Source organism: Choloepus didactylus, chromosome 1 (assembly GCF_015220235.1).
Source record: "Choloepus didactylus isolate mChoDid1 chromosome 1, mChoDid1.pri, whole genome shotgun sequence".
NCBI classification, from domain to species: domain Eukaryota; kingdom Metazoa; phylum Chordata; class Mammalia; order Pilosa; family Megalonychidae; genus Choloepus; species Choloepus didactylus.
In genome coordinates this window covers 191,973,222-192,117,400 of record NC_051307.1, presented here as the reverse complement: position 1 = coordinate 192,117,400, position 144,179 = coordinate 191,973,222, and the positions used below count along the sequence as shown (strand labels likewise).

Sequence of the window (144,179 nt, the reverse complement as noted above, 5' to 3'; positions counted from 1 at the left end):
ACCTCACTGCCATTTGGGGTGCATTCAAGTTCTTTCCTTCCACTGTCTGTGCCCATTGATAGTCAATTGCCCATTACATCAGAGTTGATTGCAGAAATTTTTATCTTGCTTCCTATGATTAGTCATAACTCTGGAAATTCTGCCCTGAGGAAGTAGATTACATCAACTGCATTTCTGCATTTCTAGCAGTTTTGGTTTCCAGAAAGCAAACTAAGGAAGACAGAGAAGAGCTTCATCTCCCTCAAACCCCAGCAGCAACCTGGAAGAAGCAGTCCTGACTCCTTTGACAGAGTGAGGCAAGGAAGCCCCAAGCCCTTAAGTTTCAGGCTCTCCTTCACTCACCCCTGTCCCAGTCTCCCCTCAGCTGTGAGGATACGGTATTAGGGCTCTGCTCAAGATGCCAAGAGGTTTTCACTAGGCTCCCCTGTACCTACCTTCAGTATCCTATTGCTGACCTACTCTTTGTGGAGCAAACATTCTACTGAGCAAGAGGTTAGATCTCTTCCACTGAGCATGGGGCCAAATTTAGCCTCTGCTCCTTATCTAACCTTGGTAAATCTGGGAAAATTCTTTAGCCTTTCTAAATCTGCAAAAATAGGGACCCAGCTGCAAAAAGGGAGACTCTCAAGTATGTCTTTCTCATAGGGAATGTGAGACTCAACTGACATAGCTGATATGCAAATGTGTTGAAAGCTTCTGGATGTTGCACACGTTAACAAAGTTATTCCAGTCTGAAGTTAAAAGAAAAACAGGCCAAAGTCATCTCCTGAATCCCTAGAGAAGGATGATGGGAGCATATTCAAACACATGAGTCTCCTCTTAACATGGCTGACCCAGACACAAAGTCATCTATGTACAGTCATTGATTCATTCATTCAACATATATTTTTTGAGTGCTTCCTACATGCCAGACAGTCCTCTAGGTGCTGAGGACAAGTCTGGAGCCAGGGAGGCTCTGAAATATGAGATTTCTATAAAGTAGGGAAAAGATGATGGTACCCTGAGATAATGCCAGCAGGAATGACATGCACAGATAAAACTGACATTCAGAGAGTAGAACTAACAAAATACAGTTGTTTGGATGAGGGAAGGAGATGTGAGTGAGAGAGGGGATGGAGGCAAAGACAAGTCCCACTTTCTGACTTGAGCAACTGGATGAATGGGGTAGGAAACCCTGGAAAAGAAGCACGTGGCTAAGGAGACATGGTGAGTTCAAGTTGAGTCACAATGGGTCAGAAGTTCCTGTGGGGCATCAAACAAAAGATATTTGTTACATGGTTGGGTCTGGACATTGGGAGAGAAAGGTGGATTCAACAGACAGATTTGGGAATCATCAACATATAGATGGAAATGGATGGGACCATCTATTAAGCACCTGCTACACATTAAGCATATGCTAAGACCTGGAGATGCAGATAAGGAGGGTCTCTGTCCTCAAGAAGTTCTCAGCATAAAGAAGGAGACAGACACAAGAGCTGACTCTAACATGATAATAATAATAGTAGTACTATGCATAAAGGAGGTACAAAATATTGTGGGAATGCAGAGAAGGCAGATGTTGATCCTGCCTGAGAAGACTGGCAAAAGTTTCATAAAAGATCTGACATTTGCTTTAGCCCTTAAGGCTCTGCCAGGAGATGAAGGCTGGGCTTAGGGATGGAGGTGCATAAGTGATGGAAAGACCGGAGGAGAAGAATTGTGAAAATGAAATTGAACTGAGCTTTGGCATTTATGCAGGTGAGGGGGTTAGCAAAGGAGAAGAGAGATGAGGCCAGAAGACATATGGAATTCCAGTTACGCCAGGCTAAGGAGCTTGGTGGTAATTCTGTGGCCATTGGAGTTTTCCTTTTTTTGTTTTGTTTTATTTTGTTTTTCAGGGAATAAATACAACCAAGACTGCATTTTCCAAGGATCACCTGGCAACATTGTGGAAACTGAATTGAAGGGGAACTTGGTCAGAACTTTTGTGTGAGAGAGTACATTTTCCATTCATTTCTTCACTTGCTATAGAGAAACGGGACTGGATAAGAACTAGGGCTTATGTTCTCATTCTATCATTAACACTTGCTGAGTCTTTGTGCAAAGCACTTCACCTTTTGGAGATTTCAGCTGTAAAACAGTTTTCATAATAGCCCTGCTTTCCTCAGTGTACTTCTATGAGGATGCAATAAGAAAACATGTGAAGTGCATTAAAATGTAGTCAGTGGGCATTATGGATCCAGTGAGAGTTATTTGCAGGGTCTTTGGTACAATAGAAGCAGGAGGCTGAGACCATATTAGCATAAGAACTCATCAAAGTTTGGCCATGAAAGAACATCAAAAGTAGGAGAAGGTTTTGTTTGTCTTATAGATTAACATACCTGAAGACTCTGAAAGATCTAAGTCAATTTCCTATAAGAGAACTCATCCAGGCAAGAGTCGAAATCCATGATTAGCATGGTTTTCAGAACATTGAATAGCATGGAAGGTATTGGGGGTGATGAAGTCAGAAGAGACCAAGGGAGGGTGATGGATTCTTGGGTGCCTAGCCTCAATGCACTTCACAGGGACTAAAAAAGTGACTTGATGTGAACAGTAGTGTTTTCTCCCATCTTCTAGAGCAGCACTGTTCACCCAAAATGTAATGTGAGCCACATATGTGATATGACTATTTCAGTTCAAACAGAAGGTGGCAGATGTGAATTTCCATTTTAATCCTGCATTTACTGCCAGGGACACTTTGCTCATTGGCAATGCTCCCTTCATCGAAATGGTTTGGCCACTACAGCCACATTGGGAGTGAAGGAGTGGTCTCCTGGAGGAAGAAGAGAAAGCAAAGGGGAAAACCAGATCTGGCAGTTGTAACATCATCACTTACAGAAGAGACATGACTGAGCCTGGGTTCCCCTTCTCCCTCTAGAAAGGAAGGATCTTTGGGGTCATGGTACAGAGGACTATCAGTAGCCTAGAAGGCACCTTGGTGGAAATTAGAAAAAGGTAGGCTTTGGAGCAAATGAGCCCCCTTACAAGGACACAGCCTGAGGGTAATCATTCATGCTCACTCCGCTGGTCACCATTGTATGGTGCAAAACTGCTGAACTGGACATGGCAACCCTGGCAGTACCCCTGCACATACACATTCCCATGCCTGGGAGAGAAGGTTGGGATCAGTTGTGAAAGGCAAGTATGGAGGGAGAACTTGGCTGAGTCCCTGGAGCCTGGATCTGCTGGCCTATGTGGCAATTTTGAGCAATGCAGTGATGAAGGCTGATAGTGGGGCTCTCACATGATGCTTTCCCTTCTGCTCCTGTTTCACTGCTGTCTCACTCAAGACTATGGAGCCCCTGAAATCTGAGGAACAGCAGCATTATAGACAGAAAAGAGCTCTGGCCTTGAGGGCCAAAGAGGACCCACTGAGGGCAAGCTACTCTCCTCAAGACTGATGCTCCCTTCCAGCTCTGAGTCCATCGCTCTCCATAACCTGTGGTTTCTTAACTACGAAATGACCTGGCATCTAGTTTGCTAATGCTGCCAGAATGCAAAACACAGAGATGGATTGGCTTTTGTAAAAGGGGGTTTATGTGGTTACAAAGTTACAGTCTTAAGGCCATAAAGTGTCCAAGGTTGCACATCAGCAGTTGGGTACCTTAACTGGAGGATGGCCAATGGTGTCTGGAAAACCTCTGTTAGCTGGGAAGGCATGTGGCTGGCTTCTGCTCCAAAGTTCTGGTTTCAAAATGGCTTTCTCCCAGGACATTCCTCCCTAGGCTGCAGTTCCTCAAAAATGTCACTCTTGGTTGCTCTTGGGGTGTTTGTCCTCTCTTAGCTTCTCCAGAGCAAGAGTCTGCTTTCAACAGCCATCTTCAAACTGTCTCTCATCTGCAGCTACTCTCTCAGCTTTTGTGCATTGTTTAAAGTATCCCTCTTGGCTGTAGCTCCTCTTCAAAATGTCACTCTCAGCTGCACTGAGCTCCTTCTGTTTGTCAGCTCATTTATATGGCTCCAGTGATTTAATTGAGACCCACCCTGAATGAGTGGGGTAACACTTCCATGGAAATTATCTAATCAGAGTCATCACCAACAGTTGGGCATGGTGAATCTCCATGGAAACACTCAAAGAATTACAATCTAATTAACTCTGATATGTCTGCTCACACAAGATTACATCAAAGAACATGGCTTTTTCTGGGGAACATAATATATACAAACCGGTACAGTACATTAGGAGGAGAGAAGATTTACAGCAGCATTTTGTAAACCAGAGAGAGAAAGCTTGCCCATGCCTACTGCCTTGGCTCATCGCTAGGCAGAGGATAAACTACCCAGTCCTTCTCCTTCCCCTGGCCTGTGGCCAAGTGACACTCAGAATGTCATCTCTGCACCAGCCCGGTTGGCAAAGGACCCACTTTGGCCCACAGTAGTGACCTACCCTCACTACTTTCCAGAATGCATAACAAGAACACACCAATGTGCATATATCCCGAGTCTGGTTGAAAGAGTAACAATTTTTCAATGCCTGCTTTCCTGGAGACTGTGTAGCCCATCCATTTGACACAGATAGCAAGTTTAGTGCCTGCCAGGGAAAGTAAGTGACAGTAGCAGACTGGGGGTGGGCTGTGATGTACTGAACATGCATCATGCAAAGCGATTGCCTCTCCTCAGCTCCAGTGATTTTTTCCATGGTGGCTTGTGGGCCCATGTGGCCACTTGGTTCCAGTTTTTCAAAAGAAGCTGGAAATTCCATCTTTTATATGAAACCAAACAATTTTTAAATGTTGGCAATGAATTGAATTTTAAAAATGCTATGCAAACTGCTCTGGTTTGCTAGAGCTGCCGCTATGCAAAATACTAGAAATGGATTGGCTTTTATAAAGGGGATTTATTAGATTACAAATGTACAGTTCAAAGGCCATACAAGTGTCAATACTAAGGCATCAACAAGAGGATACCTTCACTGAAGAACGGCCGATGGCATCCAAAACACCTCTGTCAGCTGGGAAGGCACGTGGCTGGCATCTGCTGGTCGTTTTCTCCCAGGTTGTGTTTTAAAATGGCTGTCTCCAAAATGTCTCTGGGCTTTTGTTTTCACTCCTCTCTCTCGGCTCCTGTGCATCCTTGCTTCTTTGTCCCAGGGCATTTCACTCTTAGCATCTGGGGGTCCTCTCTTAGCTTCTCTGGGGCAAACTCTGGGCTTCATCTCTTAGCTTAGCCTCTCCCAAAAGTCCTGTCTGCATCTCCAAGCATCTCTAAGTGTCAGCAAGTGTCTGTGTCAGCTCTTGAGTTCTCTTATGTATTCCAGTGAACCAGTCCAGGCCCACTCTGAGTGGCAGGGTCCACACCACCATGGAAACAATTTAATCAAAAGTGACACCCACAGTTGGGTGAGTCACATCTCCATGGAAACACTCAATCAAGAGATTCCACCCAACATGATTGTGTTAAAAGATCATGGCTCTTCTGGGGTCCATAACAGTTTCAAACCAGCACACAGACAAAACAAAATGAATCTGAAGTCCAGATATGGTTCAGGGGCCACCAAGATGGGGCCTCTGCCCTGGCTGAAACCTGCAGACAGACACTTGCCACAGCCACTTTGCTCTGGGTGTGGTAAGACAGCTGCTTCCAAACTGCCCTCTGGCTTAGCAAATGGGCCTACATTTTACCAGACACTGTGTGTGTGAACAATTTGCAAACTGTAAAGGAAGATAAAACTTCCCATGAAAATACCACTCAATGTTCTCAAAAACCCTGCAATGAACTGAAAGTTGATATGGCTGTTTTCACAGGAGGGTTACATGACTTGCCCAATCACCAACCTAAGTCAAGATCAACATTCAGGTCTGCCTCATTCTAAAACCATCTTTCAATCAGGTTTCCTCTAGTTATCCGGGTCTCCACAGAGCAGAACACAGCAAGGAAGAGACTGAACCAAATCAGCAAATGTTAGCAGCTGCCAATTCCACAGAAGGCGTGTCAAGTGAGGACTTACCAGAGGTCAGGGCGTGGGTGTCACCGTGCATGGGAAATCTAGGTCAGCGGGCCTCCCCGGGACTCCCTGCACTTGCTGTGTCTGTTCACACCTCTCTGCTTTTGCATATTCTGTTTCTTCTGCCTGAAATGCCCTCCCCTGATTCTTGGACTCAGCTAATTCTGATGATCTTTCAGGACTCTAACTGAGTGTCACTTTCTCCTGGAAGCATTTCCTGATAGTTTAGGCTGAGCTACTTGTCCCTCAGCTGTTCTACACTGCAATTTTTGGTTGGTCAATGATCCATTATTACGGTGCCCGAGCCCTACCTAGGAGGTGCTCAATAAACACCCTCGAATGAATGAAGAAGATATCAGATAAATGATTGGAAGGAGTATTAGTCAAATAGTCTAGGCTATGCTGCAGGAACAATCTCAATATCCCAATGCATAAAGGTTATTTCTACTCATTAACAGTCTTCTGATTGTCTGATACCTCCTCGTGGAGTCCCCTTCCAAGTGGTGACCAAAAGACCCAAGCATCCAGAAGCTTCCACATGGGACATGTGGCTTCCAGATTGCTGCAGCTGGTGGAGAAAGTGCAAGAGGGGCACACACAGCATCACTTCTGCTCACAACCAGAACTAGTTTCATTGCCCCATTTATGCAATTAGCCGTACTGTAACTATCCAGAATTAGCTACACAACCCTACTGAACTGAAAGGGAGCTGGAAAATATAGGGGAACCATGGACATTGGATGAGTAATAAATGTTTTGGCCACAACTTTAAATCAATGATTGCCTATAAACTTTTTTTATATGATAAAATACTTTTGCACAGTTAACTCAGTATCCAGTAATAGGATCTAGCCTGGGGTGACAGGTTGATATTGTAGATGTAACACATTTCATACCTTATATTCAACTATTTATTAACCCTAATCTATCGTTTTGCTTTTCATATTTTAAGTTTTGATCTTTCTCAGAGCTACCTTTTCTTTTCTTCTTAGTACAAACTAATGGAATTTCAGCATTTGGCCTTGATATTCACAGGCTTTTCTAATAACTGGTGAAAATCTCAATAAGATAAAGAGAAAATGTCTTATCTTATCCTAAAGCTGCTGAAAAGTGATACTACCCATCTTCCATAAAATCATTCTTGCAGATGTATTTCTAACAAAGGAGGCTTGTAAGACACTTGAACTTCAGTAATTGTTGCTATTATCCATGAAAATTGTCTTTGACTTCTAGAGAGTCTATAACTATGATTTGTTGCCTTCTGAATAATTTGTTGCCTTGGTAAAAGTATTTAAGTTGACATTTTCAGGGGGAAGGATTAACTACAAGGGTGTGGCACAAGGGGATTTTTGGTGATGGAACTTTTCTATATGGACTACGGTGGTGGATGCATGACTCTATGCAGTGTCAAAGTCCAAGTTCATGGACTTCACTGTATGCAAATTTTAAAAAAATCAATGAGGATGTCAAAGCATCCCAAAATGAAATGCAAATTGTGACAACTAACTGCATTACAGATGTTTGATATAACCTCACTGTAAGGTTGAGGTAAAAAGAAGCTGAAGTAAGGGACCAAAAAGTCAGTTTTAATTGGATATTTGAAGGCTAAAGATGAAAAGAACTGTGTATAAGCAATGTACTCTGGTCAGCAAATTTGTTTCTCACATGGGTACCAGTTAGCAATTCTGAAAATCCCTTACATGTATATAGGAATGAACAAATAAGTAAATAAATTACAGCCAATGGGACCCAGGTTTCTCATTGTTAGAGAAAGAAGTTTAAAGTAAGCAAGGAAGGAAGGTTAGAATGAACCCTATGATGATGAATTAGTGTCAGAGATTTCCATACGATATCATGTTTACTTTAGTTTACATACAGATAGGTAGATATTGAAATAAATACAGATATGTTGTATACATGGGTGAGTATGCATAAATATATTTCCTAGCTCTAGCTGGCTTCCTGGCATTTCCCTGATACTCAGGAAAAGTTGTGAAGTTGGAAAACTCTCTATCACAAAATGGGCTGCTGTCAGCAAAAGAGAACTCTGGCCAAGATTCCTAAGAGATTGAAAGGCCGTTTTGGTTCTGGGGAATTTTCTGCTGCTGGAGTGCTTATGGCTACCATGTAGAGACTGTCTGCACTTCAGCCCAGGCTCTGTGGGAGGCACTCTAGCTACACCATCTCTAATAGCCCCAACAACACTGAAATACATCTATGATTAGCTCCTCCTTATATGTGCAGCACAGGGAGGTTAAGTTACTTGGTAGGGTAAGAGGGGGCCAGAATTCAAATTCTAATCCCATGGGCTCTCCTGTGTAGCCTACTGTGTCTAAGGAACTCTGAGGACTGAGCCCCAAAGAAACCATATCTGGAACCTCCTCCTTCCATCAGAATCCCTAACTGGATGTTCATGGCCTCACTCTACAATCACTTGATTTATTTGCCCAAGCATAACACTATCCCATAGCAAGTTCCTGTCCTAGCTGGGGTTGGCATCGCTTCTCTGGTCCTAGTCAGCAACAAGGTCACCTTTGCCTGTATGTGATGGGACTAGAAACTATAAGGATGGAGAATGGGCTCAGCAAGGAATGGGGAGAGTAGGATGCATGGTCCGTCAGCAATCCAGCCTTCAGCTTTCCCTAGAGGAAAGCTCGGATAGCTTCAAACTTCAGGGTATCGTTTCAACACAAAGAGTTCCTGGAGAGGTCTACTGCCATGAGTGATGCTATCTACTGCCAGGGAGGAAGTATTGAGAGCAGAAGCTTTGGAGCTGGTGCAGTCCTTGGAGGACTTGATTGGTGGAGCAGTGGCCAACAACTTAAGACAAGGTAGCTGGGCCCACTGCATCTGCCTAGTCCCTGAACAGGGGTGGTGGCAGCCATGGACACATGCTGCTGAGACCTCACACGAAGAGAGAAACTGACATAGAGAGTGAGTTAGCTGACAGCTTCCAGCTGTAGTGCCTGTGGGATCCAATGCTGCATTCAAGATGAAGCCACACTCTCCCCAACAGCTCCCAATGACTGAGAATGGGAGAAATGCTAGGGCCTAACAATTCCTGCTCAACACAGGACTCCTCTAAAGGCTTTCTTTGTGCTGTAGATCCCCAATAGACTTTCTCAGAGCCTCACCATAGTCTGAAGCTTTTCCTACAAAACCTCCTTCCTTCTCCTCCTCCTCCTTTCACAGGTCTCAGAGCAGCATCACAATCTGGAGTCTTTCTCTGCCTACTCCTGCTCCCTCTCCACCTTCACAGGCAGTACTCCCAATAAATCTCCTGCAATTCTAGCTCCACCTTGGCATTTGCTCACTGGAGGAACCAGACTGACAAGGATGGGTTCTCAAACTTTTTTCTACTAAACATCATCAGGGTAATTTGTCAAAATTGAGTCAGGAAGCCAAGGATTCGAGACCAACTTTGGATTGAAGATTGTGGTCCCCCTCACAGAGTCAACATCCTCACCAATTCTTAACGAGAAATTAAGACTGCAGAGATCTCAAGTGTGATTTGAATCTCAGAAAGGTGATGGGTTTTATTACTGAATAGATAAAGAGAAATGAGAGCCCGTACTGGCTCAGAAGTAGAAGCAGAAGCTGTGTCATCAGGCAGGGACCACATCAATTCAGCCCTATGCTGAGGAAGTTTTTAATATGCAAGAAAGGCAACAAAATATCTGATTTTTGCAAAACAAGGCAACATAAGCAGGAATGTCTGGATGTCCAAAATGCCCTTTTCTGAGAGAATATGCATAACTGGGTTTTCCCTACAAATATGGTAAACTTAATGTCACATCAACTCCTTGGCAGAATTTAAGTTCATAAATCATTCCCAATTGGGAAAAGGCAAGTAGGCAGAGAAAATGCAGAAAAAAAACAGACTCTTGATTTTAGTCTCACTTGCATACCAGGAAGTCTCGTTTTTTAAATACTTTTCCACCACCTAGGTATGCATCCATTAAAATATATTGGATATACTAATGGAATAATACTGTATGTATTCTTTTGTCTCTTACTCCTTGAACTTAATATTATGCTAGTGAGAATCAACCACAATTTAACTACTGACAAATTATTTATTATCAGTTCTACTGTGGATTAACATTCAGATTATTTCCAGTTTTGGGACTTTTACTGGGTTAATAGTGCACCTCCCACCCACCCCAAAAAATTCATGTCCACCTGGAATTTCAGAATGTGACCTTATTTGTAAACATGGTCTTTGTAGATGTAGTTGGTTAAGATGTACTCATACTGGATCAGGGTAGGCCTGATATAACTGGTGTCCTTAGAAGAAGAGGACTATTAGGACACAGAGACAAAGGCACAGAGGGAAGATGGTGGTCATTTGAAGATGGAGGCAGAGACTAAAGTTACACTGCCACAAGTCCAGGAGCACCAGGGGCTACCAAAAGCTGGAAAAGGCAAGGAAGTATAAAACCCTAGAAGCTTTGGAGGAGTATGGCCCTGCTAATATCTTGATTTCAGACTTCTAGCCTCCCAAACTGTAAGAGAATAACTTTTTTGTGTGTTTTTTAAACCACCCATTTTGTGGTACTTGTATGGCAACCCTAGAAAACTAAAGCAAGGTCATTAAGTGCAGTAATGTTATGAACATTCTTATACTTGTGTTGTGGTGCTCATGAACATGAGTTTCTCTAAGATATATGTACCAAGAAATAACATTTCTGAGTCACAGGGTTTGAATCTCTAAAAATCCACTAAATGAGGCCAAACTGTTTTCCAAAGTGGTGGTACCAATTCGTGCTCCCTTCAGCAGTAAGTAAAAGTTTTCATGCTGACATCAACTCCAACACTTGATATTGTCAGACTTTTTAATCAGTGACATTCTAGTGGCTGTGTGATGGGTATCCATGTGTTTGATAGTATTTACTTATAGTTTAATTTGCATTTCCCATCTTACTAATGAGGTTGAGGGACTTTTCATATTTTTATTGGCCATTTGCATTTCCTCTCTTGAGAAGTATCTATTCAGACTTTTGTCCATTTTTCTATTAGGTTTTCTGACATATGGTAATTCTTTCCTTTTAGTCCTGTCTTAGTTATATACATCTTCTCTTGCACTGTGTCTAAAGCAGTCACTCTCTTTACAGTCACTGATGAACAGAAGCACTTTAATGTAATCAAATTTATTAATCATTGCATTTTTAATGCTTTTGTCTCATATTTTAAAAATACTTCTTTACGCAATGTCATGAAAGTATTCTCCTATAATATCTCCAAAAATCTTCATGGTTCTTCCTTTAAACCATCTGGAATTGATTTTTGTGTATGCTGTTAAAAGGTGTTAAGATTTTCTTTTATTTTATTATATGGATAAACACATATATTGAACCATGCACTATGTATTGAAAAGTCTTTCTTTTGCCAGTGATCATTAATGCCTCCTTTCTCATAAATCAAACACTTATTTAAGAATGGGTCCGAGTATAGACTCTCTATTCTGTTCCATGAAGATATTTTTCTATTCTTGTTTCAGTATCACACTGTCTTGATAACAAAAGCTTTGTATCAATCTTTGTATCTGATAGGGCAAATCCCACACCTCATTCTTCTTCAAGACAATCTTAGCTATTCCATTCTTGGTTCACTTTGCAATTCCATATACATTTTAGAACCAATTTGTCAAATTCCACAAAATAAACCTGTTGGAGTTTATAAATCAAGTTGGGAAGAAGCAACAACTTTACAATATTTAATCCTCCAGTTTATAAACATCGTATGTATCTGCATTGATGCAGGTCCACTTTAATGCCTCTCAATAAAATTTTATAATTTTTTTCATAGAGGTATTCACAAATTTTTTTTTATCTTCATTTTATTGAGATATATTCACATACCACGCAGTCATACAAAACAAATCGTACTTTCGATTGTTCACAGTACCATTACATAGTGGTACATTCATCACCTAAATCAATCCCTGACACCTTCATTAGCACACACACAAAAATAACAAGAATAATAATTAGAGTGAAAAAGAGCAATTGAAGTAAAAAAGAACACTGGGTACCTTTGTCTGTTTGTTTCCTTCCCCTATTTTTCTACTCATCCATCCATAAACTAGACAAAGTGGAGTGTGGTCCTTATGGCTTTCCCAATCCCCTTGTCACCCCTCATAAGCTACATTTTTATACAGCTGTCTTCGAGATTCATGGGTTCTGGGTTGTAGTTTGATAGTTTCAGGTATCCACCACCAGCTACCCCAATTCTTTAGAACCTAAAAAGGGTTGTCTAAAGTGTGCGTAAGAGTGCCCACCAGAGTGACCTCTCGGCTCCTTTTGGAATCTCTCTGCTACTGAAGCTTATTTCATTTCCTTTCACATCCCCCTTTTGGTCAAGAAGATGTTCTCCGTCCCACGATGCCGGGTCTACATTCCTCCCCGGGAGTCATATTCCACGTTGCCAGGGAGATTCACTCCCCTGGGTGTCTGATCCCACGTAGGGGGGAGGGCAGTGATTTCACCTTTCAAGTTGGCTTAGCCAGAGAGAGAGGGCCACATCTGAGCAACAAAGAGGCATTCAGGAGGAGGCTCTTAGGCACAACCATAGGGAGGCCTAGCCTCTCCTTTGCAGCAACCGTCCTCCCAAGGGTAAAACTTATGGTAGAGGGCTCAACCCATCAAACCACCAGTCCCCTATGTCTGTGGTCATGTTAGCAACCATCGAGGTGGGATAGGCGAATACCCCTGCATTCTCCACAGGCTCCTCAAGGGAGCACTACATCTTTTTTTCCTTGTTTTTCTTTTTTTTTTTTAACTTTCCCTTCTTTTTTAAATCAACTGTATGAAAAAAAAGTTAAAAAGAAAACAAACATACAATAAAAGAACATTTCAGAGAGAACATAACAAGGGAGTAAGAAAAAGACAACTAACCTAAGATAACTGCTTAACTTCCAACATGTTCCTACTTTACCCCAAGAAAGTTACCTAATATAGCAACATTTCTGTGAACTTGTTCCTACCATATCCATCAGAAATTAACAGACCATAGTCATTCCTGGGCATCCCCAGAACGTTAAATAGCTTATCTGTTCTTCTTAGATTATTGTTCCCCCTTCCTTAATTGCTCTCAATTGCTAGTTCCCCTACATTCTACATTATAAACCATTTGTTTTACATTTTTCAAAGTTCACATTAGTGGTAGCATATAATATTTCTCTTTTTGTGCCTGGCTTATTTCGCTCAGCATTATGTCTTCAAGGTTCATCCATGTTGTCATATGTTTCACGAGATCGTTCCTTCTTACTGCCGTGTAGTATTCCATCGTGTGTATATACCACATTTTATTTATCCACTCATCTGTTGAAGGACATTTGGGTTGTTTCCATCTCTTGGCAATTGTGAATAATGCTGCTATGAACATTGGCGTGCAGATATCTGTTCGTGTCATTGCTTTCCGATCTTCCGGGTATATACCGAGAAGTGCAATCGCTGGATCGAATGGTAACTCTATATCTAGTTTTCTAAGAAACTGCCAGACTGACTTCCAGAGTGGCTGAACCATTATACAGTCCCACCAACAATGAATAAGACTTCCAATTTCTCCACATCCCCTCCAGCATTTGTAGTTTCCTGTTTGTTTAATGGCAGCCATTCTAATCGGTGTTAGATGGTATCTCATTGTGGTCTTAATTTCCATCTCTCTAATAGCTAGTGAAGCTGAACATTTTTTCATGTGTTTCTTGGCCATTTGTGTTTCCTCTTCAGAGAACTGTCTTTTCATATCTTTTGCCCATTTTATAATTGGGCCGGCTGTACTATTGTCATTGAGTTGTAGGATTTCTTTATATATGCAAGATATCAGTCTTTTGTCAGATACATGGTTTCCAAAAATTTTTTCCCATTGAGTTGGCTGCCTCTGTACCTTTTTGAGAAATTCCTTTGAGGTGCAGAAACTTCTAAGCTTGAGGAGTTCCCATTTATCTATTTTTTCTTTTCTTGCTTGTGCTTTGGGTGTAAAGTCTAGGAAGTGGCCGCCTAATACAAGGTCTTGAAGATGTTTTCCTACATTATCTTCTAGGAGTTTTATGGTGCTTTCTTTTATATTGAGATCTTTGATCCATTTTGAGTTAATTTTTGTGTAGGGGGTGAGGTAGGGGTCCTCTTTCATTCTTTTGGATATGGATATCCAACTCTCCCAGCCCCATTTGTTGAAAAGACCATTATGACTCAGTTCAGTGACTTTGGGGGCCTTATCAAAGATCAGTCGGCCATAGATCTGAGGGTCTATCTCTGAATTCTCAGTTCGATTCCATTGATCTATATGTCTATCTTTGTGCCAGTACCATGCTGTTTTGGCAACTGTGGCTTTATAATAAGCTTCAAAGTCAGGGAGTGTAAGTCCTCCCACTTCGTTTTTCTTTTTTAGAGTGTCTTTAGCAATTTGAGGCATCTTCCCTTTCCAAATAAATTTTATGACTAGCTTTTCCAAGTCTGCAAAGTAGGTTGTTGGAATTTTGATTGGGATTGCATTGAATCTGTAGATGAGTTTGGGTAGAATTGACATCTTAATGACATTTAGTCTTCCTATCCATGAACATGGAATATTTTTCCATCTTTTAAGGTCCCCTTCTATTTCTTTTAGTAGAGTTATGTAGTTTTCTTTGTATAGGTCTTTTACATCTTTGGTTAAGTTTATTCCTAGGTACTTGATTTTTTTAGTTGCTATTGAAAATGGTATCTTTTTCTTGAGTGTCTCTTCAGTTTGTTCATTTCTAGCATATAGAAACATTACTGACTTATGTGCATTAATCTTGTATCCCACTACTTTGCTAAATTTGTTTATTAGCTCTAGTACCTGTATCGTTGATTTCTCAGGGTTTTCTAGATATAAGATCGTATCATCTGCAAACAATGACAGTTTTACTTCTTCTTTTCCAATTTGGATGCCTTTTATTTCTTTGTCTTGCTGGATTGCCCTGGCTAGCACTTCCAGCACAATGTTGAATAACAGTGGTGATAGCGGGCATCCTTGTCTTGTTCCTGATCTTAGAGGGAAGGCTTTCAGTCTATCATCATTGAGTACTATGCTGGCTGTGGGTTTTTCATACATGCTCTTTATCATGTTGAGGAAGTTTCCTTCAATTCCTACCTTTTGAAGTGTTTTTATCAAAAACGGATGTTGGATTTTGTCAAATGCTTTTTCAGCATCTATTGAGATGATCAATTGATTTTTCCCTTTTGACTTGTTAATGTGTTGAAATACATTGACTGATTTTCTTACGTTGAACCATCCTTGCATGCCTGGAATGAACCCCACTTGGTCATGGTGTATGATTTTTTTAATGTGTCTTTGGATTCGATTTGCAAGTATTTTGTTGAGGATTTTTGCATCTATATTCATTAGGGAGATTGGCCGGTAGTTTTCTTTTTTTGTAGCATCTTTGCCTGGTTTTGGTATTAGATTGATGTTAGCTTCATAAAATGAGTTAGGTAGTGTTCCATTTTCTTCAATGTTTTGAAAGAGTTTGAGTAAGATTGGTGTCAGTTCTTTCTGGAAAGTTTGGTAGAATTCCCCTGTGAAGCCATCTGGCCCTGGGCATTTATTTGTGGGAAGATTTTTGATGACTGATTGGATCTCTTTGCTTGTGATGGGTTGGTTGATGTCTTCTATTTCTTCTCTGGTCAGTCTAGGTTGTTCATATGTTTCCAGGAAATTGTCCATTTCTTCTACATTATCCAGTTTGTTGCCATACAGTTGTTCATAATATTCTCTTATAATTTTTTTAATTTCTTCAGGATCTGCAGTTATGTCACCTTTTTCATTCATTATTTTGTTTATATGGGTCTTCTCTTTTTTTGATTTTGTCAGTCTAGCTAGAGGCTTGTCAATCTTGTTGATCTTCTCAAAGAACCAACTTTTGGTGATATTTATCCTCTCTATTGTTTTTTTGTTCTCTGTGTCATGTATTTCTGCTTTAATCCTTCTACTTGGTTTAGGATTGCTTTGCTGTTCATTTTCTAGCTTCTTCAGTTGATCCATTAGTTCTTTGATTTTGGCTCTTTATTCCTTTTTAATATATGCGTTTAGTGCTATAAATTTCCCCCTTAGCACTGCTTTTGCTGCATCCCATAGGTTTTGGTACGTTGTGTTCTCATTTTCATTCGTCTCTATATATTTAGCAATTTCTCTTGCTATTTCTTCGTTAACCCACTGATTGTTTAGGAGTGTGTTGTTTAACCTCCAGGTATTTGTGAATTTTCTAAGTCTCTGATGGTTATTGACTTCTAATTGTATTCCATTGTGGTCAGAGAATGTGCTTTGAATAATTTCAATCTTTTTAAATTTATTGAGGCTTGTTTTATGTCCCAGCATATGATCTATTCTGGAGAAAGTTCCATGAGCACTAGAAAAGTATGTGTATCCTGCTGATTTGGGATGTAATGTTCTGTATATGTCTGTTAAATCTAATTCATTTATCAGATTGTTTAGGTTTTCAATTTCCTTATTGGTCTTCTGTCTGGTTGATCTATCTATAGGAGAGAGTGATGTGTTGAAGTCTCCCACAATTATTGTGGAAACATCAATTGCTTCCTTTAGTTTTGCCAGTGTTTCTCTCATGTATTTTGTGGCACCTTGATTGGGTGCATCGACATGTACGATTGTTATTTCTTCTTGCTGAATTGCCCCTTTTATTAGTGTGTAGTGGCCTTCTTTGTCTCTCAAAACATCCCTGCATTTAAAGTCTATTTTATCTGAGATTAATATTGCTACACCTGCTTTCTTTTGGCTGTAGCTTGCATGAAATATTTTTTTCCATCCTTTCACTTTCAGTTTCTTTGTGTCCCTGTGTCTAAGATGAGTCTCTTGTATGCAACATATTGATGGTTCATTTTTTTTGATCCATTCTGTGAATCTATATCTTTTAATTGGGGAGTTTAATCCATTTACATTCAATGTTATAACCGTGAAGGCATTTCTTGAATCAGCCATCTTATCCTTTGGTTTATGTTTGTCATATTTTCCCCCTCTCTCTATTAATGTCCTTTATTGTACCCATACTGAATCTCTTTAGTACTGAACCTTTCTCCAAGTCTCTCTGTCCTTTCTTTGTTTCTCTGTCTGTAGGGCTCCCTTGAGTATCTCCAGTAGGGCAGGTCTCTTGTTAGCAAATTCTCTCAGCATTTGTTTGTCTGTGAAAAATTTAAGCTCTCCCTCAAATTTGAAGGAGAGCTTTGCTGGATAAAGTATTCTTGGCTGGAAATTTTTCTCACTCAGAATTTTAAATATATCGTGCCACTGCCTTCTCGCCTCCATGGTGGCTGCTGAGTAGTCACTACTTAGTCTTATGCTGTTTCCTTTGTATGTGGTGAATTGCTTTTCTCTTGCTGCTTTCAGAACTTGCTCCTTCTCTTCTGTGTTTGACAGTGTGATCAGTATATGTCTCGGAGTGGGTTTATTTGGATTTATTCTATTTGGAGTTCGCTGAGCATTTATGATTTGTGTATTTATGTTGTTTAGAACATTTGGGAAGTTTTCCCCAACAATTTCTTTGAATACTCTTCTTAGACCTTTACCCTTTTCTTCCCCTTCTGGAACACCAATGAGTCTTATATTTGGACGTTTCATATTATCTATCATATCCCTGAGGTCCATTCCAATTTTTTCAATTTTTTTCCCCATTCTTTCTTTTATGCTTTCATTTTCCATTCTGTCATCTTCCAGGTCACTGATTTGTTGTTCAACTTCCTCTAGTCTTGTACTATGAGTGTCCAGAGTCTTTTTAATTTGGTCAACAGTTTCTTTAATTTCCATAAGATCATCCATTTTTTTATTTAGTCTTGCAATGTCTTCTTTATGCTCTTCTAGGGTCTTCTTGATTTCCTTCATATCCCGTACTATGGTCTCATTGTTCATCTTTAGTTCTTTGAGTAGCTGCTCTAGGTGCTGTGTCTCTTCTGATCTTTTGATTTGGGTGCTTGGGCTTGGGTTATCCATATCGTCTGTTTTTTTCATATGCTTTATAATTTTCTGTTGTTTTTGGCCTCTTGGCATTTGCTGAACTTGATAGGGTTCTTTTAGGATTTGTAGACAAATTGAAGTCCTTATCTCTAATTTATCAGATCTACAGCTTCGTGGAGTACACTTTCTCTAACTAACCAGCAGGTGGCGTCCACGAGCCACCTGTTCTCCACAAGCCAGTTCTCCCCTGCTTAGCCTTTTTGGTGAGTGGGGGAGTGAGTCTTGTGGGGTCCAATTGGTGTACCAAGCTTGCGTGTGTAGTTGGTGTTGCCTGCCCTGTATAAGGGGCGTGTTTCTGGGCAGTCAGGGAGGGGGGGGTGGCTCTAACAATCAAATCTCCCTGGTGATCCTAGAGTTTTAAAGCTGCTGCAATAGTCTAATCCTTCAGTTCAGTCCTGCCACAGTTTGTCTCTGCCACTGACCCACAAGTCCTTGGTATTGGCGTATGGCTCCTGAGACTTGCAAGTGGGCCCCTCTTCCAGGCTGTGCACCCTGGGTCCTCTGTTGAGGGATGACTGTGCTATGTCACAGGTGAGTTCCGTCCCCCCAGGGTGGTTCTGGGCTGCTGGGCTGTGTAGGGAGGCTCCCAGTCTGCTGAAATGATGGCTGAATGGGGCTTTGTTAATTCACACTGCTCCACCTTCCCAACTCTGGGACAATCAGCTGAGGTTGCAGGGAAGGCTAATGTCCACGCCCAGTTTTGTGGTGTGTGCCTGTTATTTGAAGCGCTTCCATCACACTGGGTTGTCTGGGGCAGCTCTGGGCTATGGGGCTGGCGATGGGCAGGAGTGTTTACTGTCCACCAGGATGATGGCTGTGAGTGGACACCCCCCTTTTCTTGGGAAGTTGTGGTGTTTAGTGAATTTTCTCAGCCACTGGATTATTGCCTTTTGTCTCAGAGCTCTCTTAGTTCTGCTCTTGTCTTGACCTGCCCTAATTGTAAGTCTTTGAAGCTTTCTGTATTGGGCTTCTTAGAGTAATTGTTTTAGAAAAAGAAGAAAGGATTTAAAAAAGGGCCCTCCTCAGAGATCTAATGGGTTATTGAAATGCTAAGATACACAGCAATTAGGGCCATTAAGGAAAGGTCCACAGGGCAGAGAGATCAGCTTTTCTTTGGGATTCGCATATGAGCCTCAGGGCCTGAGCTCTGCCCTTCCCCTTTCTATGTTCACCAGAACTCCAAAAATCCTCCGCTTTTATTTTGGAGTTTTTCGTGGTGTTTTTTTCTATGCCTGTCTCTTCTCTGCTGGGCTGGCTGCTCTCAGATTCTCTGGTGTCTGGTCTCAGTCTATCTATGGTTGGAGTTTGTATCAGTAGAATGAGTTTCTGATAAGGGCTGCCACTGCAGTTCTCCCTTCTCCTTCCCGGAGCTGACAGCCCCTCCTCCCACGGGACTGAGCCTGGCAGGGAGGGGTGCGGGTCCCCTGGCCGCAAAAACTTACAGATTTCGTTGATCTCAGCCGTTCCACATTTTCATGAGTGTTGTATTAAGTATGCCCAAAGTCAGATTGCTCTGTGGTGTCCAGTCCATGCAGTTCCTGGCTTTCTACCTACTTTCCTGGAGGAGTAACTAAAACATACAGCTCACCAGTCCGCCATCTTGCCCCGCCCTCTCCTCTTCACAAATTTTATTACTTATCTTTAGATGCATCATAACTTAATGCTATTATCAATATTATATCTATTGATTCTGTATCCAGCAAATTTGGAAAACTTGATTATTAGTTCTTTTTGGAATTTTCTGGACATATTTACAAAAATATATATCTATATCAATTTGTTTCTTTGTTTTAATTTCTCCTTAGGAACCCCAGAACAATGTTGAAGTGTAGTGACAATGTGGGCACCTTTGTCTTGTCCTGGACCCCAAGGGAGAAGCTTTTACCTTTTCACTATTGAAAAATGGCATTTTCTGTGAATTATTTGTAGATACCCTTTACCAGGTTAAGGAAGTTCCTTCTACTCCAGGATTGCTAAATGATGCTGAATGTTACCAACTGCTTCTTCTGCATCAACTGAAATAAACATATGATTATTCTTCTTTAATATATTAATGTGGTGGATTACATATTACACTAACTAATGTTCTTCTATTAAACCAACATTGTTCTCCTGGGATCAACCCTACTTAGCTATCACATAGTATCCTTTTTATATGTTGCTGGATTTAGTTTGTTAATAATGTAAATCCATGTTCATGAGTGGTAATTGACTTGAAATTTTCCTTTCCTGTGCTGTCCTGAGAGATAAAATTAAGCAACCTCCTTAAAATGAGTTGGGAAGTAGTCCTTTTTATATTATCTCAAAGATATTGAATAAATTGGGATTGCTTATTCCTTGACTGGCAGAATTTACTAAAGAAGTTCTTTGGACACCTAATTTGCTTTGTGGATATAGATATTTACTGTCATATTTCTGCATAATGTATTTACACTGCCATTCTTTGTAGGTCAATGTTAGAGCATTATGCTTTTACCTTCCTTTTAAGATACTTGAGGATTTAGCTTTTATGTCCCCCATTCTCAACCTCTTCTATCTTCCCAATAGAGTATTATCATATTTTTTGTTTAAATTTTTATAAATAAAATTTTTACAAACATTTTTATTTCTGTGGTGAAATGTATGAAAGTGCACATTCAATGGAAAAAGTAGAAACTATAAATAGCCTTATGTCAGTTCAAGTCAGACTCTCCCCAAATGTGTTTAGGTCAGACCACATTAGGCAGCTAAATGAGCTTCCAAAAGGTTCTTTTTTGGCTTCATGTCCTATGAACTTTGGAAATGCAGGTAAATCCCAGTGTTAAAGCTCTGGAGGGATTTCAGGTAAGTCTGGCTCATGTTTTGTCAGTAACTACCCTGCAGACATTATAATGTAACTTTCTCCGTGATGCTAATCTGTTCCCTCTCATCTGTCTACCTTCTGTTGTCTAAAAACCTGGTGAACTCTCTTAGGGCTACTACCTCCTTTGCAATTCTCTTTGTTCTTATGGGTTGATATTTTCTTTTAAAGTCTTGCTATCATTTTAGCAAGCTTTGGGGAGTTTGAGGAGATAAATGTATATAATTAAGGAGCATCATTTTAAAACTGAAGTCCTTGGTCTCCTTAGCACTTTATATCCTGATGCTTTACTTTCTGTATCTGTAGGGATAGTAAGAGCCAATGCTGTGCTAGTCTTTAAAGAGAATCCTCGAAAGAGTTCTTTCCTGTCCAGCCTTCAGGTGCTGTTTGAGCTGGACATTGTGGGCCTAATTCTGCTTCTCATAGATTTATCCTCCAGTATCGGGAGCCCCCACACCTATCTCAGAAGCAAGCCTTTGATACCTTTGTTACCTGTTTTAAGGCTACCTCAGGTAAGAATTTCCAATCTTCCGGAGCTCGGAGCTGAGCTCCAGCAGGAAATGAGTCACTTTTGTCAAAATGCTTCCTTGAATAGGGACGTGTGGGGAAATATTAAAGTAATCCTCGATGTGGAGGGTGTGGGAATGAGGTGGGCGGCACTGAGGAGAAGGAGAGAGAGGCAGTTGAAAAAGCTGGACAGATGGGGAGTAGTGGTGGCTACCAAGTCACAGCAACCAAGGCTGAGGAGCCAGACAAAGCTTTAGACCTGTTTGTCCATGGGCTGTTCCAGTGGCTGGTCCAGTCCAAGGGAGTGAGTGGACAGGGGTTGATGCAGACATGTGTATCTCAGGTGAGCATAGCTTGTACCTCTTCAAAAGACTATTCTTTAAATATTTATTCAACATGTACACAGAGAAGAGGCTGAGCAGGGTCTGCGGGTAGAGCAGAGAAGGGGATTAGGGCTGGCAGCTTCCATCTGTCTTTCTATGGTCCTGTGTCACAAATTTGTGTACTATATTTAATGAAACAAAAGCCCTGTAGGTGACCCAATCCACCATTTTTAGAAGTCTATTGAGCAGCCTTCTGTAAGAGCCTGGTGCAGATCTCACTTCCTTCTCAAACTGTAATCCACGTATTTCTTTCTTTTCAGTGGCTTGTTATACTACCAGTGATGCTGGTGTCCATCACCACTGCCCAGTTGGCCAGCCCCAACCCTAACTCTGAGGGTGGGACACATTCTTGAGGGCAATGGACGAGCAAGGTCTAGGTCAAGTATACATGGGTTGTTACATGAAAAGTCATGTCCACCCTCTTTAAGTGAGTCTAGAAGGAAATTGGGCCCCAGATATTGGCCTGAAAAGAATGAAGTAGGAGTGACAGGGTCCTTCCGCAACTCAGACACAGAGCTCTTTTTCCTGGGTTCACTAATTCACAGAGACGAAAGGCAAAGGAACCAGAGCTATGTCTTGAAGAGAAGGTGTTAACCATGAAAGGAGGTTGCAGGAATGGGGTAGGGTGTTTTAGATGCAGGGGATGGCACGAACCAAACTATAAGGGAAAGAACAGCCTGGCTTGTGCAGTTTGGCATGGTCAGAGGATTCATTTTAGGGCTGAGGGAGGGGTGGGGAGGCTGGAAAGGCCAGACCATGGAGAACTCCCAAATGGGTAAAAGTCTATCCTCTATTGTGATGGGAACCATAAAAAGGTTTTAAGTGGAGGTGCAACAGGCTCAGACCCACAGTCTGGCTTCCAGAGTGTTGGCAGTGGGGAGACAATTGGAGAAGCTCTTCCAGACAAGTTGTCAAATGCTGTGGTTTCTGTTATTGCTGAGCCACTTTATCCTTGGGTGAGAAATAACAAAAGACAAGATCCAAACCCTGAGTGTTAGTGGGGCAAGAACCCACCCTCATCCTGGTGGTAGTTCCAGGTGGAGCAGCACGTCCTGCAAGATTTAGATGGTCTTACTGGGCAGCTGAGTTTGCTTCTTCTCTACCCCTTTCCCCCGGATGCATGCCTTTTCCTTGTTATTTGTGGACCCTCAGAACCAAGATGGACTGAATGTGTGTCCTTCCTCGTCACAAGGATTTGGGTGATGTCTTCTCTTGGGCTAGAGGGTAGGATTTTCTTCTGAAGATAAAGTGGCTAGTGTGCATTAGATTTACTCATGAATTTCCAGCTCATTATTGGGAGGGAAGGGGAACTGATTTCACTGTGATATAATTTAAAAACCATCATTGATTGAATCAGAACATTATTCATGTTGCATTCTGGTGTCTAAAGAGATCAGCCAAGCCTCAAGGAAGAATTTTTCTCTCCTTCTATTCTTCTCCCTTTTGGTTTTCATCTTAAAGTTTTGACTTTTTCCTTCATGGAAATTAATATCATGTTTGTAACCTTAAATGCTTTGACTGACATTTCTTACTCTTGCAGGTTTTAAGTACAAACAAATGAAAGACCTCTTAATTTTTCATGAGATACTCTGTTTCTTATTTCACGGGAATTTAGCTAACTAATACTTCAGTCATATTTATTAGACAATGACACATCTATAAATACTCATTGCCCCTGGAAAGAAATAACATTTGAGTAGCATATTCTAATATTTTAGCAAGAAGGTGGAAGTTCCTGCTGCTGGTTCTTGGTGGAAAGCTCTACGATACTTCTTTTGCACAGTTGTTCTTGGACAAAGCAAATGAACAACCAAACCTAAAACTAGGTGGTGAAATCCCAAGAAATCTCAATGAGAAGTTGAAGCCAGCTGTCCTTGCATCAGGAACATGCATGCACTTGGTATGGTTCTGGAATAATTGTGTTGATTGATTTCTCCGGTATTGGGGGTGGGGGGGGTGACCTTGAAGAGCAGCCCAAGGGCGAGCCCACAGTTCTTAAGGAATAACACTTCCTCTGGACAAACTGAGCCAGCCCTGTCCATCATGCAGTTGCACTCACCTCACCTTGCCCACTGGAAAGATCTCATTGCCAAGGATAGAGAAAATGGCACAGTAAGAAAGCAGGAGAGCCAGAGAGGGCCCCAAGGTAGGTTTAGTCTGTGCTGAGAATTAGAATGTGACTAATTGTCCCTGTATGAAGTTTATGGAGAGAATTGTTAGTAAGCCTTCATGGGCTGGAGTCTTAGTTCCCATTCATTTCTCAGTAAGCTCTGAGGACGTGGCAGATGGGCTTATCCATAAGAAAGCAATATTCAACCCAACTAAGTCTCAACAAGTGTTTGCTGTTCACACAAAATGTACACAACTCTGTGTTTGATGCTGTGGGGAGTTAAGAAATAAGCCACACGTGATTCTTGCCCTCCCTCCTGGGACTCAGCCTAAATGGGGCTACTTGTCCAAGGGGTCTGCATCCGTCTGACCAAAAGTTGTGGAAGGCCAAGACAGGGAATTATTTAAGACATAAACATGTCTCTGTCTTGGCACCTTCCTTACTTCACAAGCCAGGGAGGAAAACTAATACAGAAAATATATGTAGGACCATGCTTTAAATTGCAGCTTCTCATCCCTTCATCCTCCAAGGAGGTCAAGGTCAAAGGGAAAGAAAGTGGAGGAGAAAGATTTGGGGTCCCTTTAATATTGTCTTTAAAATAAACAATTTTATGATGGTAGAAAAGCTCCCCAGATACAAATATTTTAAAAGAATAAAATCAGAACACATATTGAATGGAAATATGTTGGGGTTCAATTTTTTTTCAGTCATTTTCTAGCTCCTAGGTAAGATTCTGAATTACGCTAAGCTTTAGTTTTCGCATTTGTAAAATGGGAAAGATAAAAATGCTAATCTCGAAGGTTTAATTGATGGATTAAATAGACCTCGTATCTATAGTCTTGAGTGTTCCCAAGTCTTCCAGCCACAAATTTGCATAGTAAAAGTGGGAGATAACTACCACCCACTCCAAATTTCTCCTACTGATAACCCTGTTCATTGTCTTGCCTCCTCCGTCCACCAACTTTGCCCTAAACAAGGTAGAGCCATTTTTGCTCCAATCCTCAAAGCATCATTTGCCCAAACAGGTCTTTACCACCTTACTGAAGATTTTGGAATCCTGGTGGATAGGAAGTTGGGAGAGCTTCCTCTTACCCTAAGTGTATATTCTGTTGATTTCTGTTCACCCTGCAATCCACCTCTTCCCAATCTTGATGCTCTCTTTTTCCCTGCTTTGTTCTTCATGTGAAATAGCCCTTCCCTCTTCATTTCACTTCACACACCAACCTACTGTGTATTTTAGACTAAGTGGATAATTGGGAAAATTGGAAGGTGATTAGACCAAGAGACAGGGCAGGAAACACCAAAAATAGAATACTTGACATTTCAACATCTTCACTCACCCCCACAACAGGCAGCTATCTGGGGAACACTTTTTTTCCCTGGGATACCAATTAGCAGTATCCTGGAGATAAACATTTGTGTTCATTCTGCCCTATTTTACCAGAAGCCTAAAGTCTCATTTGTTTAGACCCCTCAAATGTTACCAGAAATCTAAAATAACATTTCATTACTTTTCGAAAATGCTAACAGCTTACAAGATCCCAGCAGAGTTGATGTTGTTTATTATGATAGCTGCTTTATTTCCATGTGTATACATCTCCAAATCACATTAGAAGATAGGATGGATTTTACCTGCTTGGTGGACTCTGGTTCTTACCAGCTCAGCCAAAGAGGTTGTTGCTTGCTGCCCTTGCCCCATGACTTGGAGGTGAGCTTCACTTTTGAGCCTATGAGCTTATGTTTCCTGCTTCCTGTTCATCATAGCCAGACAGGGGCATCCCCTGGACCCATATTCTCTGTGGTAAAGTCACACTAGTAACTGCCTGCTCTACAGAAGAGGGCTGGCCTGTGGCCATGCATTTACGTCTCACTGTGCGCAGGACTGGGAGTTGAGACTGGGATTCAAGTTCTGACCTTGGCACTGACCAAATGTGGAGCCTTGAGCAAGTTATTTGGCGTCTCTAAGCCTCAGCTTCTTTGCCTGCAACATGTAGACTTATCTAATCCCACAAGATTTTTGTAAAGAGTAAAGGAGATAAAATATGTGTCTGACTTGCATAGAAGATTTGTGAGGGTTGGTAAAATCTAATCTCAGCTTCTTCGTGGGAGGGGTAAGGTAGAGATTCTATGAGACAAACAAACCCCTCTCTCCATAAGACTGATCGCCTCTTTTAGCAAAAGTGTGATGTATTATTGTGCCAAGGGAACCCCTCCTCACGAGGGATGAGAATAGAATGGGAAAGAATGAAGGCAGTGAACGGGACAGAGAGCCTCCCTACCCCTAAAATGTAAATGATACTGCATATGAGAAGCCCCAGTAAACTGTGGTTCCCTACACTTGCCCTCTCTCTTTCAGTCCCAAACCACTGCCACTCATGAGAATGGGAAAGAGGGATGCAAAGCTCTTTCTCCAATTCCAACATTTGCTTAACACCTTCCTGCATATGCTCTTCTTAACATCTTTGTGGGTATCAAGACTCTGAGGTAGGGCCAAGATAGAAAAAGGAGCTCAAAGTTATATTTGCCAGCAAAACACCTTCAGCTGCTGTCTACTGAATCATGTGCCTTGGCAAGAAATACCACACTGCTGAGTTAACACAACACAGTCCAATCTCAGTGATCTGCAAATGGATTAGCCACTTCACAGAACTTTCCTGCTGACCCGTCTTTTCTTGCTTTCCTTCCATCTAGCCAGGTTCCAGGACTGTGCAGGAGCAGAAACAGTGCCGAGACCAGAGAGCAGGGACCCCCTGAGGCCATACCGAGTGGATTCTGTGTTGCTAGGATACTTGATGGGGAAATAAAGATCTCTTACATGGTTCTTGAGAGTAGTCCAGAAGCAAAGCTACAAAACTAGTTTAACTCAAATGAACAAGTTTAATGTAGTGGATAACGCTGTTTTGCTAAAACAAAAACATTGATGTTGGTTTGGTAATAGAAAGATGTATTTGCATGTTTTATTATTTTTTACTTGTTGGCCTATTTTATTTATATTTTGAACATGCTGAGTCATTTCTATTTTTTCACTTAACAATGATCCATTATTATAATGGGCCAAGCAACAAAACTGACATTCAGTGCAATGAAAATATATTGCAAATCTTCACAAGTATTGCTACTAAACTGTTTTGAGTTGATAGCATAAAGGCAGGATCTGCACGAGGCTGAGTATAATAGTGCCTGCTTCTATGTAGTTCCTTTGAGTTCAACTTGTATATAGTATAGGTGTTGAGTGAAGACTCAGTTCTCCTACCTCTTTTCTCTTTCCAAACCACCACAAAACCCTCCATTCTATGTGGCTTACTCAACACGCTGTATGTCATGCAGCCTTCTCTTGCACGGATGCATTAGTTATGTATTATTGTTCTGTTCTCTTCTCATTAGCCCAAGAAATGGAACTAGTAAGTACATTCTTCTTCTGTGTTAATTTTCATTATGTCAAATCAGAATCTCAGTTTGCAAAATGACTTTACGCCTCCGAAGCTTATTCTATGGTAATGCTTTCAATGCATATTTTCCCTGTTAAAGAAAAATCTGCCTTTATAATATGACTACAATGATAATTATACTTCAACTATTGTCATTTTGACAATACCGATCTACCATCACCCAGACACGCTTAGCAACACATTAAAAGTTCAGTGCTGTGACTTCAAGACAGAGATCACTACGTGCCAACGTAATTGTCAATACAAATGCCAATGCAACCCTGAAATCCCATGGCAGAAGCTGGTTATGAGTATATCAGCCACATGACTGAGAATATAGTTAAAATAATCCTTTCAAGACCATCATCTTTTGAGAACATAACGTTTTCAAGATTGTGGTCTCTCAAATTAGGAAGCTTTTGAAATTCTCAAAGAATTCTCCCATCTCCAACAAAATGTCCACAGACACCAATATGTAATACACTAGTGTGTTAGTCCAGGTTCTCCAGGGAAACAGAACCAACAGGGAAACAGAATCTCATAAATATTATGAGATTTATTATAGGAATTGGCTCATGCTCTTGTGGGGATGGGCAAGTCTGAATTCTGTAGGGTAGGCTGCAAGCTGGGAACTCTGATGAAGTTTTTTGATGAATTCCCCAAGAGAAGCTGGTTGGCAAAACAGAGATGGAAATTTTTCCTTCTGACTGCTGAAGTCATCGGTTTTCCTTTTAAGGCTTTCAACTGATTGGATGAGACTTCTCTCACTGTTGAAGGCAGTCTCTTTAGTTGATTGTAGATATAATTAGCCATAGATGAAATCAAGTTATTGATGGTTTAAGTCCACAAAATATCCTCTTAGTAACAATCAGGCAGTGCTTGCTTGACCAAGCAACTGGACACCATAACCTGGCCAAGTTGACTCAGGAACTTAACTATCACAGCTAATCTCTGTGATCCTCTTTATTGTGCAGGAGAGGAATAGGCTGAGAGAGGGGGAAGAGGCTGACTCTAAGCACACAGCTACTCCATGGCATGGCTGGGGCTCAACTCAGTGCCTTTCCCATTTGTATTAGTTAGGGTTCTCTTGGGAAACAGAATCAATGAGAGATGTCTCTGATTATCAAATTGTAGAAGTGACTCACGCAACTGTGGGTATGCACAAGTCCAAATTCTGCAGAGCCATCAACAAACTGTCAACTCCAAGGAAGATGTCTGATGAACTCCTCGGGAAATGAACCGACAACTTCGACGAACTCCTCAGGAAATGAACTGGGATCTTCGACCAACGAGCTCGATGAACTCCTCAGGAAACGAACCGGCAACTTCAACGAGCTCCCCAGGAAATGCTTCGCTGGGCAGCCGAAGAAGAAGTGAAGGTTCTCTAACCGTCCCACTTATAAGCCTTCAACTGATCACCCAGACCAAATCCAGCTAATTGCATTCTCTCATTGTGGAAGGCACGCCCCTTGATGAGTCATCAGTCAGCTGCAGTCAATTGACTGATGATCCAACAAACCAGCCCGTTGGTTTATTAACCAGCCTCAAATATCCTCACAGCAATTGTCAGGCCAGTGCCCGCTTGACCAGACAGCTGGGTCACCTAGCCAAGTTGACACATGAACCCAACCACCACAGTCCACCCCTTGTCAACTTGGCAGTTGTACACGTCACCTAAAACCATATCTTCAAAATGAATGTTACAGCTTATGCCATATGATAAGGGAATAAGACAGAGAAGAAAGCAAAGATATTTGCTTTACAGACAAATACAAACATAATCATAACAAAACGAGGAGGAAATATTCATGTCATCATAGTCCTCATTTCTGTAACTGGTCACGTGGCCATAGTTCATATTTATCACGACCTTCTTGAACTACCCATTCCATGTTCCCTTTATCCTCAGCAAGCACTTCAGCTGGCCATGGTTCTTTGCCTGGTGGGGTGACCCAAACCTTCATTCCTGAAGTTTCTTGGCCATTGGTAGTCCTGCCTGGATTGGGTTGTTGCAGTTTTCCACTGACTTTTATCACAGGGCATGGTAGTACTAAGAGACGCCCTAGGGGATCTCCTGTATTCCAGGAAAACTCTTCTTTACTTCCATTGTGTAGCTGCAGTGCTATTTCCCTTTGATAGTATAGGATCAATCACCCCAGCCAGTACAGTAATCCCCTTACTTGCCTGTTGATTCAGAGGCGTAAGAAGCCCAAAGTGGCCAGGTGGCAGTCTTAACTTCCAGTTCAATGGGATTATTGTTGTGTTTCCTGGTGGAAGCACTCCTCCTTTTGGAACCAAGACCTGTAGACCAGCAGAGCTTAAACTTGCAGGGACAGGAAGCAAAAATGTCCCTAGTGGATCACTAGGAGTGATAGTGAGTGGTGCCACTCCTGTTTCCACCCCCTTGATTCCTGGACCCATGAATCCTGGCTATGGGAGAAACAGCACCATAGAGTGAACACTGATTCAGAGCATACACAGCCTCCTGGAGAACACTGCCCCAACCCTGCAAGGTATTGCCACCTAGTTGGCACCATAATTGAGTCTTCAATAGGCCATTCCACTGTTCTATCAACCCAGCTGCCTCTGGATGATGGGGAACATGGTAAGACCACAGAATTCCATGAGCATGTGCCCATTCCCTCACTTCATTTGCTGTAAAGTGGGTTCCTTGGTCCGAAGCAATGCTGTGTGGAATACCATGATGGTGGATGAGGCATTCTGTAAGTCCACGGATCGTAGTTTTGGCAGAAGCATGTCGTGCAGGGAAGGCAAACCCGTATCTGGAGTATGTGTATATAGAACAAATCGCTGCCCTTTCCATGATGGAAGTGGTCCGATGTAATAAACCTGCCACCAGGTAGCAGGCTGATCACCCCGAGGAATGGTGCCATATCGGGGACTGAGTGTGGGTCTCTGCTGCTGGCAAATTGGACACTCAGCAGTGGCTGTGGCCAGGTCAGCCTTGGTGAGTGGAAGTCCATGTTGCTGAGCCCATGTATAACCTCCATCCCTACCACCATGACCACTTTGTTCATGAGCCCACTGGGCAATGACAGGAGTTGCTGGGGAAAGAGGCTGATTGGTATCCACCAAATGGGTCATTTTATCCACTTGGTTATTAAAACCTTCTTCTGCTGAAGTCACCCTCTGGTGAGCATTCACATGGGACACAAATATCTTCATGTTGTTTGCCCACTCAGAAAGGTCTATCCACATACCCCTTCCCCAGACTTCTTTGTCACCAATCTTCCAATCATGTTCCTTCCAAGTCCCTGACCATCCAGCCAAACCATTAGCAACAGCCCAGGAATCAGTATACAGATGCACCTCTGGCCAGTTCTCCTTCCAAGCAAAGTGAACAACCAGGTGCACTGCTCGAAGTTCTGCCCACTGGGAGGATTTCCCCTCACCACTGTCCTTCAGGGATATCCCAGAAAGGAGCTGCAGTGCTGCAGCTGTCCACTTTCGGGTGGTGCTGCATATCGTGCAGAACCATCTGTAAACCAGGCCTGAGTCTTCTCTTCCTCAGTCATCTGACTGTAAGGAACTCCCCAAGATGCCATAGCTGTGGGCTGGGAAAGAGAAGGTAAGGTGGAAGGAGTGGGGGCCATGGGCATTTGGGTCCCTTCCTCATGTAACTTACTTGTACCTTCAGGACCTGCTTGAGCTCTGTCTCATATATACCATTTCCATTTTATGATGGAGTGCTGCTGTGCACGCCCAACTTTATGGCTTGGTGGGTCAGACAACACCCAGCTCATGATAGGTAACTCGGATCTCATGGTAACTTGGTGGCCCATGGTTAAGCGTTCTGTCTCTACTAAGGCCCAGTAGCAGGCCAACAGCTGTTTCTCTAACGCAGAGTAGTTATCTGCAGAGGACGGTAAAGCTTTACTCCAAAATCCTAAGGGCCTGCGTTGTGATTCTCCTATAGGAGCCTGCCAAAGTCTCCAAACAGCATCTCTATTTGCCACTGACACTTCCAGCACCATTGGGTCAGCTGGATCATATGGTCCAAGTGGCAGAGCAGCTTGCACAGCAGCCTGGACCTGTCACAGAGCCTCATCTTGCTCCGGTCCCCACTCAAAAATAGAAGCTTTTCTAGTCACTCGGTAAATGGGCTGGAGTAGCACACCTAAATGAGGAATATGTTGTCTCCAAAATCCAAAGAGGCCAACTAAGCGTTGTGCCTCTTTTTTGGTTGTAGGAGGGGCCAGATGCAGCAGCTTATCCTTCACCTTAGAAGGAATATCTTGACAGGCCCCACACCACTGGACACCTAGAAATTTTACTGAGGTGGAAGGCCCCTGTATTTTTGTTGGATTTATCTCCCATCCTCTGCCACGCAAATACCTCACCAACAAATCTAGAGTAGTTGCTACTTCTTGCTCACTAGGTGCAATCAACATGATATCATCAATATAATGGACCAGTGTGATGTCTTGTGGGAGGGAAAAATGATCAAGATCCCTGCGGACAATATTATGACATAGGGCTGGAGAGTTGATATAACCCTGAGGTAGCACAGTGAATGTAAACTGCTGGCCTTGCCAGCTGAATGCAAACTGTTTCTCAAGGACCACTCCTGGTACCAAGTTGTATTAGTTAGGTTCTCTTGGGAAACAGAATCAATGAGAGATGTCTCTGTTTATCAAATTGTAAAAGTGACTCATGCAACTGTGGGTATGCATGAGTCCAAATTCTGCAGAGCCGTCAACAAACTGTCAACTCCAAGGAAGATGTCCGATGAACTCCTCGGGAAACGAACCAACAACTTTGACGAACTCCTCAGGAAACGAACCAGCAACTTCGACGAACTCCTCAGGAAATGAACTGGGATCTTCGACCAACGTGCTCAACAAACTCCTCAGGAAACGAACCGGCAACTTCAACGAGCTCCCCAGGAATGCTTCACTGGGCAGCCGAAGAAGAAGTGAAGGTTCTCTAACCGTCCCGCTTATAAGCCTTCAACTGATCACCCAGACCAAATCCAGCCAATTGCATTCTCTCATTGTGGAAGGCACGCCCCTTGATGAGTCATCAGTCAGCTGCAGTCAATTGACTGATGATCCAACAAACCAGCCTGTTGGTTTATTAACCAGCCTCAAATATCCTCACAGCAATTGTCAGGCCAGTGCCTGCTTGACCAGACAGCTGGGTCACCTAACCAAGTTGACACATGAACCCAACCATCACACATTCAACACACCTGTGTCTCTGTGTCATTTCTGTTCTCATGCTCCATGAAACGTTTGGTCCTACTCAGGTATTACATACAAAATAATGGTGTCATTAAGGAGAACTAAGTAATTTTTTAGTTTTTTTAACTTAACATAGAAACTTGGAGTTGATTGTTTTTTATTAACATCTATTCGCTGAGGATAACTTTTAAACTGCAACCAGAGCTCCCTCTAATGGCTATTTATATGGACAGTATATTTTTGGAAAATGAAATAGACCTGGTCCATTTGGAACTGAGGACTTTATTATTATCATCATCATTATTATTATTATTATATAATGAATCATTATTTGCCTCTATAACTAGATTATTTGTATTCAGTCCAAAGGATCTAGAAAATCATGAAATCGCCACCTCTGATAATGACATCAGTATAAGTGAAAACAAAACCTACTTGAATTCAAGGAACTTAAAGTGAAAACAAAAAATGTTTTGTTCCTGCTGTTCCATAGTCAGTAATAGCACAGGGTATTTTTCCTGGCACCATCAGTCTGGATGGTTTTGACTAATCAGTTGTCAGGTCATACTGACACTGAAGAACACAAGAAAATTGAAATCTGTGATTACTGATTTTTTTAAAGTACCATATAAAAATAATAAAATATAAATTTATATTCAATAAAATATCAACTCTACTGATTTTGCATTTTACACTTCACATTTACTGTCACATTTGATTTGATTTCATAGCAATTCTGAAATACAGACAGTACAAATGTCCTGAGCTCAGTATACAGCTGCATAACCTGATTCCACAGATAGCAACTGACTTTTGATATTGTGCCACTTCCATTAAAATGACATCAATAGCTTGGGAAAGAATTTGGTGGAAAGAGGACCTCTCCTTCCTAGAGAAGACAATTTACAGAGTAGCCATAAATTGTAATTGCTTAGGTAATTAATTAAGAGAAATTTTACTAACACATAAAGAAGGTTAACCATTGAGCAAATACTTATCACCAGCATTTTTAAGCAACATTTTCCATCTTTTCTAATCAACTTACAAAATGAGTAAATTCTAAGGCAGCATATCCCAATATGTATTCCACTGGGTATCAAGAGGTATTACATGTAAAAAGAATTCTGTGGTCAAATCAATTTGGGAAATACCATTTTAAAACTAAACAGAAGTTTAGCCTTAAAAATTGTAGCACATATCCAGGGCAAGAATTAGGTAAAGAAGAGCTGAGAAAATCTGATCTGTTAAGCACGACTACTCTAAATGTTTAGAATAAGTTGGACCAAGCATCAAAGAAGAGCTTTAACACAAAGTCAGTCAACAATAAAACACTAGACAAGAGGGAGAAACTTACCTTTAGAGTTAACTCATAAGGATAATCAGATGCCTGGACATCACAGGAAAAAAATAATTGCACACCATACTAAGAAACAGGAAAATATGGCTCAGTCAAGGGAACAGATGAAAACTTCAGTGGAGATGCAGAGTTTGAAACAATTAATTAAAGAAGTTCAAATAAATCTGCTAAATCAATTCAAGGAGATGATGGACTATACACATAAAGAGATAAAGGATATTAAGAACGGGGGGGGCAAGATGGCAGACTGGTGAGCTGTAAGTTTTAGTTACTCCTCCAGGAAAGTAGGTAAAATGCCAGGAACTGCGTGGACTGGACACCACAGAGCAATCTGTCTTTGGGCATACTTCATACAACACTCATGAAAACGTGGAACTGCTGAGATCAGCGAAATCTGTAAGTTTTTGCGGCCAGGGGACCCGCGCCCCTCCCTGCCAGGCTCAGTCCCGGGGGAGGAGGGGCTGTCAGCTCCGGGAAGGAGAAGGGAGAATTGCAGTGGCTGCTCTTATCGGAAACTCATTCTACTGATTCAAACTCCAACCATAGATAGACTGAGACCAGACACCAGAGACTCTGAGAGCAGCCAGCCCAGCAGAGAGGAGACAGGCATAGAAAAAAAACAACACGAAAAACTCCAAAATAAAAGCGGAGGATTTTTGGAGTTCTGGTGAACGCAGAGGGGGGAAGGGCGGAGCTCAGGCCTTGAGGCGCATATGCAAATCCCGAAGCAAAGCTGATCTCTCTGCCCTGTGCACCTTTCCTTAATGGCCCTGGTTGCTTTGTCTATTAGCATTTCAATAACCCATTAGATCTCTGAGGAGGGCCGTTTTTTTTTTTTTTTTTTTTTTTTTAAATCCTTTTTGCTTTTTCTAAAACAATTACTCTAAGAAGCTCAATACAGAAAGCTTCAAAGAATTGCAATTTGGGCACGTCAAGTCAAGAGCAGAACTAAGAGAGCTCTGAGACAAAAGGCAATAATCCAGTGGCTGAGAAAATTCACTAAACAACACAACTTCCCAAGAAAAGAGGGGTGTCCGCTCACAGCCACCATCCTGGTGAACAGGAAACACTCCTGCCCATCGCCAGCCCCATAGCCCAGAGCTGCCCCAGACAACCCAGTGTGATGGAAGAGCTTCAAATAACAGGCACACACCACAAAACTGGGCGTGGACATTAGCCTTCCCTGCAACCTCAGCTGAATGTCCCAGAGCTGGGAAGGTGGAGCAGTGTGAATTAACAAAGCCTCATTCAGCCATCATTTGAGCAGACTGGGAGCCTCCCTACACAGCCCAGCAGCCCAGAACTGCCCTGGGGGGACGGCACTCACCTGTGACATAGCACAGTCATCCCTCAACAGAGGACCCGGGGTGCACAGCCTGGAAGAGGGGCCCACTTGCAAGTCTCAGGAGCCATACGCCAATACCAAAGACTTGTGGGTCAGTGGCAGAGACAAACTGTGGCAGGACTGAACTGAAGGATTAGACTATTGCAGCAGCTTTAAAACTCTAGGATCATCAGGGAGATTTGATTGTTAGGGCCACCCCCCCTCCCCGACTGCCCAGAAACACGCCCCACATACAGGGCAGGCAACACCAACTACACACGCAAGCTTGGGACACCAATTGGGCCCCACAAGACTCACTCCCCCACTCACCAAAAAGGCTAAGCAGGGGAGATCTGGCTTGTGGAGAACAGGTGGCTCGTAGACGCCACCTGCTGGTTAGTTAGAGAAAGTGTACTCCACGAAGCTGTAGATCTGATAAATTAGAGATAAGGACTTCAACTGGTCTACAAACCCTAAAAGAACCCTATCAAGTTCAGCAAATGCCACGAGGCCAAAAACAACAGAAAATTATAAAGCATATGAAAAAACCAGACGATATGGATAACCCAAGCCCAAGCACCCAAATCAAAATACCAGAAGAGACACAGCACCTAGAGCAGCTACTCAAAGAACTAAAGATGAACAATGAGACCATAGTACGGGATATGAAGGAAATCAAGAAGACCCTAGAAGAGCATAAAGAAGACATTGCAAGACTAAATAAAAAAATGGATGATCTTATGGAAATTAAAGAAACTGTTGACCAAATTAAAAAGATTCTGGACACTCATAGTACAAGACTAGAGGAAGTTGAACAACGAATCAGTGACTTGGAAGATGACAGAATGGAAAATGAAAGCATAAAAGAAAGAATGGGGAAAAAAATTGAAAAACTCGAAATGGACCTCAGGGATATGATAGATAATATCAAACGTCCGAATATAAGACTCATTGGTGTCCCAGAAGGGGAAGAAAAGGGTAAAGGTCTAGGAAGAGTATTCAAAGAAATTGTTGGGGAAAACTTCCCAAATCTTCTAAACAACATAAATACACAAATCATAAATGCTCAGCGAACTCCAAATAGAATAAATCCAAAAAAACCCACTCCGAGACATATACTGATCACACTGTCAAACATAGAAGAGAAGGAGCAAGTTCTGAAAGCAGCAAGAGAAAAGCAATTCACCACATACAAAGGAAACAGCATAAGACTAAGTAGTGACTACTCAGCAGCCACCATGGAGGCGAGAAGGCAGTGGCACGATATATTTAAAATTCTGAGTGAGAGAAATTTCCAGCCAAGAATACTTTATCCAGCAAAGCTCTCCTTCAAATTTGAGGGAGAGCTTAAATTTTTCACAGACAAACAAATGCTGAGAGAATTTGCTAACAAGAGACCTGCCCTACTGGAGATACTAAAGGGACCCCTACAGAGAGAGAAACAAAGACAGGACAGAGAGACTTGGAGAAAGGTTCAGTACTAAAGAGATTCGGTATGGGTACAATAAAGGATATTAATAGAGAGAGGGAAAAATATGGCAAACATAATCCAAAGGATAAGATGGCCGATTCAAGAAATGCCTTCACGGTTTTAACGTTGAATGTAAATGGATTAAACTCCCCAATTAAAAGATATAGATTCACAGAATGGATCAAAAAAAATGAACCATCAATATGTTGCATACAAGAGACTCATCTTAGACACAGGGACACAAAGAAACTGAAAGTGAAAGGATGGAAAAAAATATTTCATGCAAGCTACAGCCAAAAGAAAGCAGGTGTAGCAATATTAATCTCAGATAAAATAGACTTCAAATGCAGGGATGTTTTGAGAGACAAAGAAGGCCACTACGTACTAATAAAAGGGGCAATTCAGCAAGAAGAAATAACAATCGTAAATGTCTATGCACCCAATCAAGGTGCCACAAAATACATGAGAGAAACATTGGCAAAACTAAAGGAAGCAATTGATGTTTCCACAATAATTGTGGGAGACTTCAACACACCACTCTCTCCTATAGATAGATCAACCAGACAGAAGACCAATAAGGAAATTGAAAACCTAAACAATCTGATAAATGAATTAGATTTAACAGACATCTACAGGACATTACATCCCAAATCACCAGGATACACATACTTTTCTAGTGCTCACGGAACTTTCTCCAGAATAGATCATATGCTGGGACATAAAACAAGCCTCAATAAATTTAAAAAGATTGAAATCATTCAAAGCACATTCTCTGACCACAATGGAATACAATTAGAAGTCAATAACCATCAGAGACTTAGAAAATTCACAAATACCTGGAGGTTAAACAACACACTCCTAAACAATCAGTGGGTTAAAGAAGAAATAGCAAGAGAAATTGCTAAATATATAGAGACGAATGAAAATGAGAACACAACATACCAAAACCTATGGGATGCAGCAAAAGCAGTGCTAAGGGGGAAATTTATAGCACTAAACGCATATATTAAAAAGGAAGAAAGAGCCAAAATGAAAGAACTAATGGATCAACTGAAGAAGCTAGAAAATGAACAGCAAACCAATCCTAAACCAAGTAGAAGAAAAGAAATAACAAGGATTAAAGCAGAAATAAATGACATAGAGAACAAAAAAACAATAGAAAGGATAAATATCACCAAAAGTTGGTTCTTTGAGAAGATCAACAAGATTGACAAGCCCCTAGCTAGACTGACAAAATCAAAAAAAGAGAAGACCCATATAAACAAAATAATGAATGAAAAAGGTGACATAACTGCAGATCCTGAAGAAATTAAAAAAATTATAAGAGAATATTATGAACAACTGTATGGCAACAAACTGGATAATGTAGAAGAAATGGACAATTTCCTGGAAACATATGAACAACCTAGACTGACCAGAGAAGAAATAGAAGACATCAACCAACCCATCACAAGCAAAGAGATCCAATCAGTCATCAAAAATCTTCCCACAAATAAATGCCCAGGGCCAGATGGCTTCACAGGGGAATTCTACCAAACTTTCCAGAAAGAACTGACACCAATCTTACTCAAACTCTTTCAAAACATTGAAAAAAATGGAACACTACCTAACTCATTTTATGAAGCTAACATCAATCTAATACCAAAACCAGGCAAAGATGCTACAAAAAAGGAAAACTACCGGCCAATCTCCCTAATGAATATAGATGCAAAAATCCTCAACAAAATACTTGCAAATCGAATCCAAAGACACATTAAAAAAATCATACACCATGACCAAGTGGGGTTCATTCCAGGCATGCAAGGATGGTTCAACATAAGAAAAACAATCAATGTATTACAACACATTAAAAACTCGAAAGGGAAAAATCAATTGATCATCTCAATAGATGCTGAAAAAGCATTTGACAAAATCCAACATCCCTTTTTGATAAAAACACTTCAAAAGGTAGGAATTGAAGGAAACTTCCTCAACATGATAAAGAGCATATATGAAAAACCAACAGCCAGCATAGTACTCAATGGTGAGAGACTGAAAGCCTTCCCTCTAAGATCAGGAACAAGACAAGGATGCCCGCTGTCACCACTGTTATTCAACATTGTGCTGGAAGTGCTAGCCAGGGCAATCCGGCAAGACAAAGAAATAAAAGGCATCCAAATTGGAAAAGAAGAAGTAAAACTGTCATTGTTTGCAGATGATATGATCTTATATCTAGAAAACCCTGAGAAATCAACGATACACCTACTAGAGCTAATAAACAAATTTAGCAAAGTAGCGGGATACAAGATTAATGCACATAAGTCAGTAATGTTTCTATATGCTAGAAATGAACAAACTGAAGAGACACTCAAGAAAAAGATACCATTTTCAATAGCAACTAAAAAAATCAAGTACCTAGGAATCAACTTAACCAAAGATGTAAAAGACCTATACAAAGAAAACTACATAACTCTACTAAAAGAAATAGAAGGGGACCTTAAAAGATGGAAAAATATTCCATGTTCATGGATAGGAAGGCTAAATGTCATTAAGATGTCAATTCTACCCAAACTCATCTACAGATTCAATGCAATCCCAATCAAAATTCCAACAACCTACTTTGCAGACTTGGAAAAGCTAGTTATCAAATTTATTTGGAAAGGGAAGATGTCTCGAATTGCTAAAGACACTCTAAAAAAGAAAAACGAAGTGGGAGGACTTACACTCCCTGACTTTGAAGCTTATTATAAAGCCACAGTTGCCAAGACAGCATGGTACTGGCACAAAGATAGACATATAGATCAATGGAATCGAATTGAGAATTCAGAGATAGACCCTCAGATCTATGGCCGACTGATCTTTGATAAGGCCCCCAAAGTCACCGAACTGAGCCATAATGGTCTTTTCAACAAATGGGGCTGGGAGACTTGGATATCCATATCCAAAAGAATGAAAGAGGACCCCTACCTCACCCCCTACACAAAAATTAACTCAAAATGGACCAAAGATCTCAATATAAAAGAAAGTACCATAAAACTCCTAGAAGATAATGTAGGAAAACATCTTCAAGACCTTGTATTAGGAGGCCACTTCCTAGACTTTACACCCAAAGCACAAGCAACAAAAGAGAAAATAGATAAATGGGAACTCCTCAAGCTTAGAAGTTTCTGCACCTCAAAGGAATTTCTCAAAAAGGTAAAGAGGCAGCCAACTCAATGGGAAAAAATTTTTGGAAACCATGTATCTGACAAAAGACTGATATCTTGCATATACAAAGAAATCCTACAACTCAATGACAATAGTACAGACAGCCCAATTATAAAATGGGCAAAAGATATGAAAAGACAGTTCTCTGAAGAGGAAATACAAATGACCAAGAAACACATGAAAAAATGTTCAGCTTCACTAGCTATTAGAGAGATGCAAATTAAGACCACAATGAGATACCATCTAACACCGGTTAGAATGGCTGCCATTAAACAAACAGGAAACTACAAATGCTGGAGGGGATGTGGAGAAATTGGAACTCTTATTCATTGTTGGTGGGACTGTATAATGGTTCAGCCACTCTGGAAGTCAGTCTGGCAGTTCCTTAGAAAACTAGATATAGAGCTACCATTCGATCCAGCGATTGCACTCCTCGGTATATACCCGGAAGATCGGAAAGCAGTGACACGAACAGATATCTGCACGCCAATGTTCATAGCAGCATTATTCACAATTGCCAAGAGATGGAAACAACCCAAATGTCCTTCAACAGATGAGTGGATAAATAAAATGTGGTATATACACACGATGGAATACTACGCGGCAGTAAGAAGGAACGATCTGGTGAAACATATGACAACATGGATGAACCTTGAAGACATAATGCTGAGCGAAATAAGCCAGGCACAAAAAGAGAAATATTATATGCTACCACTAATGTGAACTTTGAAAAATGTAAAACAAATGGTTTATAATGTAGAATGTAGGGGAACTAGCAGTAGAGAGCAATTAAGGAAGGGGGAACAATAATCCAGGAAGAACAGATAAGCTATTTAACGTTCTGGGGATGCCCAGAAATGACTATGGTCTGTTAATTTCTGATGGTTGTAGTAGGAACAAGTTCACTGAAATGTTGCTATATTATGTAACTTTCTTGGGGTAAAGTAGGAACATGTTGGAAGTTAAGCAGTTATCTTAGGTTAGTTGTCTTTTTCTTACTCCCTTGTTATGGTCTCTTTGAAATGTTCTTTTATTGTATGTTTGTTTTCTTTTTAACTTTTTTTTTCATACAGTTGATTTAAAAAAGAAGGGAAAGTTAAAAAAAAAAAAAAGAAAAAAGACAAACAAGGAAAAAAAAAAAAAGATGTAGTGCCCCCTTGAGGAGCCTGTGGAGAATGCAGGGGTATTTGCCTACCCCACCTCCATGGTTGCTAACATGACCACAGACATAGGGGACTGGTGGTTTGATGGGTTGAGCCCTCTACCATAAGTTTTACCCTTGGGAAGACAGTTGCTGCAAAGGAGAGGCTAGGCCTCCCTGTATTTGTGCCTAAGAGTCTCCTCCTGAATGCCTCTTTGTTGCTCAGATGTGGCCCTGTCTCTCTGGCTAAGCCAACTTGAAAGGTGAAATCACTGCCCTCCCCCCTACGTGGGATCAGACACCCAGGGAAGTGAATCTCCCTGGCAACGTGGAATATGACTCCCGGGGAGGAATGTAGACCCGGCATCGTGGGATGGAGAACATCTTCTTGACCAAAAGGGGGATGTGAAAGGAAATGAAATAAGCTTCAGTGGCAGAGAGATTCCAAAACGAGCCGAGAGATCACTCTGGTGGGCACTCTTACGCACACTTTAGACAACCTTTTTTAGGTTCTAAAGAATTGGGGTAGCTGGTGGTGGATACCTGAAACTATTAAACTACAACCCAGAACCCATGAATCTCGAAGACAGTTGTATAAAAATGTAGCTTATGAGGGGTGACAGTGGGATTGGGAATGCCATAAGGACCAAACTCCACTTTGTCTAGTTTATGGATGGATGTGTAGAAAAGTAGGGGAAGCAAACAAACAGACAAAGGTACCCAGTGTTCTTTTTTACTTCAATTGCTCTTTTTCACTCTAATTATTATTCTTGTTATTTTTGTGTGTGTGCTAATGAAGGTGTCAGGGATTGATTTAGGTGATGAATGTACAACTATGTAATGGTACTGTAAACAATCGAAAGTACAATTTGTTTTGTATGACTGCGTGGTATGTGAATATATCTCAATAAAATGATGATTAAAAAAAAAAAAAAAGAAAAAGAAAAGTAGGGGAAGCAAACAAACAGACAAAGGTACCCAGTGTTCTTTTTTACTTCAATTACTCTTTTCACTCTAATTATTATTCTTGTTATTTTTGAGTGTGTGCTAATGAAGGTGTCAGGGATTGATTTAGGTGATGAATGTACAACTATGTAATGGTACTGTAAACAATCGAAAGTACAATTTGTTTTGTATGACTGCGTGGTATGTGAATATATCTCAATAAAATGATGATTAAAAAAAAAGGATATTAAGAACACAGTGTGTAAGAATAAAGAAGAACTTAAAAGCACAAACAGAAACTTAATAGAACTTATGGGAATGAAAGGCACAATAGAAGAGATTAAAAATACACGAAAGGTATATAACTGCAGTTTTGAAAAGGCAGAGGGAAGAAACAGCGAACTAGAAGATGGGACATTTGAAATTGTCCAGAAGAACAGATAGAGAATAGAATAGAAAAAAATTGAGCAGAGTCTCAGGAGTTGAGTGACAGCACAAAGCACACAAACTTATGCATCATGGGTGTCCCAGAAGACAAGGGAACAGGAGCAGAAAGAATATTTGAAGAAATAATGGCTGAAAATTCCCCAATTCTTACAAAAGAAATAAATAAACATGTCCAAGAAGCACAACGTACTCCAAACAGAATAAATTCTAATAGACCTACTCCAAGACACATACTAATCAGATTGACAAATGCCAAAGATAGAGAGAATTCTGAAAGCAGCAAGAGAAAAGTGATTCATCACATACAAGAGATCCCCAATAAGACTAAGTTCCAATTTCTCATCAGAAACCATACAGGCAAGAAACCAGTGGTATGCTACATTTAAGGTACTGAAAGAGAAAAACTGCCAGCCAAAAATTCTTTATCCAGCAAAAACTGTTGTGCAGAAAAGAGGAAGTGTTTAAAATATTCACAGATAAACAGAACCTGAGAGTTCATCAACAAAAGACCTGACTTACCAGAACTGCTAAAGGGAATTCTGTAGGTTGAAAGGAAAAGACAGGAAAAAGTGGCTTGGTGTAGTATGAAGAAATGAAGACCATCAGTAAGGGTAACTAAAAGAATAAATGCAAAACCCAATAGTACTGTATCTTCAGTTTACAACACTACTCTTATAATTCTTACAATTCCTGTAAGAGTCAAAATACGATTAATAATTAAGAAAAAGACATGTCTTGATAATGTATGTGAATGGAATATTGGAATATTACTCAGCCATAAAAAGGAATGAAGTCCTGATGCTTGTGACAACATGAATGAACCTTGAGGACAATATGCTGACTGAAATAAGCCATATACAAAAGGACAAATATTGTATGATCTCACTGACATTAACTAATTAGAATAAGCAAACTCATAGAGTTAGAATCTAGAATATAGGTTACCACTGATAGATATGGGGTAAGAGAATGGGGAGATGATGCTTAGTTTGTATAGCATTTCTATTTAGGTTGATTGTCAAGTGTTAGAAATGGTTAGTGGTGATGGTAGCACATTATTGTGAATGCAGTTAACAGTACTGAATTACACAGCTGGAAGTGGTTAAAGGGGGAAACTTTGGGTCATATATGTTACCGGAATAAAAATCAAATGATAAGACATAAGATTGTTTAACACAGTGAACCTTACTGTAGACAATGCACCATTATTAAAAGTACAAGTCTAAAAATGTTCTTTCATGAATTGTAACAAATGTACGACAATAATATATGTTGTTAATAATAGGGTGACATATGGGGAAAAATACAGCTAATGTAAACCACGGACAATAGTTATTACTACTATTTTAATAATCTTTCATCAATTGGAACAAAGTAACTACTGTTAAAAAAGAATAGTACAGCACAACTATATGATAATACTGTAAACAATTGTTTTACACTTTAGATGATTGTAGAATATGTGAATATATTTCAATTAAAAAAATTTTTTAAAAAGAGCCACATAGGACCAGATGCTTGCTGATGTTAATGTTTTGCAGATACTAGCCTAGAATTTGCTCCAGAGAAGGAAAGAGAGACAGAAGCTCAGAGACATTTTGGAGAATGCCGCTTTGAAACCAGAACCCTGGAGCAGAGGATCATCAGATGCCAGCCATGTGCCTTCCAAGCTGACAGAGTTTTTCCAGACACCAACGGCCTTTCTCCAGTGAAGGTATATTCAAGTTTATGTCTTGGTTTGGACAGTTTTATGGCTGTAGAACTGTAAATTTATAATTTAATAAATCCCCTTTATAAAAGCCAAAAAAATAGTACAGTTACAAAAAAGTGCTGTCATTAATTGTAACAAATGTTCCACACCAATGCAAGGTGTTGGTGGTGGGGTGGTGTAAGGAAATCCTGTTTTATGCATGATTGTTTTGTAAACCCACAACTTCTCTAATAAACAAATTTAAAAAAATAAAAAAAAATTAAATAGAAACCTGTTTCCTTAAATGGGTAGAGTCCTTGGAGCCTTTAACATGCCATTGGGTACTGTTACTCTGTAAGAATGGAATATAATTCATAGTTTTCCCACAATTTTTGACCCCAGAGCCAATTTATTTGTAATTGAGTACAGCAAAAGGCTGGAATTTGTAAAATATATTTGGGAGAGGGGCTTCCAGGTTCCCTGACTTTTAATGAATTCCTCCTTTAGCCCCCAGTGTCCATGGGTGCTGTGGTGAAGCATGGAGACAAATATGATAAATGCTGTTGACTGCACATAGTCCCTTTGTAATCCAGCAAGTTGCCAATTGGCGATGAATTGGAGTTGGCAAGTGGCAATGTGAATTGTCTTGGCATTTTCCTTCAGTTTTAGATAAACCTGCAACATGCTTTCATATAGCAGTCAAATCATTACTTGAACTTCTTGTGGACCATTCACAAAGGTACTAAAAAATGTCATGTTCGGTCTTCAACCCTTGCTCTCCTATGTGATCAAATTCTTTCCGACCCTTCAAATTTATTTAAAATATAGGAAGGGGTATTGTAGTATAATGAATTCTGTAACCCAGAAAAAGACATGTTCTTAATCTTAATTCCATTCCTGTTCGTGTGAACCTATTGTAATTAGAAACCTTTTGAAGATATTATTTTTAGTTAAGATGTGGCATACTGAATCTGGATGGGTCTTCATCCATTATTGGAGGCCTTAAAGAAAAGGCCACAGGGAAAAGCCAGAAGTCAGCTGGAACCTAGAAGAGAAAGGAGAAGACATCATCATGTGACAGGAAAGCCAAGGAACCCAAAGGACTGCCAGCTTGCCAGACACTACTGACCTTGGCGGGAAACAAGCCTTCCAGTCTCTGCAACTGTGAGACAAATTCTTCTTGTTTAAGGCAACCCATTGTAGAGTGTTTACATAGCAGCCAGGACTAAGACAGATGTATACTTTAAAAAATTATTTCAGTTTCATGGGCAGAAAGATGAGATGACTATTCCATGAAGAAGGAAATAACATGAGCTAGGTTGCACAGGTGACAGAGCATCGGGCATTTGGAGAACCACAAATAGTTTTCATTTCCATTTCACCCAGATTTTCAAAGTATGCAGAGTTAAGGAAAGTGATCCATTTTGACTACTTTAGTTTCTTCTGCTTTTGTCACTCTTTCCCCCATAACATTTTTTTGTTGCATATATGTGCTTTCTCTTTTTTTCTTGATTATATCAACTAGTAGTTTTCTTTTACATAGATTTTTATAAAGAAAAATCTTCGTATTTATTTATTAGACTTTCTTCTATTTCATTAATTTTTTATTTTATATTCATTAATTCCTTTCTGCATTTCTTTGGATTATTTCATTGTTTATTTTTTAATTATTTTTGACTTGGGTGCTTATGTCATGTGATTTCATTCTTTTCTTTATTGATATAAGGATTTGAGGCCATTAACTTTCATCTCAACATGGCTTTAACTGTATCCCATCTGACTGGCAATGTTTTAATTTGTTTTCTCAAAATATAGTGATTTTGGTTTGTATTTTCTCTTTGACCAAAAAATTGCTTGGAGAGATGTGATGATGGTAGGGGTGTTTAGCTTTGTTTTAATTTCCAAGATCTTGACAAAGATATGGCATTTTTATTGTTATAATTTCTTCAAGGCTAATACATGACCATATTTTCTTGAATCTTCCATAGTGGCCAGTATTTTCAAGAATAATAGATCCATACACAGCAATCATTTCTAGCTTACTAATTACTTTATTACGATCTCTATGTCTTTGCTCGTTTTTTTTTTTTTCCTTCAAGATCTATCATGGACTTAGAGAAGTAAATTAAGTTCATTTACTACTTATGTGTTTCTATCTTTATTTGATTTATATTTTGTCATTTCCAATTAATAAATATCATTTTTATCTGGTACATAGATATTCATAACTTTTGTATCAGTTGTATACTAGCATTATATAAAGAGCACTAGTCTTGTTTTTTTGCTTTTCATTTTGTTTAGTTTCTGTGGAAGGCTACTTATCAGGTATACTTTTGCCCATCCTTTTATTTTCAACTTTTCTGAATCACTCTGTTTTACTGTTTCTCTTGTATATAGTTTGCTTTGTGTTCCAATTTTAAAATCTTTTTTCTTTTAATAAGTGAATTAAGACCATTTATGTTTAGTAATATAACAAATACATTTGGTCTTTGTTCTGTCATGTTCTTTTTTTATTTTTTTATTTTTATTTATTTTTTCTTCTCTTTTATCTCTGTCTTAAATGTTATGTGGGCTCTATTTTTTTTTTTAACTTTTGCAGCTTGTGATTTGTTTACTTTATGTGTGTAGTTCTTCAGAAGATTTGTAGGAAGAATAGTGTTACCCCTCTTTGGGGATGCCTGGGGCAGTGACCCTGGCTAGAACTCTTATAAATAGTGACAGGTGGAATTAACTAGTTTAAAGACAAATGAAAATGTAGCGGGAGTTGCTTTGTACTCACTATTGCTCTAAAAACTTTTAATCATTTATAGCTGGTTATATAGTCTATGTATTATAAATAAACCTGCAGTTTATGCTCTGAGTTGAAGAATGGAAGTTAGTCATGTAGTAAGAAAGGGCTCCACGTCTAGCAAATGAAGACTATGAGCTGAGACCATAAAATGTGTCCTACACTAGTTAGCACGCATCATTTCAGATGATATAATGCATTCTAGTGCACAAAGAGGATTTGGGAAGCTGTGTCTGATGGTGTGGCATCCAATATATTGATGTATGCTGTTGATCCTGTCTTTTTCCTTTGCTATTTACTAGTAAATCTTGGTACTGGGTAAACCTGGCATTTCATGTGACTGACAATTTCAGCATGTTGCACTTTTGCAAAATGATCAAGCAGTTTGCATTTTTGCACTCATAGCCTAATCTTATGACTATAATTTTATAAAATGTACTTTGTTCTCTATTTCTTCAAGCAATGATAAAATGAATGTTTCCTCTTCCCCCTTCTCTCCATTTCTTTCACCATTATTTTTCAATAAAATTATCTTTCTTAGTGTTCATTTTGTGCTATTAAATGTACCATTACTTGATTTGTCAGATCTGAATGATGTCTTTGGCTCCCACTATTACAAAAGAGGAAATCTGCTAATTACCTCTATTTTCTTTTCCCCCTTTTTCTTCCCATTTTTATAGAATTATTTATACATTTTCAGGGCACATTAAGATATGCATTCTGATCTGTCACTTTAATCTCCATGTGTCTTAGTTCTAACTGATTACTTCTGGGTTTTTGACAAGGTTTCGGCGATCACCTCTTCATAGGCTACAGTTGATCCTGCAGTAGTTCTTTCAAGGAGATCTCATGTTTCATGAGTTCTTTACACCTTAGTGACAACTTGGCTGGATGGCACATCTTGGCTCACACTTGTCTCTTATATATTCTTGTGTATCTTATAAATATTGTTCCACTGTTTTCAGTTGTTGAAATATAACTCTGAGAAATCTGTGGCTAGCTTAATTGTTTTTCATCTTTTGGCATACTTACCAAAGGAACTTTTTCTCTATCTTTAAGATCCAAGAATTTTGGGGGATATGTCTCAGATGTGACCATTCTAAATAAGTTTTCCCTGGCACAGGGTAGACCTTTTCCTATGGAGAGTCATATGTACTTCTATCTTCTTTTAGTTAAGGGAAGTTTTAAAATAATTATATCTTTGAATATTTGGTTCTGTTCCTCTATTGGGAGTTCATACTTTGGGGATTCAAGATATATGTGTGGTGAATAACCTTTGCCTGTCTTCTAAATCTATCCTTTTCTTTCTAAACTTTTAAAACTTTTTTCTTATTTACATTTTATCTTGGCTGATTTTTAAAATCTTTCTGTAGTGAGTTGAACAGTGAGCCCCTTCTCCCCCCAAAAAATCTTCATGCCCTGAACCTCAGAATGTGACCTTATTTGGAAATAGGATCTCTGCAGATGTAATCTGTTAAGGATCTTCAGATGAAATCATCCTGAACTTAGTGTGGGCCTTAATACAATGACTGATGTCTTTATGATAAAAAAGGACACAGAAACAGAGAGACAACCATGTGAGCAAGGGGGCAGAGAAGGGAGCAATGCATCTACAAGCCAAGAAACACCAAGGATCGCCATCGACCACCAGAAACTAGGAGGGAGGTGGGGAGTTTCTCCTTCAGAGCCTACAGAAAGAACCAACCTTGCCAACATCTTAACTTCATGCTCCTAGCCTCCTGGACTGTGAGACAATAAATGTCTATTATTTAAAGTCACACAAGTTTATGGTAACTTGTAACAGCAACCCAAGGCAACTAATGTACTATGCTCTAGACCACTTTTTATGTTTTCCACAGTATCTCTTGCCCATTTTATTCCATTCAATTTAGTCTTCATTTCTGTGACAGGTTTTTTTTGTTTGTTTCTTTTTGACAGTTCATGTTTCATCTCTTCCCTTGGGTCCTTGCATTTCTGTTTGGTCATCTTCTTTCATAGATTTCTTAAATTTTTTTAAACTCATGGCAAACTATTTGGCTAGAATTTTCATCTGTTGCATTGCAACTTTTTCTGGTATTCCTTTTCAGATATGTTTTGCTGACCTTTTAAATTGTACTGATGCTGAATTTTTCCCAGCATTAAGTTAGTTGGATTTTCTTGGCTGCCTGTTTTTTATATTTTGGCATTTTCTGAGACCTGCCATTGTTTGCTATTCACCATGTATCTTCATTGCCTTCCCTCTACCATCCTAAATAGTTTCTGCTCAGTTTCCATCCTGTCTTCTCAGAGCCATGTGCAAGAGATGTATGTTTGTCACTTCACAGTAAGCCCTAATCTGCAGGAAGTAAAGTTTTGAGATCCACTGCCATAGGGCCACTTTCTGCTCACTTCCCCCTTAGTAGCTTCTGGGTTTATTTTCATTGCCTTTGGCAGTCCCAATCTTGAGAAACTTATATCTTATTTGTCTCTGGTTTTTCTACAAATGGTGTTGAATGGATTTCCCCAACCCCATTTGTTGCTTTTTTTATGATATCCAGAAGAAGAAAAAGATTACTGTCTCTTGCTAACATCCATATCTCAACTTCCTTTTGGAGTACTGGGTGCATTTTTCTTCAAAGGGTTTTATCTTGATTCTTCCTTTCCCAGAGGTGTCTGAGTGGAAACTTTCTGATATGTCTCCCATGACACAGTTGGCTTTATCTTTAGGAAGGAAGCCAGAGAGATACACATCTTCCTGTTCTACCATTTCCCTTCATCTGGAAATGAGCAGGCATTGCTATGAAAATAAACCAAGACTTGCTTTTAAACCAAGTTTCCATATTTTCCCAGGGTTCCTGGTCCTTGCTTTTTTCATTTACATGTCCTGGAGATTATTCAACATTAAGAAACATAGCTTTCATTCCTTCTTTAATTATTGCATATTATTTCATTGTATGAACTTCCAATAATTAATTTGATGAGTTTATTAATGAAATTCATCTCAAGAAATTTTTATTCAAGTTGGAAGGTAGACTGGAATAAATTAATTAGTGATGAATAATATTTAAATACAAATGAGAGAGGCCCTGCATTTAATGTTTTAATTATACAGTATTTTTATAAATATGGTAATATTTATTTGTTCTGAACTCATGAAAAATCCTATAACTAGAATTGCCAGTAAGCATGGAAGCCTATATTCCTTAGTCTACATCTATAATGTGCCTTGTCACCAGAAGGTATCAGATTACTTATATTACAATCTATATAAGAATTCTTATGTAGAAGGAATCAATTTCCAGGGCCCTAAAACCCATGAAGTATTGGCCAATGTTACCCACAAGGAGGCCTTTCCTCAAAACCAAAACAATCTTCTGTCTTCCCATTTTCTCTTCCACATGACATAGAAGAAACAGAACTTATTTTATACTTTCTCATTTTCTACTACATTCTTTGTAATGTTACTTATTTACCATATTTCTTTCCTGCCACCTTTCATAAATGATTTAAAGAATAAACACACTCTAAGTGGAAACTATAAATATATGAAAGTCGAGTTCAGGAAAATACAGAAGAGCAAAGCCAAAAGGAAATTTGAAGTACAAACATGCAGACTATAATGAGAGAAACAGTTTGCTGTTCACCAACATCTGTTTTTCTTCTTGAGCACACAAATAGATGACAGTCCCCAGTCTCCTTTGTAGCTAGGGACTCTGTATCTGAATTTCAGCTGATGTGATATGAACAAATGTGATGTGAGGTGCTGCTGGCTGTGACCCATAGAAACCTTCTTTGTGCATTCCTCCTTACTCTTTGCCTTTCTAGTTGCTTAGGGGGATGACCATGGTGACACTGGAAGCCCTGTGTTGAGGCTGGCGGAGTATCTGTCATCCTAGGTCTGTAAATGACTATGTGGAAGAGAGATGCCTAGCCAAGCCACACACCTGCCCAGGACTGTCACCTGAGCCAAGGCACTATTTTTTATTTTCTTTGAGTCATTATTCAATTTTGAGTAGATTTATTACTGTAGCCTAGCCTACCCTAAGGAATACATGTGATTGCCACAAAGCACAATAAACCAGTATTTTATATTTTGATTTTAGCAGGTGTCTTAAAAGGTAAGAAAGAGTCTAGACAGACATTCACCCAACAAACTAATTCAGGGCATGCCTGGCTTTAGAACTGTATTAGCCATGGCTTTCAATATTGGAGTAGGTCTCAGGTACAGCAAGGGTTATTTCAATTTCTAAATAGTTAAACCCAGAACACTTGGATAGTGTCACCAGTGGGCCTCAGGTACTTCTGGGGCAAGAGGTGTCCAGCTGAGGGGCATAATCAGTTCAAAAAACAAAGGACTGAGACAGAGGAAGAAGATGGTGGCATAGAGAGGAGTGGAAGTTAGTTAGTCCCCCTGGAACAACTAATAAACAACCAGGAACAACTAGTAAATAATCTGGAATAACTGCTGGGGGACAACCATGACTGTCCACACATCATACTCCAACCTGGATTGGGAGGAATGCCCAAGATCACAGCATAAAATCTGTAAGTAAAAACTGCAGACTGAGCCAGGACCCCCCCTCTCCCCACAGCAGCCCAAACTACAAAACCTCACTTGGGCAGAAATCAGCATTCCTGGAGCAAGCAAATATAGCTCAGTCCAGCCCCAACTGGGGTTTTAATTAACAAATGTGGACTGCTCAATACAAGCTATGAATCCCCAACAAGCAGACGGAGGCTTTTGGTGACAACTGACCTTGGAGAGACAGAGAGCCTCTCTGGGAGGGAGGGGAGCCCAGAGGACCAGATGCTATCTCTGGCCAATAGGTAAAACTGAGGGTGGCCATGGACTGAATCTGAAGGGGGGCTTTCTGTCCCTTTTTCAGCTCAGTGGAGAAAGCCTCAGCCATTTTTAGTTCCCAGCACTCTGATCCAGATGAGGGTGGAGATAGCAGAGTCACAGAGACTATTCAAATGCAAATGATATCTACCTAGGGGGTGTATCTTCCCTAAGAGAAAGGAGGTGGTACCAAGCTCAACTACCTGCCTTCCATTCAGAACCAGATCCAAGAGCCTGGGGGAAAACAGCTACAGGCCACACCTCCTTACACTAGTCCGGAGTGACAGGCTGACAAGCACCACCTGCCAGGCAGAAAAGCACAGCAGCTTGAGGTCTCACAGGATGTGTCAATCTTCTAAGCCACTCCCTCAGGGAAACCTGATACTATTGCCTCCTTCTAAGACCTGAGCCCAGTCTGGTCTGGGAAAACCTGATTGGGGTACCCAAGGAAACCAACAACAGAAAACTACAACCTACACTAAGAAAAACAAAGTTATGGCCCAGTCAAAGGAACAAACTTGCACTTCAACTGAGATACAGGAATTGAAACAACTAATGCTAAATCAATTCAAAAACTTTAGGGAAGATATGGCAAAAGAGATGAAGCAGATAATGAAAACATTGGGCAAACATAAGGTAGAAATTGAAAGTTTGAAAAAACAACTGGCAGAATCTATGGAAATGAAAGGCACAACACAGGAGATGAAGGACACAATGGAGACGCACAATAGCAGATCTCAAGAGACAGAAGAAAACACTCAGGAACTGGAGAACAAGACACCTGAAAACCTACACACAAAAGAACAGATAGGGAAAAGAATGGAAAAATATGGGCAACGTCTCAGGGAATTGAGTGACAACATGAAACACATGAATGTATGTGTCATGGGTGTCCCAGAAGGAGATGAGAAGGGAGGGCAGAAGCAATAATAGAGGAAATAATCAATGAAAATTTCCCATCTCTTATGAAAGACATAAAATTACAGATCCAAGAAGCACAGCATACCCCAAACAGAATAGATCTGAATAGGCCTATGCCAAGACACTTAATAATCAGATTATCAAACGTCAAAGACAAAGAGAGAATCCTGAAAGCAGCAAGAGAAAAGTAATCCATCACATACAAAGGAAGCTTGGTAAGACTATGTGCAGATTTCTCAACAGAAGCCATGGAGGCAAGAAGGAAGTGGGGTGATATATTTAAGATACTGAAAGAAAAAACACACCAACTAAGAATCCTGTATCTGGCAAAACTGTCCTTCATATATAAGGGAGAGCATAAAATATTCTCTGATAGACAGTGACAGAGTTCGTGAATAAGATACCTGATCTACAGGAAACACTAAAGGGAGCACTACAGACAGATAGGAAAAGACAGGAGTGAGAGGTTTGGAAAACAATTGGGTGATAGTAGCACAGCAATGTAAGTACGCTGAACAAAGATGACTGTGAACATAGTTGAAAGAGGAAGGTTAGGACCATGTGGGACACCAGAATGAAAGAGGAAAGATAAAGACCAGGACTGTATAACTCAGTGAAACCTAGAGTGCTCAACAATTTTGATAATAGTTACAAATATGTTTTTACATGAGGGAGAACAAATGAATGTCAACATTGCAAGGTGTTAAAAAGAGGTTGATGCAAACTAGAGGCTATAATTAACAGAAACATTGTATCGTGCTTCCTTTAATGTAACAAAGGCAATATACCAAAGCTAAATGTATATAAGAGGGGGACTTGAGGGAGGGGTATGGGACTCTTGGCATTGGTGATGTTGTCTGACTCTTTATTCTACTTTAGTTTAATGCTGTCTTTCCTTTTGTTGCTTCCTAGCTGTCATGTTTTTGTTTTGTTTTTTTCTTTTTTTCTTTTTTCTTTTTCTTTTGTCTCTCTACCTTCTTTGACTCTTCCTCCTTCTTTGTGGAAGAAATCAAGATGTCCTTATGTAGATAATGGTGATGGTGGTGAATACATAAATACCTAACTATATAGGGAACCATCGATTGTTTACTTAGGACAGAATGTATGGTGTGTGAACAAAACCATCTTTAAAAAAACGGGTTGATGAAGAAACCTTGAGGACACTATATTGAGTGAAATAAGACAGACACATAAGGACAAATATTGCAGGGTCTCACTGAACTAATTATAATATGCAAACTCATAGACATGAAATATAAGTTACCAGGATATAGAACGAGGCTAAAGAATGGGGAGCAACTGCTTATTATGAGCAGAATGTTTAACTAGAGTGAACTTAAATGTTTGGAAATGGACAGAGGTGATGGTAGCACAATGTGAGAATAACTAACAGTGCTGAATGATCTGTGAATGTGGTGAAAAGGTTAAGCTCAGAGCCACATATATCACCAGAAGGAAAGTTAGAAGTTAAAAGATGGTAATGTATAAAACAGTGAATCTTGTGGTGGACAACGTCCGTGATTAACTGTACAAATATTAGAAATCTCTTTCATGAACTAGAACAAATGTATGACTCTATAACTAGAAGTTAATAATAGAGGGGCATATAGGAAAAAATATATACTTATTGCAAACTATACACTACAGGTAGTATTTTAACATTCTTTCATCAGCATAACAAATGTACTATACCAATACTATGAGTCAATAATGGAGGAGGGGTGGTTAGGGGTATAGGAGGATTTGAGTTTCTTTTTCTTTTTTGTTTTTTTTTTTTTTTTTGTCTTTATTTCTTTTCTGGAGTAATTAAAATGTTCTAAAAATTGGAAAAAAAAATAATTGTAGTGATGGATGCACAGCTGTATGATGGTACCAGGGGCAATTGATTGTACACTTTGGATCTTTGGATAATTGTATGGCATGTGAACAATCTCAATTAAAAAAAAAAAAAAGACTGCTGCTGGAAATTGAGGAGTCCACATTGCCTGTGAGTCACTGAGTGGAAACCGGGAAGAAGAACTGCAGTAGTGTATGGAGTCAGGCAAGTCAGTAAAGTCAAGAACCCAGGATTGGCAGGTCATTAGGTAAATCAAGAAAGCCCGTGATTCAGACTGCTGGGTTCAAATCCCAGCCTCACTCCTTACTAATAAGGAAACTTGAGTTGATTCATTTCTCCTTCTATAAAACTTGGATAATAAAGCTACATATCTCAAAGGGTTATTGTGAAAATTCAATAAATATATATATATGTAAAGGTCACATAGTAAGCACTCAGTAATAGTGGCCATTTTTTATTTAGATGAACAAGAAGGATGATGGAGCAAACCAGGGGGGATTCAAGATCTAGCACAAACCAGGAGCCTGGCCAAAGAGGATTGAGTACCAGGGTTTTGTTCAACACACAGATTCCCATCAAAAGCTGTGGTCTATGACTTTTAAACTTGCCCACCTAGATTGGAAGGGGCCACATGTGGAGTAGCTGTTCAATGCCAATAGCTCCCAGAACAGCGTGTGACTCACCACCAATAGCCACCATCGACCAGATAGCATATACGAACATCTTGGCCATTTACATGGGGAGAGGGCAGCGACAGCAGGAATCACCCAAACCTGAGGGAAGGCGTAAGTAAGGACTGCCAGCCCTGCAAGGGGACAGCAGGCAGTTTCAGTTCATTGCAAAATACCAAGAAATGAAGGCTAAGGAGTGGAACCTGTGTCAGGGTCCCAGGTCCTCCAATTACTAGCTATGTGACTCTTGAGTTGTTTTCTGGAGGTTATTTTTCTCCTCTATAAAATACTATCTCAAAGAGCTGCATTATGACTAAATAAGACATATACAACACCTGACAGGGCACAGCTTAGTAAATGTTTAACCCACATCAGTGGATGAGGAAAAATGGTGTTTATATGGTCTGTAGCTGGGTCAGGCATGGGAGCAATTCAGTTTATTACAAATCACACAAACTTGGAAGCATTGTTGGTTGTGATTAAACACTTAACCCAATAATGTCCAGTGACATGGTGAGTTGGCTCTGGTGCTGTAAAGTGTCCTGAAGACCCTGTGAACAAGTGTTATGCTCCATCCAGTTGCCCCCTCCTGCAGAGTGAATTGCATGCTCTAGGTGCTGCTCTCTGGCTGCTTGTCTCCCCTTTCCTCAGCATCATCCCGTTATACCTAATGGCACTGCTCTCAGCCGCAGTTGGGACACCTTGCTCCTCTCTGCTCCAGGTGTCTCCTCAGAGCCTCCATCACAGATCTCCATCGACCCTGTGACATGGACTCACAAACCTGTGACTACAGAAATGGGATAGCATTTATCCTCCAAAAATGACTTCTACTCTCCAACCTGTGAAAGAAAGAATTTGAACCCCTCAAAACACCTGTATGTTTTTTCACGTGTTCATAATGGAGAACATCACATGCACTGACAATCCAATCTTTCATAGCCGTTAACACCAAAGTCTGCCTGCAGAGGCAAGATGCAACACCAAGGACACTATTTCTCCAGCTGGCTGAGGTCTAGAGATAGAACCCTCTGGATTTTTTATATATATAAGGGCAAAAAGTTTCCAATGCTGTCCAGAGCAGGACAAATCCTCATTAATTGTGTTCAGTGACTAGAGAACTAGTGAAGAAGGAGTGCTCATAGGCTGACAGTCTCCCTTTGTTCTCTCTCTTCAGGAGTCTTGCCTTTCTTTAATGGAAATCAGGAAAAAGGAGGGACATTTGTTTAGGTTGTCTGGGTCACTACAAAATCTAATTAAACTTGTAAGCCCTAAAGGTGAGATCTCATAGTGTCAGCCATAGGGGAGAAGTAGATGAGACAAAGGAAGGCAAAACTGCCGATCCTAAGTGATTGACCTTGGCCATTGGCCGTACTCAGACGCTCTCAAACACCCATCCTTGGATTTACACAAAACCAAAAACCCTCCTTTCTTTAATCCTCCCTTAATTCTGCTTACTTTCTCACCCAGTACGTCCATCATGCTGCCCCCCAGACAGTCCCCCAGTGCTGCTGACTTCTTGCCCAAATTAAGCTTCCTCCTCCACCTCCTATTAGAAATTTGTTTGGTCTCCTCATTGCGTATATTTGGCACAGTGCTATCCATGGTTGATGTTGAGCCTATTTAGTTGCTTTTCTTCCAATTTTGTGTAAACCATCGTATATGTCTAAGATGCAGAATTTGCAAAGAACTAGATGTCAACATAGGCCCCAACTGTTGTTAAACTGAAATGTTTTTAAATTTATTTTATTGTGCATTTAGTTCTTATAAACATCAGCTGGCATTAAATTGACCTGTTTTCTACTTGATTTTGTACTTTTGTTTCTGTTTTGGTGTAAGCATGTTTTTGCTCATATATTTTATGGTCAAATTTACCCCTCATAATTTTACTTTCTGTTTCTTCAATTATTTCCTATACTTCCTTAATTTTAGAATCCCCTTTAAAAACAGCGATTTATGAAAAATTTACATTTTAGGGCATATTTTCCCTTTTCTTTACTCTATCTTTCTTTCTCCTTTTACTTTTTTGACTAGCTTTAATACTTCTTCTCCAACATACATTTTTTTCCTGTCTAATATTGCCTATTCAATGTTTTCTATTCACTATTGTCCATTTAACCTTTTATGACATCTATAAGATTTTCTTCCCTTTTAGTGAGTCACAGGGAGACCATTAGGGGTAGAGAAAACTTGTTCTGATTTGTCATCTGAGTCCATGGAGCCATGTACCAGAGCAGGCACAGAGCCATGTGGTGATAAAAAATACATATATTACATAATGAGTATGCAGAGCCCCTGCTCTGAGTGAATCATTGCTGAATAAAATGTCCATAACAACACAACATAACTTCCATAGTGCATGTCCTGGCTTCTTGATAAAACTCAGCACAGCTTTCACAGATTGCCTCCCATATATTGTGCAACTACTGCTGGAAACCACTTAGGAAAGATTGTAATTCACTGCTGGGAAGATAAGAGAAACACCTTTTAAAGGTCATTCCCCAGCATCCCCAGGTTCTCATCAATCTATTGCATCCTTTTCCTATCAAATAAACTACTTTTCACAGAGATTTTTAGAATTGTGATAACATTCTATGATATCCTTCCTAAAAGTTTGTGTCCTTATAGAAAGAAGAAAACTTGTATTTTTTAATCAGTTTTTGCAAAACTTAAGTGTAACTCTTGTATAATTTAGGTTAATCAAGATAGAGCCTTCTTGGCAAACAATTTCCAAAATTTAGGTGTGATTTTTAGGTAATTCCATTTAATCTTCCCTTTTGCATCATACTGAACTTACATCTTTCTGATATCCTAATGCAACCTTGCTTAGCTTCAACATCTAGAATTCCTAAGCTTTTCCTGAATTTCTCCCTGCCCAAAGACATGAAATCAACTATCCTCCCCAGAGGCACTGGTTCCTTTTATTGGAGAATAGTTTTAGAAGCCACATGGCACTAGGTCTACAAATAAGCTTGTTCTACACTCTGACTCGAATTTGGCAGGATGACAGCAGATAAATCATTGCACGGAGAGAACAGATAAAGCCTCCTTTAAAAAAATGTTCATGGATTCTTATTGACATTTCCAATTCATCTCTGTAAGTTATTTTTGCCTTACTCTAATAATTAATGTAAACCCCAAAATTCTATATACTGTCATTTCAAACCACACATCTAAATTTCAGTGTTTTCTCTCTAAAATTCAGAAGTTTCCATATTTTTTCTTCTTTCTCGAATCCCGAAACTGGCTTTACAGTGTGCAGGTCCTGCCAACCAACATCATCTTAGCTCCAATATCTCAAAAGAAAGAAGCCTCAGCCTCTGTCTTGGAGAACACCAAAGAATTCGGAACACTCCATATGAAACATATATACGCTGCTTGCTTAATAAAAGACAATAAAATGTAGAATATAGACACTCTTCCCCAAAGTTTCCAAAACAAAATCCTTTGTCATTTTTTTCCATTTGAGTTCTCCAATTCGAATTTATTTTATTTTCCCATTATATATTTATTTTCACTGATGCCATTGCATATTTATGGAGCAGAATTTTTAGTAATAATCTCTAGTTTCACAGAAGCCCATGGGTATGTACAGTGGTACACTGAAGCTGGCCTGGACCAACTCACAAGAGTCATCTGTGCACATCTCTTCCCAATTCTGCATTCAATGACAATACGTTCATAGCTTGAAATCAGCTAAGTGGAGGTATTTACACCATGGAAATTGGCAAACATTATAAATCAGGACTTTCTGCTCAGAGAATCAGTTGTTAAATATTTTCCAGCATGAATCTAAGTATGCACCTCAGTTTTCCCCAAATCAATCCAAATGTCAGAATATAAAATCAATTAACATCCAGAATTATCAAAGTAATATACCAGACATTATGGTTGAGAATTCCCATTCAAGGAGTTTTTTACAATAGCTTTTATACAGTGATTCCCTAGAACTAACCCTTAAAACACAAAAAATACAATTGGATTATAGCACGTTTCCATTATAATATCCAAGGCACATTACGTTTAGTTATCAACCAGTTTAGGTGACTTCCAGATATTTTTTATCCATCCCCAGAGGGTTTTATTTCCATAACAGACAATCATAGAGAATTTAACAATTTCTAGTAACTTAATTTTCTGTGTTAATACCCAATTTTTTTCATAAATTAATAAACACTATGCTCTCACCTCCCCAATTTTGTATCCTGTAGTAACTGCCTGTCTTCTAGATGGCATGGAGGAGAGAACCTAGAAAGCTCTGAGTATGTGGCCTGGCTTTGCCAAAATCTAAAATGGGCTGAAGGAATATTGAGTTTCCTTCTTTGATCTCAGTGGGGCTGGACCAGAAATTTGTTCTCACTTGCCAGTGGTCTGACATGTTTGCCCCTCTCCATGTTATTCCCAGAAATGTAATGGCCTCAGATATCTTATCATTCAAAACTGTTCATAGTAGAGGTTCTCATTTTATTGTTCATTTAGCACCTGAATTTAGGCAGGAGAAATATTTCTACCTGAAGACTGTGTGTAGTTCAATTTCTCTGCCTTTCTATTGTCACTTCCATGGAGAGTCCCAGCCTCCGCAAGTGAGGAGGCCCGACACTCTGGCTTGCCCTTCAGCTGCCTTGATTCCCCTTTCCAGGGACATGGCCTTCTGAGCCATTTCTCATTTGAGTTTATCACTCTCTACTCTCTGGCATTTTCCCTACCCGCCATTCCCACACCTAGAACAGGACTTCCTCCAACATCATTCTTATATTTTCTCTTGCTTCTTCAACTGCGGTAAGTTGTGCTCACTTGAGAACACAGAGCCATGGCCCTGCTGGCGCTTTGGCATCTGCCTGTGGTTGGCCACACCAGCTCGCAGCATGTGACTGCCTTGATGCCCTCTTCTCCTATAGCCTGAGTTACTCTCTGTGTAATGCTGTCCATTTGACATCCCTCTGCATTCTGCAACATTCCATTATCTTCTATTGTGTTTTCTTACCTACTACTACAGGAAGGTTTGAGGGTGTGTATATATTCCAATGCTTCCTCTTTTTGCCCCATGTCAGAAGCCAGTAGAAGCCATGGTCACAAACAGAGATCCAAAATAGACTCAAACCAAATAGTTTTGTTTTTTAAGACTTGTAACCTTAGAGAGACCCCAGGCTTATCATAAGTCTCCCACTTGTCTTTCTAAATAAAATTGGGTCTGGCCAATATTGTCAACCACTTCCATAAAGCTTCTAATTTGTTTTTTTTTCTTCAAACCAGGGGTTAGTTCAAATACTTTTTACTTCCAAGAAGACAGAAATTTTTTTATATCCTCTTATTTTGTTGTCAATTTTTTATTCTATTGTATTGTAGAGAGAGTGTGTGACATTATGGTTTCTACTTATTGAACAATATACAATATTGTACTGTGGTTGTTAAAATGTATACACAGGGCATCATATTGAGTTTGCCATCTACTATTTGTTTTTTATAGTCCTCATTTCATTTTACCAATTTATCTGCTTTATGTTGGTGTGTCAGATTCATTCATTTTAACTGCTGCTTAGGATTTTATTTATGAATATACCATAATTCATTCATTCATTTTCCTACTGGCAGACATTTTGAACATTTTGGCTCTCTGTCTCTCTCCTATGACAAACAATGCTTCACTTAATGGCCTTATGTGTATATCACTTTTCCTTGTATAAAAGTTTTCTCTAGGATAGATGCCTAAAAGCATAATTGCCTGATCATAGGTTGTATAATATTCTGTTTTTCTAATACCCCCATATTGCACCCCAAAATTGTTGTAATAGTTTATAAACTCCCACCAGTAACTTATGAGAATTTTTCCCCCACATCCTTGCCAAAACTTGATAAGTTTTAATTTTTGCCATTATTATGGTCCTGCAGCAATGTTTCTTGTTTTGCACATCCCTGAAGAAAGACATATATCTTCAGACTGAAGAAGCTTGAGTCCTAAGCAGAATAAATAAAAATAAATCCATACTTAGTAGAATCATAGTGAAACCTTAGAACACAAAAGACAAAGAGAAAATCTTTGAAAAACACCAAAGGAAGAGTACAATTTACTTACAATGGAAGGACAAGTAGAACAACAGCATATTTCTCACTGGCAATTACAAAGTCCAGAAAACAATGGGATAATATCTTTGAAGTGCTGAAGGATAAAAATAAAAAATACCTGTCAGACTGGAATTCTATTCAATGCAATTATCCTTACAGTTGTCATATCTGTGCATCCCCTATTTTCTCCCCCACCTTTCAGAAATAAATCCTGCTCCTTCCCTACAGGAGTGGGTAGGTGTCTGAAGCTCAGAAAATTCTAGAACCTCATTCCTCCTTAGCCCAATGAGTAGGCATATAAATAAAGAAATACAGAGAGAGCTCTGGACACTTCCAGTTCTCAAACCAGCTCAACTCTGCCCCTGCCCTCTCCATACTTTAGAGTTATATCTTCTTTATTGCAGCTGAGGGTCCTAAAAGGAAGCTTTTACTGAGATTTTTAAAAGGGGGAAGGAAAGTGAAATGGGACTCAAAGGTAATGATATGGAGAGAGAAGGACAATTTAAGAGGTTATAGTCAAAGTTCACTTTCTAACTGGCTGGAGATGTGGGAGCAGTAGTGGGCAGGGGAGTGTGTAAACTGGAAGTAGACTGTGAAAGATGGGAGAAAGAGGTGACTGACAACAAATTAAAGCACTACCCATCACTGGATAGAGTCCACTTACCAACAACCTCCCAGCATGGGAAATAAAGCCATTCAATTTCTATGAATATGAGAATGAGTGAGTATCTTTTTTCCCTGTTTTACTGAGTGTTTCCTTTATGCCAGCTCCATGTTAATCGCCTTACATGTTTTTCCTATTTAATTGTCCTTACCTATAAAATGAAACTTCCAGAGCTTGACACTTGTCCAAAGTCATACAAATAGTGACACTCAGACAGGGGTTTGTCCACAGGCATGTCTGATTCCAGTGCTTGTGCTCTGAGCCCCTACATACTCCACTTTCCCAGTGATGGTGAAGCTGCCATGGTTACCTCCCACTTCTGGTGAGAGTGTGAGATATGCCCTGACCCCATGCCATTAGTCCAGACGTATCTCATGGCCACTCATCATGACACCATTAACCAATTGAAGTGGGTGCTCAATGCACCCTGTGAGCCACAGCGTCAAGTCCCACGCAGGCATAGGGGGTGGTGGCATTCGCCCAGACATACTCAGCTACCCTCTGGAATAGCTGGTTGAGCTTGGGCATCTAAAGTTATGGTCTGGACCCTCAATCTGATGATTGGAATGTTCATTTCTAGGTCTTTACTTAGACACTCAATAAATCCCTAAATGATTTTTAATAAGTTTTTATTATTTATTCAGTCAGCAAATGTTGACCTTGTTTGCCAGTGATAACTGGTGATGAGCAGATTCGTCCATGAAATTTTATTTTGATTTCTTGATATAAGTATAAAAGCACCTGTACTCTGTGGACCCATGAAAGGAGGGTTCTTAAAAAGTATGGATGGAGAGTAAGGGTAGGGGCTCAGAATTTAAGACAAAATGAGTTTTATATTTAGGAAGAAAAAACCCACACGAACTTGATATTTCCCCTGTGTAAATAATGTCCTGCATTAAACAAGTTGGCAAACCACATTCCTACATGAAAAAGTCACTTTATAACATTATTCTAAACCAGTTCTATCCCAAGGGAAGATTAAAAATGTTCAGAAAATAAAGCTGCCTTAAGTAGCAGCTTTATAAAGCCTTGTTGGGTAATATATGTACATTAAAGCTATTTCATTTTCACAGCAACTTGAATTTCACAAGTCAGAAGGAAGAAGGAATTGGAATGAGTTGCCAGCCAAACTTCCTTCTTAATGGGTAGGGACCATCACAGGATTTATCCATACCAGGGGCCATGTACCTCCTACCTACACATGATTTTGAGCAAAGGAGAGACGGAATGGAGAGAACAAAAGCCACTTCTCCCAGAGCATATGTTACAATGGAAGAAAAGAATCCACAAAAAGAAAGAGCCTTCCCTTACACATACACACACACACATATCACATACTCACAAACACTTTTGGTGCTAAATGCTCTAAGATCTTTATTGGGACCCCAGAAGCTCACTGAAAGGCAATTTATACCAAAAGAGGAGGAAAGGTGTCACAGGGGAAGCTGGGTTCAAGTTATATGGCTGAGGACTTTCAGAGATGTAATGAAAAGCAAGTAAGAGTAAATTAAAGTGGGTGAAAGCAAGTTAAGGAGTTAGATTCAGCAATGATGTAGCCAGCCCGACCCAGGTGAGCACAGCTGCAAGGCATGATGGGACCTTGGCACCAGGCCATTTGGAGAACAGAAGAAAACTGAGATTGGAGAGACCCAGAGCCAGAATGGCCCTGGCTGTGACCCAGCACCACTGTCAGGGCCAGCAACTAGGTTGCCCGATTGTGGGAAAACGCATCAAAGGGGTGCTGGTTTGGGGCAGACTCAAAGCAGCTGGGAATAAGATCCTGAGAGAGGAGGCAGTGAAGAAGTTGTAAAGCCCAGAGCAATAAAAATGTAGAAAGGTTGTCAGTAACTCTGCTAGAAACCTGTAACCTTGATCTTCTGTGAATTTAAGTTGCAGAAAAACATACTGTGGTCAGAGGTGTGTGTGTTGGGTTATGAATGAGGAAACGTGATAAAGGTGTGGTGGTACAGATTTGTAGGCGGGTCATAGGGCAGGCTGGGAGGACCTTGCTCTCATCAGCTTGAATTGGAGCTGGGGCAGGATGGGGCAGGTGCAGAATAAAGACAATGAAGCCCAGGTTGACAGGGCTGGAGAGGGACAGAGCAGAGTGGAGAGAAGGCTGTGGTCCTCTTCTGCCCCTACCTACTCCTACCACTACCTACTCCCCCCCCCCACACACACACACACACTTGACACCCTTCCACCTAGACCCTACTGAGTTCAATAAACAAATCAGATGAGAGCTCCAATCTCCAAAAGACAAAGAAGCTGTGGCTTATAATAAGAATGTAGTTGAAGTTTTGGAATAAATAAGCTATGCAGCAGAAACAGCTTAATCTTGATTTTTGAATCTGAGAAGAAAGTTGTAGGGAAGAAAATGGAAAGGATGACTTTGAAAATGAAGTTAGTTGGCCGATTACTATGGTAAGAAGATGAAAAATCAGGAGATCAGGTGATACCAAAATCCACATTCACAGAAGATGGAGAAGATAGACACCATTTGCATTCCAAGCCAAGTAATGAGGTGTCAGCAAGGCATCAGCTCAAAGAAAATAATTAGAAGTTGGAAAATGCTTCTTTTTTTTCACTGCTTGCAGCCAAAGCTCTAGTTGAAAATAAATGCAAAATCTTGCAGCTGGCAGTAGAGATCCTTAATGATTTCCATCAGCAGAAATCTCAGGTTCTTTTAAAGAGTCTGACTCAGAAAGCTTATAAGCCAGAGGGGAAAGAACAGACGCTGTCAGATGCAAAAGGAGAGGATGTTCACCAAGAATTCAAGAAATTGAGGGTAAATTACTGTGAAAACATATTATGTAAAAATCTGTTTGATCACCATGAGAAGCAAAAAGAGCCTAGGACATCAGGCTTTTTCTTCTTGATACAGAAAGATTTCTTCCTGGAGAGAAGAGAGACACTGACATCCTGAGACAGAAACTGCAGGTAGCAAACCAAAAGATGGGTGTGCCTCGGAGACCAGAGACAAGAAAAGCAAATGCAGGAAGTTCTACTAAATAACCCCCATCAGGAAGAGGTCGTGAAGGCCAGACTGGCATCCCATGAGTGCTGGAGTGCTCTACTCCCCTCTGTGCCCTCTCCACCTCTCTCTTGAGGGGCTTCCCTAGAAGTGAATCACTTGTGAATGGGCTTCCACTGGTGAAAAGAAGAAAAGCTTATCCTCCGGTTGGGGGTCTAGTACAATTTAATTGATGAAAAGTTTGCCAGAATGGCTATTGAGGGCCATGCCCTCTGAATGACAGACCCAACATGATGGGGACATCTCCATTACATAGTAAATCAAATAGATTTGCTTGGAGTTCAACATGGGACTGTGCTTGACCTGCCACCTGGCCTGAGAGATCATCTTTGATATTTGGAAGAACGTCTTCCTCTAAAGTTGGCCCTAGTGTGGCTTCATTAATAAAGAGTTATCAAAAAAGCTCTTGCTTTTCTGCATCGATGGCTGGTTTGGTTAATGCTGGTGCAAACAACTTCCTGTGTTTATCAGGGTATCTGTCATTAGCTCACCACAGGAAGAACTTCTTCCACCTCTTCAACCACCTCTTCAAACATGGACCCAGACACTTCCCCACCCTTTCTTCCTGGTGAGCTTATATATGCCAGCTAGAGAAAAGACATAACTCCTGAGGAAAATTCTAGAAACTGAGACCGTTTTGGCACAAGAGAGACCCTTCTTCATGGGCCTTACTTACTTGGAATTAGCTACCTTTCTCTCTACAAAATCTTTACAGCTTTTGGGTTCTAGACAAGAGGACACCAGCCTCTCAGGATCCACCTGGGACTCTGCTCTGGGTCCCACAGGTTTCCAGCATCAGGTTATAAATGGACTCTTGGGACTGTTTGTGTGCTTCAAAATCCAACATGAATTTTACTTTGGTTCTTAGACTTAACACTTTTTTAGAACTTAGTTTTATTATTAAAAGGTCTTTTTAAACCCAATAATTCAAATCTGATAGCTACTCAATTTGCTATGAATTAAAACCACTACTTAAGCTGCAGCCTCCCACTTTCTCCACTCTGCTCAAACCTATTTAATGTTTTATTGATGTAGTTTATGAGTTAATGTAGCTTATGCAACAGGAGAGGATATTTAGTACCATGATGATACAATATTTTTACATAAATTTGTTTAAAAGTAAAAGCATAGGTATAATTATCAGGACTAAATGCTTTTTTTGCTCATCAATACTCTGGATAAACCTAGTTGGTTGATCAAAAGCCAAAACACTGAACTCAGTGGCAGGTAAATTGTAGTGACTGAAATATAAGCCAACTAAACCCAAACGTATGATATAATAACAAATAGCATACTCTTGGATTCAGTGCATCATTTAGAAAATCACTAACATAAGGAGCCTATTTTTTTAAAATATTTGCTTTCAGACACAGAAGTGGGGATTATCAAATCTACCCTAGTGGAACCCTGTAACTACATAAAATTAAAAGTCTACCTAGACCCTAAAAGCCAACTTGGTTGATGCAAATGTGTGGCCTGGAGCCCTGTTGGCTCCATCTCTATCTCATCTCATAAGTGGAACCTCCATTACCCCAGGGCTCCACCAACCTCAGCTTAGAAACTTCTAAGTTGGAGCATGATGGTAGTTAGGTCAAGGTCATAGTTTTAGTGAACATGGGGGCCAGGAGCAGCCTCTCCCTTTTATAAACACAAAACACAATGTAGTATACGATGGGGGCATAGATGAGGTTATTTTTATCACCACACTTAACCAACCACTTTTTTTATAAAAATAAAGTGGGGACACTTTATTTTACTTAAATAGAGAAGACTGTACCTGTTAATAGTGTCGTTAATGGGACTGAGGCATCCGAAGCCCCCCCAGGACCCTCACAGCCCTAACTACACACCTCTGAAGTCAGAACAGTAGCCCAGATGGACATTTGGCAAATTATAGCCTCAGATCCCAGCCCCAGCTCTTCATGATCTAATGGAACTTTTGCAGCTTCTCATGGTCAAAGTTTCCTCTTGATTCTTTATTCCCTGGCAGGATAAAATTCTGTCTTTCTTTCCCCAACTCCTCCATCTAAGACATGTGGAGGCCACGTTTAGATCTAGGATTTTCAAATTGAATGTTGGCCCCTAAAATCCAAATATGAATTCATAGGGAAAGACTCAGTAGCAAAATGTTGCCTTGATTGTAAAAATATATATTTACTCATAAATTAAATGCATTCACCTGCATAAAGGGTTATGTTAAAAGATTTCAAAGACCAAGGATGAAGTGATTTCTTCATAAAACTCTACATCGACCTCATACCTTCTACCCCAACTCCCAGCCCCCATTGTAAAAAGGCCATCTCATCTCCTACTTTACAGAGAAATTCAAAGCCACAAATAGGAACTGCCTCAAGCTCCTGCTTCTGACCCTGCAAACCCACCAGACTCTACACTCTCCTTTCCTCCTCCAATCTTTTGCCAATGAAAAGGTAGCCTTGCTTCATGCCGAATCCCTCACCAGTTCCCCCCTTCCCACCTCCATAGGACTGGGCTGCATCAATTCTCCCCTCCCCCTCCTTCACACACCCACTCTGCTGCCTCATCAGCTTTCAACACACTTGAGGGTGTCCTGAGTTAATGGAACACTCCAGCTATTGCCCATCCCTCTGATTCTTTTCATGGTTAAGCTTAGTTGAGTGAATTGCATCTACATTCATTAATTCCTGTTTCTCACCTCTCATTTACTCCTCCCTGAGATTGCCCTACAAAGATCACCAACAGTTTCTTGTTACTAAATACAACAGACTCCTTTGATTTCTTTAAAGTTATCAAAATTTTGAAAAAATTATTATTTAAAAAAACCAAACACACATCCATTCAGTCAACAAATATTTATTGAGTTCTTACTAGAGCCAAGCACTTAGGATATTATAGCAGTTAACAGGTCCTGGTAATCATGGAGTTTACATTAGGAAAGGGGTGGGAGCCAAGCAATAAACAAGAAACTAAATGAACAAGGTAATTGTAGAGGGCAGTGAATGCTATGAGGACAAGCAAAACTAGAGTGATGGAATAGAGTGGGAAATTGACTTTGAGTGGTCAAGGAAGCATCTCCGAGAAGATATTTGAGCTGAAGTCACCTATGCAAAAATCTGGAGCCAGAGCATCACAGGTAGAATGAAGAGCAAGAACAAAAGCCTGAGATGGGAGCAAGCACTGAGTATGTATGACAACATATTGTTCACAGGTACAAAAAGAGAGAACAGAAAGAAGGCAGACTGGGGTAGGGAAGGGTTTCTGAGTCACAAGAGGAGTGGTCCAGGCCTAGAACAGTGAGCCCGGTGGCATCATAGGATGCCTTCAGGCTCTACCTCCCCTCCTTTGGCCTCCTAAGTAGAAAATGTTGCAGGGGTTGAGGAAGACTCATTGCCTATGTCTTTCACCCTTCAATCCTAAATTTTAGAAACAATAAACATTTGGGCTTAAAACAAGCTGGGATGACTTCTGGGGTGGACCCAGCTGGAGCCTGCATAGAAATGGATGCATGCCAACCCTTCTCCATTTACCTTCCAACTCTGGGCTAGGTAGAGGGAAAGCAGCCCAAGAAAGGCTACTAGCAGTCCACTGCTAAGCCTACGGTGGGACCCTAACTCAAGGCCAGGCCTTGCAGGGGGTGGGGTGGGTGTCAGAACGTGGCTGGCTCTCATAACTGGCCTCCCCTTAGTCAGGGTCCCAAGAGGACATGAGACTGAATAGAGCAGAGACTGGAAGGCTCTCCAGTATTTGTATCTGAAAGGGAGAATTAGAACCTAAAGATATTCTCCCAAAGCTAAGCCCTCCAAAACACATACACCCCAATCCACAAGAGCACAAGGTGATCTGAGGGATCTCCTTTTGACCCAGGGGACCAACTTCCTACCCCCAGCATGTGTATGTACACAGGGGGTGGGTGGAAGAGCAGGGGTTAGTCTCTATGATCTTGATAAAAGGGAGCCCATATTCAAAATCAAAGTCCTTCCCAAGGATCTGAAACTCCAGATAGTGGAAGTAAAACAAAGACAAGTGATGGGAAGTCAACTGCCAACCTCGCCTCCATTATAACTGGGCCTAGACACCACTCTGCCCTGGTATAGGAACCAGAGAGATGTCTTGGATTGTTTAACCTTTGTCAACTCACCTGTTCTCCTCACTTAACTCCCCCTCCCCAAAGCCATGTTCCTCTCCTATTTTTCCTGATCCTACACCATCATATTGACACTGTGGAGGGGCCCAAGCAGCGAGACCATCAAGGAACCAGGCCTTAGCCCTCCCCAGGGCTTTAAAGGGCTGTAGTCTGGAAGCAGCAACTCTCTGAGCACCCCTTTCTGTCCTATGAGCATGTCCTGGGGCCATCTTTCTCTGTCCCAGGGTGGAGAGAAGTGGGAGGGCAACATCTCCTGCCTCATGGAAGGTCCCGTCCCAGCAGCCCTGTCTCCTGGATCACTCAGGGGAGGAGATGGTACCATGGTTGAAGCCAGTTAACTTTCTCAAAGTTACACAATTTGAAAAGCAGTTAATTTGGAGACAGGGCCATCCAGATGGGCAGGGCAAACATCAAAGTAGTAGAATTTGCTCTCACCAAGGCAGAGACTTGGAGAAGATGGTCACAAAGTCCTGCAATAGGTTGAAGACAGAAGCCTGGGGAATGGGAGCATACAGCTTCCTGGGCTTTTCTCTCTGCACACAGCACATTGGTGATGGCCAACAGTGGGTCAACAACTCCCACCTTCCCTGGTATTTGTTTGCACTTCTGTATTATTTGCTGGCATAATATCATATGCAGAAGAGACCTCTGTGTCTCTGACTATGGGCAAGTACAGGGAACTGACTAAGGAATCCAAATGGAAACCAAATGATACCAGGAAAGAGAAGAACCTGGATGGAGAATGAACTACAAAGAAAGAAGATCCAAGAAGAAAACGTCAGAGTCAGCAACAGGATGTGAGGGACAGAGGGGAGTTCTGGAGGGCTCAAACCCATTCTGATCCAAACACCCTGGAGGCTTTTGTACATCCTGGGAAGAAAGGATTGCAAAAGAGCCATGTCCCTGTGCTCTGGAGCTGAGTAGAGGGCCCACCTACTGGAGCACAGCAAGCAGAGATGCCCCGTCTCACCTCCAGGCAGGCTGCCCTGTGGCCCCTGTGCATGGGGGACAGTGAGCACTGGCAGTTGCCACATCAGCAGGAATCTGCCCCTGCATCATATTTGGAGCCGGAAAACTTGCCCAAGGTCATAGATGTTGAGAAGGAGTAAGTCCAGGAGCTGAAGCTGTTCATTCACTTGAAAGTTCTTCTTGTTTACTTCTTCTTTGTGGGTGGTTTGGTCTTTTTTTTCAATCTGGTTTACAAAAGAGAAAAAGAAAATCCACAGCCCTGGTAAGTAAAGTACACTCTCTCTCCACGCTTAGTTAATACAATTGTGAATTTGCAATTACCTTTGCTGTTTACTTTTCTTCTGGAAAATCCAGCCTAAAACCCCATGCTTTAACTTTCTCAATTCTGGCTGTCTTTGGCTAAAATGATATGATATTTTTTTCCTGGCCTGAGTCTAGGAAAAATGTTTTTTAAAAATTATCCTATTTTTGTGTATAATGTTTATTGCTTTTCCTGGTTCATCTTTGTAGATAATTTTGAAACAGAAAAAACATTAGAGGAAAACAGTTTTGCTACACACATACACAGAGTATATGCACTCACATTACAAATATATGGCCATACCGATGTGTTTCTATTTGGACGGGAAAGAAACAGACTGTGTTCAAGGAGGAAACAAATAACATCCAGTAAAGAAATTATAAATTTGTGGCCCCAGACAAGCATTTTCTACAAGCTAATTCAACGGAGGGGTTATATTGCATAATTACAACTTATTTACATTGCAGAACTCTGTGTTACCACCTCTGAAATGGGGCCCTGTAAAAAGTTTTAAAAAATCATCAAAGTTCTTCATTTTAAAACTAACTAAAAAAATTACCAAGATGCATGCATTAGGAATATGGCTTTTACACTAGAGGCCAAGCTTATGGAGATAGTAGCTTTACTTCTCATTGTGGGGGTTTTAAAAATTAGAAATAAAATATGTATTTGGGTATTAACAATAGCATTTTCCAAAATCTTAGAATCCCAAATTATATGTCAAGTTAATAATGCTGTGTCCCTTCAGACAGGATTGAGAATACCAGGAAAAAATAAATGAAGAAGTACTTTATTGAAGCTTGTAGAGTAGACTACAGCCTGGCGAGTTGGAACACATCCCTTGAAATCTGGGAACAGGGTCTCTCCACATTCTCTGGCTTGTCTCTATGACCCCCCAACATGGGGGCAGCCTGGGTATATTAGAAATCCCTGTGGATCTTGCTAAATATAAAACTGTGATGCTGAGACTAGCATGGAAGCCCACAGGTTGCACAGGGTTGCAAAAAGCTGCCATGGCATCCTAGATAATATGAGCATCTAATATCCAACTGTCACTTCACTGCCATTGGCACTGGGGATGGCCAAATTGTGCAGCAACAGCCCCTGAACTCCAAGTCTACCAGGAGAGGCAACTGAATTGGGGGTGAGGGAGGCTCCGCTAATAGTTAGGATTAAATGACACAATGTATTCATTGGATAACAGTTATAATAACATTCATTTACCTAGTACGAGAACTAAGTGTGATTAACTAAGCACTTCACAATCATGCTAACTAATGAGGTAGATAATGTCCCCATTTTACAGATGGAAAAAATGTGGCTTTGAGGGAATAAGTAACTTGACCAAAGAGAATCAACAGACAGTAGGGCTCAGGCTCAAACATGATGCCAAAGTTTTTACCCTTCCCTCTGTGCCAGATCTACTGCTAGGTATATTTATAGGCCTCGTTCAGTCAATAACATCAGCCAAGCCCTGAGCCAAGCTCTGGGAACATGAGTGTAAGACAGAGTCCCCTGCTCCTGACTCCATGCCACTCCAGCAAGGGAGATGTACAGATAAATGAATTAATGCACTAGATTGTTGAAAGTGTGGCAGTGGAGGTACCAGTTGAGCCCAGGAGAGGGCAACCAAATGCTCAGTAAGAAGTGTGAAGGCTCTTAAGTCAAAGAGCTACACGAAGGCTCACCACTGCCACCACGAGAAAGGGGTTTTATGCCTCCATGGAATACCCCACATCTCATCCCCACTGACCAACCCAATATAGGAAAATAACAGGTCACTATTACACAAAAGTCAATCCCTACATAAAATGTCCCAATAATTGTATTTTATCATGGCTTGGAAGGGTGAAAATTAGAAAAACTACTCACTAGCAGTGCAGAAGAAACAAAAAGCTCACGCTCATATAAGGTTGCAAAAGGAAAGCAGCAGGAGTCTTTAACCACACATGGAAGATCATCACCTAACTGTTCTTGAAGGTATTAATTCCTTCCAAGAAGAGTTTGGCTCTAAATCTGAATTGTTACTGAATCCATGATGTAAAACCAATCCCCAGAGCTTTGGTAACATCTCTCATAAACATCAAGGTGACATTGGTGCCTACTGATCTTGGGCAACAATCTCAATAATAATTCTAATAGTAATTAGAACCTCTATAATTATTTAAATTCAAAACATGTCCATGCCCACTCTTTAAAGTTTAACTTTAGCCAATAGGCATAATGATCAATGGGCATGAGGGAAGATGAACCATATTTTGAAATGAGGACTGAAGAAATCACAGGGCATGAACGTACAATGCAACCTAAACACTATCTTGTTGAGCTCAGGCCTTTGGACTGACTCCTTTTAATTATCCAGAAAAATAGTTTGATGGGACTTAATCTTATTAAAATATCTCTTTAAGAACCAAATGTTTTAAGTGAAATAGCGGTTCAAAACATATACATAAACAAAGAAAAAATAAAGTTATCTCTATTCACAAACAACAGGATTGTCAATGTTAAAAAAAAAAACCTACAGTCAGCAAAAAAGCTACTAGAACTAATAAGTGAGTTTAGCTAGACCACAGTATACAAGGTCAATATGCAAACAGCAATTATATTTTTATATAATAGGAATAAATAATTGGAACTTGAAATTGAAAAGAATGCTATTTACAATACCAGCAAGAAACATGAAGTACCTAGGTATAAAGCAAAATATGTGTAAGATTTGTAAGCTGAAAACTAGAAAACAAAAAAGACCCAAATAAATGGAGAGATATACCATGTTCATGGATTGGAGGACTTGGTATTGTTATAGTTCTCCCCAAATTGATCTATAGACTCAACACTATCCCAATCAAAATTCCACCAGGATACACTGTAGAAATTGATATGCTTATTCTATAATCTTTATGGAAAATAAAAGAACTAGAACACCAAAACAACTTTTTAAATGAACAATGTTGGAAGATTCACACTGATTTATGTATTTGCTCTAAAGCTACAGTAATCAATGCAGTGTGGTACTGGGGAAAGGAAAGACAGATTAATGGAACAGGATAGAAAATCCAGGCATAAACCCAGACATATGTGGTCAACTGATTTTCAACAAATGTCCAAAGGTAATTCAGTGGAGAAAGGATAGATTTTTCAACAAATGGGGCTGGAACAACTGAATATCCATGTGCCAAAAATGAGCCTCAACTTATCCCTCAGATGATTTCAAAAAAATTAACTCAAAATGGATAGACATAAATGTAAAACCTAAAATTTAAAATTTCTGAAAGCAAATTTAGGAGAAAATCTTTGTGACCTTGGGTTAGGCAAAGATTTCTTACAAATAACACAAAAAGCATGAGCCATGAAAGGAAAAAATGACAAATTAGACTTCACCAAAATTTAAAACTGCTGTTCTTCTAAAGACACAGTAAGAAAATGAAAAGCAAGCCACAGATTGGGAGAATATATTTGCAAAATATACATTTGATAAAGGACTGGTATACAGAATATAGTTTTAAAACTCTCAAAACTCAATAATGAGAAAACAGCCAAATTCAAAAAATTGTGCAAAATATTTGAGCAGACACTTCAACAAAGAAGATATATGGATGGTATATAAGCTCATGAAAATATGTTCAACATCATAAATCATTAGAAAAATGCAAAAGCAAACCTACAATGAGAATCACTACATACCTACTACAATGGATAAATTTTTAAAAGCTGCTATTAGCAAGTACTAACAAGTGTGAAGACCATCTCACATTGCTGCTGAGACTACAAAATGGTATAAGCACTTTGGAAAACAATTCAACAGTTTCTTATAAATTTGAACATACAAATTTGAACATATGTCCCAGTATCTCAGCCATAGTTATGTACTTGAGAGACAATAAGACCTGTGTTCATATGAAAATTTATAGCACCTGTATTCATAATCAGTAAAAACTGGAGGAAATAAACAATGTCCCTAAACTGGTGAATAGCAAAGCTTTGGTAGGTACATCCATACAATAGAACACCACTCAGCAATAAAAAAGAATTACTGATTCATACAATAACATGATTCAATTTTGAATGCATTATGCTAAGTGAAAAAAGCCAGACTAGAAAGGCTACATACTGTCTGATTCCAATTATATGACATTCTGGGACGGGCACAACTATAAGGACAGAAAACACGGAAGCGGTTGTCAGGGTCTGTGGGGTGAGTGGCATGGTTGACTACAAAGGGGCAGCCTGAGGGAAGTTTGGGGGAGGGGGATGAAAATATCCTACTTCTTGATTATGGTGGTGGTAACATGCCTATATATATAGAACTATGTGCTGAAATGGGTGAATTTTACTGGGGTGTATATTATGCTTCAACAAATCTGATACCTGGGATACATGTGTTTGTGTGTGCATGTATGTACCCAAAAACTACACTCACATACACAACACACTTCAGATTCATGGCTTCCTCCTTTGTCTGAATGCAGTAAATGAAATGTGACTGCCCAGAAGGAAAGAGGTGCTTAGTAGTGAGCATAATCCTGCTTGCACCCAATCACTACTACCCTGCTGTGTGTTTTTCTCCAGAGAGGTTCAGCTGCCTGGAAACAGTCACATTGAAAGCAGATGGTGGGATTCATCCAGAGCTGGGGTTTTCCCAGGAGCATAAAATAGATATTCAGAGTGTACCTATGAGACAGATTAAAATGTTGGGCCATGGCTTCTAAAGTGGAGAGGGAGGAAAATGAAGAAAGAGGGTGTCTCATGGCTGGAGAAGAGAAAAATGGAAGAGTTAGAGCACTGGAGGTACCTGACGAAGATTAAGAACAGCTGCTGTGTGGGCACTTGGCAGAGCAAATTGGAAGGAAAGCAGACTGGATGTGGAGTTGGATGAATCCACTGGTGGTTTTGGAGGTGGCAATCTGTTTCCCTCTTTGAAGAGTGAATTCCTTAAGAACAAATGGTTCTTGTATAACTACATTGAGCTGAGCTCAGCCAGCTGTCAGTACAAGTCTACAGTTTTCCAAACCTACCGTAACTTTCTCAAACCTCCAGCTCTCCCATCTGCAGGGAATAACATTCTTCCCTTCTTAACACCCATTAATGGGTCTCCCTCTACTTTGCCCAACTAAACAGTTTTCCTGCTCCCACCGAAGCCAGTCCCTCCACATGTGCAATGGAGGAGCCTTACTCTATCAACTGCGTTCATTCCTTCTCCTTCGTTTTTAGCCTCTCTCTTCTGCACCTCTTTCTATAAGCTCTTAATGTACTTTAACAATTCTAGAACATAAAATTGGCAAGGATTTTGCCATTTAATTGGGTGATTAGATGTAGCAGGAGAGTTATTTGCTGAGGCGGCAAACAAAAAGTAAAGCAAGTCTTCATGGGAAAGAAGCTAAGTAAGGATGGGTTAAATAGGATAACATCTGAGTTGATCTGCAGAGCAAAGTGGCCCATATATAAGTTTAACATTAGAGCTGCAGCAAGGTTGGGAATCTGTCAGCAAGCAGGTCATATTGAAAACATAAAAGGCAGCAAAATCACCCAAGCAGAAGATACCCCCCCCCTCAAAAAAAGAAAGAGGAGTAGGCCCAGGATGGAACCCTAGGGGGGCCCAAGTTTAAGCCATTGGCAGAAAAGGAAGCACTCACGGAGCCTGAGAAGGAAGGTTCCTACAGAGAATTAGGAAAAGAGGACAATCATGGAAGTCAAAAGAAAGGAGAATGTAAAGACTGAGTAGTCAACAAATTAGGAGACAGAGCCATTGACATAAGGGCTGGATTCAATATTCATTAGGCAAAGCAAAATGAAGGTCATAGAAAACCTATTGGAGGAGACACTGTCGGTGGCTCACCCATAGCCCCTCGCCCTTACCATGTCTGTACACACTGACCCTTAGCTAGAGGGCTTTTTCCTGCTGCTGCAATTCACTTTGCTACCTGCTTGGCAGGCTGGAAGCATTGAAGAATTAATACCCTCATCCCCCAAGCAGCTTTGGTTGAACTTCACTCCTCAGATAGGCTAACTCTGAGATGCCTGACCTATACTGGCTCCCAGAGTTCCTTGGCAGGATTAAGCACCCATGGGAGCTGTTTTGATAGTGCATTTTTAAATGGCTGTCTTCCCTTCCTTGTCTCAATCCCCCCATTCTCCAGTGTTCTCTTCACCTCCGAAATAAATTGTTTGCACTTGCATTGTTATTTCAGGATCTGTTTCTGGGGTAATCTTGCACAGAAGAAATTGGGATGCAATGGGGAGAAATCAGAATACAGTCAGCCAAAGAGTAAATGGGATTTGGAGAAGTAAAGGTGATGAGTTTACCCTACTCTTTTTGAAATTAGGCTGGGAAGGGAAGAAAAGAAATAACACAGGGGCCAGAGATAAATTCACTGTCGATAGGAGAGAAGTGGACATGTTTAAAATCTCAAGAGAAAGAGACAATATGAAGTGACTAAAGCTGGTAGGGAGGTAGATATGTGGGGAGCAAGACCCTGGAGAAGACAGTGGAGGAGGGAGGAAGATCATAGTGTGTGTACATGCAGTGGGGGGAGGAATTGACTAATCAGGGAAGAAATGCTTCATCCTCAGAGGCTAAGGGCAAGAATTTAAAGACAGATGTGCATCCCAATAGACGTGCTTGGGTTGGTGGAGGGCAGGCTGGTCTGGTCAGGGCCTGGCTGAGGTGGAGGCCCATCCATATGTGGTGGCACCAACCTGTCAGGCTTTGAGACCTTTCCAGCTGTGCACAGAACACTGTGCCATGCAGGTGGGTCATGAGCTTGATCTAGCACCAGGGATCTGTCACTTGATCTAGGCTCAGTGTAGTAGGAAGGTGGGGACAATGGGATTAGGCTGTTAGAGAGAGAGGCTAACCACTTGGTCTGGACCAGGGAAGGACATGCAAACTGGCAGGGCCCGTAAGACTGGAAGAAAACGCTCAGCTCACAGGACCAGTGGCCTCTCTGGCTAACCCAGTCCTCTGCATAAGCACCTGCTCTGCATAAGGTATAGTGCTATAGGAACGACCATGATGTATTAAAGCCTGCTCCCAAATGGAAAGGAATTTATGACTCAGGTAGATCAAGATTCAATAGTTCAATCACCCAAAGTCATAAAAGCAATAATGCCATCTGAGAGAGAAGCAGGATGATCGCTTGCTCTGAGAGCGAAGTGCTCAGGCCATTTTTCTAACTCTGCTGTCACCTGAAAAGACAGATCAATTTCTGATTTTGGTTGACTGAGGAGATTGCCAGAGCATAACCGCTGGGGTTAAATTAAGCCTAATATATGGCTGGATGGAATTTTTGCATAAACATGCAAGAAAGAAGTTCTTTCTAACATTGACTATAAAGTTAGTGTTTGCCAGCTGGGGAAATAGAAGAAGGGCTTAGCAAAAGGATCAGAAGGGCTAATTTTCTCAGTTCTGCACAAAGAAAGGGAGAATGCTCTATGGCTTTCTGTGAGGAGAAAATTCAGAGTCTACCTCTTTGGCATCAGGAAAGATAAAAGAAGGACAAGTCATATTACAGAAAGTGCCTGGAATAAATTTTGGTCCGCATGCCTGAGAAGCAGGCAAGCTATCTCTACAACAATCATAGCCTTAGCAGCTGGCCCTGATACCTGGTAATGCCCTTCTACACTCCTGGACCCTGACAGTCATGGGTCATCATTCTTCTGAAGTGAATTCTAGCTCCTCAATTATATGAGCGTTTATAGTTGCACTGTCCTACGGAGGTCCTAATAATTCCAAGTAAACCCAAAACAATTTACAAACATAATCTTTTCTTCTCCAGTTACAAGGGGGAAGTAAAATGATTCCTACTCTACTATTACTAATGTAACTAGCATTTAGTCATTCTGCTTGTCCCAAACTTTAGAAACGAATGCACTACCATGCCTAGCCCTGAATGGTGGGTGGTCAACAAACCACAAAAAGAGGGCTTGCTTCAATTTAAGACTTCAGACTAGCACTTCTTTGTCTCCTAGATACCAATTTCTCTTGAGAACCTGAAGTCACTTGACACATTTAACCTCTAACAATCAATAATTTTTCCTGGAATTTTATTTTTAACATCTACTAAACTCAGACGAGGGAATAAATGACTGAGAAAAGAGAAAGATCAGGGAAGTTGGAACTACTAAATGTGGGTGGAGGGTAGAGGCAGCCAATCTCGGGGTTGGCCTAGGAGGGAGGAGCAACATCTCTAGGAAATGAGCCACTCATCAACCATCTGAGCTTGACCAGTGACATATACCATCTCCCTTGATTGCCCAGCACTTGGTGCAGCGCCATGTACATGGTCTTGATAAATAGGCTTGATAAATATTGGCAAAAATGAATTAGTCCTCCAGGTTTCTGGTGTACAAGGCTCAATTTGGTACAAGATATGTTGTGAAAGAATGAATCAAAGGCACTGATTGGCCCCGAACCAGTCCTTCACCAGCACAGTGGTTTTCAAAAAACCACAGATCTCCTGTGCCCAACAGTGGAATCCCGACGAACCAAAAGATGCTTACCCTGGGAAACACCTCTGTTAGCCCTGAAAGCAAGGATGACCTTCTGAAATCCCCAAATCTTAGAGACTTGAGGGAGCAGAATGAACTGGAGAGTTTCCTCCCATCAAATCTGAGAATGCTGCCATGTTCAGTCAGGATGCAGGGACTCACAAATTGGTTTCTAAGATTAATCCCTGTTTTATTTGTTTGGTTTGGTTTTGAGAAAACCCCTCCAAGGGTGTAACTAAGGACCTAAAAGGCTTTTGTCAAAATAGTCTAAGTTCTAACAGTAAGAACTCAAAAATGGCATCCTTTCAGAAAGCAAGTTTGCTTCAGAAGACCCTTTTTATCCTTTAAGTGCAATTTAATGGCTCTGCTTAAGAGGGAATCTCTTCCTATTAACTTCTGACCCCGGTGATTTGAGAAAGTTAATCACTATAAATAAAGGAATAGACAGTATGCTGAAGCAATGGCTCCAATACGTTCTCTTGGGACCTCTGGGAATCCAAGAAGGAAAAACAAGTATCTCAGGAAGGGCTCAAATGTGCAAATGAGAAGTCATGGCACATTATGAATGGAGCGTTTCGGGCCCTTTGCACCCAGAGAAAGAGCAAGGCCTGAGGAGGCAATGGCAGCCTTTGATACCCACCGAGAGCAGTTAACCGAAGGAGTCAAAACACACCACCCCTAGGATACCCCAGCTGCTGAGTCGGGAGAATGAAATTAGCAAGGCTATATCCAAATTCGTGGCCAAGGTGAAGTTTGCTTCTATTTTCTTCCTTCTCCTTTTGATATCCTGTCTGAACTCCAGTCTCCTAAAGAGTCATCACTCAACTCACTGCAGATGGTGGCTTGAAGCCATCGCCATAATTTGTATAATTGATTTCCTCTTCTCAGCATATTTTCTAATCACTTCCATATATCAAAACTTACCTTCCTTGGCCACTTTCACAGAAGATGTTTAGGAGGTCCTAAATTAATGATGAGGCAATCTAGTGTTTTTAAAGTTTTGGTGGTTGGTAGCCCACTACTTCCTTCACAAATTAAGTTCCCCTGAACTTATACTTTTTTTAATGCTTTATCATTTGGTACAATAAATTTGCCACCTTCCATAGTTTTTACTACATATCACAGAAAATCTGGATCACTTACTTGTCAATAATTATATCAGTGTTTCTCAAAGTGTAGCCTGTGTACCACCTGCATCACTACCCCTTGGAGTGGGGTGCTTGTTGAAAATGCAGATCTAGGCTTCACCAGTGACCCAATGAATCAGATTCTCTAGGAGCATCTTCAGCAGCTGATCCTTATGCATACTAAGTCTGTAAATATATTGTGATATGCACACACAATAATGTGCTAAGCAGGTGCTGGGTGTCATCATGGATATGAGAATCTCAAATACAAATAACATCCACTTCTAACTTACAAAGCCATTCCATTTCCAAATATTAAAAGTATTGGTCTGCCTAAGATGGAGCAAATGAACACATGCCTCCCCAAGCCTATAAGCTTTCTACTCCTTTCCTTTTTACATGGATTATCCTCTTTTACTCTGTACTCCTAGCCTGACCCCCTCAGTGAAGCCCCAAACTCCTGTGGGCAGAGCCAATAACTCTCTGCTCAGGGATCCGGCCCAATGTATATACTGATTATGAAAATATTAGAGCATTTACAGTCTACAAAGTGACCAACTATTCTAGTTTGGTCCTAGTGAACCTGGCTTGTTCACTACCATATTCCCTTCTGCCAACATGATATATAGAACACCATAGGTATGCAATAAGTGTTGCTGAATGACTGAATGAGTGAATGATCTTGTCACTGAGATTAACATCAGATGAAGAGTGTTGGGAAGATGGGTGGAAAAATGGCTAAACCTCTCCTTTTACACATACACAGATATTCCCTTAGAATTCCTCCTCTCTCTCAGTCTCAGGAATTGAGATATGCATTTATTCAGTCTGTAACTGCAGTCAATAATCTGAACTGATAAATTAATCACTTCCAGTCCTATTAGTCAAAGGAAGCAATGGATATAGCTGTCTGGAGTACTGTACCAATAATGTCTAGGAGAAAAACAGAAACCACACTAAGTATTTCAAACAGTGGGGATTTAATGCAGGGAATTGGTTACACAGGTTTGGTAAGGCTGAAAGAAGGCCATTAAGGTAACTCAGGTATTAGTAAACACAGGAAGCAGCTACTAACCTTACGACTGGGGGAACAAAAGGGAAGAGATGGTGTTACCAGAACCTAGAAGCTTTGGTGGGGGACCCCTTGCGGCTGGTGCCTGGACTTCTGAGGGGGGTGCTGCGTGGCGGTGGCTTGGTCTTCTGAGGGGGCCGCGGCTTGGCTGGTGGCGGTCGGACCTCTGGGCGGGGGCGTGGCTGACGCTCAGTCCTCGGAGGGGACCGCGGCTTGGCTGGTGCTTTGGCCACCGCGGGGGGTGCAGCTCGCTGGTGCTTGGGCCTCTGAGGGGATGTTGCACGGCGGCTGGGGCTGGGAGGGCCAAAAGAAGCTGGAGGCTGGAGCCGTGGCTCTCCTCTGCTGCTTAAGGGATGCTGAAAGGAGCTGGAAACTGGAAGGAAGACCCTGCTCCCCCTCCCACCGTCCGGTCTCCCAGTGGTGCCTTCCAGCGGCGGAACCTAACAGGGAGCCTCCTGTGAGGATTCCGGGAAAGGCGGTTTGCAGAGCCCCAGCCCCGGCATCACAGAGCAGAGTGCGACCGGTGGGCTCACCTGGTCTTCTGGCAGGCACAGCAGATCCAGTCCTCTTCTTTCTTCTGGTAGAAGCAGCCGCTCCTACAGAGGCTGTATTTACGATCCACGATCTCACGTTTGGAGTTGAGGAAGGTGAACGGCGGGCAGCAGTGTATGCTGAAGTGTTCGGAAAACTTTTGGTTCTTGGAGAGTCTGGGACCCTCTTTAACTGCTTTCTGACTCATCTCGCTGGAAATTAGCAATACAGAGGTGGGGAGACCAAAAAAAAAAAAAAAAACAATCATATCAGGAGACATTCTACTCAAGCAACACTCTCCCTGCTGCTACCGTAAGTCACATGAACACCTGGGGTTGCCACACACAAAAACAAAACTCTGGAAGATCAGTTCCCTGCCCAACTATAAAGAGAGGAACTAACTTGAGGGTTTGCTTGTTTTATTTTACTTTATTTTTATTTTAAATCACATTCTCTTAAAGAGAGAAAGGAAGATGGACTCTTCCTAACGTTTCAGAGAGCGATTTAGGATAGGAAAAATATTTCAAAACCAAACATATCCTTGGCAAAATAATATTCTACATTTAGGAAAGGCCATTTCACTAAAAAGCTAAGAATAGTTTACTATTAAAACCATAATCAGTCCTCATACAATAAAATGTAGCACGGCAATGGAAAAGAACAAACTACTGATACCCAAATTGATGAGGTCGACATGTATAAACACAATGTGGAACAAAAGAAGCCAGACAAAAAGGAATACATGCTGTAAGATTCAATTTATATGAAGTTCAAAAACAGACAAAACTCATCTGTAGTGATAGAAACCAGAACAAGGTTATGCTTGGAGAAGGCGGGTCTGACTGAGAAGGTTCAGAAGGGAAACTGCTGGGAGTGCAGGGGTGGAAATGTACTAGATTTTTTATCTGAGAAGTGATATGAATGTAAATATTCAGTGGGTTGTACACTTTATTTTTGTGCATTTTACTGTATGTAAGTTATGCCTCCATTGAGAAGAACAAAAAAGAAGGAGGAGAAGAAAAAGAAAAGGAGGAAAATGAAGTGATTAAAGAGAAATTTGAGGCTTGAAAAAATTCCAAAGGGGAATTAACATAACTTAATTACTACAACTTCTAGGAATGTGACAACTGCAGAAATAGCCCTACCTAACACTCCAAGACACTGAAGCACATGGGGGACTTAAGTGACTATTAATCAACAAGAGCCAATAGCTAAACATTAGCTATTGGCTGAGAATGACCCTGCTCTCAACACACTCAAGGCCAAGTTTTGAGACATCGATGTGCAATTTGTAATGATGAAACAGCATGATATCTACCAACAGGAGAATGCACCAAGTGCAAGAAGAACATAAAGAAGAGATGGATTCTTTGAAGACAGGACATTTGATCTTGGTTTTTAATGATGAATACATCAAAAAAGACTAAGTTACATTGAAGAGAGAGTTTTACTTTTGTTGTGGTGGTTGTGGTTGTCTTCTGCTACAAATAGAAATAAGGGCTGAGGGACAATTGAGTCCAGTTATGAAAAGAAAACATTTTTTTGCAACCGAGTTTACAATAGTCAAAATAATGTGTTACATCTGTTTAGTATGTTACAAATGTTCTTTATTAATACTTCACCTGCTTTTATCATGCAAAAGTAATTTCAATATAATTAAATTTCTTATTTCTTATTCAGGGTTTTATATTTTGCTCAGGAAGCCTTTCCCCAACCCATCAGCTTTGAAACATGCACGTGCACATCCCATCCTAGAAGAAAATCCTCTTTAGATCCCACTTATCTTTTTGCCTCCCTATAACTCTCTCCTCTCCATAGCCAAAATTCTTGAAAAAGTTTCAGTTCTCTTTTTTCTCCATATCTGCAACTCTCACTCATTCCTCAGTGCACTCCAATCTGGCTTTTATTCCTTTCTTTTCAAAGAAAATGGCTTTCCATACATTCCCCAAAGACCTCCGTGATGGTAAATCCAGTTGTCTTCTTACTTGCTCTCTCCCTCCATCTAAATGCTTCTCTTTCCCATGGCAGCTCACTCTCCTAGATTTCCTCCTCCATCTCTAGCCCTTCCACTCAGTTTCTCTAAGCTCATCTGCTTTATCCAAAACTTATAATATTAGAGTTCTTCAAGATACAATAAACACTAACTGACTAATGGGATTGCTTTCAACTGACATTTGTTAAATACTTAGGTTGTGCTCAGCTGCTGTAGTGGACACAAACCTGAATCATGCTTCATCCAGGCCTCAAGGAATTTATTCACTAGTTGAGGAGACAGGAAAGTATGTGACTAGGATGCATATAGTGTGTTAATGGCCACAAAACTCATTTAGTGAGCCCAAATATGTAAGAGTCACTGAGATTGGTAAGAGGATGGAGCAGATAAACAACTTGCTCAATGTGAGCTCACTGTGTAGAGAGAGGAATGTTACATACACATCAATAAGTGCATGTGCTGTTTTGGATATGTTATGTCCTCCTAAAAGACATGTTTCAATCCAATCTTGTGGGATATTTGGATGAGGTTGTTTCCATGGAGATGTGATTCACTCAACTGTCGGTGATAATTTTGATTCGATTATTTCCATGGAGGTGTGGTCCCGCCCATTCAGTGTGGGTCTTGATTAGTTTATTCCAATCCTTTAAAAAGAGCCATCACAGGCCCCAGGCTGCTGCAGCTAAGACACTTTGGAGACAGCCGTTGAAAGCAGACTTTTTCTAGCCCAGAGTTTGCCTGGGAGAAACTAAGAGAATACTCCCAGATGCTTGGAGAAAAACGTCCTGGGAGAAAGCCATTTTGAAACCAGAACCCCGGAGTTGATGCCAGCCACGTGCCTTCCCAGCAGACAGAAGTTTTCCAGATGCCATCAGCCATTATTCAGCAACGGAAGCCTATTGTTCCTTAGTTTGGACAATTTTATGGCCTGAGGATTGTAACTTTGTAACCAAATAACCCCCCTTTATAAAAGCCAACCCGATTTCTAGTATTTTGCCTAATGGCAGCATTAGCAAACAGGAACAGCGGAACAGTGCAACACAAGGAAGAGCATGCCTTTGAACACAAGAACAAGGTGAATAAAATGCAGAGGACTTTCATAATGAGAGGGAATAATATGTTGGGCTTGGGAACCAGGTAAAACTTCATAGGCAGCAACATTTTATGTGGCCCTGAAATTTGGCAGTTGGAAATAATAATTAGAGGAAGGATGGGGATGGCTGATACCTAAGCAAAGACACAGAGGAGTGAATTACAGTGCCCCCAGGGCACCCTCCACCTGTCTAGAGTACAGAGTGCAGGAGAGAGAAACTGTGAACTTTCTAGCCCTAGTGACTGGGGAAGAGGTCATGCCATCAGCTTAGAGGGCAAAAACAATGATGGGGAAGGAGATCATGCCACTGGTTGGAGAGACAGTAAGTTTAAGGCGCATGAAATAATTAAGAAGAAATGGGCATCCAAAACTCAGGTGGTAGAGCTGTCATTTTGAGAGTCCTTCACCTCATGAAAAGAGGCACAACCTTGAAATGGATGAGATGCCTAAGAAATGAGCAGGGAGAGAGGAAGCAAGGCTCCCAGGAGGAGTAAAGGGCTTATCTTCAAGCTGCAGGAAGAGGGACCAGGAAAGAAGGAGCAGCAGGGGCTGTCAGAAAGGCAGCCTCTTGGGCAAGAAATTTTTGGTGGGAGGAGATGGTCTACAGGATCCAGAGAATCCTTTTTCTCAGATAGCATTTATAGACCCATGAGAAATTACAGTTGATTTATAGGTTATGATTCATCATAAAAACCCTAAAGATCTGCCAAACCCCTACCCAAATCTTGAACATGTTCCAAAGCTCAGTGCAAGTTTCTCCTATGGGAAATAATGAAATAAAACACTTCAGGAGTAACCTGAATTAGGAATGATTTCTTCAGGTGCTCAGCACATGGAAACCATGCTACTAAAATTTTCACAGGAAACTCACACATCCTCAATTCCTCCAAACTTCTGGAGTCATTTTCTCCCAAATGGTTCAGGCACCCATCCCACATAACATGGAAAATCTAACACTTGCCCCAAATTTCCAAGAATGACTGGCAAGGGGAAAGGGAAGGATTTTAAGTCTTCCAGTCTCCTGTGACTTTGAATTCCTGCTCACTTTCCTACTTAAAATGATGCCTGGACCCACTCCCTACCTATCCAGATCCCTGGGCAGCCCTGTCCTTCCCAGAACACCAGGGGAAAGTTCTCAAACTTTTATTGCATGACAACTCTTTCCTCTCTGTCCACCCTCCCCAACCATGTCCAGCAGGGGGCAGACTCACCATCAACTTGTGGTCCTAAAGAAAAAAGGTTCCCCAGGAACAACCCTGCTATCCTCCTAGGTCAACCAGCTGAAAGTTCACCCAGTTTTTAAAATAATCTGTTTGCCCTTCCAATTACATCCATCCCTTATAAAATGTTTACAGTCTTTGGAAAAGCTCTGGCCTACTAATTCCCCCGTAGTACAAATACAGCACTCAGTTGGGGAACATGGTTAATTGGTTAATATATACTGCCTCCCTCACACTCACTCTTTGCCCCATACCACCGTCAGCTTAGGAATGCTGAGCCCTCATGCTACCCAACACCAACACATACCTTCCCAACACACCAGGCTCACCCGTAAGTTAGTTAAAGATTCAGACAAGTAACTAACAGCAGAGAAAAGAATTAGCATTTACCAAGAACCTCTTGTATAGAGGTTGTTTTATGTACTTTGCCTGTTTTTATAATATGGCATTATCATCAGCAAACTAAAGATGACAGAGGCTAAGAAAAATGCCCAAGTTCAGAAAGCCAGTAAGAGGCAAACGGGGGAGTCAAATCCATGTCTGTGTGACTCCAACATCCCATGCTCTTCAACCAGGTCCAACATTGCTTTGTCTTCTCTATGCTCAACCCTCCTCTCTAAGGTGTTGGGCACAGACGAACGTCGGTGAACTGGAGATGGGCCCAGGCATGGGATAAGGCTGCAGGGCACTGGCCCTGTTCACGAGTGAAAAAGACTGAAAGTTGGAGGAACAGCATAAGTAAGGTCTCACTCCAGAAGGGAAAGGTAGACAGTGGAATTGGGGGGACCTCACAAGATGGCGGCCAAGACTTCCCTGCCAGCGCCAAGAAGACTCACGGTGTGGGACTAGAATGTAAACTTGGAGAGGTCTAGAAGGGAGTGTGACTCAGCTTCTCCCCTGCCGGTCCTTCAGTAGGTTTAAAAATCTACATTCACTGTTGAAAAATTGGAAAACTTGGATGAACAAAAATAATGAAAATTCCCAAATTCTTTTCCCACATTTAACCATATTTGAACATGTTTCTTCTTGAGAATATTTATATGTGAATGCACAGTTAATAAAAAAAAAAAAAAAAGGACCATACCTTACATATGTTCAAATTTATATAGTTGGAAAATCATTCATTTTTTTTAAGTTTTAAAATCATAGATGTTAGTTTTCATAGTATTCTCTTGTGGTTTTAAAAAAATCTGTGATAAATTTACATTAATAGTCCCCTTTATAGCTTATATCAATTTATATTTTCTCTTATTTTTCTTGGTCAATCTTGCCAGAGGTTGTCTAATTTTTATTCTTTTCAAAGCAAGCTCTTGGTTTTCTCAATTTGTCTTTGCTCTTTTTTTTCTAGGTCATTAATTTCTGCATTTATTTATTATTTCTTTTCTTCAATTTTCTTTAGGTTTATACTCTTTTTCTTTTTCTATATTCTTGAGTCAAACACTTCTCACATATTCATTTAAGACTCTGACTTTTCCCATAAGTACAACTTCAGTTGCATACCACAACTTTCATTGTCACTTAATCTTAAATATTGTATAAGACGCATAATGAGTTCTTCTTTGTCAATTATTTTTCAAAATCCATTGTAAAATTCCCAAATGTATAGAGTTGTTTTTATTACATTGACTTCTAATTTTAATACATTCTAGTCAGAGAAAGTAGTCTGTATGATAATGACTCTTTAATATATTTTGAGATTTGCTTTATGGCCTAGTACCTAGTCCATAATTTTTAAATGTTCCATGTGTGCTTGAAAAGAATGTGTAGTTCCAGAAAACAATTTTGGGATTTCCAGTGATGATGAAAATGTGTGTGAACAATGGCCTACGAATTAATTCCTGAATGCAGCAGCCATCTTGGATCAAGGTGCAACCTTGTAGATGGGCCAAGTGGCAGAGCACAGAGACTAGAGAAGACTGAGTGAGTTCTTGATGACCTGGGAGCCACTGTCCCAGGCCTGGACTCTGACTTCTAAACGCCTTTTACATGAGAGAAAAACAAACCTCCACCTCATTTAAGCAACTATCATTTTGATTACATGCAATTGAATACAATCCTTAGCTGATATACCATTCCCTCATCTAAAAAGGTGAATAGCAAATAATAATAGCAACACTTAATTCAGAGGGCCTTGAGAGTATAAATTAAAGCAGGTAAAAACCTAGCACTATACCCAATGCAAGTAACTTGCTAAGTAAGTTCCATTTCCCCTTCAGTGAGAAGTCATTCAAATGACCTGTCTTTCTGCTGAATTCTTCAGAAACACTCTCCACTCATCTCACTGTGTCTCTAATGATATTGGTCACATTTTTATTTATTTTAATAGCTAAAAATAAATCATTATAAATACTAAATGATGTTTTCACAAACGATACCATATAATTGCAGAGAAAAGTAATTAAGAACTATCCAGCAGAATGCAAAGAAACATAACTAAATTTGAATCTGTAAAATATAATCTTTCCAGGATTTCCATATGTTTCCATATACTCTAAAACTGAAGAGGAAGGAAAAGTGAGGCAAGATTTGAAGAAGGATAAGGAAATAAAGGAGGAGAACCTAAGGGAAGAGAACAAAAACCTCCTCCACCATTTATTGAGCACTATGATGTGCCAGACACTTTATATGTATCATTTCTAATTCCCAAAATAACCCTTCAAGGTAGTCTTTACTATCCCATTTACAGATGAGAATGTTGAGACCTGAAAAGTTAACTAAGAGCATACAATTAAAAAATATATAAAACTCACGGTGATCAATATGACTAGCTGACTTCCTGATATTCACCCTCCTTCTTCAGTAACAAACCTTGATTTTGCTTGGCAGAGCAACATGCTCAGTTAAATATACATGACTCCCCACACGATCACATTCTGGCCAATGAGACATAGGCAGAAGGCCCTGGGGAAGACAACCTTTCTTAATGCTAAGGCTTTTTATTTCAGAAGGACCGTCCCCTGGGGTGCGCATCCAGCCCAGCTCAGGTGCTCTCAGGCCCCAAGAGGGCGGCTCCTTTCAGGCCCTCCAACCTTCTCTCCTAGGGCTCTTCCTCCTCCTCCCCTCCCACCCAACACTTCGTAAACGCTCCACCACCTTGAGCATCAGTGCAAAACCAACTTGTTTCTTGAGGAACCTTTCCAGAGCCTTCCCCACCCCCAAGGAGTGGTGAGCAGTCCTCCCTCCTTCGTGCCACAATTCTAGGAGAGGACAGAGAAACTTTAGTTTTTTCCTTACTGTTTCACTGTCTCCTTAGAGTTTCTGTTCTCAGAGCCTGTTCAATGCCTGGGTCAGAACAAGGGTTCAATAGATGCCTGATTAAAAATGAGAGAATGAACAAAGGGCGTCTGTCAGGACCGGAGACTTCAGCCCGTGCTCCAGCAGTCCCAGGCCCAGTCAGGGACCTCTCCTCTGGGTCGGGCAACAGTGTCTGTTCAATGAAAAGAGGCAACACAGGAAGAGACTTTCCTAACAGAACTCAAAAATAATAAAACTGGGTTCTTTGGGTGGGGACGGCAGCGGGGGGGGGGGTTGCTTTGTGAACCCCAATCACCTTTTCCTAATTTGTGCAAATTAATTAGCCAGCTTTAATCAATGCACATGCATTTTGCTCCAGATTCTAGAGTTGGCACCAGGATCTACGTAACCACCAGCACCATGGACATCTTTAAACACAACTTCACTGTGTTCTAAGACTGCAGGTGGAAATTGGAACCATGACCATAAAATGGATTTTCTTCCTTCCTTTCTGTCATGTTTTCTAACAAGGCACTTGGGGTGTGGGGTAATTATTTAATAGAAGCTGCATGTGTCCCTCAGTCTCAGGCTGTCTTCTGGAAAGGAAAGAGAATACAGTAGTAAGTTGGCATGTTGGGCCCATATACCCCTTCACGTTCACAAGGTATCACAGGAAGTCAAACATGTAAATGGGCATAGGCTCTGGGAGGTGAAGGGTAAAGGCAGACAATTCTGGAAAACAGAATAGTTCTTCCACTCTTGTCACTCAGATCCCTCAGAACCATGAGCAAGGGTCTGCCCTTCTCTTGTTATAAAGAACTCAACGAGGGAAGTGCAGGAGGTGAGTCTTTACCCTGGTTGTCCAGGAACTGAACCCTGTACGAGAACAATATTCTGGTCTTCAGATATCAAAACTCCAAAGGAAGACAATAATCAGTCCTAAGACCCCTTAATATGCTATATGGATTGAGGAATAGGATGTTTAATATATACATGGGGAAAAAATTTAAGTTAACAAACAAAGCAAGAAATTTTGAATTTATTCAAACTCAGCTCAGTTATATACACACACAAAAACGCAGGTTTTTCATTCCTCTGAAACTGTATGATTGGTCTAATCTTACAATCCCATCCTTTGCTGAATATTGGTTGGGTTTCTTTGTAAAGAAAAGGGAAGAGAGAGAGCCACCAAATTTCTGAACTTCCAGTGTCTTGATCACTTTTGGTTTAAACCATCTCTTCCTAGTAAATAGACGGTTCAGGTTCAATTCCCTAAAAGGACTATTTCCCATCTCAATCTCTTCCTCCCCTAGGTGGGTAAGGGTCTGGAGAAAACTGAGACTCCTCATGGCAATGAGGGAAGGGGCGGCTGCTCTGGGTGGTATCTTCCTCTGCTGAGCTCTGCTATGAGGCCCCTTGGCATGACACACATTGCTGGCTACTGGCCCCATTACAGCCACCAGTAATCAAGGCCCCTACTCAGCAGCCTTCTATTCTGGTCCAGCTGTCCCCTCAGCTCCCTCACATCCACTCCAGGAAACCTCTGGTTCCTGTGCATCCTTGGAATTAATGTGGGGAGGAAAAGCTCTAACTGGGGCCCATTGGCCTAGACAGTTACCCCAACCAAAGCTCCTGGACCCCACCACATGAGGCTGAAGGCAGGCTCTCCAAGAGGCTTGCAGAAGTGTGTCATGGATGTTTCTACCATATCCCATCCCCCCCTCCACCATTTTTGAGGTTTCATCCAGAGAAAAATGAGAACATGCTTGTGTGCCTCCTTTCTCTCTCTTTCTCCACTTTTCTTCCCACTTCCTTCTTCTCTCCAGCAGACTTGCCCTCTATCATATCCTCCTTCAGCTTGAAGGAAGCCTGAGGCTCAGCTTTCTTGGCAGAAGCAACATCCATTCTACACTGTGGAGGAAACTCTGGGACTGGGGTTGGTCTGCAAGATTCTTGGTATATGAGCTGCTAGACCATTTGAAACTAAGGATTACAGAAAACAAAAATCTTAGTTTAATATTCCCTAAATCATACCCTTTGCAAACTTAAGTGGCCAATAACAGCTAATAATAGCACTATCTATTGTGGGCTCACACTGTGAGTCAGGTACTCTTCTAAATGCATGGCATCTATTAATTGATTAAACTCATAATAAATCCTATGAGGTAAATACTCTTACATTTATCCTCATTTTACAGATTAGGAAACTGAGACCCAGAGCAGATAGGTAAGTAAAAACCAGCACAACTCATGAGTGACCAGTGACACTACCATGACATTACTGCAGTTGTCCCTTATGACCCATACTACCCTGTCCATACTAGGCAGATGGAGCCTCGGTGACTTCATCAAGTGTCATTCATCCCAGAAGATGACATCACGGCCACCTACCAGCAACAGAGAGGGGTGAAGCCAGGTGTAACAAAGGATCCCGGGCCCCTTCCTTGGCCCCCACTTTAAGAGGCAGAATGGGAAAGGAGTTCCCCTCAACAAACTAGGAATGTGCTCCATAAGATGCAAAACTCCCCCACAAATTCACAAACTAGAGAAGGCCTGAGCAAATGAAGACAGGCTCTTCCTAGGACTTCCCTTTCCTTTTACCTAAGTCCTTCCGACACATGACTAAATTCCCATTAAAGCCCACACTGCCTCCCTCTCTCCCTTCAAATGCTTAGGAATAATTTTAAGGAAGAGATAGTAGTAACCAGGAATGGCTTTGAGAACAAGATGACATGCCTAGTATTGAAAACACTGAATGAGAAATGGTGAACTGATGCTTCTGCAGAGATAACAGTTTTTAAAAATAATGGAAACTTTTCAACAAAATTCAGGACTTTTTCCTTAGACCTGTGAATCTCATTTATGCTGAAAGTCACACTTTATTTCAGCAAAGACAAGTCACCATAAAAAAAAAATACTGAATGATTTCAAAGGATGGAGGATTAATTTCAACTACTTAAAATATCTATAAATCTTGAATGAATTTCTGTTAAAATGGTACCTCTATTTCACAATTTAACATTTATTCTCTGTAAATCAAAGCCCTTGAGAGTGATAAAATCTTTTAACTTGTCATCTGTGAGGGGAGACAAAAATGAAATATATTTTCAGCAGTATGTAAGAGTATTCATAAGAAATAGTAAATGAAATTTTAATTGGAGGGGGAAGAAGGGAGACAGGAAAGTGTGGTAGGAAAATCCCAAACTTAATTTCTGCATATTTTCCAGAAACAGGGGTGGTGAGGAAATTGCCAAAACAGAAAAAGTGAAGCGTATCTTTCTTAAAATCAGTATAGCTTACCAAAGGAGAGGAGATGGGAGAGAGGGGAATCTTTGCATTAAAAAAACAAAATACTGTGTAAGCAATATGGTTTGGTTTTTATTTAATTATTAATATTCTTATAATTGATTAACCATGTAAATTTTAGGTAGCCATTTAAAAACCAAATATCAGGCAGCCATTTTTAATGCAGTTTTATTGAGATATATTCACATACCATACAAACCACCTGAAGTATACAATCACTAGCTCAAAGTATCAACACATAGTTGTGCATACAACCCTATAATCAATTTTAGAACATTTTCATTACTCCAGAAAAGAAATGAAAATAAAAAATAAAACCCAGATCCTCCCATACCTCTTATCCACCCCCACCAACACCCCCGATTATTGACCCATAGTACTGGTGAAGTACATTCGTTTCTGTTGATAAAAGAATATTAAAATATTACTGTTAACTATAGTCCATAGTTTGCAGTAGGTACATTTTCCCCATATACTACACTATTATTAACTCCTTGAAATAGTGTCATACATTTGTTCTACTTCATGAAAGAACTTTTTTATATTTGTACAGTTAATCCCAGACCTTGCCCACCACAAGATTCACTGTGTTATACACTCCCATGTTTTAACCTTCAACTTTCCTTCTGTTGACATACATGAATCTAAACTTCCCCTTTCCACCACACTCACACGTAATTCAGCACTGTTAATTGTTCTCAGAATAATATGCTATCATCACCTCTGTCCATTTCCAAACATTTAAGTTCAACTTAGTTAAACATTCTGCACACAGTAAGCAACTGCTCCCCATTCTTTAGCCTCTTTCTATATCCTGGTAACATATATTTTATTTCTATGAGTTTGCATGTTATAATTCGTTCATATCAGTGAGATCATACAATATTTGTCCCTAAGTGACAAATATTATTCACTTATAATCATAATGTCCTCAAGGTTCATCTATGTTGTCACATGTTTCAGGACTTCATTCCTTTTTACTGCTGAATAATATTCCATCATTATGTGTGATGGTTAGGTTCATGTGTCAACTTGGCCAGGTGATGGTGCCCAGTTGTCTGGTTAAGCAAGCACTGGCCTAACCATTATTTCAAGGACATTTGTGGCTAGTTAATAAACCAGAAGGCTGATTTATTAAATCATCAGTCAATTGATTACTTCTGTGGCTGATTACATCAAAAATGAAAGGAGTGTCTTCCACAATGAGAGAATTCAGTCAGCTGGATTTAATACAATCAGTTGAAGACTTTTAAGGGAAAAGAGAGAGAACTTCCACTTCTTCAGCCAGCCATCCTCTCCTGGGTAATTCATTGAAGACCTTCACTGGAGTGCCAGCTCAAAGCCTACCCTATGGAATTTCTCTTCTTCAGACAGTCAGCCTGTCTTGGGGAGTTCATTGAAGATCTTCATCAGAGTTGTGGCCTGCCCTACCAAATTTGTACTCATACATCCCCACAGTTGCATGAAACACGTCTATAAAATCTCATATTTAGAGATACCTCCAGCTGGTTCTGTTACTCTAGAGAATTTGGACTAATACAGTATGTATATACCACATTTTGTTTATCCACTCGTCTGTTGATGGACACTTGGCTTTTTCCCATCTTTTGGCAATTGTGAACAATGTGGCTATGCACATTCATGTGCAAATGTCTGTTTGCATCCCTGCTTTCAGATCTTCTGGGCCTATCTCAACTAGTGGGATTGCCACATTGTAAGACAACTCTACTTAACTTCTTGAGGAACTGCCAAACCATCCTCCACAGCAGCTGTACCATTTTACATTCCCACCGGCAGTGAATAAGTGTTCCAATTTCTCCACATCTTCTCCAACACTTGTAGTTTTCTATTTGCCTGATGGCGGCCATCTAGTAGGTGTGAGATGATATATTATTGTGGTTTTGATTGCATTTCCCTAATAGCTAGTGAAGCTGAGCATCTTTTCATGTGCTTTTTAGCCATTGTTTTAATTGGGTTGTATTCTTTGCCCAGTTTTTAATTGGGTTGTTTGTCTTTTCATTTTTGAGTTGTAGGATTTCTTTATATATTCTGGATCTCAAACCTTTATCAGAGATGTGGTTTCCAAATATTTTCTCCCATTGAGTCAGTTGCCTTTCCACTCTTTTTGACAAAGCCCTTTGAAGAACTGAAGTATTTGATTTTGAGGAGGTCCCATTTACCTATTTTTTTCTTTCGTTGCTTGCGCTTTGGGTGGAAAGTCTAAGAAACTACTACCTATCACTAGATCTTGGAGATGTTTCCCTGTATTTTCTTCTAGGAGTTTTATGGTAGTGGTTCTTATATTTAGATCTTTGATCCATTTTGAATTAATTTTTGTATAGGGTGTGAGATAGAGATTAGGCAGCCATTTTTAAAGGTGCTTATGAAGAGGTTATTAATTGTACGGCAACAGCTCTGGTAGCAGGGTTTCTCAGCTGAATTCAGTGTCTGCATCTAGACAGCTGACAGTGTCCCCAGGCATGCTCAGGCACCTCCAGGCTAGCACCCTTGGTGGGGGGGTGGTATACGGGTGGGACAGGAACCAGAGGACCCTCAGCAGGAGAGAGCCTCACACCCAGATTCTGCCATGAATGGATGAGACTCTAGTACCCTGGAAACTTTGAATAATTCCTGGGGCTGGTTTTCAGGCTGGTGAGGGACCTCTGAACTGTAGGTGGGAGTCACTGAGACTGTTGATTTGTGGTCACAATGGAACAAACTGACAGAGGAGGCCACGTGTATGAACATTACACACATAGAAAGACTGAAGGTAACTGTAGCTGAAGAGTAACATCCAGTCATTCATTTAAAGATTTATTGAGTGCCTACTATGTGCTGTGGGGAACCAGACAGAGAAGTCCCCTCAACTCATGAAGCTTAGGATACAGTGAAGGAGACATTAGTGATAATCTCACAAATAATTGTATAATTAAAATTTTCCTACTACTCTGAAGGAAAGGAACTAAGTGCTATGACAGAATATAACAGTGAAGCAAATTTAGATTGAGGGACTAAGGAAGGCTCCCTGAAATGATATTTACTTTGAGTCCCAAGAATGAGTGGGAGTCCAAAGAATGAGTGGAGGAGAATGTTCCAGACAGAAGACCCTGAGATTTGATGTGCTCAAGAAACCAGAGAAGGTGGTGTGGTGGGAGCATAGTGAGGGAGGGAGAGCATGGAGGCTGTGGAGGAAGGTGTGGGCAAGACCGTACAAGACCTTGAAGGTGAGCTAAGTAATTAGAAGATATTGAAACATTTTGATTAGAGGAGATAAATCTTCCTACTTATATTCCATGAAGATCACTCAGGCATAGATGTAACCTAGATTGGAGGGAGGCAGGAGTGGAAGCAGGAGACCAGTGAGAGATGACAGGGATTTCAACTAGACCAGTGGCACTGGTGGTGGATCTGGAGGCAAAATTAATAGGACTTGAAGATGGATTAGTTGTGGAGCTAATTGGAAAGGATAAGGCAAGGATGACTACAAGTCTTTTGGCTTGAGCAAATGCCCAATGGAGCAAGTTACTGATGTGAGGAAGGTTTGATGGGAAGGAGGAGAAGGAGGGGATAATAGTATAGTTTTAGACATTTATTTTAGAAATATTAACTGAATACTTACTATGGGCCTAATATGTCAAGTCTCAGATGTTTATGAAGGTCTAGTGCTGATGATGACACACAGTGGACTGTTTTGGGTTATAGTAATTACATATGCCTCAAAATGGATGAAATTGCTGAGGAACAGAGAATGGAGTGAGCAAAAAAGGAAACCAAGCAATGAACAGGACTTGGAGATAGCTTGAATGTGGGAGGGAAAAAGAGGACATCCAAGATGCCTCCAAGGGCAATTAGGTGGGTATGAATCATTTTCGTAAGATGGGGAAACAGTTTTGGGGAAGAGGAGGGGAAGGGAAGAACCAAGAGTTCAATCTTAGACATGTTCAGTTTGAGAAACTTGAAGCTTCCAAGTGGCAGTGAAAGGAAGTGACTGGCCATTTGGGTCAGGAGATTTCATAAGGGAGTGTACTGAAAATAAATTCAAGTGTATTTGATGTAAAGATGAGATTTACAGCCAAGGAACACTTGAGAACACCCAGTGAGAGAGGGTATAGGGGAAAGAATAATAGGAAAACAATCCTATTCACAAAATAGCAAGAATCCTGAAATACCTAGGAAAAAAGCAAACACTAAAATATTTAAAACCTTCTGGGGAAAACTTCAAAACTTTAGTGAAAAACATAAAAGAACATGTGAATAGACAGAAGGAAAATTGTTCATAGTTAAAAAGGATCTCTATCATAAAGTTGTAAACTTTTTCAAAATTAATTCTTAAATCCCACGCATTTCTTTTGTGGAACTTGACAATCTGATCTGATGGGAGAGCAAAGGGCCAGGAATTGCCAAGATAATTCTAACAAGAATAGCAGGACTTTCCATACAAGATATCAAAACACAGTATGAAGAAGGAGTAGTTAAAATAGCGTGGCATTTGTCCAGAAACAGACAAGAGAACAGTGAGGCAGAAAATAGATCCTGGAAACAAATCCACATGATTACAAATCAGTGAGGAAAAGGTGGATTCTTCAACAAATAATGCTGATGTGATTAGCTTTCCAACTGATATAACTGACCACATGAAAATTTAAAACTACTATACATAATGAAAAGACCATAAACATGGTCAAAAGATAAGAAACACTAGGAGAATACAACACATAAAACAGACAAAGAATTACTATGCAGAATCTTTACTCTCACAAACAATAAGAAAAAGACAACCCAATAGAAAATTGAGCAAATGATGCGAATAGGCAATTTGCAGAAAAGGAAGTATCAGGTGACCCATAAGCATTTGAAAATACAATCAGTCATCAATTATCAGGAGGATAAAAATGAAAACAATTAGATGCCATTCTACAAGCATCAGATTGGTAAAAGTTAAATAGCCTCACATCACTAAACCTAAACTATATGTTTATCACTAGAGAAATGGATAAATAAAAAGGTGATAAATTCATGCAATGGAATTCTATGCAGCAGTTTAAAAGAATTGACTAGATCTTTAATTATGGATTTGAACCCTCTCTCAAAAGACATACTTTTGCATGAAAAAGAAAGTTGGAAAACAAACAGAAGATAAAATAGAGACTGTGTTTAAGTACGTCTTTGACAATGCCTATGAAATCAACAGGAACACTATTAGGGTTTTTTTGTTTTGTTTTGTTTTTTAATTTTTTACTTCTCTCACGAAAACACAAACCTCATAACAGTAGACACTTTGTCTTCCATTCTGTCTTCAGTGCCATGAAGAGTTCTTAGCACATAGAAAGACTTCAATCCATATTAGTTATTGTTTCTTTTTTTGTTTGTAGATATGTGTGTGTTTGTGTATTCTTTCTGCCCCTACTTTTACCACAAAGGCATAAATATGTACACCTTACTTTTTTCACTTAACTATGTATCTTTCTAGTCTTTCTACACAGAACTCAAAGATCTTCCTCATTCTTTTTTCAATAACTTCCTAAGACACCATTGCAAGAGGAAATGGATGGGCTACTCAAAAAAGAGCAATTTGCTTAACTAATCTTCTATAAGGGAACAGTTTGGTTGTTTCCCATCTGTTGTTACAATGATGCCATAGTGAATAAAATTGTGCATCCCTCATTACACATGCATGAATATCTGAGGGATAAATCCCTAAAGGTGAAATCACTGGGTCAAAGAGTCAATGCATTTGTAATTTTGTAGATTTTGATATATTTGCCAACTTGGTGTCCACAGTTTTTGTTGAAATCACCATTCTATAAGCAATGTATAATAATGTCTGCTCTGGTTTGCTAAAGCTGCTGGAATGCAACATACCAGAAATGGATTGGCTTTTACAATGGGGGTTTATTAATTCACAAATTTACTGTTCTAAAGCCAGAAAATTGTCCAACCTAAGGCATCACCAAGAGGATACCTTCACTGAAGAAAGGCCGATGGCATCTGGAAACCTCTGTCAGCTGGGAAGGCACATGCCTGGTGTCTGCTGGTCCTCTGCTCCCAGGTAGCACTGATTTCAGCTGCTGATTCCAGTGGCTTCCTCCTTACACATCCATGGGTTCTCACTTAGCTTCTCCAGGGCAAACTCTGGGCTCCATCTCTTGGCTTAGCATCTCCAAACATCTCTACCTGCATCTCCAAGCATCTGGGTCTGTGTCAGCTCTTTTCAAAATGTATCTGCCTTTTATTTTCTCATAAAGGATGCCAGTAAACTAATTAAGACCCACCTTGAATGGGCAGGGTCACATCTCCATGGAAACAACCCTAATCAAAAGTCCCACCCACAATAAGTCTGCACCCACAAGATTGAATTAAAAGAACTTGTTTTTCTGGGCTACATAATAGATTCAAACCAGCAAAATGTCCTTTCCCCCGGCCTCAACAATAAAATGTGTTATTAAACCCTCATATTTTTGCCAATCTGATTATAAAATGTTTTCATAATACAAACTAGAGAAAGTAAATCTCAGAATTGTTTAACTTTGGAAAGTCTATTAATGTAATTTATTATATTTACAGATTAAAGGGAAAAACATGATCAGAAATAGATGCCAAGAAAGCAGTCAATAAAATTCAACATCCATTCATGATATGTATTCTTAGCATAATGGGGAGGTAAGAGAACATCCTTAATATGTGAAAAAAAAAAAAAAGCTAATTATCAAAAACTCCACAGCAACAGCATACTGCTGGCAGAATTTTAGAAACATTTTCATACAAATCGGACATTCCAACAAGGATGCCACCTATCATTACTACTACTCAAAACCATACTGAAAATCCTAACTAATTAAAAAGAAAACCCCATAAGACTCTATAAACTATTAGAACTGAAAAGAAAATCCAACAAGATTTATGAACACAAGATCAACATACAAAAGTCAAAATCATCTCTATGGATCAGGAATATCCAATTAAAATGTAATAATGTGAAATAAAAGAAGCCTTCATACAAAACGCAAAACCATAGGGCACCTACAGGTAGAAATAAACCCAATGAAAAAATATAAGAACTTTAGTGAAGAAATTTGCAAAACTTTTTTGAAGGCTGCAAAATAAATGTTTAATATCCTAAGTATGCTGACTATCCCCTAAAAAATCCACAAATTTACTGCAATTCCAATCAATATCAACTTTTCATAGAATTGGCAAGATGATACCATAATTCCCAAGACTGGCCAAGACACTTTCGAATAAGAGGGCTTTGTCCTAACAGCTATCAACACTTTTCATAAACTAAACTAATCAAAAGAGTAGTATATTGGCTTGAAAATAGATCAATAGAACAGAATAGAGAGTCCAGAAACAGACATACATAAAGGGGCATAGTTCATACCACAGGGGAAATTTTTTTTAATGGGAAATGGATGGCCCTCTCAAAAGACAGAAAAATAAAATAAAATTAGACCAAAACTCCAGTAAGAATGATAAATAGCAAATACATGGCACAAGATGTATGCCAGGCTTTGTTCAAGTTCTTTATATATTTAAGTCATTTAATCTTTACAACCTCACAATAGCCTTGTCTTGCAAATGAGAAATGGAGATACAGAGAACTCAGATAACTCACCTGTGAACACAGAGCTCATTAAAGATGACACCAGGATCCCAACCAAGGTAGACTAATCTGTATTCTTAACCCTGACACTCTATTTCTAACACAACACATGTGAAAGGAAGAATGCAAACCATAAAGTCATTTTATAGAATAAAAGATACCATGAAGTTAAAAGTTAAAAGCCCAAGTGTGGTTGTTCCACAGGAAGCTAAGTATGGGGTTGCCATATGGTCCTCCAACCCTGTTATAGGGTACATACTTGGAGGAACTGAGAGCAGGGACACAAATGGACATCTGAACACTGGTGTTTATGGTGGCAGTATTCACGATTCGCAATGGATAGAGGCGGCCTAAGAGTACATTGACTGGTGAACAGAATGGTGAACTGTGGTGTATGCATACAATAGACTATTGAGTGAATACAACAAGAAGGCATGAGATTGTGAGGTATGTAACTAGGTGAATGGACCTTGAGGACAGTTTGTTGAGTGAAAAAAATCAGAAATGACAAGACAAACATTATAACACCTCATTAATTTGGACTAACTATAATGTGCAAACTGTGAGAATTTAAAATAGACTTTGAAAAAATTTGGAGATCAAGCTCTCAAGAAATTTTGAGGTCCTAGTTGAGGTCACTGACTGTTTATTTATAGTGGTACCAATCTGCCCATTGTGTTATTTCTAGTTGTTCTCCAAAGCCTGGAGACAGATATGGAGAAGACAGATGGTTAAATTCATCCAGGCATGAGATATACCAAATAATTTGCAAGAGAATGATTGCAATGATGACTCTTAAAGTCAATCAGAAGCAGAAGGCACAAGCAGGTGATAGATGAATGGATAGATGAATGGATTCATGGATGGATGGAAGCTAGAAAGGCATGTGGAAATACCTAATTGAAGATCAGCTGTAGTGGGGTACTTAACAAAGCAAGTTGGAAGAAAGGAAGGTTATTAATGAGATGCTAGGTATTTGTAATACTTGTTTCAGAGAAGGAGTAGTTTCAGGTGCTGACAAGGTCCACAGAATGACAATGGATAGATGAAGCAGACATTGAAGTCACCCAAGTTAATGGATGGAGTTGGAGTGGACAGGGACTGGAGAACCAAGTGACAAAATCATCAGTGAAGGAGGAAGAGTGACCAGGAGGTCAGGTGGAGACTGCCAAAAGGAATGCAGCGTGAGCTTCAAAAACCAGAAACTTCATTTAACCAGAAAGTGGAGGAGTAGTGACTTGACAATGGCACTGAAGAGGACACTGATGCCACTTGCAAACCTGGAGATACTTAGAGTATGAAACAGCCTCCATTTTAGAGGCTGACAGGTGAAACCTTGTTCTCAGAGGACTGGTTGGATTCAGTTAAGACAAAGAGATGGAAAGGATCTCCTGAGCAGAAGGTGAGGATATAGAGAGAGGAGATCTCTTTATCATGCAATGATGGTTGCACCCTGCATAGTACATGAGTTGTCTATGATGGACAAATGGGGCTTGGTCATAACCCCTCTCTTGCAGAAAAATGATTATTTCTTATTTTTACTCCCAAAAACTAGAACACTGTGAGACATTTGGACATACTAAAAAAAAATGTTTAACTCTTATTGAAAATTTGAATGACCCATCTTTCACTCATTCAACATTCTACTGTGACATTTTGAATACCAGTACTCATTGTTCAATAATTTAGATGCAGTTCCAAAAGGGCATAAGAGATTCATCTGTACCTGTATTTTCATCCATACACATCTGGTGATTAGATCTCTGTTTTGATCTTGTCTTGGTATCATTTGCTTCTGTTTTTCCTAAAAGTGAAACAATAGAATGTGTTCTGATTAATTGAGAGTTTTGGTTACTAGTAGTTCACTCAAGAGTATTGTACATGGAGTGAACCTGTCAAGGATCATGAAGTCTGATCTAGTTGGAGCACAGGAGGAAGATATAGACACAGAATCACATACACACACAATTTTTAAATCCCACCTTATCATTATAGAAGAAAAATGCTATACATTCTTTAATTCAGCATCAATGAATAAAAATCTTCTTTAGCCCTTTCTCCATTTCTCCTAGTAAATTTGAGCTCAGTGAGCCTGATTTTTGCTTACAACACAAATGAATGAAATGCCCATTTGGCTTTAAAAATGCAAGTCTTCACAATTAAGTCAAGCATGCCCAGAAAGGAGTTGAAAGAATGGGCACACTGCCCTGCAGCTATGGAGGGAGAGATGTATGATTGTTCTTTACATTATAAAGTACATGAAGGAATCCAATTTGATAAGGCATTAAACCAAGAACTTGCACAGAATATTGATCTTGCTTTCCCATGCAGCACAGAGATTTATGTGACTATTCCCAAATATTTGTTCCATTGTTTCTTAAGGTACATCAGATCTTAGAAGTGTTATTTGAACAAAGGGGTCTTATAAGACTGTGAAGATTCTAGACAAAAACAATCTCTAAAAGAAACATGTAATTCCAATTGGTTATCTAACTTGAAAATTTGTTTATCTAGTAATAATGTTTTACTTAATAACTCTATGTAACTGAACTGTACAAATCTTTGTAAGATTTCTCTGCAAATTAGACAAAGATCATTGGCACCTTCCTCTTTCCCATCTGCATAATAGAATAATTGAAATCCTCTGCCTCTGCAAATTTTATTATTCAAAAAAGTATTGGATTATAAGCCAAAGAATAAAATAAATGCCATTGGATCCTTACTGATACAAATAGTAACTGAATAAATAAATAAATGGGGTGGAAGGGACACTCCCTACAGAATAATTCCATTTAATAAATGTAGAAGGAATGAGGAAAATAGAAAATCACCATTATAACCCCCCAGAATAATTGCTGCAGGCAACACATATTAATGGATGCTAAAATCAGTGGATGAAGTTTTAAGCAGAAACAGATACTTGCATAGTCTCAAAGCATCTCTACCCAGATAATTATAATTACAAAGGGAAGTATAGCAAATGTATGGTGGAGAATACTGGCAGAAAAACCTTAACCAAGTGATCAAGTTCACATGGCTGGCGATCAGCTCAAGCTCGTGTCCCCCTGATGTGGCGCACTGAGAAGGGCACGTCGTCTCTGTGTAATTCTTCCCAATAATACCCAATCTCAATCTCATCACCAGAGAACATCAGACAAACCCAAACTGAAGGATATTCTACAAAATAACTGACCAGTACTCCTTAAAATTCTCAAGATCATGAAAGGCAAGGAAAGACTGAGGAACCATCACTGATTAGAAGAGACAGATAAAAGAAACCTGACAATTAAATGTATGTGGGATCCTGGGTTAGATCCTTAAACAGAAAAAGGACATTAGTGGTAAGACTTATGAAATATCTGTAAGGTAAGATATTGTATCATTATTAATTTATTGATTTTGATAATCATACCACGGTTTTATAGGATGTTAAAACTAGTGGAAACTGGGCAGAGAGTGCACGGCATGCATTCTCAGTGAGGGCAATATCATCCCAAGGGGGTGAAAATTGGTTCCTGGAGGCTAAAACAGTTTACTCTCTTTATGTTCAAAGCACAATATGCATATAGTACATAAAGAAATACACTGTATATCTGTAATATTGACATTCCAGGGAGGGGAGAAACAATTAGGAAAAAGTCTAAAATGGCTCCTACAGGAGTGATAATGAAGATAAATTTTGGGAAACACTGGAATATGGGAACTCTCTACATATAATATGATATATATACATATATATATAATTTAAGAGTCTGTGTTTCATTTAAATTAATGTCATCCATATTTTTTCATTACGATAATTTATGTAGGCCATAAAGATTATGTGATTGAGTAGGAACTCCCAAATCTCTTATTTGGGGGATTAAGAAAATCAGTCAAGTCACGAAAAAGGCTTTTACTTCATTCCTAGCTCTTTGTGTTTCAACCACATTCAATTATACAAATGTACCATGGTCACTCCTTCTTGGACATTTGGCTAATAATATCCCTTTTCCCAGAAATACCCTCCCCAGCTTGCTTTACTTGTGTAATGCCTGTTCAAGAGTACATGAGATCCCAAGTCAAATATCCTTCCCTCAGAGAAAACTTTCCTGGCCGCATGGTCTAGATTAAACATCAAGCATCTCTATCGCACACTCTTATAGCTTCCTGGGCTTTTTTCCTTTGTTCTTTTCGTGATTGAAGCTGCCATATGTTTCTTTCTCCACCCTCACTAAAATGTAAGCTCTGTGTTTGTCGATCATTTTATTTCTACGTCCTAGCTCAGTGCCTGCCACATAGACTTTCAACAAATATTTGTTGAATGAATGAATGAAACCTAAATACAAAACAGTCTTGTGAAGAACCCATGATGAACACCTGGAAGTAAGCTTCCAGGTGGTTCACAGAATTCTTTGACTTTCTCTGATTAACATGCAAATTATTCTGTGTACAGCCACTTGGAAATTTGTATTGCAATAAAAAGCTCTATCCAGAATCATACAGAAAAATGGCTTTTCTATCTCCTTCTCTACTCCTATAGGAAGCACGGTGAATCTGAAGTCCCTAATTTATTCAACATCTATTTGTTAACAGATTTTATACACTACCAAGAATTTAGTAGCTTTAAGAAAAATATGTAATATAAGGAAAAAGTGATATCCAATCATATGGCTAGATTTCTAGTGAACTGATGCTCTGAAGGAAGATTTGAAACGGTAGTGTCTCTGTAGAATTCAGTAGTCATGTTCCCTGCAGAGTTTCTGAAAAGAAACTGTGAGAAATTAGAATAAAGGCTAACTGTTGCCAGGTTAAGGGTATAAAATGGGAAGTTAATGCCTAATTGGTACAGCATTTCTGTTTGGGGTGATGGAAAAGTTTTGATAATGGATGATGGTGATGGTAGCACAACCTTGTGAAAGAAATTAATACCACTGAATTTTATATTTGAACATGGTTAAAATGGAAAATTTTAGGTTGTATAAGTATTACTAGACTGAAAAAATTAAAAAAAAAACCATAGTAACTGTACAAATCCTAATGTAAAATATGGACCATAGCTAATAATAACATTGTTTCATCAATTGTAACAAAGGCACCACACCAATGCAAAATTTTAATAGTAGAGAAAACTGTGGGGCATATGGGAACACTGTACTCTCTGCATGGCTTTTCTGTAAAGCTACAACTGCTCTAATAGAAAAAAAAAGAGACTCTGAATTCACTGTTTATCTTAATTGTATAAAAGACTATAGTTGTTACTCTCTTTACTTGTAATTAATGTTTGAAGTTTATCTTTTTAACTTATCATTTTATCCTTTATTATTTTTAGTCAACATATTTTAAACCTAGTGTGCAGATGTATTTACTTCCTCTAAGTGATGAGTTTATATGTGCAAATATCTGAGCTATCTGTGGAATAATCAGCAAGGACACCTATGCCCATAGACTCCATATATTTTCTTCCAGTCGTGGTTTGCTTTCCCACTTTTAAACTTTTTGCCTTTCTTTCCCTTTGTACCCTCACTTCCCTCTAGCAAAACTGGGCTTTCTTGGCCTCTGGGCTTTCTTGGCTTTTCTTCTGAGACCAACAAGTCTTCAGACTTGGGATAAAATACACGGAGATTTTGGAAGTGGAGAAGCAAGAAGGAAAACTTGTTAAAACCTTGTCATAAGCTTCAGCCTCCAGCTCCCCTGACAAAAAGAGCTCTGCATTTGCCCCAATTAATACAGCTGTACTTGGCCACCAGCTGGGGAAGGAAGGCAAAAAGGAGGATTCAGGCACCACAGTCCCACACCAAGTCCCTAACATGATGCCACTTCTTCCTCTCTTAAAAATATTTTGCCTTCCTCCTTTGATCTTTATTATCTTGCTTTTAAAATACAACAACAAACACTGTGTATATTACTAGCAGGAAAGCTGGAAGATGAAACGTGGGACTGCATAACACAGTGAAACCTGTTGTGAACAATGAACTGTGGTTAACAGTACACATGTAAGAATGTTCTTTCTTGAATTACAAAATATATATTTATATATATAATAAACACACCAGTTTCTATACTTATGCTCTTGACTTCTGTCAGTTTTGAAAATGTTTTGCATGAAATTAATGTAAAGATCTTTTTCCATGTGTCTTTGAGGTCATGTAGTGTGGAGACACGGAAGGTCCCCTGGCTTAACAAACTATGGATCAGGGCCTTCCCAAAGCTCCAGATGTCTGAAGGCAGGCACTGGGCTAGGAAAAGGCCAAAAGCTTTGCAAGTCTGAAGGCAGACTGCAATTTAGATAGGGGAATAGTCTCTGAGCTCCTGCTGGGCTCCTTCTGTGCTCCTGTCTCCCACCCCCACTGTTTCCCGTCTAGCCCCCAAAGAAATTGTCCCTTAAGACTAAAGATATGTAAATACACCTTATGGCTTTAGGAAAAATGTACCCTCCCTGATATACCTGAAAACAGTCACGTAGGAAACTACCTTGTATGCTATAAAGACCTGTAGAAATGAGTAGAATAAAACTTTCTTTTGCATGAACACTGAGGACGGAGTGTGCTCCCCTTCTTTCACATGTAGATACTGTTAAGAGACTATAATACTCAATGTTGTGTTTTCTTTCTTAAGTGCAATTCTCCCAGCCTTGGTTAATTTGTAATTGCCTCCCACATTGCTCCCAAATTCCAATGCAAATCCATTCTTTCTTAGATTATATAATGAAGTTAAACTGCAATACATAATCCCTGGGCTCTCTTCACACCAACTCTCAGTAAGATTAAGAAAAAAAGAAGTATTTTCTCAACATCAGAATATGAAGAGAAAGTTCACATATGAATGCTCAGAAACAGTCTTTATTCTATTCCACAAAAGAAGACAGAATCCCGTGCCCATCACAACACACCATTGCAGCAAGTGCTAGGCTCAGGTTTGTGGTCTTAGAATTACTATGTAGGAAACTGTTCCTTGAATAGATATATAAAGTGCCTACTAGGTGCCAGGCACAGTGCTAAGCCTCGCCAATAAGACAATGAGCACATCAAGCACCTGACCTCCCAAGACTCAGTTGAGTAGGAGAGACAAGTAGGCAAACAGTAAACTAAGATACAGTGTGGTAGCATCTAAGGTGAGTGTGAATGTATGATGCAGTGGGTCCTCTACTTCAACCCGGATCAAAGGAATCAAGGATGCCAGCTCATAGAAAGGGATACTCAGGTTGAATGGTGAGCCAGAGTTATCCAAGTAAAGACAGTAGGGAAGGGTGTTCCAGAAATTGGAAACTATTAGCGCAGAGGCCTGCATGGGAGAAAACTTCACCTATTGGGACAAATATAAGCAGTTCAGTTTGACTTGAGTGTGGGGTTGTGGGGAGTGGGAAGGGAAGAGTGGGGAGTGGGGAAATGAAATTGGGGGATACGCAGGGGAAATTTGAAATTTTTAAATATTTTATCATGGAGTTTTCAGTGTTAAATTATTCCAACAAATTCCATCCATTCTGTCTCAGGAATGAACTATAGAACTGTTGTACATTCATCACAGAAAACTAATAGTTAAACTTGGATATCATGCAGACCTATGGCTAATAGTTTGGCAGAATGAGGTTCAAAGAAGTAAACTAACATGCTCAAAGTCACATAACTGACAAGTTGCGAATGAAGTTCTGAAACCTACTTCCTAGGCCATGTATTTCTGCTTTTTTTTGCTGCTCCTTAAAACACAAATTCCTAACACGTTTATAATAGGGATAGCACTTTGAATATGTCAGGCAAGTATATTCTCTTGCAACAAACCCTGTTCACCTACAGCCATTTTATCACCATTATCCCAGGAAAGAGAGCGAGGATGAAAGCTACCTTGCAGAAGAAGAGACCATGGGATAAGGAAGTTCTCTACTTGAGAGAAAGATTAAATTTAGAGAGGCTTCCACCCATGGAAGGAGAAGAGAAACAGAAGGAGAAAAAAACAGCCATATGTAAGCCTGCCTCTATCATCTAATGAGTAGGGGTGGCAGAAATATATCTAGTGAGGTACGGCCCAACCCAAGAAATCTGGCTCTAGTGCCCTCCCAACTGTGGGAATATTCAGGCAGGAGTGGGGTGATGGGGTGAGGGTGTGTGAGCCTGGGAAATGTCAGACTCTCAGCTGTGCATCCCACTTTTCATGGGCGTGATGGTGCCTTTGGCCAGGTACCTAGATATGTTCTCTTTGTTCCCCATGGAGATGTGACTCCACATCTCACCAGCCTATAAATAGAAAATATGGTCACAATTTCTTTAATACCCATATTTGCATTAACCATAACCCCTGTGTGGTAGGCAGAAGCCCCTCTTCTCACAAATTTCTGTATTCTAATCACCAAAACCTGTGAATATGTTACATTTCATAGCAAAAGGAATTTTGAAGATGTAATTAAGGTTATGGACCTGGATTATTTGAGAGGGCTCAATGTAACCTCATGAGCCCTTAAAAACCAAGACCTTTCTCTGGCTGAGTCAGAGAAACGCAACAGAAGAGGAAGTCAGGGAAATTCAAGGAATGAGAAGAGCTCGACCCACCACAGCTGGTTTGAAGACGGAGGGAAGCAGTGTCCTCAGTCCTACAGCAATGCAGGAAATGCATTTTGCCAACAACCTAAATGATCTTGGAAGGATATTCTCCCTGCAGAACCTCCAGACAAGAACCTAACTGGCCATCCATTTCAGCCTTGTAAGACCCTAAGATGGTTACCAAGCCAAGCCTGCTGGACTTCTGACCCACAGAACTGTGTTACTGGTAGAAAATACGGTCCCAGGTAGTCAGGCCCACCTGATCCCACATCAAGCAGAGAAACAAGTCTCTTTCTTTGGTGAGAAGGTGAGTTTATTGAAGATGCATCAACAAGGAACTGGAGTTAAAAAAAACCTTTCAAGCCCAGTTCAAAGTGAAAAGAATTGGTTGGGCTTTTATGACCCCAAACAGGCATAGAAATGGCCAGAAGCCAGAAGAAAGCAGAAAGGAAAAAAAAATAGAAGAGAGAAAGCTGTTCTGTCAGCATCTCCTTGTTATCTTGAAGTCCTGTAGTCCTCCCCTCATTCAGGTTTGTTTTTCAAAAAGCCAGTTCTTTATCAAACCATCTGGTGGTTTCCTCCTGTGGGCAATGCTGGGAAAGTTCCTGGGAGCACAGAGCAAGTTTTTTTGTTGTTGAGATTAGAACAACAGCAAGTTATTTTAACAAGGGCATTTCATGGTCAGAATAACTCAAGGCTGCTTGTATGAAGTGATCTTAATAAACAGTTTTTTTCTCCTATTGGCTATTGAAGACTATACTAAGCATTTCCCAACTAAAGAACTATATTGAGTATTTACCCAGCTGAAAACTTGGGAACTTGAGCTGAACCTCGAATACTTGAATAATGTTTAACACCTCTCAGTTTGTGGCAATTTGTTATGCCACAGTGAAAAACTAATACACCCACTGTGGATTCTGAAAATGCATTCCTCTATCCTCCTAATTAATTTTGTGGACTCGGATAAGTAATACATATCCATACCATAAATCTTTCTGTATCACATGTCCTCACTCTTAAATGCAGCTCTCCAGACTCTAACTATTGCTCTGCTCTCCCCCATGCCCATTCACCCCAAATGGGGATTCCAGAGCAGTGTTAACACCAGGTTTGTACCTAATGCCTCATGGGTAATGGAAGCACATCCCTGAGTGCCCTGCATGGACAACTGAAAAGGCCACTTTTGGAGCCACGTGATCAACCCTAATCCCCGGTTAGGTTCCCAGCAGACTTCCACATTGAGGGAAGCAGCTCAACCCCCATCCATGAGGGTCTCCTGGCCTTTCAAGCCTGCCACGTACTGACCCCCAATTCTTTTGCCCAGTGAGAGAAGGACACCCTCAATTGCCATCCCAGGGTGATCCATCTTGGGAACACATAATCCTGTAAGTAGAAAACACTTTCTCAAACGATAGAGTGACTTCCAAGGCTCAGGTAAGACAATCACAATAGCTAATACTGTGTTTTCCCCAAAGCTGGGTTCCTCAACATTAAATAGCACCATGTAGAGAGCCCTGAACTTCTATCTAATTCCATATTTAGTTAAGAAAACATGTTTCTACCTCGTCCAGGGAGGAGCCATGTTTAAGACATACGGCATTCACTTCACCACAAAGATCATACAACAAGTGCATCGACAGGCCCTAGGTTCAGATTTCTGATGATTTCAGGGTTTTCTTTGATTTACATTTGTGTATCTAAAGAATCTGTTTGTTTTGATAGTATTCCCAAAACAAAGAAACTCTGCTAGGAAGTCAGACTCCACCTCTAAAATGGCAAACTGCCAGCCACCTCCAAATAGAAGTTCTTCTGCTACAAACCAACACAATGAAAGTTCTGTCTTTACCAGGCACACTGCAATAACTGTCTCAAGGGTGGGAACTTGAGCTGAACCTTGCAGAGACTGTCCCTTGGTTCTGGGGAAACCACCAGAAAGGGTTCTTCTACAGAAGAACCCTCTAGTTCTCTTATAGTTATAGAAAACACATTGGGCTCAAGGACACCCAAAACCTTCATTCATCTGAATGCAAATATTATGTGAAGAAGGAAACTCTGCTCTGCTGATGCAAAGGGGGTAGATCTGTTAGTTGAGTCATACCTTCGCAAACCTTGTTGCTTCTTTGGAGAGCTATGGTGTATAAACCTCAGTACAGGTGTAGAACACCTTCTATGTCTAATTATTAGCTGTCTGGGTGTGTTTTTCACTGGCAGTGCATAGCCGAGACAGAAAAAAATGCAGAAGGGGCATGCTGGCATGCTGGCATGCTTTCTGTCTCATGCCATAGGAGGAGCTGAGAGAGGGCCTCAGTTGGTAAAGACCGAAATACCAAAAGGTGTAGGTTTCAGTCTCTTGTGTTCTGGTGTGATTGAACTGTTGAGGTAGAAGGGACAACCCAGTGGCCTCCAAAGCTGGGTGCAGACACTCAGGGAGGTCCCCAGATGCTCCACTGGGGTGCGGGAAGATCAAGTGTGAGACCTTCTTTTTTATATTTATTTTTTTCTAAAAAGATAAAAACAAGATTATTTCATTTAATTTTCAAAATGAGTGTTGTTCCTGCCACCCTCGCTCATGCACAGGTCACCCAGCCACTTGCCCCGATGGAGGGGTGGTTGTCTGGGCCATCTCACCCATCCCCTTGCTTTCAGTGTGCATTGCAGTTTGTGCCTGGTTAGTGGATTCGTTGATTATGTTATCTGGTTTTAGCTGTATCAGCTGAACTTACCCTTATATAAGGAACTGATGGTTGACTTAGAAAGATCTAAGACCATACTAATAATAAAAGCCCAAATGAATGATAAGAAAATGGGCAGAGTTAGCTCTGCCCCCTACACCTGAGAAGAACGTGTCATTAGACAGATTAACAAAGAGGATGAAAAACCAGTGACGATCTAACTAGAGTTGACATCTTCAACCCAATTATTCTCACTAAAAATACTACTGATAATATTTTTAATGTGAGCAAATATTTTTTGCACAGTTAATAAATAAAAACTATTTTTTAAAATATTGTTTATTCCATCGTCAGCTTCTTTAATTTCAAATTTTGTCAATTTAAAGTGTATGATTTATTAGTATAAAAAAGAATCTGCATGCCATCCATAAAAACGTCAGTAGACATATCACGGTTTTGTTCCGACTCTACCATCAACTAGCTGTGTAACCAGGGGCTAGTCTCTGGTTTTCTTGTCTATAAAACATGGGTAACATTCCCTACCTCAGAGATATTGTTGAGAAGATTTGTTATAAAAGTGGCAGCAGCAGACACGAATGCAACAAAGAATCTAAATTACCTCACTATCAGCCTCTCAGTTAAAGTACATATTATAATTATCATTTGTAATGAAAGGGCAGCCCTTACACACTTTTGGTGGATAAGTACTTGAGAATCACTGTCAAGCCTCTGAGTTTTTTATTTTTTGGTAAGATTTCAGGTGCTCACATTTAAAATCCTAGTCACTATTAGATAACAAAGCCTTGAATTACAGTTTGTATAATCAGATTCAAGTATGCATTTGTATATGTATGGTAAAAAAAATGATAGTATGTTCCTTCCAGCACTGCATAATCTGAACCTAATTATGAGAAAACATCAGACCAAACCCAAACTGAGGGATGTTTTACAAAATAACTGACCTGAACTCTTCAAAAATGTCAAGGTCATAAAAAGAGATCGACATCTGAGGACTGTTACAGACACATGATAACCAAATGTGACGCGTGAGCCAGATTGACTCTTGGAACAGGTGATGAAATCTAGATGTCTGTAGATTAGGAAACAGTAATTTCTCAGTGTTCATTTTCTGCTTTTGATTATATCTGCAATTTGACGTCAAATGGTTCAGAAAAAAATAATACACATATATGTATACAGAGAGAGAGAATGATAAAGCAAATGTGTTAAATGTTAACATTCAGGGAATCCTGGGTACATCTGGAATTTTTTGTACTAGTTTTCAACTTTTCTGTAAATCTGAAACAATCTTTGAAATCCACTCACTAACGAGAGCATTCCCCTGCCATTCTAAATAAACATAAAATAGCATATCTGCACAAATGACAGCAGTCTGTTTTCTGCCTCCCTGTTTCATTTGCAAAGGATTAAAACTTTTTTCCACATTTTCTCCCTAGTACTCTAGCTAAGTTCATCATTTTATTCCCCTGCCACATAATCTTTTCTTTTTCTATTTTCTACCAAACACATAGCCAAAAATTGCCTGTGATATGTAAGAGATTCTGTGCAAGATAAAGCACTGATGTGTTTCCATTCTAGGTAGCTGCTCTATGGGGAGCAAAATCCTAAGATTTGAGCTACTTTGTTTCATTAATATCCTCCACAAAAACCCAATTGCATGAGAAAAGTTGTTTCTAGATAAGAAGAAAATTTTATTTTTCATACAAATAATTAAAAAAAAAAGAAATAAATAAAGAAGACAATTGATCTAAATCCAGAAACACAAGGCTCTGACCTGAGGGAATCTGAGTTAAGAGTTCAGAGCCCCTCCCCAGGCTCAGTCAATTCCTAAAAATTAGCAAGAAGGTTCAGAAAGGCCCCCTACTCACATCAGAATAAACTCAATGATCCCTGTCCTTTCATCCTGTTATGCCTTTCCAATTTTGCCTGTTAGTAGAGCAAGTTTCTCCTGAGATATAATGAAATGGCTCATACTAAAATTTACACTCTCCACTTCAAGCTAAAGTCCAAGATGAAGTAAGATGAAACCCAATGGAATCTCCTTACCTTCAAATAGCAGCTGATGCATGAAACAGATTCCACATCTGCATCAGGTCGCTGGGGATTGAGGCTACCTCAATGCATGCAGAATATATAGGGAGAGATTATATATCTGGGTTTTTCATTACACAAGGTGTTTTTGATGGGTCTTCAGCCAACCACTTAAAAACAAAAGCTACACATAGGCTACAGAAAGGCCACACAAAGTCTTAACAAAAGGCTAAAGAAAGACCAAACAAAAGCCAAAGAAAGTCTAAACAAAGAGTGAAACAAAGACAAAACAAAAGTCAAACAAAGACAAAAGCAAAGACAAAAACAAAGGGCAAAAGAAAATCTAAACAAAAGCTAAACTAAGCTACGGATCAAATCACACACATATACACACATATGCACATATACAAATCATAGCTAAATTAAGCCGCTCATGTTCCAGCCTCCCACTCTCAGTTCCCACATAATTTGCACCCCACGCCACACCTCCCCTCTCACCGACTCTCACACCACACCAACTCGACACACAGGCCAGGTCGAACCGTCCCACACACCAGCTCACACTGCCAAACCACACAGCCTTCTACCATGTCCCACCCCACCACAGCAACCATCCCACCCACCACAACATACCTCACACACACACCACAAGCCATCCCCACAACTCTGTTTGTAGCAGTGAGTCACACTAACAAATTCTCATCTTCAGGCTCCTGTTGCCATATTCCATGCAGATTAAATACCCATCCGCACTCCCCTCTCTAACACACATGTGAACATGCACACACATATCAAGACTGACATTCACACGTGTACCCTTGCTCATTTAATTTTAACAAGAGTACCTCAATCTCATTTCAACTGAGATTCAATCTGGAAAATTCTATGACAATTAACCTATGTATTCAAATTTATGAAAAACTTATAATCCATCTCATAGTGGATTACTCCTATAAATGAAGAATCTCATTCAAAAAACATGATATTGACTTCAGTCTTAGACATTGGTATTTTCTTATCATTTTCCTAAAATTTGGAGGTCACCCTATTGGTGACCTATTTTCATTTGAAATACATAGAACTACATATTAATGATTTGAAAGATTAAAGGATACTTCTGAAACCAATCTAACTAACAGAGTAGAGCCTTGCCTCTAGAATTCCCAGAGCTTCCTGCATGATGTTAAAATATAAATGTCAACACTATCATCAACTTTCCTTTTAGGCTCTTGTATCATTATATGCAAAAAGGAATCAGCCAGGAAACCTTGAAGAAACAATCCAATGAGACTGCAAATACCCAATATAAATCTCATTGTATACCAACTTAATGGCTAAAAAGGCATTTTTTCTCTGAATAACAAGTCATAAATGTATGCTGGTTGATTTTGCTCCTACTGTGAAGCCAGCACTTTGTTTTTGCGTGATGGATTGCTTGTTTGATAGTTATGTTCATGTGCTGACTTAGCTAGGTTATGGTGTCCAGTTGTTTGGTCAGGCAAGCATGGGCTTGATTATTACTGTGAGGGTATTTCATAGATGGATTTGCATCTATAATCAATTGGTTTCATGTATGACTGTACCTATAATCAACAAAGGAGATTGCCCTCAGCAATGTGGGGAGTCTCCTCTGCCAATCAGCTGGAGATCTTAAAAGCCAGAATATAGGATTTCAGCAGTTAGGAAGAAGAATTTCTGCCTCTACTTCAACCAGCCAGCTTCTCTTAGGAAATTCAACATCACCTTCATTGGAGTTGCCAGCTTGTGACCTGACCTATGGAATGCAGATTTGCCAATTCCCATGGTTGTGTGAGCCAATTCCTATAATAAAGCTCTTACTATTTACATATATGAATATATGATTGTATATATGTATATACATATATATGTGTGTATATATGTATTTTTGTATGTATGTGTATATATATATCCTGTCAGTTCTGTTTCTCTGGAGAATGTGATAGACAGATGGAGGAGTTGAGTAAGGTTCAGAGCAGATTCTGGAGCCCTTGTACACTAGGATAACCCCGGGACCCCCCTCACAGGATAAGGGAGAAGACTAGAGCAGTTAAGCTGTGTGCAGTGGTTGAAGCAGACCTGGCACATGGTAAATGCCAGATCAATGACAGCTATTATGGTCCTGGCCCTAAAGAACTGGGCAAGCTCTAAGGAGACACTTCCTATTCACAAAACAACTGGAGGCTAATTCAGGATGTTGAGAAAGTACAAGATAGAGTGGATAGATTATGAAGACTCCATTTATTAAAGGATCCCTTCACAAACCTTTCCAAGGTTCTCCAAGGCAAATTTTTGTGAAGTCCTGTCCTTGATCTTCTACTCCACAGTAACTGGAGTGATATACAGTTCATGCAACCAAAGTATGGAGGTCCCACAAAATACTCATTACACCATTGCTTTTTATTCCTATTCAAATTTTGGTGTTTGCCCTTCATGTGGCAACATTCTCAGTCATGGGGAGACTGCCTAGGAGGCCACATTTGAGTCAGTGTCACTTCTCATGAATGGCAGCCTTGGGTTCCACCCCCGGGGACACCTCCCAGACTCCAGGGGGACTCACCGCCAAAATTAAATAACTTGCTAAAATTACAGAGGATCTCCCCACAGAAACTTCAGCCACAACTGACAAATCCCCACTGTTCTTGTGAGTTCTCTTTTACTGTTTTTCTATTTATAGAAACATTATATTCACAATGTAATAAACCCATTTACCAGAGACAACAACTTTAAATTATTTTTAGCTATCTTTTCCATATTGACTTCCATATTGCTAAATAATTCCCACAAACAGCCATTTATATACTTATTTATCGTTGGCTATTGAACTCCTATCGAAAGTTTATTTTTCTTGCACTTTACTCCTTCCTCTCCCTTCCCTTCACCGGCTGAAAGTAGTTATATCAGTCAGTATTTATATTATCATAAATATATAAATAGTATTTCCTACAGGACCTTGATTCTTGAAGTTCAAGTTCTTGAAACTTGAACTGTTTATTATTGCTTCTTTTTTTTTAATACAACCTTGTTCTTCCTGGAGTTAATAATGGTCCTGTTTTTTGTTTTCATTTATTTATTGTAATTGACTTAGCTTTACCTCATATTCCTCATTTTTCCCAAATATTCCAACAGATCTGTCAAATATGTATCAACAATTTTATCAAGCATTCAAATACATCAAGTAGTCTTTATTTCCTTCTATAATCCTCTGTTCTGTTATTCGGTGTCTAGCCTGGTTGCTCTCCAAGCCTGGAGCAGGGCCCTCTCTCTGGGATGTCCCTTCGTTGCTTTGCTGTAACAGATCACCAGTTTCCTGAATTCTAAGTCAACTGTATCTTTGGTTTACTCCCTCCAGTCTCTCCCTTAAAAAGGATGTACATAAACCGAATTTTTAAAAGTGCTTGCATAACTGAAAGCTGCTTTATTTTGTACTCACACTTAGTTGCCTGTTTGGCTGGCTATAGAATTCTAGGTTGAAAATTATTTTTCCTCAGAATTGTGGATGCATTGTTTTTCTGTTGCTGCTTTTTTTTTTTTTTTTTTTCCTCTGCTGCTATTGGTGAGAAGTTTCAGACCTTTCAGCTTCCCATTTCTTTGTGATTTTCTTTTTAATCTCTGGAGATGTTCAGGTTCTTATTTTAACCCCAAATATTCTGAAATTTCATCACATTATGCTTCAGTGTGAATCATTTCATTTTTTATTTCCATTTGGTGGATCACATTAATCTGGAAATTCATCACATTTCTTTCTGGACATTTATTTTATTTTATTTTTGTTGTTTTTATTCATTTATTCCCCTCCATTTTCTTTCTTCTTTCTGAAATTTTTATTAGTTTGGTTCTTGAACTATCTGAATTGAATCTCTAATTTCCTTATTTTACTCTTTCCTAGTTTCCAGTTCTTCAACTTTTTTGTTTTACCATTCATGTAGTTTTTTCCTTCTCCCCTTCTCTCAAATTTTATATCTTATTTTGGCAATCATATTTTTAAATTCAAGTCTTCATTCTAGTTTGCTGATTTTCCTTTTCATGTAATAATTTTTCCATTTTCACATAATATTTCCTCTAAACTCTAGTAAATAGTAATCGTAGTGGATTGGGGGGGGGGGTGTTTTGCTTCCTTTTGTTTGTTTGTTTGCTTGCTTGCTTGCTTCTTTGTTAGTTTTGTTCCTTGCAGTTGAATTGGCTTGCTTACTCCAGGCTCCTTCAGCCTGGTTGGTTGTTTTCGTCTCACCCCTCCCTTTGGGGATCTTTCATTGTCCATTACTGTTTTGTACTGAGGAATTCAACCTGGATCCTCCAAGTATAAGCATGGGGTCCTTGAAAGGTGGTGTAGTGGGCTGCCCTGCTGACCTTCACTTTAATGGATGTCAAAATAGAATTAGCTGGAGGATTTTCCCCTAGGGTCATTCAGTTTCTTCAGGGAAGAGCAATCAATTTCCAGCCCAGCAGGGGCAGGGAAGTGGGGGGATTTGGATACCTGGATGTTACTGCTCTGTGATCAGAGTGGACAAGGGACTGGAGAGACACACCCAAGTATGTGGTCTTTCCACTCTGTTAAGCCCTGCCCATTACCCCGTCTGTCCACAGTTTCTGAGTCTGGAAATTTCTCCATAATAAATTTGCAGTGATCTGGGCAAGTTGGTGCAAGGGAGCTGGAAATCCATCTGAAGTATCCAGAGTTTTCCCATGCCTCAGCCTGACTTTCCACAATACCTGTGGAGACTGTCAGTGTTTCGACACATATTTTGGCATGCTTTTCTCTGGTATCTCCCTTGCAAGCACTTAAATCAGAACTTCCTCCACTCTCCTTCCACTTTATATCTGCCAAAATTTTGTTATATCTCCTTTTTTTGGAGGTTAAAACTTTTTTTAAAATGCTTTACTGGAGGGTGACACCATCAACATGGCAACATAAATAGCTACTAAAAGCTTCTCTCCAGAGATTCAATGAGAAAAAGGGCAATTCTGTATTGTTTGAAGCTCTGGAAGAGGATATAGGCTGGAGAAGGACCCTGCAAATACCAAATTGAAGAAAAAGAAGACTATCGGGTAGGAATCTTCCATCCCAGACCAGCCAGTCCTCTCCCTTCCCCCTCACTCAGGCTCAGTATGGGAAAGGCACAGAATCAGCAGCCAGGACCCCTCCCACCACAGACACAGACTATAAAATCTCTCACAGCAGTAAGACATACCCCTACTGTTTGAAGACCCGGGGAACAGGGGAGGACATTTCAAGGCCCAGGTCACTGAAGACTGAGAAAACATGGACAGAGACTGTTTCCAGCCCTGGATCTGAAAGTCTTTCCCCACTCTTGAGGGAAGCAGCAGTCAGCAGCCATTTCCCTGCCTTGGGGATGGCTGGAAAACTGGGTCAGCAGAGGGAGTACTTTGCCTCAGGTGGAGCCCCACATTGGGCCAGATTTTGGCCATCAAACTAGGGGCATAGGAATGTGCAGTTTCAGCTCACCTGTGTAGACACAGCCTGTGCTCAGAGGCAAAGCAGCCTCTTAGGTCAATTAAGTTACCAAACATTGCCATCTGCTGGACAGTCTGGAAGGTGCAAGGAAATAGAAAAAATTTTACAAAGATGCTCGAGACCCTTTCTTTTTTTCTTTTTTTTTAAATTAAATTCAATTTTATTGAGATATATTCACATACTATACAATCATCCATGGTGTACAATCAACTTTTCACAGTACCATCATATAGTTATGCATTCATCACTGCAATCTATTTTTGAACATTTTCCTTACATCAGAAAGAATAAGAATAAGAATAAAAAATTAAAGTAAAAAAGAACACCCAAATCATCCCCCATCCCACCCTATTTTTCATTTAGTTTTTGTCCCCATTCTTCTACTCATCCATCCATACACTAGATAAAGGAAGTGTGATCCACAAGGTTTTCACAATCACACTGCCACCCCTTGTAAGCTACATTGTTATACAATCATCTTCAGGAGTCCAGACTACTGGGTTGGAGCTTGATTTACTTCTAGCTATTCCAATACATTAAAACCTAAGAGGTGTTATCTATATAGTGCATAAGAATGTCCACCAGAGTGACCTCTCGACTCCATTTGAAATCTCTCAGCCACTGAAACTTTATTTTGTTTCATTTTGCATTCCCCTTTTGGTGAAGAAGATGTTCTCAATCCCACAATGCCAGGTCCAGATTCCTCCCTGGGAGTCATATCCTGCATTGCCAGGGAGATGTACACCCCTGGAAGTCAGATTCCAAGTAGGGGGGAGGGCAGTGAGTTCACCTGCAAGGTGGCTCAGTTAGAGAGAGAGAGGGCCACACTGGTAGGACTCCTGGCATTTTAAATTTCAAATCGTTTTCTTCTTCCCCATATATAAAAGAAAAAAAAATGGCAGGAGTCTCTCAAGCACTGTAGTTCAAGTCCTTGGATTACATTCATTGTTAGCTCATTTCTCCAACAGCAATGAAAGAGTGACTACTAGGGGCCAAGCTTTGTGTGATGCTTTGGGGACAAAGAGATGAGTAGAACAAAGTCCCTGACCTCAAAGAGGGAAAGACACAGCCAAAATGCACTGGGACAAAAAGAAGGAAAGAGGCCCAGAAGACATGTCAACTTTCAAAGAACTCCCCATATGATTAAGAATTAGCTGTGTGCTGCGTACAGCACAGAGTCAAATATGTGAGTTCATCCAGCCTAAGGTGGGGGGGCTATAGCCATGAATAAAACAAAGTCCTTGCTCTCATAAAGCTCATTGTCTACGAGGATGCCAACCAAATTCTCCAGATTGCATTTATACAGGTGAGTCAACTCCCAAACACCAGCTGTGGTCCCAGGAGATGCTTTGGCCAAAGTCCAGTCAGCAGTGTGCCCCTGGCTGCCCACCCAGATGATGGATTTGATTGATGTGTGCCCAGTGTGCATCCATTCTCTGGAATATTGGGGAAGGGAAGGAGACAGGAGGGTTTTCTGAGCTGAAGTTCAAGAGGATCTGGAGCCCTAGGAAAGGATTATTGAAGAAGTGGGGGTGTCTACAGGAAAAGAAAAAAATATATTCTAAAAGTAGAAGCCTAGAAAGTGCTAGTAGCAATCCACATTTAGATCACAATCAATTCCTGAAACCACACTGCAGATTAGCCAGAATTTTAAGATGCTAACTAGTCTCTCTCAACCTCTTTCTCCCTCTCTCTCCATCTCTCCCCCCATCTCTATCTCTAGCTCTATCATCTACCTATCTATCAATTTTATATTTGTTTTATAATTCTTCATGCCAGTTTCTATAGTCACCAATGTCAATACAGCATTAATGAGTTTTAAAGCCCAACTGATTCTCTCCTGTAACTTAAATGGCTTCCTGATATATTACCAGAAAGCTGAAGAAGCTGCTTCACAGACTCCCAGAGCCCCCTCTCTCCCCACTGCGGCCTCCCACAGGGAGGGGAATATCCACCCCTCACAGAAGACGCTGAAATTTCACAGGTGACTCAGACCTGATCCCAGAGTGTGCATCAGGAGGGCCCCCAGGTAAAAGCAGTTTTCCAGAGTACAGGTTCTGGTTTTCCTTCCCTGCTCCTAGCAATCTGCTTTCCAAACCAACCACATAACAAAGTGGCAGCCAAGTTGTTTGCCAAAATGGCCAGAGCTCTCCTCGGATTTGGGGGAGGAAACAGAGATTCTTCTCCCTCTCTCTGTCCTCTGTCCCTACTCTGGGGATCTAGTTTTTGTACCAGGAGGAGGGGGATCTCCGAGAGATCGCCTGATCCATTACCAGTGCCATCCCCACCCCCCACCCAGCACACAGGCCTTCTGGGGTCACCCTCCCTAAGCTGTGGCCGGAGAGGGAGGCTCAGACCTGCTTTAGTAAAACCTCTGGAGAAAAAAGGTTTCTTAAGCTCCTGCAGTGACTATTTCAAAATCAAATAACGTTCTGATTCTGCCAGCCACTGAAATGAAAGTAGGGAAAGAGCATAGAGCATGAGGGGGGCAGACACAGAAGCGGGGAGAGGAGGAGCATTATGGCACAAAGGAAACAGAATCAGTAACAGGAAGAGCCAGGAAATGAAAAGGATGGACTGACCCATAAAATGAGAATTCAGTGTAAAAGTATGAAATCTTTTTTCCACCCTTAATTATCTTTCAAGCATTTTATCATGTGGAGAAGGAATAAAATGTGACCTACTCCACCCCTAGAAAAGTAGCTGTTGGAAAGTTTTTCTTTGTAAAAACTAAACACAAATAGAAATTTTTTTTACAAAATGCACTGGGGCAAAGGCTCTGATAAGAGTTAGTGGATGATGTTATAAGAGCAAAGAGCAGGGCACTTAATTCAGCTGGAGGGAGCTCAGGGAAGCTTTTTGGGAAGGGAATTCCCAGCTGAGTCCGAAGGAATGAGTAGGGACTTGCTCAAAATTCCCTGTGCCAGTCCTGGCCTCTGGAGCCCTGTCCTGGGGTTGATGGGAATCAGACGGATCCGATGGATGAGGAGAGACTCAGTATACCCAGGACAGAGAAACTCACAGATCGGGCCCAGCTCCCTCCGTTGCTCTGCCTCTGTCTCTCTCTCCTCCCTCACCCGCTGGTACAAAACCTTGGCTCTCCTTTGATGTCCTTGTCTAGTAATAAGGAGACTCTGCACTGAAGAAGGGCCAGCATCACAGTTCTTGCAGTGGGGCAGGTGCTGCTCCTGCTGGAAGCTGCCTTTGTCCACATACACAGGCAGGAACTACAGCCTGGGGGCTTCTCCAGCCTCTGCAGAGCTCCAGCGGATGCACCTTCCAACAGCACCATAAAACGTCAACCCCAGTTTCCTCCAGTAACTTGACAGCCCTGCCCGGTTCCAACCGCACTGCAGTATCTCAGACCTCTATTGACCTCAGGTCCGTGGCAAGAAGGATTCCGCAGAGCACATCCCTCTGTACACAGCCCCCACTACCCTCCGGAGTCTGTGGTGACAGCCCCACAACTATCAATGCCAAGGAAACAAAGAGCCACATTTGATTATTGGAAGCTTTGTTGGTGGCTTTGTTCTGGCACTGAGAATTTTATCTAGTGTCAACACTGCGTACAGAATGTATGTATTTTTAAGAACGTAATACTTTTATTAAAGGAAAATCAAGATATTAAATAAGAAAATGAGTGCTATCTGGTCACACAGTTTTGGTTTATTAGTAGTTTTGAGAAATAATCTCTTTTTAAAAATAAGAAAAACAGATCATGCATATAGTATATAATAAATAGCACAGATATGTAACCTTTTCTTTGATTACTAAAGGAAAAAAATATTGTGTTTGAACATTTGAAGATTGCAAATAAATGTATATCCAATTCCAGTGATATGTAGTAAAGCAAGTAAGTCCTCGCACATGAGACTATGGACTTGGTTTCATGGAATGAGTAATTGAAAAAAATAAACACAGAAAGGCAGGGCTAGCAACCTGGCATATAAATGGAATCTGTCCCATCTCAATATCTGCAGTGTTTTTGTAAATCACACAAAGAACCTCAGTCCTTTTGCATTCTAAATACAAATGCCATCAGCCTTTGTACCAATTTTTAGCATAGCCATTTATAAAATGGGATCCTAATCTCCACAAATCATTAACATTTCATGTATTATTAAACTGCAATAATTGGTTTAAAAAAAAAAAAAAACAAATACAAGGCCCCAAACCAAGATCCAGCAAATTCTTTGGCTGATTGAAAACAGTCTTTGTTTCAGGAAACCCATTATGGAGGCTGTACTTTATGGTCACTATTTTTGTTTGACTATTTGATGTTGGCTATTCTATTTTTTTTTTCCATAAACTTCAGTGAATTGCAATGTTTAACATAACTTGGCATTTCGATTTTATTATGGGAAATTTTGAATGTATACAAAATTAGATGGGGAAATATCTTCAATGACTATTACCGTTTCCTTTCTTGTTTCATTTATTCTCCCTGTACACTTTTTTTGGTCTGGAGTTTTAAAATCAAATCTCAGACATCATATTATTTCACCTTCAGAAGCTTTGCACTCTATGTATCTCCAACAGATCCTGACTTTTTAAAAAATGACTACAATGCCATTTCTGCACCTAACAACTTAGCAATAATTTCTCCGTTAGCAGGGTGATGCATTAGTGATTGTTGTTGGTACTCAGTAATTCAAATGGCATTACAGGAAAGAACCCTACAGGTAATGTGTTTGGTGAAATTCCAAACTGCCACATGATTTTGCTTCACATTTAGAAATGTCTAAGGAGGAAGTAAACAAAAAGAAAGTTTCTTCTATTCTTGATTTTAAACGAAAATGCTTTCTGCTCTGGTTTGTAAATTCCCAAACAATATTTTGAATTCTGCCTGCAGATGATAGAAAAAAAGGTTCGTGTTTTGTTTATTGAGCTGGGGATTAAAAGGACCCTCAGGGTATGTGAGACTTTAAGCTTATAATGGTGCATTTTCATGCACTGTCAGTTTTACTCAAAGACTCTTAGAGAGCAGGAATTTTTTGCTATAACAAACATATGTATTACAGAATAAAATCTCACTTAAAAAAATGAGCTTTTAAAGAAATACAATTCTTCCTTATTTGGGCTGCTTTCCCAGACCCCCCACAATTTGAGTTCAATCTCATCTCTTCCTTCTCTGTTAAAAACTTTCTTTGCTGGAGAGCTTGTAAAGATCACAGAATTAATAGATAAAGAAAACACAAACCAAGCTATTGAGAGATATCTTTATTTGTTAATGCGTTTCAATATGTTTTTAGATAAAAAAGCTGCCTTTGCGTATACAACCCATGTTCAAGCATGCAAAACTTGGGAAAAAAGTCCTGATTAGTGCATTCAGCCAGAACTGAAATCTTCATTCCATTAACCAAAATAAATAAATAATTACAAAATTCAACAGAAAAGAGCTATGGGTTGTTTTGGGTCATGAGAATTGTTTAAAATGGAGAGTGATGAGGATTGTACAACTAAGTGATGATAATCTGAGACATTAATTGATTATTGTGGACAGATCATATGCTATATGAATTTAGGTGCCCTTAGGAACCCCCTACTTTGTAAGTCAAGTCCAGGAGCTTGAGGCTTGCTCTTGTGAAACTTATGGTTGTAAAGGGGAGGCTAAGCCCACCTATAATTATGCCTAGGAGTCACCTCCAAAGAATCTTTTTTGTTGCTCAGATGTGGACTTTCTCTAAGCCCAACTCTGCAAATAAATTCATCACCCTCCCCCTGACGTGGGATAGGATCCCCCAGGTGAGTGAGTCTCCCTGGCAATGTGGGACACGGATTCTGGAAATGAGCCTGACCCTGGCATCAAGGGGTTGAGTATGCCTTTTTGAACAAAAGGGGGTAAAGAAAGACAACAAAATAAGGTTTCAGTGATAAGAGATTTCAAATAAAGTTGAGAGGCTATCTTGGAGGTTACTCCCATGCAGGCTTCACCTAGATATGCCAAATGACTACAGAATGATAAGCCCAAGTCAACAGTAGTCCCCAAAACCCTAAAGAATACCCAGGTCCCTATCTGAGACTCTTTATAAAAGTTTCACTCATAAAGTTTATTCTTCAGAAACTTAAATCCCCCAGAGTGCTCCTATGCCAGCTAAGTCTCCAAACCCAGAGGCAACAGCCTCTTCAAGAACATCAACCAGTTGCATACCCTTTTCCCATAATGTCAACAACCCTTTTCAACATGAACAGGTTAGGGTGGTCACTGCCTAGACATCCCTGAAGATTGGGAAAGTGATTAAACTAGAGAAAGGGGTAGCAACAGACAAGATAGAATTTAACAAAGGATTATGAATACTGAATCTCTATATAATTTTCTTTTTCTTAGTTGCTAGGGTATTAGAATAGCTACAAGAAAAGAATTGAAATGGTGGAACTGTAACACATAACATTCTTTGAAATTTGCTACATAACTATTTGTTATATTGTGATTTGAAAGTTACCACCTTTTTTATATGTTATACTTCACAATAAGGAAATAACTGAAAGTATGGTACTGTAACCCATAACATTCTTGGAAATTTCCTATATAACTACTTATTAAATCATACTTTGAAAGTTATCCCCTTTTTGTATATATGTCATATTTCACAATAAGGAAATAACTGAAACTGTGGAATTCTAACCCATTACAGTCTTTGAAATTTACTCACTAATTACTTGTTAAATTGCACTTGGAAAGTGATCACTTCTATGTAAATACGTTTTAGTCTACATTAAAAAAATTCAACAGTTCAGAAAATAGTACTTTCTAAAATTCATCCATCTGCATTTAATAGGCATAAAGAGTTACTTTCATGAACATTTTTTGTGGGCAATGAATCCCAGCTTTCAAGTATTTTCACATTAACTTACCATTTCTGCTTGCTGTACACAATGGCCAATTGATATGAATGGGCAATTATCCAAAAGACTGATCAATGGATGGAATGTCTCCAACACACGTGGTTCAGAGAGGATTTGTAGAGTACGAGTAAACTTAGATTAACTAGAAAGCACTGAGGGTTGTGAGTTGTATGTTAAACGGTTTTCAAATCTGACATTCAACCACTGCTTCCACAACTTCCCCTACAAAATTCGTTGCAAATTATAATGACTTTCTTTATAAATATTTTACAGTGTTTAAGTCCTTTTATTGACTTTTTTCATATCCTGATTTCCTTTTACTTCAATTCAGTCAGAACTTTGTGAATAGGACAGAAGTTTTCCTTAAATATTTGTTTCTCTAGAGGTTTGAAGATGGAAAAGCTTTGAACTATTCAGTGCCATCATTTGCTTTAGAAATATTCCCCTGGCTTGTGGTCTGAAGAATTTAAATATCATTTCCTACTTTACTCTTTGTATAACAAGTGTAACTTATTGATTACAATGTAAGTCTTTTCAATTCAGCCACTTCTTGTTTTCTATGAATATTGGAGAAGACTGTGGTTGCAAAGTGCTCTTTAGCTGTGGGAAACATAATGCTGTCTTAGCCTGGTGCTAGGCATTTGAGCATGTCCCCCACAAAAACATGTTCAAGCCTTAACCCACATCCCTTGAGTGTGAACCCGTTTGTAAATAGGACCTTTGAAGATGTTATTATTGGTTAAAGCATGGACTAATTTGTGAATAGGAGCTTTGAAGATCTGATTTAGATGAGGCCAAATTGAATCAGGGTGGACCTTAATCCATTTGGCTGAAGTCCTTGTAAAGCAGAGGAAATACAGATGCAGCCAGTCAGAGAAAGCCACGGGGGGAGACCACAGAGCCAGATGGCCGTGTGATGGGGGCAGGGAAGTGAGCCAAGGAATCCCAAGGATTTTGGACTTCCAGCCCCTAAAATCATGAGACAATATTCCTGCTGTTGAAGCCAACCAGTTTGTGGTATTTGTCGTAGAAGGCCTGGCAAACTAAGACACATGCTTCCTCAGGCAGCCATTCAGACTCGTTTGCATGGCCTGAGAAACTCTAACTTGAAAACAAAGAGTTCCAGATGCTGAGTCCAGCAAGTAAGACAAAAACAACTTAGGCTTTAAAATTTTTCCACAGATAGTCCCTAAAATAAATAATCCTAGCATAGGTCACTGAGAGCTGACAGTACACTGCGAACTTTTCAGGAACATTGTTAAGGTAGATAACTATTTTTTTTCTTTATATTGGTGTTATTGACACATATTTCATTTTTGTTGAGATATAATTTTAAATAAATAATAAGACAAAAATATGTTCTTCTTCCCACTCTCCAAAGAGAAGTGTGAAGGCCGCCATATGGGAAAACAAAATAGGGGAGGATGCAGAAGAAACAGTACCTGTGAAGGCCTGGAATGGAGAGAGATCAGGGCTGTGCAGGGGAACTGTATGACCAGAAGGTAGAATTTCAGTAGGAAGATAGTGAAATGAGCCCGGAGAGACAAGCAGAGAAAAATTATGACATTATCAGTTGGTTGCATGGAGGGCTTGGCTCCTAAGCTGAGCAAAAGTGGCATGTTACCTGAAATTACTAAATCCTGGCTGTTACTGCCCAGCAACCAGGACAATGTCTGGCTCATCATGGGTTCCCAGTGCGTATATTTAGTGTATATGAAAAGGTGAATCAGTAATACTGGATTATTATATAATTCATAAGCCATAGGCTCTACATTTTTGAAATCAACACACTAATCATTCCCTCTTGGAAATTATTTTCAGGGGCCCAAATGAGATTCCCAGGAAAAGGGAGTAGTGGGAAACATGCACAGTCCAAGGATGTGTAAAAGCCAGCGACTGACCTGAGGTGTTCTCCATTCTGGACGACTCCCTGAGTGTCGGGGCCCAGCCGAGAAGGCAGGGAAGCAGGTGTAGTCAGCAGGTTTCTCAGCCCTCCACAACCTTTGCTCAGCCCCTGCAGGATATAAGTGTCCTCCTACAGACCTTGTCCCGTCATCCATCAGCTGTGTCTGCAGCCACAGCAGAGGCAGAAGTGAAGCAGACTCCGTCAGTGGGACCCATGGCTGGCAGCGTGAGCACTTAGAAGGCTTTCACTTCTTTTCAGAGGTGCAGATACCAGGCCCCATCCTACTGCCAAGCCGCTGAGGGACCCTGGCAAGGCCGCCTCACCCCTTTGTTGGTCTACTCCCACACAAAGTTTCCTCAGATTATTTGGGGAGCCTTTGGTACCTGGTCTCCATAGTCTATTTGGGAGAAAGGGAAACTTTCAGAGGCCTAGTGGCTTTACTTTAAATTCTAGACAAAATATGCAACATTTATAAATATTGCATATTTTGTCTAGAATTTAATACTGTCTAGAATCAAACTTAATCATGGCTCAATGTATTTGTTTCTTTATCTGTGTACCTATGTATATACTTTAGTGTCCAGCCTGATAAAAGGATAATTTTTAAAATAAAACAAGGCAGCATAGTAATCCTAGTTTTGTATTTTTCACTTTTAGAGTTAAAAACTTAGTCAGATGATTTTATTATTTCTGAATCTTTGATCATTAGAAGGCAGGACAAAGCAAGCTTTCTACAACTGCCTCCTTTGGTAATGAGTGTGGAATTGGAATTTGGCGTTTGTGAAGAATTTTTCTGGTTCTGAGTGGGATCTCTTTAGTGAGCCTTATATGACAGACAGGAGTCACTCAATCATGCATTTATTATATAGAAAAATAAAAGTATGTTGAATGCACACCCTATTTTTAAAAGGTCATATGACAATACAAACAAAACATATACAGTTTACAAGAGACTTAAGTAAAAAGAGTGACTCATACATTTTTTTATATTTAAGGAAAACAGTAGAAAATGCCATGTAAATAAAAAGAAAACAAAAAAAGTTGATTTGCAGTTGAATTAAAGGGAAAAAGTTTTAAGTAAGATAAAGAAGAATACTTCATAATGTTAAGAGGTAAGATCCACAATGGAGATACAAAGTTTACAGATCTTTATTCACCAAATAACATAGCACCCAAATATATGGCCTATAGGTAATTCAAGATCCAGAGGAAGATAACACCAGCAAGAGACTGTAACTCATTCAGTCAGACTTCAGAAATAAAGTATACAAAAATAACTAATAGCAAATATTATTTGAATAATATAATTAATAATTTGACCTAATTATATATATATGGAGCTCTGTTCCCTAATAACACAGAAAGCCCACGTAATACTCAAATTCCAGTGTAATATTCCCCAAATTCAACCATGTTTTATACCACAAAAAAAAACTTCAACCAACTCCAAAATTCAGGGATACAGACCACATTGATGACATTTGATGAAAATAAAAATTAATAGCAATGCCTGTTACTAGCTAATAAAAAGCACTCTCAAACAACTTTGGTCAAAGAGTAACTCTAAACTACAATAGCAGATTATCTAGAAAACAATAATAAGTTTATAGTAATTTATTATACATATCATTGATCAAAAATGAACAAAAATGTGAATTAATAATTCATCCTAGGAAGTTTGAAAACAATAAATGAAAGCTGAGGAAATCAGAAGCAGAGAAAATAAAGATAGGGTAGAAATCAGAATTTGAAAAATAGAAAAATAATTAGAATCAAAAATAAATCTTAGTGATTATTCTTTTAAAAATGCAATGTCAATCCAGGGATGAGCCTGGGCCTGGCATCGCGGGATCGAGAAAGCCTTCTGGACTGAAGGGGAGAAGACAAATGCAACAAAATAAAGTTTCAGTGGCTGAGAGATTTCAAATTTGGAGTTGAAAGGTCATTCTGGAGGTTATTCTTATGCATTATAAAGATATCCCCCTTTTTTTAGTGTTTTGCAATAGCTAGACAGAAATACCTGAAACTGTTGAACTGCAATGCAGTAGCCTTGATTCTTGAAAACTACTGTATAACTAGAAAGCTTACACTGTGTGACTGTGTGATTGTGAAACCTTGTGGCTCACACTCCCTTTATCTAGTGTATGGACAGATGAGTAGAAAAATTGGGGGCAAAAAGTAAATGAATACTAGTGGGGGGGGTGGTGTATGGGATGTTTTGAGTGTTCTTTTTTACTTTTATTTTTATTTTTAGAGTACTGATACATCTACAACATGGATGAACCTCGAAAACTTTATGCTGAGTCAAGAAGCCAGACACAAAGAGCCGCATATTGCATGACTCCATTTATGTGAAATGTCCAGAACAGGTGAATTTATAGAGACAAAAAGTAGATCAGTGGTTGCCTGTGGCTGAGGGTGGCAATGCAGGTAAATGGGGAGTGACTGTTAGAGGATTTAAGGTTTCTTTTTGGGGTGACAAAAATGTTCTGAAATTGATTGGGGTGATGGTTGCACAACTCTGTGAACATACTAAAAACCATCGAATTGTACTCTTTAAATGGGTGAATTGCATGGTATGTAAGTTATATCTTAATAAGGTTGTTTTTTAAAAAAAACAGGAAAACTAATTCATGATTTAAAGGGGCATACTTAGGTGGTAAGGTGATAAAGTCAAGCAAGGTATCACAAGCGCAGGAGCTCTGGGACCTCAGAGAGGAACAAGGGAGGGGCAGAGAGAGGCTTTCTCCAGTCCCAGCACTTTTCCCATTTCATAACGGGCATCATTCTGGTTACAGAGGCTTTAACTTCATTCTAACTATTCAAGAATGCGCATATCGTCTTTTACAAGCATATGCACGTACGATGCATTTTACAATTAAAAATTATTTTTAAATTAAATATTAACAAAGGACAACGTAAACACATTAGATGGGTGTTTGCTACAGGTCCAGGCCCAGGCTAATTGCGGGGTCTCATTTAAATCACAACAGTCCCATGTTCAGCCTCACTTTATGGCCAAGACACTTGGGCCCAGGGACATGGTCCTTTGCCCAGGGCCACACACTAGGAGTGGGCAGAGCAGGGCTTTCATCCTAGGTGTGCCCGATTCCAGAGCCCACACTCCAACACTCCTCACGTCGATGGGGACTCAGTGGCCAGAGTCCCCTCCGGGCCACGTGGGAGTGTTAGAATCACCCTGGTGCTGGGCCACGGCCCATGTCAGACCCGGTCCTCTCACCTGCTCACCGGGAGACCGCAGGCCAAGCCAACCTCGGAGAGTGTCCCACATCCTCACAACACCCTGTGAGTCGGCAGCTCTGATGAGGGGGCTGCATTAAACACCCTAGTGAAGGTTAGGAAGGGTGGTGTGGCTGCTCTTGAAGCAGGAGACTGTACCCTTTGAATAATTTGCACCAGAGCTCACAAAGTTCACTTGGACCCTCAGGCTTGCCAACTGGAATTTTCTTTTCCGGATCTCCCATAATGCTCACTAAGTCTCTAAGATTTGCTTTTAACCCACATTCTGATTCACTCGGTCAGGAGGCACTTACTGGTGACAAGTGCCAGATCTTATATTAGGGCCCTTTCAATAGGGAAATGCCCTTGTATTTGGGACATATTAGAAAAACCTGGGCTTATTGCCTGGATTTTCCCCTTAAGAGGCACAGGATAGTGAACAGGGGAAGGGGTGGGGGAAACTCTACAGAGATTTGTATGGGGTTCAGAGATTTAAACGCTTAATAGATAAAGCCCCAAGACGTACATTCATCAAGAATTGGAAGCCGTGACAGGAAACTGTCTGTATAAATTTTTAGTACAAGAAAATATTAGGCCATGAAAATATTCACATCAACCTGAGTTTCCAGGATCGAGTGGGACAAGGGAATTGAGTGAGTTCATACTTCCAGGGAAATCTGCCTCTGTGTGGCCAGAGGTGGAGAGGGGCTGGGGAAAGAAGGGAGGAAGGCTCCCTGAAACCTGATCAAGTGCAGGGCTGGCTGGGGAGAAGCCCGGCCAGGGAGGGAAGAGTGGACAGTGGGAAGGGGGTGGGTTGGGTGGCCCTGGAAGTCAGCAGTTACCAGTGAGAGTCAGCTCTGTGCTAGGACAGGATGCGCTTTCCACAGTAAGGATGAGGCTGCCATTCCCTTTCCGTCCTTCCCACTCCTGGCCCCCACCAGAGCCAGCCAGTCTCCCCACGCCCCCCTCTCTGGTCCTCCTCCGCACCTGTCCCTGATTACAGCCACCTTGATTCCAAGAACTACGGCAGGTTCTCCGATGCGGCCTGCAGCCACAGGGCCCCTGCAGGGTCCACGGAGCCACACACACGCTGGAGTCCCACTGGGATCCTGAACGCTGCTGCTTGGTGTGTGGGTAAAACTCCTCGAGACCTCACAAGGGCTGGCTGCACTGTGTACAGTTTAAGAGGTGAGGCAGAAAACTGGTAAGAAGATCTCCCCAAGCTTGCTCCTGCACACAGCAGGTTTACTCTGCAGCTACTGATGCCTGAGCTGTGGGCCTCCTCACTGGTCCCAGCGCTTCCCGAGGCCTTGGAAGGGGCCTGCGAAATGTGGTCACAGGGACATGTGTTTTGTAAAATTTGCAAAATTTTTGGTATTTCTTTTGTAAATCATGCAGCTCCCTACCCCCCACCGCTGCCCCAAACTTGAATCTTCCCGATGGGATTTCTCCATTATCCTGTTAATTTAAGACTGCATTTCAAATCACAGGTCAAGGAAAATTACTGCTGCTTGTGAAATCAATTTAGAGAGTTGTGACCATTATGTGTGTTTTTTTTTTCAAGGAATAGTATTGAATTACATAAGAAGTAGACAGTATCACAGACTATCTCACATGGTGTTATTTTAGACATACGTACACATATGTATATGTCTATTTGAAGTAGGACAAGAGGTATCAGATACTTCTTACTGTATGTGGACTGAAACAGAAAAAAAATTGTATAGTAGAGTGCATTTCAAAAATGGCCCCGAAGTTTTCTGATGCCTGCAGTTAGGCCTGTTCCTGGTCCTGGGAAATCTGAAGCGTCAGGGGGAAATCCCCCCAACCAGGCTGCCGTGCAGGTTTGTTGATGCCCAGGCAAGAGGGTTCCTTGGCACACCCTGGGGTGGGGGGTGGATTGAGTCCTCCAAGCCCATGGATAGAAGACTGGAAGACACATCTGTCTTTTCTTCATTTTCTTTCTTGTAGGCATGTTTAGAGTCCATTTGCTGCAGGGAAGTTGCCTCTACTTACCCTAATGTGAGTAAATGAGGTAACTAAAGAAATAACCCATCCACTCCCAAGACAGACCCTCCTGCAACACTTCCTGTTTGTGCGGTCAGTGTCAGTCACAGAGACAGGCCCAGAGCTCAGGACGGGGATGTTGAGGTGGCTTCTCCCCATCCCGGGGGCATCTGGGATACTGAACAGACATTTTCACCCACTCTGACATGGGTGCAGGAAGCTCCCTCCCTTCCACAGAGACAGTTGGCCTCGCCAAAGCTGGAGCAGACAGCTCCCACCCTTCTCAGAAATCCCTGCCACCCCCTCGCCACCACCTCGCGGTTGAGCCAGCTCCTCAGCTGCCAGCCTCTACCACTGGCCTTCCTTTCCGCACTTTAAACGCCCTTTGTAGGAAGAGCAGGTTTTCTCTTAAGCCCCCACAGAGCAGTTGCCCACCTCTACCCACCTCATAAACTATGATTCTCCACCCTGCCTCTCGCAGAAGCACGCTGGGGTCTCCACGTGCCTGTGGAGAAAATTGATATTTTCCAGAACTTCCTTTAGTTCACATGCTGCCTTGGTATCATGCTATTTTGAGACATGCAAACCAATTCTGATATTGGTGGCAAAGGCAGACATGGTTTTTTCCTAGCTAAGGCCAGGAGGAGGCCTCCTTTGGTCTGGATGGGAACAAGCTAGAATGCCATGTGGAAATAGATTTTATGAGGGAGAGGCTGAGAGGCTGAAAAAGTGAGGTGGGGGTTGGCTTCAAGAGGGGGAACCGGGCAGACACAGGTGGTGGAGGAAGGGCCCCAGCACCTGGCCTGCAGCCGTTTCCCCAAGAGTGACCCTTCCACTGCTTGAAGCACAAGTCTGGAAGGAATTGGGCTTCACCCTCACCCCATCAAAAACTCAATGTTGCAACTCCCCTCCCAGCCCTGTGTGCCCTTGTCTGAGATCAGAGCTCTGCTCCACAGTCTCAGGAACAGGATACAAGGCAGGGAAAGGAAGTGAGCCCCCTTCAGTCAGCTCAGGACTCCACCCCTTGCTACCCTGCAGAAGGGGCTCTGGTTTTATCATCACCTCCACCCACTCCAAGCACTAAACACCCCCTCTGGGTCTCCTCCCACCAACCCTACCTCTCAGACCAGCACTGGGGAGCTGTCCCAACAGAGGAGGAGTTGAATGGGCACAGGCGGGGATGATGGGGGGAGCTCTCTCTCTTCCCTGTGAAAACCTTTTCCAGGCTTGAGAAAGCATCCTGGGGCCTGCTGGCCGGTGTCTCCTCTCCAGGAGCTCTTTGGGTAGCACCGTGAGCTTGGACCTGGGGAAGGTGGCAGCATCTCTTTCTCATCCACCACCACAGAGGTCTTCACCTGGAGTTCCTGCCATCTTCACATCTGGGATACGCACCCCCTTCAGGTAATTGGAGGTTCCTCTTTCTTTTTTTCTGCTGCCCATCTCTACCCTTAGAGCTCACACTGGGACAGTCACACCAAACGAACACAGATATACACATATACACATCTACACAGATATACACATATCCTCCCAAGGGGTGTAGGTGAGCAGACAGGCCACCAGGCCACAGAAGAGGCCTCTCTGGGCTGGCTTCCAGAGCGGAGGCACCTCCCATGAAAGCCTATAGCTTTCATGATTTTGGACAAAGGGAAGAATGAGCAGGATGTGCAGGCCAGTTGGGGAAGGACAACATGGTCGTTGTAGGGCTCCGTTTATTTATAATCAAGAAGACTCCCCTCTCCCAGGCTCTTGGCAGTGATCAGGGGTTTTCAGTGTGGCCAACAGGTGGGAATCAAGGAAGCCCAAATATTACTATAAGATTGGACTGGAAAGGATGGGATTGCTGGCCAACTTGCAATTTCAGTTGAAATTCCAGAAAGTAAAAGTGGACCCATATTGCTAGCAAATCATTGCCAGAAAGAAAATGTAAATGTATTTTTAAAGCACAATAGTTTTGGCCCTTTAAGAGACAAGTAAAACCAAACAGGGGCAAAAAAAGGCCTGAAGCTCCCTTATCCCTGGGAGCCCTACATGCAGCCTGTCTGACAGCCTGACCGTCTGGGGCTGGGCAGGGCTAGGGCAGGAGATTATGGGGCGTGAAGGCAGGGCAGTGCATTCTCACAGAACCCAGGAAACAGGAGGAGCTGGCAACACCCCCATCCCCAAAGGGTGGGATGCAGGCATGGGAGGGGAGAAAGCCACTTCTTGGGGCGTAACTCTGCTTCTGACTCATTCCACTTGATATATCTGACACGTCCAATTAGAGGTCCCTCCACCCTCCCGGGAAGCAGCCAGCCAGAGCAGATCTCTCCCCAAGCAGCAGGTCCCAAGTGACACTGGGGACCCTGCTTAGTAGTTTACTTTCTAGATGAGGAATAAAGGGGCTTATTTGTCCTTTTTTTCATTGTAGATGCTTTAAAAAAAAACTTGTTTATATTCATTTGTATCACTTTTATTTATACCTGTGACATCTGATTACATTCTCTGTTTTAAAAAAAACACACAAAGTCAAGTCCCCTTTGATGCCAACCCCAATCCCAGTGCCCTCAAGCTCTTCCCAGTGGTATCCACCCCGGAGTGTATTTCCCCAGTTCTTTCATTACTGTTTTACATTCTTATATCCATTAATACACATATTCTTATTCATAAAAGATGTCAATACAAATACATGGTGCACTTTTCACTTTTTTAGCAATGTTTTTAGGGTCTGTCCCTATATAGATGATATGTAAATTCCTTTTAACTGCTCTAAGTCCTATTGTGTCATATGCATGTATAACTTTTTATTTTGCCTTTCTCCTATGGATGAGCAACGATGTTCTTCCCTAAGTTCCTCTGTGATAATGCAACGATAACAATTCCATGCCAGCCAGGAGGGGTGAGTAGTAGCGTTTGCAGTGGAGAGGAGTTATTCCTCAGTGACTGTTTAGAATTTCCATTGCCTAGTGATAACTAAAAGAAGACGTTTTTAGATTATTGTTTTAAAATTCTCTACCCTGTACCCCTTTTATTGCCTGCAGGAACAGGCTGCTCCCACCTGCCCCCTGTGGTACACCTCTGCTTTTACGTGCCTTATTTTCCTGGAAGATAAAGAGAAGTGGAGTTATATTTCCGTTTCAACGAGTACCACCAAAGGTTATTCCAAATCCTGTTTGATTTTTTCATCAGCCTTCGAGACACCTTGTGAGATGATTTTCTTCATCGTCTTTGTCTCACCCCCTCTGGCTCCTTCAAAGTTCCTCTTTGGTCCCTTACACAAAGCAATCCAGAAGATCTGAGCTCAGTTCTTTGATCTCATCCAGTCCCATGGCTCCAGCCCATTTCTCTCTGCTGCCTACACACCTCCATGTTCACCCACTGAGCAGTTTCCTGGAAATCTTGGCTGGGTCCAGGCCATCTCAGTTTACAAACTAAACATCTCCAAAACTGAACCGGGCTCCCTCCTCCTGCCTCTTTCTTTGCTCCTCCTTCCTCCATCTCAGTTAAGAGTATGGGCACCAGCCAGCTACTAAACTCAGCCACCTTCATCTGTGGCCCACTGTCTCACAGCTGCCCTGTCCCAACCATCCTGCCTGGCCCGTTGACTGACATTCTTCTCCTTAATACCTTTTTTTTTTTTTTTTTAAAGTCCACCTCTTCCTAGATCACCCACACAATCTCCTGGCCAACTTCCTACCTCTCGACCGCCCCCACTTCCTTCTACTTCACATGGCTGACTGTCCCTCCCAACCTTCTTCATCGAGGCAAGGAGGCCTCATGATATGAGGTCTGCTTTCCTCCCTACCATCTTTTCTCCACCTTCTCCTCCAGCTCCAAGCTCCAACATACTAGGTGATCTGAAGGTCCCAAAGTTAACAACCTCTCCAGGCTACTCTCCAAGATTCCCCACCCTCCTTACTCAAGTCTACAACACCCTCCTGACCATCTTCTCTTGTCAGGTCCTACTCACCCTCCCCACCATCTGCTGAGCACCACTTCCTCCGGGGAACATCCCAGCGCCAGCGCCAGCCCCACCCCACGAGAGGAGTAGGTTAGGCAGGTCGTTGGGAGTTGGTGGGGGCTGTTGGCAGTTGCCTGGAGGCCGTTGGGGGTGAGCCAGGAGCCGTTGGGTGCTGACCGAGGGCCTTTGGGGGTGTGGCAGGGAGCCGATGGGTCCGCGGGAGGTTGCTGCGAGCGCTGGGGGAGTCAGACCTGCGCTCAAGGCCCAGAAGGTGAAGCCTGTAGCCAAGGAGTGGGCGCTGTGGGGACAGCCGCCCACCTAAGCCCAGCCCTTGCGGACTCCACCACTATCAGGCCCCCCACCCCAAAGGTGGAGAGGAATCCCACCCAGGGGCCCCCAGCCGCCGCCGGCACCTCTGCGCTGATGGGCGAAAGCCAGGGCGCCCCGGCGCAGCCCCCCGCCGCGGTCCCTCTGCAGGCTGCTGGATGAGAGCGCAGCGCACAACGGCCCTGCTGCTTACCGCTAGTGTGTTCTCCCCGCGAGGCTGAGCCCCCTGAACTGTCCTCGGGAGAGACCTGCCCGCGGGGGGATCAACTCACCCCCCGATCAAGGGCCGCGGATGCGCTGAGCCAAGAGGCCCCAGCCGCATCGCCACATCCACGAATCAAGCGTGGGCTGCTGGGCTGGACTCTGTCTCCCGGCGTACTGTGGCTATTTCCGGACCTGTTTGAGCACAGGCAGCAGTTTTAGAGGTTGTGGAAGGCTAGGGCAGGGAACTTCTCTGAATTTAGGTTCTCCAGCTCTGTCTTCTCCAAATACTCACTCCAGGGGAGCCGGACCCAGCTCTTTGTCAGCACTCCGCATTCTTCAACTGGGTGCCTAAGTTACTGGTCCCATATAGCCTCAGGAGCTCCCTTTTAATTTTTATTGTTTGCCTTGTGTCTCTTCTCATTCCTCTATGGGGTATATTGTAGCAGCGCTGGCCCCTGCATTTGCTCACACTTACCTGTATCCATGCCCCTAGGTAAACCCCTCACATCCTAATGCTGGCCTGGGACAGGTGACTTGTTTTGGCCAATGGGACAATAGCAAAGGTGATGCAAGAGGAAACATGAAAATTGGTTGCTGCTCCTGGAAACTTGCCTCCATATGAGCAAACTCTGACTATCCTGATGGATGGCATGACCCCAGGCACTCCCAAGGACCCATCCGAGAGAGAGGCCATCTGGGATTAGCCAGCCCCCTGCCCACCTGCCATCTGACCCCAGACATGTGAGTGAGCCCAGCCCAGAAGAGCTGAGCTTGGACGAGGGCAGAAAAACTGCCCTGTAGAAACTCAAGTTAAGTAAGTGGTGTTGATTTTCGATGGATTGTTACACGCCAGTGGAAACTATACACTACTCAACCCCTTATGTCAAATTCCTTTGTTCTTCCACCTACCCCATCTCTCTGTCCTGACCTTGTCACTCTGGACACCAAGCCTGGAGAAGCACTGTTAAGAGTCTCTAAAGGAGGGTTTCCAAAAAAATTTTTACATGGACCATCTGCATCAAAATCACCTGGGAAACCTTTTGGAAACACTGAATCTTGGGACTCTCCAGGAATCTTCGAGAGCATAGTACGAGAACCTTCAATTTGATGAGTGAGTCTGTCCCATATGACACATTGAGCGGTTCTGCCTCCTCATTCATAGTTGTTGCAGTGTCCTTACTTCCCCCAGGCCCCTGGCAGCATCCAGACACTGACCAAGAAGATAACCTTGGGGAATCTGGAGGATGTCATCAGCACAACATGCGCTGATGAGAGCCAGGAAAATCCACCTTTCCCCGTTTCCTCCCCTCTTCGGGTCAGTACTCTGCTTCCAGCCACTCCAGGGCTGACTCGCAGAGCCAGTCTTTTCTCAGGTTGATCCTCAAAACCCAGGTAATTACTCCTCAAGACTGAAAACAAAGCTGGAAGACAGTCCAGGTAAGCTCTCAGGAAATGGTCTTCCCAAGTTTGACTTTACCTTCAGGAGTTAACTGAAGGGAAATAATTTTACAATAATTTTCACTCTGCCATGCTCCTGACCTCCCTTTACTAAGAAAAAGAGCCCTGGATTCATGTCCTAAAGAGAATAAAATCAACCTATTCCTCCACCTTTCTCACCACCTTGTACTTTGTCATCTCCCTCCTCCAGAAAGTGAGTTCCTAGGAGAGGACTTATCCTAGGGTTACCTGCCACTGCTTTAATTTAACATGGGCTCTTCCCAGTTAAGGATGAGTGGTCAAAAGTCCTTTGCAGCTGCCCAGACACATTCTCGCTCCACCAGCTACGTGCCGGTTGGCTGGAATACTGAGGAGCAAGAGCTGACCTCAATGGCTTTGAGCAAATGGGTTATGAGGCCTCTGAGATATCCTGACCCCCAAAACCCAACATCCAGGTAGAGTTTCTCCACATCAGGATAGATCACTCAGACTCGTCCACCAAGAGCTTTTCTGCCAAAAGACAGCATGGGTCTATACCCTTCATTGCTAAGATTCAGCCACCACTGAAGTGAATCAAGGCAGCTTCTTAAACCCACACCATTAAAATACGCATGTTGCATTCAAAGGCATAAAAGTAAACAAGGAGAATAAAATTATGAAGGTCTGTTTGTGATGTGGTCAGGACCAGAGAACTACCTTTAAATCCTCCACTGGTGGTCCAAGTCTAAACGCCTAACCCTATTAGTCTATGTCCTTCTGGATGCAAAGAAGACTTTGCTGTCCAAGTGGCTACAAGTTCCTTTTTCTTTCTAATATTGTGTCTCCAAAAGCTACTTTCTTCTGCTAAAACAACTCCATGTTTTTCCTTTTTTCTAGCAATGCCTGGACCTTAAGATTTCATTGGTGTTTGAAGGCTCTCTGCTCAGTGATATTCATGGGACTGTCATCTGCAGACAGATGCCCATATAGGTTTTCTTATATAATACCAAGTTCAGAGAAGGGACCAGAAAGAGGAACTTAGCATTGTGAAACTGGAACTCTGAGAGTGTTATTACTGTTTCTTGAGAAGGAAGAGGAGAAAGAAGCATCATGCCTGCCACATGCTGCACACTGTTCTTTCACTAGGGTGTCCTTCGTCCATGAACAGTATCAGGTATGCCTTTCCACCACGTACATGTGAGAATGTGGATAGTAAATTCATTTGTTTGAGATGATTGCCATTTGGTGCCAGTGGGATTACAGGTGATTTTAATTTACTGCCTCAAACAATTTAATTAATTATTCTTCAAGCCAGAAGACCATCCAGATTTTAGCTGCCCTGCTTGGGTTGGACTGGGGTTGACCACAGGATAAAAGCATTGGAAAAAAAAAGGAGGGGAAACTTAGCCAGTGACATTTTCTTTTAGGGATCAACTGCCTTCCAGAATCAACCTATTTTTTTTTCCTCCAGTTTCTTATAGAAATCATTTAAAAAATATTTTTCTTGTGTTTTTAGTGGTTATCCATGGGAGGCTATGTCTGATAGATGCTGCTCAGCCATTACAAAAGTGGGTCTCACCTGTTAGCAAAGCTTTAGGAAATACAGGTAGATAGTTTCATGACCAACTCAAACTAGAGACTGTACATCTATAGGAATATTACCTTTTATGTGGTCACCTTGGAAAGCTATATGTGAATTGTAGCAATGCTGCCATTGCTCAAAATGCTTTTGGAACTGCTTGCAGGAAATTTCCTCTGGAACCAGATTGTAAGTCATAGAAGAAGTTGGTCTTAACCCTAGAGAGTCAGTTTTCATTTTCCATCTCAAATGGCATCTTGCAGTTTGATTGTTCCTTTATTCACCTTGTTGATTCCACACTTCTTTTGGCATGTACCAAAACTCAATTCACTCTCTTACAAGGGTTTCTCATCTTGGAAAATATTTCAAAACTCAGTGTCTTATGAGTTTGGGGCAGGAGGAGAGGGAATGCCCAAGAGAAATTCTAGAGGGTACTAATCTGTGGACTCCCAGGTAGAGTGGCCAAGTCACTGACCAAGGGAATTCTTTAGAAGGCAAGAACAAGAACTCATTTAGATCTATCTAGATTGTTTCACAAAAGCAGCCTTTTATGGGGTAGGTTTATAATGTGCAGCAGGTTTGTTGCAGAGAATTAAAGTGGATATTCTTTACTTGCTGACACTTTTAAGTCTTGGGTTTAAGGTTCTGTTTTCCTAAGCAATAGTAGATACCATTTTATATAGTGGTACCTAAGGGTTGCAAGTATTTGTGGTCTGTGATATGGTAAATAATGTACCAGCTTGGGTTCTAGAAAGTTAGGAGAAACAAGAAAAAAAGCAAAAGAGGAATAGAAAGCTTTGCACGCTTTGAAAAGTAGGATCATTCCGAGTCTGTTGAGACAACAGGAGCTGTACTGGTGATGGCAGTACATCCCTCCCACCCTCAGGGAAGAGCTCCAAGAAATAAGTGTTCATTTCTCCTGGTGCTTTCTCATTGTGATTGGCCCATCTGAGCTGGAGGAGGCCCTCGCGGTACTGAGCACCACGGCTGCAGCCATTGCCAAGATCCAGGAGTCTTAAGGGAATTTTTTTGTCTCTTGTCACAAAAGCAGACAGGGACACATTCTTCCCTGGCCTCCACCCAGTCTCCTGGTAGAACCCTTGTCAAAGATTAACAGGGGAGAAAATCTGTTTTAAGCCCCGTGAGTCAGGTTCTGACCCCTGAGCACCAGATGTTGGTGCTCCCAGCCCTAGTCTTCCCCAGGGTTTGGAAAAGTGCTAGAGAGAAAGCATTCCATGTGGAAAACCTCTGCCATTCCGTGGGCAACAGAATGACCGACAGGTCAATTGCCATGCTTAGGTTTATGGATTTAGATGTAATCAAGCCATCAAGTCTCCTGTTTTCCTGTTTTAATTTAGATAGTAGTCTCTTTTGTGGGAATGGGTAAGGTGAAATATACAAACTCCTTGAAAAGTAAAAGAAAAAAAAAAGGGTTTTCTTAAGCACCATACCTTTTTTGAACTCATAAACCTGTTGTTTTTATGGAAAAAAACAGAAGTGGCTTAGGTATTCCTGCGCTTGGGTGTCCTCGCATGATAAATTCCTGTCTGTCTGCTCTCCAAAAAGTGTGAGTTCCTGGAGGGTGATGGGTGTTTCTAGTTCTCTGTCAGATCCCACATCCCGGGCACAGTGCAGGGTAAATTTTCAGTGGATACTGTTGACTAGTAAAATTACAAGGTGTAAGAATTTACTCTATTTTCCTCTTAATTTTGCAGCAAGCGGGTCAAACAATGGCTTGTTTACTTGATTATTTCATGCATGGATTATTGCCAGCAGAAGGGACTGCAATGCCCCTGAGACCAACTTTCCACGGTGTGGAGGGACATTTCCTAAGTCAAGCCTTGCAGCATCTTCTGGATACTCAAATCAAAACAGGTCAGCAATTACTCTTTACTTAATTGATATGCAAACAAACAACACTGAAATGCAATTTTTCATTGATGAACAAAGATGAATGATTATTTTGGATGATGATAACTGAAACCTGCAGTTCTTTTGTGGTTGCTAAAAATGCAGATCTTGAAAATTTAATAATTTCTTTAAAAATCTTAAAATTTTCCCTTCTTTTAAATATATTGGAATAGCTAGAAGTAAATACCTGAAACTACCAAACTCCAACCCAGTAGCTTTGACTCTTGAAGACAATTGTGTGACAATGTGGCTTACAAGGGTTGACAGTGTGACTGTGAAAACCTTATGGGTCACACTCCCTTTATCCAGTGTATGGATGGATGAGTAGAAAAGTGGGGACAAAACCTAAATGAAAAATAGGGTGGGATGGGGGGATGATTTGGGTGTTCTTTTCGTATTTTTATTTTTTATTCTGATTCTGATTCTTTCTGGTGTAAGGAAAGTGTTCAAAAATAGATTGGGGTAATGGATACACAACCATAAGATGGTACTGTGAAGAGTTGATTGTACACCATGGATGATTGTATGGTATGTTAATATATCTCAATAAAACTGAATTTAAAAAAAAATTCCTTTCCATTTTGATCCAGTTAACCACAAGGAGGTTCATGACAGTCATATTTATAATAGTAAAAATTTTATAAAATATTAAAAAATAGGAAAATTGATATATAAGCTGTTTTGTAGTCCTTTGGAAACTGATTCTGTAGCTAAAACATTAGTTATAACAGCTATAATGCCACAGAGAAATGCTTATTGTATAATTGTAAGGGGAAAAGTCAGTTGGCTATAGTGTATAAAATTAGTTAACTCTTGTCTAATTACAATGCCTAAGTTTATTTCTCTGATATAAAGTAGTAGTGATAGTGGAAAGATATGTCTTCTTTCTGACTTGAGTGAAAATGCCTCTACAATTTTCTCATTGTGTCAGATCTATTGCTGAGTAACAAACTCCCTTAAAGCTAAGTTGTTTACAACAAAAATACTTGTTCTTTTGCTCACAGATTTTGCTCTGCAGTTTTGACAGAGCTTGACGGGAAGCACTTGATCCTGCTCCACAAGGAATCAGCTGAGATGGCTCAAATTGGAGCTGCACAATGGACTTGCAATCCTGATCGCTCAAGTGGCTGGCTGGCAAGTTAGTGCTGGCCATTGGCTGGGAGCTCCCCCTGGCACCGGGTCTCGGTTCCTCTCCTTGAAGGCCTCCCCTCAGCTTCTTGGGCTTCCCTCCTGGATGATGGCTACATTCCAAAGGCAAACATCCTAAGTGATCTAGACAAAAGGGGCTGGCATTTGTATGATCTAGCTTTGGAAAGCACATAACTTCACTTGCACTGTACCTTGTTAGTTAAGGGAGTCACTGCGCTTTTCATTCAGGTTTAAGCGGAGATGGGGTAGTGGTAGGGTCACTTTATAAGATGGGTATGTGGGGTGGGAGACGTTCTTGTCTTCTAAAGTTGATATTTTGACTTTGTTCATTAATAAGAACCTTGAAACACTTTATCTTCTGCACGTCCCCTACATGTTGCATATATTATTTTTTTGCATGCTTGATTTTATTTGGTTTGGTTTTTAACCGCATAAATTAGACACTTTGTTATTGTTTTATATGATGTTTTCTACCAAGGGATACATCTCTAAGGAACATAACTTACCTTTGCCTGTTTTTGAACTTTTTACAAATGTAAATCACATGATAGGAATAATTTTGTTGTGGTTGTTTTGCCCAAAGTTATGTTTGTTAAGATTCATGCACATCATTGTGTGTAGCTGTGCTTTGTTTATTTTCATTATTTTCATTGTTGTCTGGCGCTCTGTGGTATGACTGTACGGCACTTGTTCAGCAGGTACTGTTGCTGGACCCTGGGCTGTTTCCTGGCTTGCTGATTAGCATTCTGCTCCACAAATCCTAGTGCAAGTGTTCATGAGTTTCTCTGTATATACCCCCAGGAGGGAGAGCACACAAGCTTATGTTACAAAATAATGCCAGACTACCGATTTACATTCCCATAAGACGGTACAAGAATTCCTGTTCCAAATCCTTGTTACCATAAGGCAATTTTGCCAGATTTTTCTGTTTATGGTAAGTTTGCAGTGGAAAATACCTTCAATCCCACCTCAGTCCCACCTTAATGCATGCTACCGTTTCATGAAGCAGAAGCGTTATCTCTTACCTCCTTCAGCGTCTGCTTCCTCAGCGTTTTCCATGGGCAATTTTCTTTCCATGAGAGGGCAGC

General features: G+C 40.7%; 1 protein-coding gene and 1 long non-coding RNA gene across 5 annotated transcripts; one reads left to right on the top strand and one right to left on the bottom strand.

Annotated features, from left to right (window-relative positions):
• Positions 1–58,478: 58,478 nt before the first annotated feature.
• Positions 58,479–113,245, bottom strand: LOC119543015 (myelin associated oligodendrocyte basic protein). 4 transcript variants are annotated; one of them, XR_005218510.1, is made up of 7 exons: positions 113,088–113,245; positions 101,562–101,639; positions 81,389–81,598; positions 80,859–81,149; positions 69,870–70,092; positions 61,089–61,172; positions 58,479–60,970 (listed from the first exon to the last, which is right to left on the bottom strand). XR_005218510.1 is itself a non-coding variant. In XM_037847594.1 (5 exons), exons 3-5 carry the CDS (start codon positions 81,592–81,594, stop codon positions 70,053–70,055), a joined length of 492 nt encoding a protein of 163 aa, XP_037703522.1. In that variant the 5' UTR covers positions 81,595–81,598; positions 101,562–101,639; positions 113,088–113,245; the 3' UTR covers positions 67,593–70,052. The 4 variants fall into 4 exon arrangements, 1 of the variants encoding a protein (XP_037703522.1); XR_005218512.1 differs by having other exon boundaries at positions 80,898–81,149; XR_005218509.1 differs by having other exon boundaries at positions 80,904–81,149.
• A 26,302-nt stretch (positions 113,246–139,547) lies between these two features.
• LOC119528122 lies at positions 139,548–143,325 on the top strand. The gene is made up of 3 exons (XR_005215561.1): positions 139,548–139,626; positions 141,747–141,906; positions 142,947–143,325. It is a non-coding gene; the product is annotated as an uncharacterized LOC119528122 (long non-coding RNA).
• Positions 143,326–144,179: the final 854 nt, after the last annotated feature.

Coding starts and splice junctions, on each gene's coding strand:
- LOC119543015 (XM_037847594.1), bottom strand. CDS start 81,594: ATGAGTCAGAAAGCAGTTAAAGAGGGTCCCAGACTCTCCAAGAACCAA. Junction 81,150..81,388: donor TGTGCCTGCCAGAAGACCAG/GTGAGCCCACCG, acceptor TGGCCCTCCCAG/CCCCAGCCGCCGTGCAACAT. Junction 70,093..80,903: donor TCCCCCACCAAAGCTTCTAG/GTTCTGGTAACA, acceptor TTTGTAAACCAG/ATTGAAAAAAAAGACCAAAC.